The following is a 102385-nucleotide window of genomic DNA, read 5'->3' on the forward strand; positions in this document are numbered from 1 at the left end:
CTTGCCAGCACCCATGTTGTGGTACAGAACTTTTAAAATTTGTTTGTACAAGGACTCTAATGGCGTAATGATGAAGTGTGCAAAGACATCTTAGATGGGATCCTAGCGAATAATAATCATATGAATGAGTGGTGGGCTCAGGCAGGGGTGAGGGGTGAAAAAGATTAAAGGGGCACCAGCTGCATGCAGTGGGGCACCTGTGTGCAGAAAGTCGTGATGCATCTATGGTGATACAAGTTTTATTACCTATTAAATGTATAACTACTACACCGCGGTTATAAAAAGGGACAGGAACAATTAGCTGTTTAATCATTTAGAGGCACGTAGAAGCCTTGCATGTAGTGCAGCATATGGCACTGCTCAGCGTTTCTCCGCTGGCAGGGAACCTTACATTTATCACGTTTTATAGCACACTGGGCCACCCTAGAGGGCACTTTAGAATTTCTTGTCCAAGAAGTCACTTATGCCGCATTTTTTTTTCAAACACGAGTGCCCCAGTATTATGAATCGCTTACATGCGAAAAATATCATTGGGTCAGTTATCACACCGGGCTTGTGTTTGGGCAGTCATGATGCCCTGCTGCCAAATCAACATGTTTTATTATGAAGATTTATACTGTCCTTATTACTCTGTAGTATTGATACACCACGAGCTGCAGTGTGTGAGGTCAGTTTGAAACACTCAGGTGAAGTCAAATGCACACACGGACTGAGAAGCGTGCACACACTCACATAAAACACTGTGATACATAAAGAAACACACACGCATGCACACACACGGGAAACACACTCGTACGCGTGACCGACGTGGGATGATCCAAACTCTGGCTCGCGCGCGCACGCTCTGGTGGGCGGAGCCGAGCCTCGCGCTGCTTTGAGTTTTGTCAGTTTCCTAAATTTAGCGGGCGAGGATCTTCCTGTGGCGGCTTGGAGACACTTTGATAGAGGACTGTCCGTGTTTACAGAAGCATCGGGCGGCAGAGGGGGTAAGTGGGGGCACGCTCATCTGTCTTCGTGTGTGGGAAAGTCTGTTTACTGTCCGTCTCCTCTGCTGTAGAGACGGAGAGGGCGGGGGGGGGGCACTGCGCCTCATACTATGTTGCGAGTACTCTTGTTAACAACTGAAATTTGGTCATCAAGCTGAAATAATGTCAGTTAGTGTTCTGTACAGCTAAATGTACCACCGCCTCATGTGTTTTTGATGGGATTTTTTGGCTAAGTGGCATTACATGTGAGTAACGTTACAGTGCGCGTATTGTACATGTTATGATACGCCGGAGTGTCGCCATGGAGAGCTTTATAAAACTTTGACTAAATCAAAACGTAGAACGTCCCCCCATATTTAGCTGTTTTTAGCCGGTTAGCTAGTTTCACCATTTTCTCCTCGGGACACTTCTCCTCCTCCTCCCTGTCTCCCTGAATGTGGTACAACAAAGTGTACCGTTAGCTACTGTGTCATCGTTTGTAAGAAGGAGATACCAGCAGGCTGCTTGTATTAAATGCATGATAGCGAGAAGTACAGTTCAGGAGCACAGTCATTTTGGAAGTACTTGAATGTCGCAGCACAGTGAGTCCGTAGCAATAAACACATTAAAGTCAGTGTGGCCGTGGCTGGAGGACCACTGTATAACTTTGGTTTGTGTCAAACAGCCGAACACAAAGTGCAGCAGGTATGAGAGCTTAAATAGTTTAATTTCTGAGCGCTGGCAGTGTAGTAGCTCAAAAACACCAACCATGTCTCCTGGAGGACATGAAAACTACACAGTGACTGTAGGTGAAGCAGGATTAGAAGGATAAGAAACACCCCAACCATCAGCTTTTACACAAAATATAATCTTTATGTCCTGCAATGCATTCATTGACACCGACAGTGTAAGGGAATCGGTCCAGCAGTTGCTTGGTCAGATGTCATATTGCATTAAAATGATAGTGTGAACATTTGGATAGTCTGGTTTTATCTGGCACAGTTTTTTTTTCCAATTTTGTCCTAATACAATACTTACATGTCCATATGTACAGGGAAAAGGCTGTTGGATGCTGTAATTGTTCCTCTTGGCCATACTGGCTGCAAAGTCAAAGTCAAAAGTCAAAGTCAAAGTCAGCTTTATTGTCAGTTCTGCAGTATGTACAGGACAAACGATGTGATCCCGAAAAGTGATCCCTTCCTAGAGAAACATATGTGTGACAAAATTCAGGGGCCTTGTTTTTTGTTAAAATACGTTCTTAAGATCAGCTAAAACTTATATGCACTAAAAAGAGTCTTTAACTTTGAAGATACCCACTTGATTCGTCTAACCCAGACTGCTGAAGCCTCGCAGTACCTTCGACATTATCTGCACTTATCGGTGCATTTTTGCACAGAGTGAGGAAAGTGGGTTTGTCCCCCATTGGGACGAAGAAGGATCTCTTTGTGGAGCACCTATTACAGCAACCAATACGCCTGTCAAACTACATTTGGGAATGGGAGTATTTCTTTAAAACAGTCTTGAAGAAATGGGAACCTACTGTCTGTCTTCATATCCGTTTTGAATTTTAATGCGTGAGGTTCATTTTTAATTCAGTCTTTGTGTTATGAATCACAATGATGAACATAAATATGCAGAATGTGATTAAGTTGCAGTGATTAAACTAAATGCGAAGTGACTGTTACGGAAAAAAAAGTCAAGCATTAGGTAGGGACAGGGGACAAAAAACGTCTTCTAGTGAAGTAATGTGTTTTCTTCTTGTTTAACACTTGTAATAAAATCAATAAAAAGTTTCTGTGACATTTTAAAACACAAAGAAATGGTAGAGAGGAGTCTTACAATCAGCAAACTGAGTGACATCAGTTTTACAGAAATGTCCAGCTAACTTTAGCTGACCTGAGCTAACAATAGCCAACATTTGCTAACATAGCTACTGCTATACCCGACCGAGTAAAACTGGAGCTGCAAAACTCCGGATGCACAGCCAAACAATCAGCAGGAAATGCTGACAAGGAGAGTCTTATTTGAAATAATTCAAAAGTCAATATATTTAAAACATTCACTCTTAATGTATTTTTCATAATTGTGAACACATGAAAAACATGAATTATTGAATGTTACATTAGTGATGTGACAGTTCCGAAATGGGGAACAGTGATGAAGCATGGCCGACAGGAGAAAAATATTTTAAGATGGAAAATGTTTTTGAATAACTTCACAGAACAAATTACAGAAATGTAAACTCACCTGAGAGAGTGAAAGTTGCCATTTAGAGTTCAAAATGGGTCACATATGAGGATTGTGTATTCAAGGAATTGTTAGAAAGCTCTTACCGATCTTAATGATTAGTAACTTTTACTTCATAATGTGATGACAGTTGCTAGTTTGTGTTAGCTAGGTAGCTAGCTGTCTAGCTTGCACAGTGATTTTCTGAAATGGAGAAGCTGAAAATGACGCCTCCGGACATGTCGCGTTCCATGGCAAACATCTGGCTAGCTTGTTATATAAGAGCTGTCAGAGAGTATGTGATTGCAAGTCAAGTGTATTTTGCATTCATTCTGTCTTACATGCTTGGCCAGCTGTTTTTGAGATCCCCAGCGACACTCTGTCACTGTCTCCTATTATATGGAGTCAGTGTTGGTAACCTACCATTTTACATTTCTGACATATACCCAGCACAGTGATGGTTGGGTGGGACCAACATGTGTTGTATTTTGATGCTTAAAATTTAATCTCTCTGATGGTATGGATTGCAGTTTTGGAAAAGACTCTTACTGGTTGTGTTTGGACAGTAGCCTGAGTCTTCTGTTTTTAGCAAGTGTTTGATATGAAAACCTAAACTCTGTCTCAGTGTAGGGAGTGGAGTTGCTATAATAGTATATGTAATGCAAGATGTTACAATGTAAAGTGATGTGCTGCTTTTTTCACCTTACTGTACCTGAACATTGATTGCCATGTCATGTAATAATAGATAATAAATATAATAACATAATAATGATAATAGATAAATAATAGACAATAAGTAAATTACTATTAGGTGGTTTCCCAACATACACTTTGACGACTTGTTTTAAACAAATCTTTCACTTGTCTCTTCAGAGTAGGCTAGATTGTTTTTTTATTTTTGTTTTTATTTTTTGCGCCCAGCACGTTTGCATCAATGAAGTTAATTAGCATGCTTCATAAGTGTGTGTATTTCTACATTCCTAAAACTCTTTCATGTGCTTTGGCCCCTTTCAGTGATGTTTGGAGCTTTTTGGCAGGTGCAGAGAAACGATATCACCAACCACAATGTTAGTAAGAAAAGAGAGAATGACAAAGCTATTTTAGACTGTCTGTGGTTGCTTTGTCAGTGCCTGTTTTGGCTTTACAAGCGTTTGTTCATAAAGCAGACAGTCCATCCAGACAACTCATTAAGATAAGTGATAAGCACTGGGGCAGGAACTTGACCAACTGATGGGTGGGCGAGCAGAGGTCCCAATACACTTTGCGCTTAAAGGGAAATACAGTTTGAGCATTTCTGAATGTTGTCCACCAGTATAATTCAGTGCATTCATGGCTCCCACAGAGCATCTCCCTGTGTCACACAGCTGCATTTAAAGGCAGCATGAAGATGGTCTAACTTGCCATCCTAATCTGGCAGGGCCTGGGGGGAATTCTCCAAAAGTTGATAGCTAGTTTTGGAATGAATGGCTTTATTTATTCACTCCTTCTGGGCCCCACATCTCTTTGTTCAGCCAGGACAGACTTTAGCTGGTTGGGAGATTTTCTCCAACTTCTTCTGTATTTCTTTCACAGGAGGTTGGATTCAAACAATCATACTTAAAGAAATGTTTTCTTTGCAGCGTTGCTTTCCATTGTATGACAGGTGTCTCAGCCTGTCACAGTTAGTCGATAAACCCAAATCCACATTTTAAAATAGTCCCTTCAGAATGTTAGGGGTGACATCACTGATGCAGGGTTAATGATTTTTTTAATAGTTGTCAGTGTAAAAAAGTTGCCGTAACTGTGGAGTCAGGAGGGGAACTCTAATTACTAATATTACAACACCCTTTATCTTTGATGAACATGAGTAATAGGAAAACTTGAGACCTAATGGGTATGTGTTTGAAAACACCAGTCACTAAAAAAGCTACCGTGTAGGCTTGGGGAGTCGAATCCACAGACCATCATTCCACATAAACCAATACTTTAAACTTCTGATTAGCAGATAAAATGAAAAGTGGCTGGCTGGTGAATAGACATAAAATGTCCTGCTTAGGGGCTAAGGCCTCTTTGGTACCCTGCTGCTTTGTCCCTGCTCTTTGTTTTCATATTTCATTAGCAGGGCTAGCAGCATGTAGCATCACCTTCAATTATCTTCCCTGTCAGCCAACTGACAGTGCCTGTCTGCTGGCTTTAGTGATTACAGGCTTCAGGGGACAGGTAATGAGGTCATGGTTACACTGTCACCCTGTCAGATTGCTGAGGCCACAGGGAGCATATGGGCTGAAAGAGGTCTCCCATCTCCAATCAGTTATCTCTTAGCAGGCTTAGACCCTGGATGCTTTCACTTAGTTGCATTACCGTGTAATGTGATGATGTTTCTCTTTTTTTAGAGTCTAGTTCAGTTATCATATGGATAGCTTTAAGGATAATGGGTTTCTATTATGTTCCAATAACACAGCCAGGGTGAACACATTGTACCTTTGTTGTTGCCCATGGACATTTACTGTATATAAATGCAAAATGATTTGGTCCAGACTATTCACTTAATTGTACAGTGTAAAAAAAATCAATTCTCTGCAAGTCTGTGGGTATGAACTTAATGTTGCTGACATTAGCATCACTGTGCCTAGTGGAGACCAAAAACAGAAAAGGGTTTATCAGGTGGCGAGAAACATGACTTGCTAACACATCGACTTAAACAATGATCTGTTAGTGGTGTGTTTAAAGCTTGTTTCTTCTGCCCCCAAGTGGAATCGTTTTCTATCGCAGGTTTAAAATAATTACTTCCCTCGCATATGGAGATCAGCTAACACCTAGTAGCATTGTCTGTTGAGTGATGGCTAATGTTGCTGGACTAACTTCATAACATATATCAGCTAAAGGCTGAAGGAGCAAATATTCATTCAGTCCTGTCCTGTGATACAGGTTTATGCATAGCTTTATGGCTATTCTGGTAATTTAATAATCCTGGATTTAGAATGAAACCCAGAACATCCTGTGGTCTGAAATTTGAAAAAGCATTAAACTTTTAAGTTGGCCAAGTAGCATGCACTTGATGATATGAGGACTTTTTGTGCCAGGTACTGTAAATTCTCTGAGGTACATCACACACTGTATGTGCACAATCTTTTGTATTATGGGTACATGCGCATAATGTTCTGATTACTGTAAAACTGACTAAGATGTATGTGTGTACATTTAAAAGAACAAAACTTCCATCTTCCCTCGATAGTTAGGACAGCATATTCACAGATGTGACACCAAGGACCTCAACCCTCAGCCATCTCTGCATTATACTTCATGTAAAAACCATTAACAAGATTGTGAGCATGGGGAGAACAGTGGAAATGATTTTATACATGCATTAATAGATATTTTATTCCATCAGCCAAAATGAAAAAGGAAACCCTGCAAAGCCTGGTTATCATACTCTACAAAGGCTGGCTGGATGTTTGATTTTGTTTCATGAGAATGACAATCAAAACATCAGTGTGTCGCAATCTCATTTCGACAGAAACATTTCTGGGAGGAACCCTGCCCATTTAATCAAATGCACTTGGTCTTTTTGCTAGAGAAATGTGATTGCAAGAGTATGGATTTGTTGCATACCATTTTGTTGCTGCTTTTTTGCAGGCATTGTGGTTACTGATAGTCCTGAGAGTTTATGAAGTCATACTCAAGATTTGAGTTTTGCTCATGACCTCAGTTTGATAGAGGTTTAGCTTTACGCAAGTTATATAAATTGAAAACAGAAGAAATTCAGACATGAGGAGACATTATAGATTTAGAGATTATAGATTTTGTTATTGATGAAGCACCTCGCATTGTGTTTTATTCCAGTATTTTCATTATGTACACCATGCAAAGGCTTGTAAACCTAAATTCACCCTCATCTTTAAGTGATTTCTGCTGCCGTCCCTTTTGCTTCTTTGGTTACCTCAGATAAATGCTTCTTCCTTATATTTGGTGCAAAAGTGTATTGTACTTAAAGTGGCCATCGCCAAAGTTAACATACATGCATGCAAGCTACCAAATATGTACATCATACGTTTCTTGCCTTAAGTTGTTTCTAATACATGCAAGTAAAAAGTGGTTGAAAATGCTTCACCTCCAGTGTTGTGACTCTGGTTTGAACAGACATCATTTGCATTGTCTCCTGGAAAGGCAGTAAGCAAGTTCAACCGAGGTAAATGTGACAGTCAACACAATACACTGAAAAAATGTATTTTGAAAAAGTCAGATTAACTTTTAAGACCACAATTTATTGTTGAAATAAATATGTTAAAGATGCAGCTTTCTTAATACAATCACATGCAATTTTATATTGATGATATTGTGAAAAAAACTTGTTACCAGTAACACGACTGTCCACCCTGTCAGTTAGGTTCCTTTGTGCGGCTGTATGGAGTCCATGTGTTCTCCACTGGTATTTCCTTTCCCTCCTAGTTTCCCTAATGATAGAATATTTGGGGCCTTGTGGTAAACAGAAATAGCAACACTTCTGAAGGACAGGCTTCTCTTTTTGCACCACGCGCTGAAGAAATAGAGGCTGCACTGTGTGTGTGTGTGTGTGTGTGTGTGAGTGTGTGTGTTTTATTGAGAGGCTATTTCAAGTCCTCCGTGACTGACTGACTGACTGACTTAGCTTTTTCTAGTCAATTACATGGCCTGCTTTAAGCCAAGCTCTTGCAGGCTGCATGGGCCCATGCGTTCCTTATCCAGCTGTGGCGATGCCTGGCTAAACCAGTGACATGCTGTATCACACACAGCAGAGAAGATGAGAGGTTTAGCTGACTCTTGTTGCTGTGGAGCCTTGTTGTGTGCTTGTTACCTGTCTGTGGTGACACTAACATCCAGAATGATATGATTATGGAACTGCACAGGCTCATTTTAGTTCAGTCTATGGCACTTAAATCTTCACGCTGAAGTTTTTATGACCGACATGGAATATCCCTCTGCTATTTGATGTGATTATACACACATCGTATCTGTTTTGGAAAAGGGATTCTTGTATTTTCATTACATCCAGTAACACGGCTTCATTCATCACAGATGGTCTGCACACAAACATTTATGTGCACTTGTGCCTACGTGTGGTGACTCATTTGAAGAGAAAAGCAGTGTGTTCTCAATGGGAGAAGTGCTCTTAAGAGGTCAATAACTGCTCTCATTTAATCTCCAGCATAACAGAACTGGAGCATCACTTTCCTCCTTTGTCAACTAAAGCATAAAACATAAAACAGTTTGAATTTCTAATTTAACCAGCCATCTATTTTACTTAAAAACAGAAAGCAAGAAATTAAGATATTAGGACTTTTTTTCTGTCAGAATTTCAGAGCTAGAGGGGGGATTGCTGTCTGTAATGTTGTCTCTCCTCCAAGCTTGAGGTAGAAGAGGAGTTCCTCCACCTGCCAGAGGACATACCGAACTCTTTCAGGTAATATCTGGTACCTCTTTCCAAAATCGTTTTTTCCTCCTTAATAACATTTCTTGCAGCAGCTCTTGCAAAGTCCAACCCAAGTGTCTCTCAGCACCAAATCAGTTTGGCTGATAGAGCTTCCTTTTCTGCCTATACTTGAGCCATAGCTTTTCCTGGGGACGACTGTGACTTATAATCACAACCATTCGTTTGGGTTTTAATGTTATAAAACCGTAGATTTTTAATGTCATAAAAATATGTACTAAAATGTTCAGAATTGCATTAGGCAACTCTGGCTCTCCTGATTCAAATTACTTGCAGACAGTGTTGAGGGGTCAGGGGGAATATAAAATGAGTTTTATGTGTATCTTTATAGGGAATTAAGATTGAAATCATGTTTACTGTGTTGAGCAATAGCTTCTAGCAGTGAAGGCTTTGGTTGATGTTCTCTCCTGTCCTCTGGCTGTGGGTTCTGGAAAAGCTCCTAATCTATTGGACTTGAGGACTCTTCCTGCGGGGTCGCCCCAGTAATCAGGCCTGAGCCGGTCCTTCCAAACCAGCCAAACCTCTGGCTGCCTGCCGTCTGACCGCTTGGCCACACACCCGCACGTTTGATGCTAAAAATACCGCAGAGGAGCTCAGAAATTACACTCAATAAATACAAAAATCAAATAAAACAATTTCCAAATATTAGCCTTGCAATCTACTTTCCTCCAGTCATATAAAACTGCCTTTGTTGCTCACAGCAAATAGGTTTCCCTCGGCCCTGCCAACTTAAACAGTAATGTTGGGTCAATGGCAGTGTGGTTTGGCTTAATTAAACTCAGTGTTGATTTGCAGAGACAGGGTCCAGACCAGAGAGTGGTTTGGGTCTGCTCAGAGTCCTGACACTGTTCTTAATGGTGCCAACACTTCATAAATGCTGGCTGTACATGAAGACGCTCCCTGACTGCAAGAACAAAATATTAGCAAATTGAAAATGTAAACGATATTACTTTTAGAAGTACTGCAACATCAGGGTGCAGTACCCTTCAAATATCCTATGATTGATAAGATGTATTTTTGGTTAGATTCAATCTCCTGCTTAATTTTGCTCAGTTTTTGCATAAAGGTTTTGTACAATTTCTCTATCTTTAGTTTACTGGTAGTGATATTTTCAGAGTTGTTGTGTTTTAGAGAAATAATTCAGACTGATATGTGTGTGATATTGGTTAGCTGTCACTGGTTGTTGTAGCTCTTTTCAGTTGACTTACATGAAATTCAGGTGATTTATTTCTTGAAAATTTGAGTATAGTAAATTTAGATCAGTAAGAATTCATACGTCAGTAATAACAAGAGGAACCCATTCGGTAACTGTGTCAGCTTGCCTTGCTGTAGCCTGGCTGTTTAGAGTGATGTTTATTTCCCACAGAAGCACCCAGTGTTATCTCACACATGGCTTTCAGCAATTATACATGCTAATCCTAGGAGACCCAGCTGATCCCAGCTGTAATATTTTCTCTTGCCACCAATCCAGTGAAAGAGGAATAACAGTAAGCAAATACACACAGTTATGCACAACTTTTAGAGTTTAGAATTCCTCCCCAGAATAATCTGCAGTACAGCTGCTAATAAATTCCAACCAATTCTGAAATCACACAAACTTGTTATCAAGAAAAGAAAGTGCACATCATGATAAGGTTATATATAGATGTGTGTGGCACTTGCATTGACTTTAGGACAAATCCATTAAATGATGCTAAAACACTTAACAACTCTTGGCTTGAATAGTGGATGTTGAAAGTTCGTAGGTTCATTTGTGACAAAGAACAGAAGCTGTAGTTGAAAAAATAACTCTAGAAACTTATCAGATTACTCCAGCAGCACTACACTGTCCATCGGTCTGCTCTGAGTACTGTCATTTCAGTCCTCATGCCCAGCCTTATGGGAGTGTGCTCTTGGTTTATACTTTGCAAGCACCCGTTTCTTAGAGTTTGTTGAACAGGCGAAATGGTTGTCTTTAGTGTCAGATGCTACAAATTCAAGGCTTGTTTTAAAAGTTACTGATGTATCTCAACAGTGTACATACACAATGTATGCTTTGACATTGTGTCAGTTATTCGTCTCTCTATTCTACTCACACACAGCACCTAAAATGTTGTTAGTAGTACACTTACTGGAAATGCCACTTGTAAGGAGCAATTTTTGATGCTTCTGTATACACCACTGATGTGAGATTGGTACAGGATGAATGCATGTGGAAAAACATGTATAATGTCTCCAGCTGAACTCTTCGTGTCCTATACATATAAAAACTTGAAAAAGAGTTCACTGTTTACCCAGTAATCTCAGAGAGAGAGCTGGTGAAGTGTGTGTGTGTGTCTCTGTGTGTGTGTGTCTGTGTGTCTGTGTGTGTGTCTGTGTGGAGGGGTTAGAAATGGGGGGATAGGAGATTGCATGAAAGACCCTGAGGATAGAGGCCTCAGATCTACTTAACATCTCTTCACAACATTAAAAGGATGATATTACTTTGCTGAAAGCACAGAATTTCAATGAGAGAAGGAACAAACAAATGTTAAAGAATTCATTATAATATCATTTAGTAGATCAAAAGATTGGGCTGAGGCTAGAGATACTTCTCAGTGAAGAAGTTACCGCATGTGACTCTGCAAACTCATCTGCAGTGAGCAAAGAACAGGAGAGAAGTTAAGATTGGCCGTGCAGACCTACAATACTGTATATGTGCTGTTTGTGTGACTGTACTGTTTGATTGGAGTGTTGCTGTCTGACTCTGTTCGTATCAAGGTTCACTTATATATTATCTTAGTCTTTAGCATTGCTGTCAAGACACTTCCAGCAGAGCAGTGCTTTTCTCAGCTGTAGCGGCCCCTGGAGACCTTGGAGCCACGAATGACCGGGCTGAAAAATGTATAGTGCACTTTTGCTTAAATTTCCAATGTAACTCAACATAAAGCCACTGAACTCTCCTGGATGATGTAACGACCCCATAGATTTATATTAAGGCCACCAGTATTAATTCATGTTTTTTTCCATCAGTTTTTCAGATGGCTCTAAATACTACAATACCCATGAGCAACAGCTGCCATTGCAATGGAGAAAAAGTCAGAGGCGCAAGTCAGAGCTGTTTAAAATTCAAAACATGTTGGCGCAGTTGGGAACAAAACAGGTGTTGCCATATTCAACCAAAAGTTTCAGAGTCCAAAAGAAAATTGACGTAAACCAGCTGTGACTGATTTTCTTTTGGCCACCTGTGGGCAGCTGAAACAAGGTGTGGACACAAAGTTGACATATCGTCATTCTTTAAGTTGATACGGCGAACACATTACCAAACAGTTGCTTATTTCCACTTCCAGCAGTTATGGAGCAGCATTATCCTTCATTTGGAGATGTGTTTGTGGTCAGCTGGTGAATATAAATCCATTTTCACTCCGCTTATGGTCTGTACCAACTCCTGATGGATGGATGCTGTTCAGCTGCTCAGCTGTTGATGTTCACCAGCTAACTGTGTTTGTTTGCTGTTTGGTGCTGAGCAGGTAGGGTACAGTGGGTTTTTAGACACTACGGGAGCTGTAAGAGTGGATCAGAACAGTAAAGTTGCAGCTAAAGAAAGAGCTGAAACTCTGTAAAACTGAGGGGCTGCAGATTCGGGGGATAATTTTCTGTGCGTTCATCACTACGAGTGACCCCTTTCACATTGTCACATTGCTGTCACATTGGAATTTGATTTGTTATTATTGTTATTGTGTAAACTACAAATGATGATTATAGGTACTTCAATCTTTCTCAACAGCATAATCTTTAGCTTCTGTCCACCGTTTACGATGCTGCAAAATAGCTTTAAGCTATGTGATTGAATGTTTCTTATCATACTTAACTTATCTTTTTAACTCAACTTACCTTTTTATATTAAGACGATTTTGCCTTTTACTTTTTATAAAATACTCAATATTTTCCCCAACTCTTTAGCTGTCGCACTGCTGATTCAACTGGGACAATTTAGTGCCCATCCAACTGTGTCTCACCTAACATTGTCTATGGGAATACATGAATGGGAACCAGGGGCCCCTGGAATAGCTTCTCCCACTTCGCACCGCTTTTCTATCCAAATTCAGGTCAGCAAGATTTTTCAGAACACACAATGAAATGTAAATACAATGGATATGTACTTGCCTGTCTCCTACATTGTGTCTTTTGTATCTCAAAAGTAGCAGCTTGGGCTAACTTGGACCATAACAATGTTATTCAAAATAATTTTGTTACATTTGGCTTGTTTTTTGTTAACTTCCATCATATTTTTAATGGTTGATAAAATTAAGTTGGTTACTGATAGATTGTCTAACAGTTCTGGTTGGAAATGTTCCTTTCTGTAACAGTATTCACATCTAATTTCTCTAATGATTTCTGCAAGGAAGCATGCTGTTAATCCTCAGAATCCATGAGGTTAGTAGGTATCAGTGTCTTGGTCATGAATATTTGAAAGGAAAATGCTAAATGGGCTTGAATCCTGGTACTGCAGTCAAAGTACAGTTCCTACTATGTATGTGAATATGTTTGGGGATCCATGGAATATTCTGGGAGCTGTTGCAGTTGCATTTTTTTATTGTCTCAGCAGTGCCATAGCCTTATTTGCTTGTTATGAATATTATACTTCACATGCTGCGTGTTTCTAGTTTGGAAATGATCCATTTAGCCAAGACAGTGTCGCTTCACTTCAGTCTGAGATCACTTCACCTCAGTATCACAGCTGATAGCTTTGCAGGGAAACGCGACAATGGCAAAGAGCAAAAATGCACGTGTCAGTATTGAAAGTTCAGCTGAAGACCAATTAGTGTTTTTTATGAAAGGAACAGAGAGTATGGAAGCACAGCCATATTTTACAGGGCAGCTTGTGTTTCAATCTGTGTTGCAGTCATGACATCAGTGTCTCTGTGTTGAGACAGGAAAATCTTATCCCACTGCCACTGTCATAAAAGCAACACAATAATGAAATGACATCACAGTGGGCCAGTAATTAAATGAGCAGACTGCTGTCTTGGAGTTTTTACTAGGCTGGGAGATTGTGAGTAACAGTGCAGCACGCTGGAGAATAGGGTGTCAGTGAATGCAGCCTTTAGGCTGTGGGCTTGTTGATTGAAATTCACTCATTTATTGTCATGTCTTTTTTTTTTTTTTTAAAAAAGCACAATTTATTTTGCCTTGTCATCGTGCCTTGACCTAAATTTGTATATACTCTACGCACTCACTTAGACGTTCCTACACTCTCTCCTTATAGTGACACAGTAACACAGCATCTTAGTTCGCTAACTGACCGGGGGAGTCGGGTGCTATGGCAGATGACAGTTTAAGCCACCTAATCTGCCTGGCCTTCAGCCTGGCATTAAATGGTTGGGCTGCTGGTTGAAGGAGATGAGTTTAATTATTACATTTCAGGCAAAAACTCATTAGCTCAGTGACCTGCCAAGCAGCAGAGGCCAGCGTCGATACTCATGCTGCATGATACCAGAAGCTAGCCTGTCTGACTGTGGGTGATGAATTAATCACAGTCCGCTCCTGCTGTGCCTGGCAGCAGACAACAGCAGCACTTGGTTTCCTTGGTCCTGTCTTGCCATGAAAGGCATGTTCCTGCCTCAGTAAGCCACAGTAAAGGGCGAAGTGGAACATTTTAAAATCGGCTTTAGTCAATCTCAGGTTTTGTCATTGTGGGCAGATTTACAAGGAGACTCATTTGCTGCTGTCGTTGCTGGTTGTAACGTGTGTATTAGCTTCTGCTTATTCAAAGATTGCGCATTGTGCCAGAGCATCATTTGCATAAGAAAATGTTAATTTCATCGTTCTTTCTGCAACTGTTATGTTTTTACATAAATTGTCATTCGTTTTCCCTACATCAAAGAAAACTCATATTCATAGCTGGGCATGTGGGGAGGGTCGGCACATTGAGTGCTACTCTAAACAGGAAAGTGTAAAACACTTCAGCCAGTAAACAAGCCTGCTGATCTCACTCCACCTCCCTTGGGGAGCAGGTCCACCTCATTGCCTGACTGTTTACCATGTATAAGTACCCCTAAGAACTTTTATAAAAACTCCATTTATAAGAACTTCAAAGAACGTCCGGGGTTGCTAGGGGGAGGAAGAATCTTCTATCAGTCTGCCTCGTTATGCCTTCAGCAAGAGAGCCTCTCTCTCTCCCTGCTGATGGATATGATGCAAATAAGCTGCTGGAGGAAGAAGGAAAACATTGAGCAAAAAAGGGAAGTAAAGGAGAGCAAGGAGATGAGCAAAGCTGCAGGGAAGATAAAGACATGAATAAGGAATGTGATCTGTGTCATCAGTCCTGAACACTTTTGCAAATAGTGATGAAACAGAACCTCTTTCATCCTCCAGCAAATGACCATGAATCTCACCATCGCTGTTTCCATGCTGACAACCAGGTTTAGCTCTATAAACTGCTAAACCAAAATGATGTTCAGTCTTGCACATATTGGAGACAGCGTTTACTTTATTCTACTGGTAGCAGAAGATTTGGGGGTTACCCAGTGGTGCATGATGGGTAGCATCAGCTTGAAGCCTCATTGATTCCCTGTTGGAGTGACTGGAGCACAGGTCACAGTGGGGTCAATGCAATTAGAGATGAACCAATGGTCTTTAATGAGGAGGAGGGATGAAAGGGTTGCCAATTACTGTGTGCTGCTTTATACTGAACACAACCTGGTGCTGGTAAGACCCAGCATGATTAACCTTCCACAGCTCTGACTCTGTTTATTCTTTACATGAGAAGACATTATGGAGGGTGGTGGTGGTGGGGTTAATTAGTGCTCATGATGTTGGAACAGTTTTTAGAATTTGCTATTTTTACACTTATTGTTGACCCCATTGTTGACTCAATGGATTTTACTGGGGTCAAGGGGCCAATGTTCGAGTGGCTCTGCCATGTTCTCTTGCTGACTGGATGTCCAAAAATGACGTGCATGGTACTGTGTAATGCAAATTTGGGGGGATAGAATTGAAAGAATTATTGCCTGAGTGTTAAAGGTAACACTTTTGCAAGTAATCAACACTGACAAAAACCTCAGTATAAAAATCAAGTAGGAACAATCAGAGTCTACAAGAAATTCCAATCACAGCATGTTTATTGCTATAAATGAAACAGTGACAACTTCTTTTCCGGCATTGTATCTCATACATTCAGCGTGGTTTGCCCTGGTTGTTGTCTGTAAAAAAATCTGGCAGGGACAGTCAGAGGTGAAGTGAACTGTTTGTATCTTCTCTGTCATCTCTGTTCCTGGGTTGGTGGTTTAGTTTAAAGCAAAAGCTTGACATTTTGGGAAAAAGGCTTAGTCACATTCTTGCAGAATTAGATGAGAAGATCGATATCACTCCGTGGACTGTACAGTAATTGTGAAACTGGAGGCAGCAGCCAGTTAGCTTAGCTTAGTGAAAAACTTGAAGGTGGAAACAGTGTGCCTGGCTCTGTCGGAGGCTCACAAAATCCGCCCACCAGTACCTCTAAAGCTCAGTGATATGTAGTGTCTGGTTTGTTTTATCTTTACAAACACTTGATGTCCCCCTGCTCCTGGGCCTTTGTGTGAAGCTAAGCTAACTGTCTTTTGGCTTCATATTTAACAGGCAGATATGAGAGTGATATTGATCATCTCATCTAACTCTCAACAAGAAAGCAATTAAGGGTATTTCCCAAAAAAGTAGAACTGTTCTTTTAAATGCGACGCAAGTCTAAATCAAATAACCGGTTGCTCCTTGGTGCTGTATAGGAACCAGAGTTTAGATAATAGCATTATGCCTAGCTCAATGAGAACAGTGTTCATGCTGATGTGTGTGGGAGGAGGTGGTTGGGAGGAGGAACAGAACTTATTCTCCTTCCTTCACTGTCAGACAGGTCATGAAACAGGAACTAGTTTGTCAGCGCTAACAGGAAGTTGGCAGTGTGGAGGAGTTGTACTGTCTTTTAGCGGTGTCCAGTCAAGTTTCAAAAGTTGTTCATCATATCGGTGCTGACAAGAACACACAGAACACTATTGGTAACCATGAAAGGTTTGCCATCTTTGTTCAGCTTTGATCTGTTTTTACAGTGCTTGTGATAGAGCCAGTTTAGATTTTCAGATGGACGGTGAAATGGTGAAAATCATGCAGTTACTCAACATGGTAACTTGTATCACTCCCAAGCCCGTATCACTCCCACTTAGTATGCTTCACATTTCCTAAGAACTGCCCAGACCAGTCATGTGAAGCAGTATGGAGTTAAGTGCCTCGCTCAAATGCATATCAACAGTAGTTGAGGGATCCTGTATTTTAACAATATATACTCATATTATCACATAGTCAATTATCAGCATCATTGATATATGTCAATATACCAGTTAGTCACATGATTAACATGCAGGAATTCTTTTAAAGTAATATAGTTTTATAGATTTTGGGAAGGACATTTAATTAAACTGTTACAGAGTTAGATGAGAAGATTGATACTACTCTCATGACTGTACAGTAAATATGAAGCAATAGCAAGCAAATGGTTACCTTACCTTAGCATAAAGACTCAAAAAGGGAGGAAACAGCTGGATCTGTCCAAAGGTAATAAAATCTGCCTACCACTACCTATAAAGCTCACTAATTGACACATAATATTTTATTTGTTTAAAGGACCAGTGTTAAATATTCAGGGGGATCTACTGGCAGAAATGGAATATAATATTTGAAAGCATTTTTTCATTAGTGTGGAATACCTGAAAACTTTATTAGCGTAGAATGTCTTTATATCATGTTCATTATATACAGAGGGAGCAGGTTCTGCTGTTTTCAGTCTTTATGCTAAAATAAGATAATAATCTGCAGATTATAGATTCATACAGTACAGATATGGGAGTGGTATTGATCTAATGTAACTCCTAGCAGGAAAGAAAAGCAAGCCACTTTATGAAATTGTAAATCAAATTAGAGAGGAGGGAAAATATTTGTGAAGTTATTGACACTGTGTATTTGCCATCAGAAATGCTGTTTTTAGCAAGGAGATAAGAAAACATGCAAATTGTCTGCTTATTGTGCTGTCTGTTCCAACATTCACTATAGTTTATGTGCAGAAAAATATTAGATGAAAACCCATAGGCTCCTTTTCCCAAAACAACAGTGATGCTCTGCTATTGTGTCGGCATTACAGATATAAAATTCAGTGCAATCCAACCTTGGAAAAGTGTGTTTCACAGCCTCACAAAGCATGGTCACGCTTCCAAACATCCACAGGAATTGGATTTCATGGGTGAGATAAAGAGAAGAGTGTTTGGCTGTGAGGTTTGCTTGGGGGGCTTAGAACTTCTTGTTAAGGATACATCCTTGGGGAGGGGGGATATATCTTGAAGTTAAAGAGAGGTGTTGAGAAGGTCAGAACAAGTATAGACTAGAAAACTACAATGATATTTGATCATTTTTTGATTTGGCTTTTGGAAATGTATAAAACAAAGAAAGACTTCATTTTTCAAAATGCTGCATATTCAGAAAATAAGTGATTAATACCATTATCTAAAAGTGTTATTATTTTACAAGCTGAGGACTGACGATACCAAACAGACACACCGTGATACATCACCTGAAGACAAAAATATAAAGGGACTCAAGAGGGTTCTGTCCTGAATTACCATAAACATGTTTTCAAATCGCACTGCTCATTGTATTAGATTAGGTGTGACTTTTCTTTTGGGTGTAATGAAATTACAATGTATTGCTCAGCCTTGTGGATGTTTATGTGAGTGCTGGTTTCTGCAGCCTGTTGGCTCATCCCATGGGTTGTATTGATTTTTACATCAGCCAGATAGAGTTTCTGCCATAGTAACATATTACATCTGCATTGATCAGGACAACTTGTCTGAGAAGCACATGCACAAGAGATGTGGAACAGGCTCCAGTGTTGCTCCACAGACTTAGATTTATTGTTACCAGGAAAGAAAATTTTCTATAAACAGTTGGTAAATATGCATTTTTTATGTATTATATGTAGTCTGTATTAAAACCTACTTCTGCCACCAACATGACAAATAATAAAGCAGCCACAGGCCACCATGAGAATACTAGATACATATATATATTGTCAGTGACAATAAACTACAATAAACATGTATTAGGGAAAATCTTTTGCCAGTGATTTACTTTTATTTACCACTAATTTGCAGCAGGAAATCATTTTTTTAAGAATGTAATGCTACCTGGGTTACAACTTTTTTATCAACTTAAGAATGATAAGAATTAATGAAGAAAATGTTTTTAATAAACAGATCTGTAAAGTCAGTTACTCTGAAAGTGTCAACAGAATGGTCACTGACAACATATTTTGTTTATAATATCAGATCTTGCAATACAATATCCATCTGTAGTAACAACAGCATTTAAGCTTTTTTATAGTTATGTTTAGGCACTCAAGATCCTGGTCTTGGTTTAAGATTGACAAACTCCTCATTAACTTTTAACTAAAACCACAATCTTACCCTAACCTTTACCAAAGGGCCTTTGTTGATTAAGATTAACCACACACGGGACTCAGGATGTGAATTCCAAATTTTAATTTCAGTGTCCCACCCTTTGTTCTTGTACTTGTGGTGGACAAATGTTCCTACACTGGAACATGCTACAGGCAGCAATTGGAAAAAAGAGAGAAAGTAGTTTAGATTCAGTTTGATAATTGTGATTCAACATGTATCAAATCGATTTTTGCTTGCACCAGTGCATTATGTCTTTAGGTTGATCAGCCCATTATTATCATCACAATAACTTTAATTTCTTTTACCCCATCACATGTGTTACAGAAGTCCTGCCACTTGCCTTCTGCTTTTTGGTTACTTTGCTAACTAGACTGAAGCATTATGAGTGACTTTACACTGCTCCAAAGGTTTCGCTGATTAAAACTTAGCAATCTAACATAGCAATTAAACTGAGCCATCACCCAAGAACACATTCTGAAAGAGATGTTTGTTGTCTCCGTTCACATGGACATAGCAGCACGAGAGATTGTTGGAAAGGATTTTTTTTTCAAAATATTCTTCCCTTCAAATCATCCAGATTGTCAAACAGATAAATCCTTGTGACCTTTAAATCCCAAATATGCAAGGAGTCTTTGTCTGTTACAGTGTACCCTCAACTGACCTGGCAGGGTCATCTCAACAATCACTCAAAGAGGGAAGACCATAATACCGTAAAAAGACTGTAGAAAATAGCAGCTAGGTTTTTAAATGTGAACCAACATGGGATTTTCTGTTTAATTTTATGTATTTTTCGTTTATCTGCTGTATGGGGCATTTAAGTAACTGACACTCAGTAATAATTTGTTTTATCAAATATATAGGTAATTTAAATAATCACCAATAAATATCCACTGGTGCATGACAAATGTATTTATAATGTACCGTCTCTCAGCCCCGTGAACTGGGTCTGTAGTGGGGGTTTCGTTGGCTCAGCTCTGGGATCCACATGCTGCGGTAATCCAGAGAGGGTTAGGATAAAGCCCGGCTTCGCCTCACTCTCTGCCTCCTCCCAGATCAGATGAGATTAGCAAAGAGCTAAGGAGCTCTGGGGAAGGCAGGGCTCAGAAACACTGAGGCTGAGGAGAGGAGGGACACAGCAAAGGCAGGTGGGCACCGCTGCAGGAGGAGAAAGAAGGAGAGCAGAGGCGAGTTCACTCAAGACTACAGGGCTGAGTATTCATGTTGGTGCACATGAAGGAGCGTTGCTATCGAAGAGAGTTCGGAGTCAACTGGACAAGGTGTGTGATTAAGGAAATGCAGTGTAATTCTTAGTCTTTCTCAGTTAGTGTGCTGTTGAGTTCCTCTTGTTGTCTTTAATGGTTTAATGTAAATCTAATGGTCACAGATTAAATTCCAACGCAAAACACTTTTGAGGCCACAATAACTTTGGAAGAAAGTGTCTAGAATAAAAGAGAATTGAGTGAACTAATGGTGGTTCACTCCCTGCTAGCAGAGCATTTGGCTTGGCTGTGCATTCCAACAGCTGGAAGAGTTTGTGGTTTTGAAACAGGTGAGAGATCATATCCTTGTTGCTGGACTAGCAAATCTTCCTGCTTGGTCAGTGAACCTTCATGTCATCCTAGTATAGCTCCTTGCTGTCAGGTGAAAAGAAGAAATTGGAGGTGAAGAAGTAGAGCAGTGACAAAGGCTGCAGTGCTGCAGAATGGATATACCAAATTATGGAGGAAATTGACAAAATATTGAAAAGAAAGCCTTAAGACCCATGAATGACCCATCAGGTCTTTCCAAGCTGACATAGAAAACAGTGTAGCACTGTAATCTTTGTACAGAAACAGTTGAAATAATAAGTAAAAATGTCTCCAGCATATAGGCTGTAGTAAACTGCATTGATGAACCTTGTGCATTCATCAAGGACAATATCTATTGTTTACTCCACCCTGAAGTGGAGTGCAAAGGTGATCTGCCCAAGTGCTGACTTAGATTTCTTGATATTGCAGACTGTCTTTGTGCGAGGAATCTGGGATCTTTTGTTAAGAGATGCTCTTGTGAACATGCATTGTATGATTAGTGCAAGTACTTGAATGCATTTGCTGAATATCACTGTGTCACTGATAATACTTTAATGCCTGAGTAACTTTTGGATTAAGTTGTCTCTGTCTCTGTCTTCCTCTTTTTCAGCAAGCCATGCCACACTGATACTGGAGTAACAGAGCTGACAGTGGAAGTATGTGTTAAGGGCTGTCTGTTGAATTCTGAACTACCTGGAGCCCACTGATATTCTGCTTTGGCTGTTTGAGGAAGTTGTTCTAGCAATGGGGAGGAAGAAGATCCAGATCACCCGGATCGTAGATGAGAGGAACCGCCAGGTCAGTGTCTTCTTCTTCTGTCATCTCATTTTTACATCTTAGCCATCTTAGTTGTATACTTGTTCAAAGCCCCTTACAGCACAGCAATAGAAGCCATGCAGTATTGTTTTCCTCTTATAGCCATTTCATTGGTAAAGGTGCTGTCAAAATCCTTTGAGCAAAAGACTTGTGCACTGTATAAGCTCCTTCCCCCTGAAACAACTCTCAGCTGTTGAATATTTCCAGTCTTGTGTCTCACACCATGCATACATGAAACAGCGTACTGTGTGTCTTTGCTGTGGTAAACATCTATCGGTGGTTTTGGAATTTTTTTGGTTGTTTGGTTTTCATGATATCTAATGTGTTGATGTGTGGCCCCTGAATCCAGCTAAGATCCCACTCTAACAACTAAGGATCCTCTGCTTTTATTCCAAGATCCAAAGGTGCAACAAGCCGAGTTGAAGATGATATTTAACAAGTAGCCAAATACTATTGGATATGCAAGTATAGACATGTTCATGAATACTTTACGAAGAGATCCCTCAAGGAGCCTTCTGTAGATCCCCTATGGTTTGAATCCAAAGAGCTCCTAAAGAATCCTCTAAGCCGTTTTACTTTTGAGAGTGCAGTGGTCACAGCTGGTGGTGAGGGCAGTAATTTGGGGTTAGCTAGGTCCGGACGGCACTCTGTCATTAGCAGGGTGGGTCAGTGTTAGGGACACACAGTGGCCTTCTCTCCTCACCGTCTCCTTGTGCAGCCACACTGCTGCCCACTGGAATCTCTCTCTGTCTGTCTCCTCTATATATATCACCCCCAACAGCACAACAAATACCAGCCTGTCTGGACGGAAGGCGCAGGCTCTGGAAATAGGGATGTGGCTGGAAAATAAATATCTGGGATGATGTTTATATTTGATGTTTGGTTGTCTTGGCCAGAGCTTTTTTAGATAGACACTGCTTTAGCTGTCGGGTGTGCATCACTAGAGCCTGCTGTATATTTAGGTTCTTCTTCTATTTTGGGAAGTTGGTTTGTATTCGTTTTATCTGTCAAGTGTTTTTAGCTGGTTTTCCTCTTTTTCAGTCTATCAAACTACTACACTCTGTGCAGAATATATAGCATTGACATTAGTGTAGTTGAAAGGTGCACCAGCGATACACCAGCAGTTAAATATTCTTAAAAGGGAACAAGGTAGTCCTTTTCATAGAAATCTATTTGAAAGCCATGCTCAGAAATGATGAATATAATTTCAAACACCATTTAAGAGGTAGCTGTAAAAAAAAGCAAAATAAAACCAAAAAATGTTAACTGCCCTTGGAATCACAGTGAGATCTGTGGCGTCAATTTCACCACTATCATCTAATCTAGTTACTGTAATGAGATGCAACATTTATTCAGTGACTACTACTGTTCCAAGCGTTTTTGGCATTAGTGCGGATGTTCAGCTTGGTTGAACATGAACTTGGTTGGCCATCTGATGCAGTCTTTGCTCCCCAACAGGAACATGTGACGTTGCAGGAGCTCTAGCATCTTGGCTGAGGACACTTAGCTCCTTAGACGTTTTGAAAACAAATTAAACTGCTCTGGAGACAAAAAATGACATTATATCTCTCCCCATTGGGAAAATATTAAAATAAATAAAAGAAAATATACTTTTATGACCAAATGGGAGACTAAATCACTTGTTAACAGCACATGTCTTTCTCTATCTGGCTTTCTGTGCTATAAAATATAAAAAGCCACGGTGCTATCATGCATATAATGGTACTCCCTGCAGTTCCCTGGGTAAAAGCCTCCAAGTGGGACTGGAACTGGGAAGTGGCTGTAAGTCACCAGGTTCAACACATTTAACCCAGTAACTGACATGCTTTGGCTTCTGAAGGCTATGGCTTCCACTCTGCATATGTCAGTTAACTGACATCCAGTGAGGCCCACATTGAAGAAAGCATCGTTTCTTGCAAGGTTACAGTCGACGTCACAGCAGATTAAGGGCATATCTCTGTGACCAGGGAATTCCCAGTGATGGTGAGGATGTGCTGTGGAACGTAGTAAGACGTAAGATGCCGAAGTATAGAGGAATTGTTTCTTCATTTACATCAGGAGCACATACAAGTATAGGAGAGGAGTGTGTTTTTCTACTCAACAGTTAAATGTATCTCTAAAAAAAAAATACACACATGCTTGCTTGACACACCACTGTTAAAAACTGCCAGTCTGATTAGGAGATTCCTCCTCTTCATAACACAAGTCCAGGCTCCATGTTTACTGGATAATTTAAATTTACCTTCAGTGAAGTGCAACTTTTGCCAGAACACTGAAACTGGGAAAATATAGTTTATATCTCCTTTGAATGCAGATTACTGTGCTGGGCTTCCATGTGTCATTATCAAGGTTCTACAGAATTTACCTGTTTTCAGGGGCAGCTGTATTCCCCAGTATTTATATTCCATGTTGGTAATATTGAATAAGTAAGGCTCTTCCTTCATCAACAATATCTAATACAGTGCCTTTGAGCAAGTACCTGAGCTACTCACCGCTCCAGTAAAACTGCTTTGCAACCAACAGTAGAAGACTGTGTTTGAGCTGCGGAGCTGTCAGTGTGTAGAAATGTGAGAACATGAGGCAGACAGGCAAGGAAAAATACACCTGACACTCAGCGTTGCTTGAAATCTTGGAGGTGTAAGAAGGAGTGAGAGTCGAAGGCATCATCTAGACATGTGATGACATGAGTCAGGATGCCAGAAGCCATGATGGAAGGAAGACATACCGAGATAAACACACTGACTCACTGCAGGGAGTTAGCTGCACACCAAAAACAGGGATGAGAGCATGATCGATGCGTAACCTGTGGGTTGTGTGTGGGTTTAATGCAAGCTGTAAATGGTCCACTTTATTTAAGCATGATGGTAGAATGTGCATTTTGTGATTTAGGGGAACATGGAGGTTTCAACACTGATTGTTTACAGTATGACACTGTATGCTTGGATATTTATTAGTTGTATATCTCACAGGAAGGTTTGCTGACAGTTTATGGACTTTCAAGGAATATGATTACAAACAAGGCTGAACACCTTGTTAGTAATCATTAAAGGAGGGGAAACATTCCTCAGTTGCTTTCCCCACCCACATTTCCCACCTGCTGCACGAGTAGTATATTCCAGTAGGAGTCAATTTACAGGTTATTGGAATTCATTCTTTTTTTAATTCATTGTCAAATCTTGCATGGGAACCTCCCTCTTTCCACCTCCCCTTTCCTCCTAATAAATGCTTACCTGTCTGTCCTGCTGCCTGGTTGGCTGTTGGAATTCGGATGATGTAAGATTTCATGTCCCCAAAACATTTAAAACATGTCTTTTCTGTTGAAAGAAGAAACAAAACTTTCACTCTTGTTTTTGGAAAGTACTGGTTTGTTGCGTAAGGGAGAAATTTGTATACAGCCCCTTGGCATCTCTTCTCCTGCACATGTCCTTTTTATTCCTTATTATTATTTGTCTTCTACCATGATATCTAATACAAATAATGGAGTCTTCTTGTGTCAAGGACAGCTCTCAGTATGCTTTAGGTGATAGAAAATGAAGAGAAACATGGGATGAAGAAGCAGACCTGCTTTCACAATAATCCAAAAATGCAATTAGATGTTAAACTACAGTTTTGCACTGCCACAGGCATCCATTTTTGTTCTCCCTGCAAATAAACTGCTTGTTTGTCTGTCCAACATGTGCTGTTGAACAGGGACGGAGTTGTATGACACTCACAAGTACCCATCAGGGGAAACAAGCAGAGATTTGAAGAAAGCTCAATTGATCCTTTGTTTCTGTCTTTCTAGGTGACTTTCATGAAGAGGAAGTTTGGTCTGATGAAGAAGGCCTATGAGCTGAGTGTTCTGTGTGACTGTGAAATCGCCCTCATCATCTTCAACAGCTCCAACAAGTTGTTCCAGTACGCCAGCACAGACATGGACAAAGTCCTACTGAAATACACAGAGTACAACGAACCCCACGAGAGCAGAACCAACTCTGACATTGTAGAGGTGAGTGTAGCTTAATGGTAGTCTCATCTTATGTCAGTCATTGTCATTGGAGAGCATTGACCTGACAAAATGTGGTACCCAGTACAGTCTTATTTATGTACAGTCTGTGTTTGTAGAAAATATGAACTTTCCTTTTCCTCCTTACTTTGGTGAGTGATCTATTGAAACATGTTATGCTGTTGCATGGTGTAAACAGTGTTGCGTTTGCCAGCTAAATGCCTAAATGCAAACATGCATCACATCCAACAGCCTGTTTTGCTTTCACAAAATGTTGGACAAGAGCTAATATTCCATGGTCTTTGTCATTTAAAGAAGAGTGCGTTCATGGGGAATGGAAAATTGATTTGTGACTCGGGACATGTTCAGGTAATAGAGAGTATATAGAGGGAAAAAGAAAGAAAAGAGGAAAGTAGACTCTGAAAGAGAGAGAGAATAAACCAGCAAGAAGGAGAGAGTGAGAGAGACCTTGACACTGTCAAATATATTCAGGAGGATTTGCACTCAAATTCTTTACTTTCCCATCAGGGTTGAAAGTCCCTCAATATTTGTTCTGGAGGCTCTCAGTCTGTTAGCAACCAGTTAGAGGATTAAGGAAAGAAATAAATGCATTGTGTGAATCTCTAGAAAGCATATTACCAAACGACTCGTCAAATGTCGTCCAGCTGTCGCTTCCTTTACTTCTGTCTTACTTGGTTTAAAATTAAGGGCAATAGAATATATATATTTTGAAAGGAAGTGTTCTGTATTTTGGTCATTTGAGGGAACACATAAATGCTCAAATTTATATACAAAACAAAATGCATGCCAAGACTAGAAGAGGGGGAGGAGGAGAGAAGAACAGGAGTGCTGCTGTTTTCTGTCATTGGCTTAAACTAGTGCATCCTGTAGGCAACTGTACTTCACCATTGTGAGTGAAAAGTAGAATAACAGAAAAATAAGATTACTATAATTATTAAACTAATCTAATCAATGTAGGTGATACTGGCCTTGTAACAATGCAGGCAGTGGGGTAATTTCATGCCGACTTACATGGTATAACAACAGGACTTCAAGAGAAAATCAGGACTGATTGTGAAACTGGTTGAAACCTTATGGGAAAATGTCCTATTATAAAACAACAGCAACAAATGGTAAAAGCTGAATATAAAGAATGGAAAATGGCAAAAAATTGAATAAAAAATAGTATAATAATGAAAAATCAAGAGTTTTATGAACTCTTCACTACAGAACAATGAAACATACATTTTTAGCAGTTAGCATTGATGTAAAAAGTGAGAAAAAGTAAATGTGTAGCAGCTGTGACTTCATAAGACTTGATGTTTTGTGCATTTTAATAACCTAGCATGCCAAGCTTGTGTGTTGAGTAGGCAAGAAGACTCAAACATCAGCATGAGAAAGCTGCCTTGTTCGACAGTGTATCTTGTTTTGTTCACTCAGGGAGCAACATTTTCCAATGCTGATACAAAATGAAATTTAAATGTCATGAATTTACAGGAAACAGATAAAGATGTAGAAGTGACCGCTAACAGGTTGGTCTTCCAACTAATGCAACCCATCTGTGTCACTGTATTATTATTAGCATTATCACACACCAGTCATCGCTGGCCCACTGGAGACAGAGATGTTTCCAGTGATAAGATCCAGCAGTCCCGTTTTCTGGAGCGACATCAGCTAGCTGCTGTTGGTACTGTTGCACCATGATCCCTGAACAGCACAGTTCTGTCTCTCGCACCATGTAATTGCTGCTGCCATTAAAAATGAATGGTCATCGTGACTCACATTCTTGCTGTTTATGTAAACTTCTAATGTGTGTTTGCCTTGCTGAGAGCCTGAATTTACCACACACACACAGAGCGGTACCAACTGAAAACTGTCAACTGAAAAGGAAACTAAACTTCCCGAACTGTGTTTATTATCAAAATGCTTCATCTCCCTTCCAGAGACAGTTCAAATTGGTGTTCAGGTCTGTTTCAGGAGAGTCCAGGCATGTTTTCCAGCTGCTTTCTGTCTTCTCTCACTGTCCTCTATCTTACCAGAATTACAGACTCTTCACCTTTCAGTGTAACTCTAACATTGTGTCTTAAGTGAGATCAGTTATAGGACTGAAAAGAAAAAAAACACCGATGTTGATGTTGGATCTAGTGACAGTAGTGGTAAAGGTGTTCATATGCATCATTAATATTGCCCATAATGACTCTTAGTAGCGTAGTTGTGTCTGTTCTCCTGCTGTAAACCATGAGCAGACACCTGTGTCAGCCCTGTAAGCTATTAGCCAGGCTTGATTTGCCTGCTGTAAGCCCTTATTTGTTTCTTTCCCACAAATGTCACGCAGACAGGCACGCTAGTTAAAACAAAGCCTGGAAAGTGAGAGGTTGATCTTTTGCATATCGGTCAGTCCATTTGCAACATTAAGAATGAAATTTGACTATGTGTAAAGTAACACATCACTGGCTGCAACAGACTTCTCATGTCAGGAGGGACCGGCAGAGCACTTCTTTGGATTCATTGTTGGGTTTTGATGGAACTTGCTTGCTGATGATTATCCCTCAGCCACAAATACACAAACAGCCGGCACGTTTCTCTGTCACACACAGGGCAGTCTGCATGAGTATAACACATCCAGCATAGATTATCTCTGTTCTTTGTTTGGTATTTTAAAGTTTGAATTGAAATTCAAATTCTCTTCACCAGACATTGGCTGCCTTAAACCAGAGAACCAACGATGCTAGATGATAGCAGCTGTTTATCACATAGCGTCAGCTAACGAAATGACACACTACCACAGCTAGGCGTTGTGGGTTTAAAAACCTAGCGAATGTCACACACACTGTTCTCCACCAATAACTGCCACAGAGAAGAATAATAAGTTCTTCTATTTTTTCAACGGAACAGAACAGGGGTTGTGGGGAGAGAGGGGGAGTGGATTGGAAAGGATGAAACAAAACATACACGCTTCAGTGCGTCATTGGAGTTCTGAAAAAAGTTGAGGCCAGCTCCACTTTGATTTGCAGCTCGTCCCGCTCAGCAGGCAGTGACAAGTGTCAGGCCATCAGTTTGTAACCTTCATGTCCTTGTAGCCTGTTGCTTTGTCACCGGTAGACTGAACACACCTTTAGCTGCTCAGCTGTCATGTTGCATTACTGACCAGAGAGCTTTCATACTGTACTGTGTAAAAAATGTTAATACAAAACACTTTTCCCCTCTTCAACAAGCCCTCAGTGAGTTAGCTGTCCGCCATTAGTGTTGTAAAGGAATTTGGGGAACATTTGGGGAAATACATTTATTCAGATTTCTTAATCAGAGTTAGATGACATTGGGTTACATTAACCGCTTTACCAACCTTTTCTCAAAAAAGTATCTAGTGTCAAATCTCTAGACTTTTTTGGCATATTTGAACTCCTCTCTTTTGAGTAGAGTCACCAACATTTCTCTTTGAATGTGTTCTCTTGGGGCTGTGGCTCTCTGGACAGACTGTGTTCAATCGGTTGGACTGTAGACCCTGACAACCAATCAGTGATCCCCTTATTTTGACTATCTAAGTGCTTTACTTTCTTCAAATAGACAGGGTTCCCAACAGTGAGTTTATCCCACTGTCTGGAAAGCTCTTTTCATGATACTTCAGTTCCAAACACTGTGTGGTATATTTTTAGGTGCATATTGACAAAATGATAGCAGCTTCATGGAATTACAAATGTGATGCCATCTAGCAACATTTAGCGATTTTTCGAGCAGGCTTTAGCTACTCTCCACTAAAAATAGTTGGTAACAATGATCAATCTTATCTAGTTCTCGGCAAGAAAGCAAACATTGAGTTGTTCCTTGAAACTGAATGTAACTATACAATATTCAACATTTGGCATCGCCCGACGAGCTGTTAAGTTTGTATTCTTCTCCGGAACAAAGCAAGCAAGATAGGCTAACTAGCTTTCACACAGAAAGTTGAAGCTTGCCATCTTAGAGTTCAGGCGTTACTCTTTGTTCATGGTACTTCACACTTAGTGTTGTGTTTTGTACGACTTGATGCAAAGTAAGGATTTTAACTAGCATTAGCTGTCTCTCTTTCATGGGTCCAGTTTTGTAGATGGCAAGTAGCATACGATCAAAACGCACACCAATGGGTAGTCCTGTAATCTCAGCACCCAGAATCACGACATTGAGTAAACTTTGTTCTTAGTGATTCAGCAAAACTGAATTTTAATTCATTTTCGACTTCAAACAATAAGTCTTTTGAAACATACTCTACGGATCTGTCTCCATATGGAGATAAAAGTGTAATGTCAACCTTAAATGAAGGTGGAAGCCAGGGAGACTTTTTTTTAAGGATGATAGTTTGCCAGCTAAAACAACCACAAAAGTCCTAACTAGTCAGCTAATCTGATTGACAGATTACATTACCTTTGTCATAATAATGAGGCAGGTTTGTGTGCAGCAGACTTGAGTTTCAACAACAACAGAGCAGCTGTCCAAGGTATGCAATGCAGTAATTCCAGCCCACAGAGCCCAAAGATGAATGAGAACCATAACAGAAAATGAAAACTACAATACACTGAAAACTGACACTGTGGCACACAGCAGAGCGGTTGATTTGATTTAGTTCAATTCAAGTATAATACGATGCCTCATAATAAAACAGTCTGTTTCTGAAACTGTGTGGACTGGCCTTTGAAAGTGTGTGAGCCAAGCTGATCTGCCAGAGATGTGTCAAATCACATCTCAAACACTCCCATGCCTGCCCTATTCTTAGCCTACAGGGCAGTTACCCAACTTACTCTAGGGAATGAGGGGGCCTTATTTTATCTTTGATGCAGCCCCAACAGCAACAAGACATCACCCTTACATGCTAAAATGCTTAACGTTGCAGCTCATGCCTCATGGTGGCAATGATCCACATGCCTCTGGAGATCCACTAAAGCCGACTTTGACATTCGAGATGATAAGGAGACACACACCCTCAGATCCTCTAACAGACACTTTAAGATAGTCGTCAGTGCCCAGACATGATGTAGTGGTTTAAACCACCATCTGTGGAGCCACATATAGCCCGGTGGGTCTTGGACCAAATCCCACTTGACACTCCTCTCTTGGGTCTACTCTGTGTCCGTCTGTGCCCTGAGACTGTCCACTGTCCATTCTCGAAAGCAGTGAGAGGTGGGGGTACTGCTGCACTTGCCAGGGGATGAGTGGAAAGATGGTTGAGGGACTTAATGACTTGAGAAAATAGAAAGAGAGATTTGATTACATGTCATGGGTAATTGGTTGAAATAATTATCTAAAAGGATGGATGGATGCTTGAAATGTCCATTTTCTCCTGTGGTATTAGTATGAATGCAAACTTGACCAAAAACTGATCACTTTTATGTAATTAACAGTATTAACAATATACAGTGTAAAATCAATTTAATAAACATGTTTGGAACATGGCAGGTGCTGTCAGTGATGGGGTACTTGAATTAATCTTTGTGGGGCTGCGGGGGTACATCAGACGGAAAAGGTTGGAAACCACTGCTTTCATAGCAGCTGGAACTGCCCCATATTTAAAGAAAAGCTGGAAAGCTACCTGACAATGATGTGAGAAACATTTAAAGAAGTGAGAGTGATCACATGATTGGTAACAGTCAGGTCAAGCAGAGTTTACACCTGAATCAGAGACTGAGCAGAGAATAACAAACACCTGATGCTGAGCTAATAAGAACGTCATACCGTAATCTGTCGTGCTTTGGCTCATTTCTACTCACATCATTAATAACGGTTGCGTTAAATATCGTTGCTGGAATGCTGCATTTTGCTCTGGAGTCGTGTCAGCTTACTGTAATATTTACGATGTACTTGCAGGGATTGCACATACCTTCACATGTGGGTATTTTCCAGGTTTACACTGACTCACTCCAGTGTTAGCAGACTTTCAAGTGAGATCTCAATACAGGTTCTATATCACAGTACCTTCCTGTGGTAGGGGTGGGTGATGTGACCAACAATTTGGATGACTGTATTTTTATTTTTTATTTTTTTTACGGTGATGTTATTATATTATGTTGCAGTATTACAAAAATAACGAGGACACTCCACTCATGATTCTACCTCTTTTGACTCTCAATGTAAGGGAACATATCTTCAGAAAGAAAACATGTGTTTACACGCTCCAAATTGGAATGAAAATTAGGCATAGGCCTACTTATGTTTTGGAAAGAGTGACCTATCCCATAATGTAGGTTAATTACTAGATGTAATGCGATTCATTCTCTGAGTTAGACAGGATGTATGGTTAGGCATCTTTACAGCATTTGCTTAACGTTCGCACAGTTTCTCTTGTTCCTAAATACTTAATATCCCAGCGTAGCTCCAGCGTGTGGGCCTACAATTGACGCTACTAGCCACATTAGCCATGGAACATGCTTACCAGCAAAATAAACTGTAACAGCAACAGAAAAATGGCAAAACTTGCAGGTTCTAAGTTTAAAGTTGGTAATGATCCGTCCTTGAGCTTCAGTTTTTAAGTGAATCCTGCTTTTTATAGGCCCTCAAAGCAGTCCAGAGTATAATGAGTAGTGCACACATCAAGTTAATCCACTGGTCACTATCTTAGCTTTAGCTTGTAGTGTGCACGATGAAGAGAGGGCAGTTATCTTGTCAGTTCCCTGCAAAACTCAAACCATAGCGTCAACTTGTAACTTGACTTGCTGAATTAAAACTACCTTTGGGTCGTGGGTGAAGCAAGCAGGCTTGATCTATATCACCACTACTGATCCACTTTGATGTCTGCCTCAATATCACCACACTATTTTACATCACATCACTCGCACATTATAGGTAAGGTGCACCACATTATGTAGTCATTTTGACTAATAAATAATTGCTGTTGGTTGTCAGTCACAGTCAGTCACATAATACACCATTTTGTACAATCCCATAATTAGACAAAATGGTGTAATTGTCAAAGGGTTCACCAAAAAAAATGGAAATTTTAAACTGGCCAGCTTGATGTTTACTGGACTGTGGAAATAACCAGCCATCGAATTGAGCAGGAATCGAGCCTGACTTCTTTAGTGGTCACCAGTTGTTAAAATGTAGTTTCAGTTCTGTGGTGAAAATAGACTCGTGAGTGTGTTTAAAGCTCCCAGTAACTACCAGTGTCTGGGAATGCAGAAGACATGTGGTGTACAGACTGTCAGCTGGCGGGTGAGATGGTTTGTCAGTCCATCCTTTTCACGCTATGACGTGTGATATAATGAGGAGCAGAGATGATGGATACCAGAGAAGTGATGTCATCGTCCAGGCTCATATGTTGTTGGTATGATTCGATTTTTACAGGGACTCCCCTGCCAAAGTCCAGGTGCTGTAAATTAACATCCATCAATTCATCCGTCCGTATTTTAAACAAATGATCTAATCTAATCTAATCTTTCTAAACCACCTGAACAATGGCAATTTCTTGCTCGGCTTTATTTTTACTAACAACAGAAATAGTGTTTTTTTAGTATGATACACTAGACATTTAGAATTTGAATATTTGAAATGTGGATCGTGTGTGTGTGTGTGTGTGTGTGTGTGTGTGTGTGTGTGCATGTGTGCATGGACGCTCGAGGATCTCTTGTGGTTGTGGTGATTCACAGTTTTTGATAAATCTACTTTATTGACTGCTGTGTTTCACTGGCTGCAGACTCCTCGCTCCTCTCAAGTGGCCGTTGCGGCCCGCAAGTGATCAGCAACTGCTTCAGTGTGGAATCTCGTTTCGGCTTGAGGTCACTTTAGTGTTGGTGAATTCTTTTGTTAGGATTTTCATCTCGAACGTGACATCTTACGTCGCTGGTGTTTTAGAACCTTGACTCCCCTTCATTCCACTACTCTCATGCGTACATGCTGGACACACAGCCTGCCCTGCACTCCCTGTTCCCCACCTACAGGCCCCCAGACACACCTGGTGGAAATCTGCACTCTTCTGAGTGCACTCTTCTATCTTTTATGTATTCATGTGCATTTCTTTGGACTTAAGACTGTTTAATATTTTTTTATGTTAACAATGGATCACATAACCATGGGTTTGTAACCCAGACTTAGACTGCTGTGTCTTTCTGGAGACTTTGTAAAATAAATCTATAATGATAAAGCCACCACTGACTGTCTGATGTCAGTCTGATTAATTATTCTGGTAGTTAGCCGTCTACTGACAACAATGATGCGTGGGTTGAGTCTGTCAACCAATCAGAAGCTGTCGACCAGTCAGAGGCTGTGTTTCTTACTGGGCATGTGTGTGGCTGCTATGATTTCAAGCACAATGCGCTGTGGAATAACATAGTTACTCAGGTAAAAGATAAGTTAAATGTTTTTTGTGAGAAATGAAAACGTGTCACCCCTGTCAGTCGTTCATGGTCTGTCACCGTGTTCCACTTGGGAGTGGCTCAGTCACATCCGACACCTAGTGGTCAAATTAGGTATTACCGGCCTCGTCTTTGGCTTAATATAACTCAATAACTTGCTCCATCTCATGCACTTCACTAACTTCTCTGAACTCACCATCTTGTATATATTCTTAAAATATATCAACGGTATGTTATAAAACACAATGCGCAATATGTATCAGAAACAGAAACCTGTGACTGATGCTTTCAGGTTTGAACACTGAAGAGCTCACAGCTTCATGACAATGTAATATGGCTTACATTGTTAGAGCAGGGGTCTGAGTTATCAAGGCTGGATGTGTTACAGATACGATGCAATGTTAAGACATTTTATGACATGTTACAACAGGAATTAGAAATCATTAAACCATACGGAGGATATTGATGCAAATGATGTGCAAATCTTATGACGGGAAGTAAAAAGCTGTTAAAGAGAATAAGCAGCATTGTAGGCTTGCTGATTTTAATATGAGCCTCTTGATATGATAATTTCTTTACTTTTATCAAAGCCATTGTGGTTTGAGGTTCCACAAATCTGGTATCCTGAACAGAGAGAGGTTTCTGACTGTATCAGTTTAAGTTTCACTTCCACATCTTTTTTCACATAATTTAGTACATTTTTATCTGTGACAAAAACAACACTATAATTATTTTGAATTGTAAATTGTACTATGATTGATGATACATACATACCTCTACATGAGACCCTCACTGAAATAATGCTTTTGTTGGCCCCTTAATCTTGCCATCACAACTTCATGCTTAACCCAATCCTTTGCTGAGCTGATGTTAAGATCAGGTGCTTCCTTCTTCACAGCAGCGTTTCCTTTACCAGGACTGCCTTTCTGTGGATTTTTGCCTCAGCTGTACTGCTGACAGTAATGTGATCCTCTCCAGACAGAAGAGTTTGTGCTTATAAATTTCATTCGACAGCTATATCTCTGTGGTATCTGTGTACTCTGAGGGTCTTCAGGATCAGATCTGTTTTTTAGTCTCGTCAGTGGTCGATTGTCCTTCCTGCCCTTTAACCATAAATTGGAGGGGGAGCAACCAGAACCATACACATCCTGTGTTCTGTAATACCTCAGCTTGTGACATGGACAAATGTTATTATTGAGTACTAATGAATTATTAATATGTTTTAAGTTTAACCTGATTAGTCTCTGCTTGACTCTTTGAATTTTTGAAGTACTTTTGTTTTTATCAAACACTGAACCGATGTGTTTTAAAGCTCTATGTGCTCTGCAAATTTTACTGCATTTCAGACATTATGGTCTGTAATGAAGGACTTTTCCATCAGGAAGAAAAATCAAATAGATTTGTAAATCATTTTTAACAAACCGGTTTATTGTGATTTATGAAGTGCTGTCGGCTCTCCGTAGTCAGCGTACCGCTCTCTCTGAGGCAGTGTGGCTCCACTTTGAATGTCAGCCACTGTGCCAGTGATCTGTTGATGTTGATGAAACTTCTACTCGTTACCGATGCTTTTTGATCATGCTCTCTAAACTTAACGCCTCCCCCGTGTTTTTTCACCCACAGGCCCTGAACAAGAAGGAGCACAGAGGCTGCGACAGCCCTGATGGTAATGCCTCCTACGTCCTCACCCCCAACACCGAGGAGAAATACAAGAAGATTAATGAAGAGTTTGACAACATGATGAAGAGTCATAAAATTGTATGCGGTATTGTAGTTTATTGTTGGTTTTCATCAGCTCCATCGTTCTTCACACTGATACAGATACTCACTTTATGTACGCTGATTATGCCACTGAGCGCTTCTCCTGACGCAGATTGAACCCTTGCTTCATAATGTCTGATGTCTGCTAAGAGACTGTAGCCCATTGGCTTTTTCTACCCACATCTGCTCAGCTAGGAACCGCACAAAAAAATTCCAATCAGTTTCCCTGCTTAACGTTGCTTTTTGTTTGGCACCTTCCCCACTGGCTCTGAAATCCTAATAGTTTCCGACCCTTTATTTTTGTTTCTGCAGCACATGTGGGGCCAAATGTCACATTTTTGTCAGTCAGTCAGTTGGTGATCATATTCTTGACCTATCTGTTGCTTCCTCTCCAGTCCACAGGCCTTCCACAGCAGAACTTCATGCATTTAGCACCAGGCAGTGTGTCGTACAGCTCCGGTGCAGGAGGAGGAGGAGGAGGGGGAGGAGGAGGAGGAGGAGGAGGAGGAGGAGGGGGAGCCACCTCCCAAGCTCTAGCTGCAGCCACAGCAGCTCTGGCTGACAGTGGGATCCTCTCCTCACCTCACACACACCTCCACAGAAACATTAACTCTCCACAAAGACCTCCCAGCACTGGAAACACAGGTGTGTGCATGTGTGTATGCTTGATAATCTAGGGGGGAAGGCAGATAATGAGATATTTGTCTTGCTGTTTTCTAACTCATTGCGTGCTCACTGAGCGTTTGACACTGCCACTGAAAACACAACAGTTGGTTCATGTAAATGTAGAAGTTTACCTTTTGTATGGGTTTGCCAGCATCTATGCCAAATAAAACACAGTCAGCAAATAGGACTGATAACGATCAGGAAAAAACAAATACCAGCAAACAAATTCTGAAGATTCTGTTTTTCGTTGGATACATGCTAGTGATTTCAGAACACAAACTGGTGGAAAAAGAAATCAAATAGCAATCAGTGTGTGTGTGTGTGTGTGTGTTTCTGTGTGTGTTGATCCTCAGGTGGTCTGCAGGGCAGTTCTGATCTGGCTTTGCAGAACGGGTCTGGACCAGTTGGTATGTATCTCTCAGGAGTCATAGAAGTCAAGTCAAGTCAAAGCATGCCTTAAAAAGCTGTACACATAATAAAAATAGCAATGAGCGCCTGAGCTGACTAGCCAATCAGCATTGCCAACTGATCATCCAAAGGAAGCCAAACTGTCCAATGAAGGGGCAATTTTTTGGAGAATTTTATCCTTCCCAAAACCAATTTTGGTACCTGATCTTTGAGTAGTAGCACTGTTTGGATGTGATATGATTGCTATTGTTGTTATATGGCCTGGATCAGGTAAAAAATGAACACATACAGAGAATTCTGGTATTATGTCGTTTGGCAGTGGTGACTGAAAAAGAACACAAATAAATACATTTAGAAACAAGTATCAATTCCTTTAAAAAGCTGTTAAAGTGCAGCCACAATTTAGTAAAGTAGACATTAAAGTAACATTACAGTAACTTGCATTTTGCTAGCTCTGGCTAGCGTTATACTAGCGGAAAACAATTCTTCTAAAGTCACTACTGCACATTGGAACATTTTCAGCTTAAATGCGAGTTGAAGCATCTGTGTTATGCCAGGGATTCACTGCAGAGTCATTCCAACCTTCTTTACAAACTGTCCTCATCTTCGTGCTCTCCCTCCCAGTACAGCATGTCTCATATGACCACTGCCATTATGTAATGTCAAGAGCAAGAAGAGATCAATTATTCATTATTATCTCTTGTATAATATATAGCCGTACTTTCTCCGTTCCAACCTCATAACCTCCCCCCCACTGATTTTAACACATTCCAAATCTTCAAATATTTCTGAACTCAGGTGCATTGTGCTTTCCACTAAAAAGAAAAGACTGCAAGAGGCTCTGAAAAGATCCCTGACACAATGTTGATTCGAACAGATCGCACACACCAGGGGCTTCTCTATGAATCAGTCAACTTGTCAGTCAGTCCTTATGGGAAAGTCAGAATTTCCTTACCATCATTTCTCAAAAAGTCATTGTATTTCCACATTTCTGTGTTCAGTGAATGGTTTCGTGGGCTCACCTGGTGGAAGCAGCTTGGGGAAGATCATACCAGCCAAATCTCCTCCTCTTCCACCTCCTGGGAACAGCCTGGTCGCTACCAGCCGCAAGACAGAGCTCCGAGTGGTCATCCCTCAGTCCAAAGGAATGATGCAAACACTGGTAAGTGTGTGCGTGGCGAACAACAACATGAAAACACACTGACAAATACGCAGCTACCACCTTATCAGTAGCTTATGAAATTGTGCGACTGAAAATGTTGTACTTCTTAGCTGCTCATGTACAACTCTGTAAAAACACAGGCCTTCAGACTTTTAAACTAAGTTCATTGGAAATCCAAACTGTTCGTGATGTTTTTTAAGACTGAGGGATGGTGGACGCAGACGAGCACAGAGTAAATAGATTATGCAAATTACCACTGAGCTGGTCAGCGACCTTTCAGGGCAATTGGTCTGACACCAGCTGGACCACATGTCTGGTGACTTTGTAAATGAACTCATTGTTCTTTTAACGAGGAGAGGATGTCACTGTTCAGGATTGAAGAATTCTGCATATCACTGTTGCCAATAAATTGCTTGTCTAATTTAAAATTAAAATTAAAAGAATCAGTTTTCAATAGTTTAACAGTTTTTTTTTACATTTTAATGTTTCTCACCATAACACATTGTGTGCATTTTAAAGGTCCAGTGTGTAGGATTTAGGGGGATCTATTGGCAGAAATAGAATATGATATTCATATGTATGTTAACATTAGTGTACAATCACCTGAAAGTAAGAATCGTTGTTTATTCATTGCCTTAGAATGAGCCCCTAATATCTATAGGGGGAGCGGGTCGTCCTCCATGTAGTCCGCCGTGTTGCACTGCCATGTTTCTGCATTAGCCCAAAACTGACAAACCAAACACTGGTAACAGAGAGGACTTTTCACATTTTTAGTGTCGGAAGTAGCTTCTCCTACACGCCTGGAAAGGGAGGGGGAGGCAAGGGGTATTTGGATGTTGTAATCTGCAAACTCACTACTAGATGCCACTAAATCTTAAAAACTGGTCTTTTAAAGCCTTACAAACAGACTAAATGCATTGCAAATGACATTTTCAAAGTATTTCTTCTTCTCCAACTTCATCACCACATTGCTACCCTTTACAGCCCTTGAGCGCCTCTAATTGACAATGTATGCGTCATAAGCCGATGTCTCTAGGTTATCAGACTAGATCCAAACAGATCAGGGACCTGTTTATCAAAACATTGTAGCACTATTGGTCAGAAACTTGTCAAGAAACCATCACTGTAATTATCCTTTTCAGTTTCTTCTGTCCATGTATGGTTCTGTCCCCACTTAAAAAGATGTATTTTAGCTTTTTCTTGCCCTTTTATTTTCATTATTTATGTGACGTTATTAGAGATTACAGCTTTACATGAAATGATATTCTTCATCATAGAAATCTACATAATTACTATTGTTGCTTAATATGCTATTCACAGCACTAAATAGCAGCCTATTGTTTAAGACATTTGACTGATAACTCCCCTAAACATTAATACAGAAGAAATCCACTATTTTATAGCCCTGGCTGTGCTGTTTCAAAAGTAGTTTTGATATATTGTGAAGCCAAAACAGCAAATGCTGGGGTTGCTACTGGTAATCACAAGGATAGACTATGTAGGCCTTTGGGGATATCTACAGTAACTAAAAGCCCACAGTAGGCGGCAACTTGTCCACTTTGTTGGAAAAGGAGTGCAGATTCTCTGTGGAAGCTCAAGTCAGGTTTAGACACAGTGCCACTAGAACTCATATGCAGAAATATATGCTGTTACGTTCTATTCACATTTCAAATTTTGGCACAAAAAAGCCCTCAGAAAGTGCATAGTACAAGTAGTTTGAATGATTAGAAGCATGAAATCTAACAGAGTTGGTGAAGCGGTCCTCTGGTCTGTCGAGTGAAGGAGACTTCAGAGCTTCTTGAGTCTTTCTTTCTCCGGATTGTACATTCAGCATCTGTGCTGGGTTATTGAAGTTATTGATTTGCCCTGAACTCCCTTACTGTTGCCCTTCCCTCCCACGCTGTGCTCCAACATGATGTAACGATTAGCAAACAATGGAAACTGAGACGTTTTTTTCTTTTTTATAGTGACCAGGCGGCTCCAGTATTCTGCTGAGGGATCCAGCAGACTTTTACATTTTGCAGTGATCCATCACTGGACAGCATTTCTTAATCCTCCTGTTATGAGTCCAGCCTTTTGGGAGATATGGTGTAATTGTTTTGAATAGTATTCATTTTTAAAAAATACAACTTTTTTCACGTTTTTTTTGTCAATTAGGGATATTCATCAGTATTACTAAAGTACTGTCTGAGTAAATTTCAGGTAAAGAAATGACAAATAATCTCACAGTCAAGACTGCTTCTCCAGAAAAGAGTTTATCATTGCAGTTTCTCATCATTCTGATTATTGCAGGTCACTGGATGACAAACCACTGGCTGTCATCGTGTTTGCAGTTAGCATGGCCTTTTTCAGCGGTCTGACAGTGTTAAATACCAGCTGTTATGGGTTGACACTGGCGTGCAGTTTAAGCATGCAACAGAACCATAAACAATAGCATGCTAATGTTTTCACAATGTGTAAGCCAACATAAGAGGGTAGTAGCTGCTCAGATGACAGCATGCATTTGTTTCTGCTTTTCATTCACTGCAGTAAAAGATGTTGAGTTGTGGTCAGACAGCAGCTCCTCTGTTTGATCATTCTGAAACTGCCTTTCCCTTCCTCCTCTATGCGCATGTGTCCATTTAAGCGTGTTATGCTTTAAGTACTGTGTGTGTTTTGCACAAACAGGCAAGAACAATACTGAGGTTGCAGATTTTTTTTTTGCAGAGTTTCTTAAAAGCAATATCCATAAGTAGCTTAGCAGGTCTGCCTTTCTTCACAGGCTGCATTTGTTGAACATCATCATTACATGTTAGCTACAGCTCTTCTCTACAATTCTCTAGTGTTTGTCAGTCGTGGTGAGGGGAACACCACAGATAACACCAGGAAAGAGGAAGGAAACAATACAACGCTCCATGCACTCACACTGGGTTAACTTTGATGACATGTTAACTCTAAGCATGTATCGGTTGGTTAACCCACTGTGTGTGTGTGTGTGTGTGTGTGTGTGTGTATAGCAGTGAATGACTTCATTCAGGGTGATGTCATTGCTGACATTATCAAGCTGGAATGCCAACACCCAGAGAGGAACAACACAAAACTTCTAATTACTCTTAGAAATTTGTTAAGTTAAAGAGCCACCAGTTTTTATTACCAGCAGCTTTACTAGCCAAGCATGAAGCATGCCAAACCAAATTGAAGAATGAAATGCATGCTGGTATTAAGTGTTTTTTGGATCAATCAAGTAAATTAACACTGGGGTTGTAGCAGTAGGTCTCATTCGAATTTCTTAATGAGACTGCAACCAGTTTAAATGCAAAACACTTAATCTTGCAAAGTAGCTCAAAATGAACCACATGATTCAGAGGATAAGAAGTATTTTCATTTCAATCACTGTTTTACAAACTAGGCCCTGTGTTTTGAAATACTTAGTAATCGGTCTGTGTTATAAAAATTGATTTATGGGTTAAGATTTAGAGATTCACTAAAGACATGGTAATATAAACCATCAACATCCATCAACAGCCAGGTGCTCTGTTCAGCCAAGTTCAGGCACACACTCTGGAAGCTGGAGGCAAGTTAGAGCAAGTTAGAGTCCAAATGTAGGAAAGTAGTCAGTAAAGCATGAGAAGATGTGGTGGGTTAATAAAAAGTGGGGACACCAGCAGGTAAATTTTACATCATGCCTAGAATACAGTGTAAGAGTACTCGAGGTTTGATCTCTTCCGTTAAAAGGAATCAGTTCTCCCTGGTAGTTGATAGACTCAATCTATACTGACACCATGTGGTTGAAATGGGGCATCACAGGTATGTTCAGTAAAACTGACATGGAAGCACGGAAAGGAAGCAGACAGAGTGAAGTCTGTTTCAGAGTCTAATGAATAAGCTTAGTGAGTGTGTATCTGCTTTTATTTATTTTCAGAGTAACCAGAGGCTGAGTGGCAGTCAGTCCAGCCAGCCTCTGTCCACCCCAATGGTCTCCATCACCACACCCAGTCTGCCTCACCAGAGTATGGCCTACTCCAGCATCAACTCTGCTTACAATAACGGTACCTGATGATTATTAGTATTTGTTATGCGTTGCTGTCATTAGCGTAGCCCCTGAGGACCAATGATACGGCCTAAAAAAAAGATGCTGAAATGTTGCTGTTTTTCTTTATTTTATTACATAAATTCATGGATAAGTTACATGATCATTTATGTGCAGATAAAATTTCAAATGAGAGGACAGGAGAACCACAGTAACACATACATAATATGTGCCGTTTTGCCCAAAGAACCCCACAGGGCTGCGAGGTCAGATGGTTCAGACATTCTTAGCATGAAGCTACATATGGAAGACAGCTCTTTTGGACATTTTGTTAGGATTAGAATTACTATATCTCTGTTGTGAAAAGATGCAAAAATACATATAAAAAAAGTATAAAGATATGCTGTATAAATATGATTATTTTTATTCAAAATTATCACCAAATGCCAACATTCATGTGTCTTCTCTGCACGTGATGCTAAAACTCCAGTGAACATTGGTGAAACTGAAATAGTTTCAGGTGGTTTGACAGCTCTTTGTGGGAATGTGAGCAAAGTATCAAAGAAGCTTTTCAGTCTGCCACTGAGCTGTATGAAGGAATCGACTCGACGTATCAGTCATCATTTATATGCCATCTCTCTCTTTGTCAGATTACTCGCTGAGCAGTGCAGAGCTGTCAGGCTTCAGCGCCCCTGCAGGTCCTTCTTTGGGCTCCATGGCGGCATGGCAGCAACACCAGCTGGGCTCACTGGGGTAAGGACCTGACAGATAACCTGTCTCTCCTCACTGTTTTTACTGTTTCACTGTTTGGTAAGAGTTTTAGTAACTGCCATGCTGCCACGCTAGACTGCTGATGGCAGTGTCCTAAATTCAAAATGTTACTCAAAGTAACATCACATTTTCTAAGATCGTCATGTTTTATATGCAAAATAATAGTAACAATAATAATAGTAAGTGAACACTTGAGTAAATGTGTTAATATTCCAGGTTTCAGTTTCAGTATTGGCCAACTAGAGAGAAAATGTCTTTTCTGCCTGCGTACCTGTTAGTTTCACCACTAGGTGGCACCTTCACTCCACAGTGACAGCCATAAAACATCCTCCTCCTCTGTCCCTCTGCCTGTAGGTCAGGCAGCTCCAACCTCTCCATCAACACCAGCCACATCAAAGCCGAGCCGATCTCCCCACCCCGCGACCACGTCAGCCAATCAGGGTACATGACCCAGGCTCATGCCCCTCCTCATCATCACTCCTCCACCTGCTCATCCACCAGAGCAGAGATGGGGAGGTCTCCTGCAGACAGCGTCAGCTCCTCCTGCAGCTCCCACGAGGGCGCCAGCGACCGGGAGGAGCAGCAACGGCTGGACTTCCACTCTCTCCCTGTGAGTCGGTCAGAGAGTCCGACGGTCAAACGAATGCGAATGGACAGCTGGGTGACATAAACCCCGCAGTCACATGATGACACAACACCAGGGCAAACGCAGGAAGGACACTGTTATGCAATGTGGATTTTATTGATGTGTTATTTTTCATTAAACTATCTGTTGGTATGTCTTTTTTTTTTTTTTTTTGGTGGTCACGTGTTTGAAAAGGGTTGAGCGAAATTAGCCTGAAAATTCTGGATACGTCAGAATCATCTCATCACCTTTCAGGAAATCTTCATTTGTACTTCACACACAACCATCCATCCTTTATAAAATGGAAATCACTGAAGCATCACAGACTGATAATGTGGGTCCAATTGCAGTACAATCTGTCATTGTCTTATCCAGTGGGATGCAGTACAGTACGCAGAAGAATCAAAAAGGCGAGATGTGGTCAGTCAGTCTCGTGGCTTCATGATGTGGGTAGTAAAGAAGTGCTTCTGGATGTCTCCCACTGGGTGTCACCCAATTCATTTCTGATCTTCTCAGGGTTGAAACGTTGAGCAAGTCCAACATGAAAGCAATAGTCCCTCCACATCATCCCTGTTCTTCTCTTTATAAAAACACTTATTTATATTAGCCAAAGCAGTATGCTGTTTGTGTGTGTGTTTTTATATTGTGCACAGAATAAGACAATATTTCATTCAGAGTTCAAACTGAAAGCCATGGACACTTGCTCTTTATGTACTACCAAAATATGTCATTATTGTTTTGTATATACTATCTTTAATATATATCACTTTTGGTGTAACTATATATTGTTAATCTGTGTGTTGTATCTGCATGACACCACCACCTTGTTTTACAAAAGTAGGCTATATTTTTGTGGATGACAGCCATAACTGCAAGGCATTGTCCTTTCCATTCTCATCAAGCGTCTGCTGGATAAATCTTTTTTGTGAAGGACAACATGTTGCACTATCTTGAAACCAGGTATACAAAAATATACTGGGAGGTAATGCACTCTGGAAAACATATTTTAATGAACAAATTTAGCTCTTCAGAAATTGAGACAAACATGGCACTAGATAAGACGGAGAGATAAATCCGGCCAGACTGATAAGGTGAGGTGAGGATACATCAGCTCATATGGGACAAGATGAAATCTGCTTTTTTGATCACAAAGAGAAATGCATTTCTTAACTAACCACAGATAAAGGCTAACTGAAATATGTAAATGCACACAGTACTGCTGCTTTTGTCATACAGATTCATGTACAACCCTGAATCCAAAAAAGCTGCGACATTGTGTGAAACATGAATAAAAACAGAATTCAGTCACTCACAGACAAACTGTGTTTACCGACAAGAGTTTTCCAAACTGTTCCTGAGCCCATGTAGTAGCATCCTTTCACAAAGTGGTGAACCTTGCTCCATCCTCCAGAAATTAAATATGTCTTCTTTAAGTGTTTATCAAAAACTTTTTGGGGCTCAGGGTTGTACATTATTACGACAGAGTGACAGTGAATCGGTTTGAATTTAGAGGAATGCAGAGGGATAGGCTGGAGAAATTCAGTTTTCTGATGTTGGACATAGGGATTTACTGAACGGTTGTGTTACTGAGCAGTAAAACACTAAATGCTGAGAAAATGAAACGTGGTGGTACAAGGTAGCACGTGGTGACGAGTGCAAAAGCTGCAAGAGGAACCACAGTGGTTCCCCTGAATGAGTGTGGGCTGGAAGCATATCAGTCATGGGCTTGAGTAGTAAGAGACAATTGAGAGAAGAGCGAAAGTTTTAAAGAAGGACGAAAACATCTCGGGTTCATAAACAATTCCAGTATGTCAGAGAGTGTCATCAGTCCACTCCTAAAGCAATGCTGCATTTTCATGACACCAGCCTTATGAAAAAGGCATCTGGTATCTGGATATGCCAGCTGCAGACCATAAATGGAAGATGTGGCAACTGTGCAAATCACTACTGCAGAGGAAGTCAGTGATTGGTTCATGGGAATGCAGGAATGAGACAAGAAGGGGAAAAACTGGAGAAAAAAAACTGTTTACAGTCAGTTCTGTTAGAAAAGGCCGACACTGATAGTATCAGTATGTACAAGACTGGACTGTTATCATCTTTATTCTCTAACAGCCTGCTGGAAACAGACAGGAAGTGTGTAGTTCACAGAGGATGTACTGGGTAAGTCAGATATTGTTTGTATACAGCAGACCCAGATTAAACTGCGCGTTCTTTGGTAGAGAACTGGGACAAGAATAAAATGACTACATCCTGTCAGCAGGTAAGATATAAATGAAGTGGAAGAACTTGATTCAGAAGAGATCGCTGATGATCTATTGCAGGAACAGATATTAGTGTGCAGAGTTTACTTGTGAGAAGAAAAAAGGTCATGTGATTTTGTCTTAAAGCATCTCAATTCAGTTAGAAATTTTGAATTTTGGTCAGTGATTAAAACAAATCTTAATGGAAACATACTTAATATTAGGACCATTCTGTTGCTTAACTGCATACTCCTATGAAGTCGAATGAGCGGCTCTTGAGTGGCCTTAGTGCAATTAACATGTATAATTTAGGTATAATAAAAGCACGTTATCTGACCACAGTAATCGCATGAAAAATGTCTATACTTGTAGAGGATTACACTAGTTCAGATGAAGAGAAAACCACACTGGCCAAGGCCTCATTCACCCAGTGCACTGAGGTGGAGAACTGGAGGGTGGAGGGATTACATGCACCAAGGTTAATGGGAACGATGAGCGCAAACAGCTGTTTGAGGAGAGGATTAGGTTTATGTGCTCTACAAAGAAGTATAGCAAATAAAAAGAAGCTTTTTCTTTCTTTTCTGGTGGACATATTCGAGGACGAGTTGACTCCAGCTGGGTTCGGCTTTACATCTAACAGTCACCTCACAGGATGGTTTTGCGTGATTACACCCCTGACTCCTCAAAAGGATTCAGTCATTTATGGAACACAATCTGGATTTTTGCATATTGAAGTGACTTCAGACTAAAGCACATCTGGATTGCTTCTGCTTGGCTGGAGCTCAAACTTACAGCTCTAGCTATGCAGATGTCACTGCCGGGCCTGCATAAGTATGAAACCTATCTTTCAGACAAGTGTAGGCTGTGTGTGCACTTGACTTACTTTTAAGGTCTCAACCGGCTCAAAGCACAACACAGCACTTCCACTGAGATTTAGCAAACATGCTCCACGCTCTCACCCAACTCAAGTTTGGTGGAGTGACCGCCGAACGGAAAACAGCTTTATTTTGAAAATACAAGCTGAATGGAACAATCTTATTAAAAAAACATGTATTAAGCATCCAGTGAATGACTACCATAATATTAGGTTAAATAAATGTATTAAACGTGTGTTCAGGCTATCTTACTGCTAAAAAAAACTAGATAAAACATATTTAGCCAACATGTTATCGCTCTATGTAAATTTTCTAGACTATTGTCGGGTGTTATTTGGTGCGCGCTCGCAGGCGGAAGTTTTATTTTGAAAGTCGTATCGTAAGAATATGTGTTGTGTCTGGCTTGATGTTTGATGCTCGCGGACAGGAGGAAGTCTTCTCACAGCCACATATTTTTACGGTCGGTACGTCCTGAGCCGCCGCCGTCGTGTTTCTTACACCGGCCATGAGGTGAATGAGAAACACTCTCCAGAGGTTCTTGGCAGCGGAAAAAGGTAAAAGTTGACTCATTATTTCCTCTTCTAGGGGAGAAGCAGAACGTGAACAAGTTTAGTTACCTGTGGGGGTCTTTGAGGTGGAGCTAGTCAGGTGAGCCTCCTTCCTGCCCAGAAACGTGTCCTCTGGCGGACAGATGAGAAGCCTCGGCGGCTCTCAGCTCAGCTCTTGCTTTGCTCTCTAACTTCGTGGGAATTTTCCATTTTTGCGTCTGTGTGGAAGGAGGCTGAGTCAGTGACACACCGGTCCCAGAGCAACACCCCGCCGGACACAGCGAGAAGCCGCCACTGAGAAGTTTGCGGTCATTTTTCAACGGCTGGTGCTTGTTGGCCGGTGTGTGTTACCTGCCGAATAAAAGAGCAGCCCCCTATCGACTCAGTGACCGATAGTTGACATGCAGTAGTGTAATTAATCCTTTCCCAGAGGCGAGATAATGTAATTTTCAATATTTTTGTAAAGGAGATTGGTGTGAGTTTTTCTTAAAGAGCAGCAGGTCACTTTTAGGCAGTGTCATCGCAGTGAGAGGAGAGCGTTGATGTGGCTTTTCCAGGATGCATTTTTAGAGAAGTACTATAGTTCACAACCTGAGCCTGATCGCTTACTTTCACTAACTCTGGATGCAACGTGAAACCTCTTTGAGGTCATACTTGGCGTCTCAAAACGGTATTTACCAAAGGACGTCCAGCATGCTGCAGACCCAGAGGCTCGGGGTCTTGTTTATGTTTCCGCAGTATACAAAAGCTTGTTACCACTTAACTAACAACAACAAAAGTTCGAAAACTGCTGGAACTGCAGATTTTTTTTATTCATGCATGAGCTAATAATTCCTTTCTTGTGATGTTTTCCGCAGTAAGCCTCAGTCTTGCACCATATCAAACTGAAGCAGTTTCAGGAAATAGCCTCTTGTCTTGTTCAGGCAGGGCTGCTATGCGGTTGCACAACTCAGCCCACCAGCTGAGAAGAAAACATAAGAGCCATATCAAGTCTTTGAAGGCTACCATTTTTTTAAGGTAGCCAATCACACATAAATTATTATGAGAAGATTACTGTGCAGAAGGGATTAATAAATGAGAACATCTGATCCACCATGATCCAGGGCTGCCCAAAGTGGGTGCCGTGGGCCAAAGTTGGCCCGCCATCATCTTGATTTGTCCAAAGTTCCTCCATGTCAAAGTGTCATTGGGCAAGATGCTGAAGCCTAAACTGCTCCAGTGTGTGTGTGTGTGAGTGTGTGTGTGTGTGTGTGAGAGAGAGAGTGTGTGTGTGAGAGAGAGAATGCACAAATGTGACATGTTATAAAGCAGTGCAGTGCCTGGCAGTGTGAATGCATTACCATATTCTGAGCACAGCGGGCAGAGTTACACTTTAGGGAAATTGGTATCTTAGTGCCATTTTGCATCTTAACAATTCAAGACAATAGGTGTTTGCTTGCAGCCTGTGGCTCTCCGTTAAGTTTCAGTTTTGCCCCTCCAAGGGAAAAAGTTTGGTCACCCCTGATCTGTCTCTTTCAGGCGGATGAAATCATTACTTGTTCATCATTCAGGCCTCTAGAGTTTACAGGACCCAGTCTGCAAAAGCACTTTCATGTGTAACAACGGATTAACCCAGCATCTTTCTAAAATGCTTTCATCTGTTATTTGTATTCTATGGGGCATTATGTAAAATCAGTGTCTTTGTTTTTTGGTGGTGGTGACCTCATTTGGGAATGAAAGTAGAAATATGTGCATGTTTTCTATATGCCATGGGTCCATGTGTCAGTCTGCTCCAGCAGCTGTAGTTAGGATGGCTTATTGTATACAGGATTCCATCAATTCAGATTCATTTTAATGAATTTAATCATCATTTGCATAATTTATAGTAGCAAAGGTTGACAGTTAAAATGCTATTGAGGTGAAATATACGGACACAACTTGTCCTCATATGACTCTTTTATAGAGCAGAGATATCAAGTTTCAGTTATTGTCATTTTACAACACAGGGTTGCACAGTAAAATGTCAGTTGTTGCTCCTTCATGCTACAAATACATCAAACATGAATCAGTCTTTTTTTAGGGAAATCTGTTATTTGATTAGCTGCAAGCATCATAATATTAGTCTGAATATATGCTTTTATATAATAGAATTTTTTAATACTACAGGTACTGCAGGTTCACTCGTGTATTTGTTCTCTGTCCTCTGGCCATATTATTTTGGTGTAACATACTGTCACTCTCTATGATCTGACTTACTTCAGAGCACTTACAGTCTTGGTCATTTTGTGTTTCCCTCTTTTTGTTTCATCTACTACTATTCTACTTTTTATCTACATCTAGGTTCAGTCGTTTTATTAAATGCTGCGACCTTGGACCCTCTGCACTGTTGGTTGCTTGCTTATCGTGATCTATGTGATGAATCATGTTTTTGTTGGCCGTCTCCCAGAATTTCCCTTCACGTAAGATAGCCAGATAAATGACTAAAATGTGATGTAAGTCAGGGTAGTGAGACACGTTTCGGGACCTTTTTGCCTGCAGAAAGGACGGATGCTCCAGCCGTGTCTCCTTGAACTGGGCTGGCTTTGCGCCTGCAGCCTTCACGTGTCCACAGACTGGGCTGGCACTGGCCACGCACTGTAACAGGGATGTAATTTGCCATTCAAACATGATCAGGCTCATATTTTTAAATCAGGGTTTGATGGAAGCGTACTTCTCCCCATTAACAAATTGGAATCACAGCAGGTCTGACCATACCTGGCCAGCTGTGCGGCCTGTGCATTTAAAGGATATCTGTCTGGTCCAGGTTAAGTCTGCCTAACCCCTCTGGCTTGACTGGCAGTTGAAATGAGTGTCATGGCCCTCTCAGCTGTGTGGCCACCTGGTCCTATATCTCACTTACATGATTACACAAGGGCCCTGTTTTATAAGCAGTGGACTGTTAGTTTCACAGTTTTGAGACTACGCCTTTAGTAATACACAATTTACACATAACTGATTTCATAGTCAAATCAAAGCTTCCGTGTCCCGCTCATTGACACCTCACACACACTGTTATTTGCACACACGGTTAATATGGTCTGACGCTTGTAATATTTGTAACTGAGCTTTTTAATAACTAGGACTTTTATCACAGTGAGTGCAGTGTGCAGCTCAGGAGCATCTAAACACTGCAGGTTTAATCCCAGTCTCAGTCAGTACCTAAGCTCAAGAACAACGTTAATATAAGTGACTGTGCAGCAAGCACGCACAAGATTATTTGGCTAAAGCTGCTAAATGCCTCCATATACATTAACTTTCTCTCCATGTTGCTTTGTTTCTGGACTCTGCATGGTCTGTCGGGGGTCATAGACATACAGCACCTCCGTTCACGTTTGACCTCATTTCTTTTACTTGCTTGTAAAGTTGTTGATGCTAATTATAAGTTGAGTGGAAGGTGCTCTGACATACCGTAAGGCTATGTAGCAAAACACCCTAACAATGTGATGTAATGGCAACACAAGGGATGCAGGCTGTTAGCCCTGCAGGCTGTCATGCAGGTGAACTGGTTTGTGTGCTGCGACCAGTGCCACAGTAACTGGAGGTGAAAGACATTCCGGTTGTAATATTTATTGGACTCTTTAGTCTCCACCAAGTCCGGAGGGAAATATCTGGACGCTTGTTAGCTGTAAATGCTCCATGGTGCTGGCATGGTGCTTCACTCCACTACAACTCCACCAGCCTTTTATGTGACTCAGGGACACTAAAATAAATGAGCTGAGAGCAAAACATAGACTTCTCCGATTTTTGTCCAACAAACAAAATCCCATGTAATCAGAATAATTGGATTACAATTGTAATGGCTTGAAGTCACAGTGAAGGGGAAGTTAGAGCGTCTTTAGTTTTAATGATTTTGTACCATCGGGTTTACTTACAAGAGGCATTAAATCAAATCCTTCAGATGTGACTGGAACATTAAACTCAGCATCGTTCAGCAAATACTGCATGATATGGAGCTATAGGGGGATATAGTGCTCTCCAACTACAAAGTTTTTGCCAGCTGGCATTAGGCTTGGTACAGTTATTACATAATGGCGATGGTGATTCATTTTGCGTAATCTTTAGAAATGTTTCTGTTTGCTTGTACTAAAACAGCTGGATGAAACTGACAGAAATGTCATATTTCCACGTTGTTTTCCACGGTTTGACGTTGTAGCTTTTTTAATGACGTGGTTTAATGGCACCTGAGTGGAGAATTAGTGCCACTAACCGGTTATCTCGAGGCACTTAACTTGTAATGTTCACATAATGGCAGTGGATGAAAACGCACGTAGCTTTGCATTTGCTTTTGCCGATTTTCTGCAAATTTGGTAGAACTTTTTGCTCCATAGAAACCTGGATAGAAATGTTGCAACAAATAGAAAGTAAACTAGGTATGTTTCTACTATGTATACTTTAAATAAACTGTTCCTTTCCTCTTGAATTATAAACAGATCCACGGTCAGGCCGCTGTCAGGCCCATCAGTGGCCATCATCCTTTTTCTCTGCCTGCTGTCTCTCTCTCACCAATCCAGTCATCCACCATCTAATCCGTGTATTTGGGTCAGGCGAGAGAATTCTGAATCCAGGCTGCAGATATCTGAGTCATCAGTTTACTCATTTTCTCCAAACTTGTCATAGAGATAAGTGGTTGTAGACTAACAGTTAGTAAAACAACTACAGCTCTCCTCTAGCTTTACTTGTTCAGAATAATATCCCTTTTGGAAAAAATATCATTTCAGGATGACCTGTCGTTGTGCACTTTGTTACCAGCATCTGAAATCAGGAGGCGCATTTTGAAATGCTTGGAATCTCAAACTGCATTGTCACTTTCACTCCTTAACATCTCTTTTGTAAACACTGATTCTTGTCTTGTTCCTTGATCTGTCACCTCCCTTTGTCTTCCTTGCCCCCACCAACTGATAACATGACGGGTCATCGGTCGCAGTTAATGACAATACAAAGTCTGAGGCCAGTAGTAAGAGGCTTATATAAAATCAGGCCTCGTCAGGGCCGGCAGCAGCAGCTCTGGGCAGGTACTGCTGCAGTTTGTATTGCAGAGATCATTTGGAACGATGACAGCTTAAAGCATTAATGACGCATCACAATATGCACAGACCGCTTTGTCTACTCATGGTTCGTTCATTTCATTTGAAGAAGAGATCCAGTTTATAATAAGAGTGACTTTGGATTGGGTAAGCTATGATTGCATGATAGATGACTCAGCCAAATACACATGTGTGCGCACACACGTACACACACAAACAGCTGTTAAGCAGTGGCTGCATTCCAAAAATCAGGTTGGACCTCGCTCCGTTTTTACACCCACCTGTACAGTATAATGCAGAGCTACGGTGTGTGGTGGCTGCACAACCCACTGCCCTAAGGCTGCAGCGCAGAAACATCCCAACCACAGCAAAATAAGAAGAAAATATGCAAATGCAGGCAGAAAGCAGCGTCTCTGCAGATAAACACACCACCGCACACTTCTAGTGGCTCATAAGTGATGATTGAGAGGGGTTACGTCTGTGTGTGTCTATGCATTGTTTTTTAGGAATATCCTGCATAGTATACCTTTAAAATAATCTAATCTCAACCAGTTTTCAGCCGCATCTTCGTGGTCTTTGTGAGACCTTCAAAGACCATGGGATGCAGTTGAACGATTGTAGGAGCAAGCAGGTGGACCTTTGAGTTTACACTATGTAAACAAAGGTCACAAATTCACTTTATTATTCACATTTTTTCTAATGAAGGAAAATGTGAGGACACTAAACAACAGTTTGCAGTGTTATTGCATCATACACACATTTCTCCTTTCACACATGTACATACATACATAATTTTTGAGAACTGCACCTACAGCCCAGAGCATGCTAAGCTTGTGGTTTTGGTTATTACGAGCATCTTAGTTGCCGTGTCATTTCATTTTGTTTGCTAGTGGGTGGGATCATTTATATGCAGCGTCACTGCACATTGGCCTGTGTTCAATAAGGGTCCACTATTTGACCTTTCATGGCCTGTTGAAGTTGCACACAGCTGGATGAAAAAGCATGTGAAAGATGCAAATAATGTTCAGGGTTAGGGGTATTATCAATACATATTACAGTTATCAATATAAGAATGATCGATTAGTTTATGATAATCTTGGGCAACATTAGTTTTTTTGCTCTTTTGTCTCTAATTAAAGAGCTAATAATATGATATCTGCTATTGATAAGAATAAAACAAAATAATTTCTCAAAATGTCAACCTATTGGTTTAAGTTACAGTTAATCAGGAATGTTAGATTTTCATTTCCTCATGAATACAGTCACCCTTTAATAGTGATCCAGACCAAACTGAGCTTCATTTTCTGTTCATATTTCATCTGAGTTACATGTGGCCAGAAAGAATCTGAGTCTGACAGAACTTACCCAGCCAGTCGTGAGTGTCTGGAATTGCAGCGAAGTCAAAGACAGACATTTACGAATTGCAGACAGTCATAGCTGTGCACAGTGACTGACTCCTCTCTGTCTCTCTTTTTGTTTTAACTCTAGCTGTCAGTGATGTCCAGATCTTAGACACAGACCAACCCTCCCTCCCATCATGGACTCCAAGAAGACAGGCGTGCTGCGGCATCTCCGCCAGAAGATGCTGCCACACCTCCGGCGAGGCAAGACGAGCCCGAACAAGTCGCACGTCCATCACGAACACATCCTGGACAATCGGATGAGCTCCTCCGTTCCCGACATGAGAGACATGAGGCAGGAATATGCTCACGTCTCCTCCAGGAGGCAGCTCCAACAGTACAACTCCCCCAGCTACAGCAGCCCCTCCTCACCATTTGTAAAGTCCGCTAGAGGCCCGGGAGCAGGTGGGAGTGGCCTGAAGATGGGAGCAGTTGGTGGAGAAGCTGAGACGAGTGAACACAGACTAAGTGTGCCTGTAGTCTGCACAGACTGGGCCTCCTCCCAGGAGTCACTCAACAGTGTTTGTGAAGAGGAGAAGAGCACCCCGGAGACAGACTACAGATCTGCTGGGGGCATGGAGCCCGAGGAGCTGGCCCTGCCGGAGGTGATGACCGTCTACAGCCCAGACCTTCCCTCTGTGCAGGTGTCCCAGGACAGCTCACAGGTACAGGCGCTGCGTTTGAAACAGATCACACAGATCATTCCATCATCAGATTTGTCGATTGTTTAACAGTGAGCTTCTCTGTGACAAACAGGTGAAGAGAGCGTACTTCTAAAAAACTGGCTGCTTTAGTGCACATTTCCGGGTGTGAGGTGTCAGGTGTATTTGCACAGGACGTCCAAAGTTTAACTTGGAGGAGCTGGATGGAGTTGAAATTCAAAATCAATAGTCTACAGCAGCATTTGGCAAACACTGGCTGTTTGTGGTTTTGTAATGTCAGGGCATGAGATTGAATGAGTCGCGTCTATGCAACAATATGACACTTGACAAGGATGTGGATTAAAACGTGACTGCCACACTGGCACGGTGCACCTTATCCTTAGCAAATTGATCTTTTACTGTACAATGAAGGTAAGACAAAATATCACTTAAACTTTTTTTGGAGGCATATCTAAAATATTTCTAGTCTGGATGGATATAGTCATTTCCATAGATATTGCCATGCATATATGGCAATAGGTGGCAGAATTAAAAAAGATGTGCAACTGATACTGCATGTCTGTTAATAGTTATTTATTCTCGAATTAATAAACTATTTTCAACTACTTCAAGCCATGCCTGGTGACTAGCTGACCTGTCAATCATGGTTGTCACTTCATATGATAGTCGTTTTTTGCAGCAAATTATGCAGCCTGCAGAAATTTGTACATATCCTTGATTTGGTTGTTCCAGAAAAGCTTAATCACTGGGCAGCTATAAAAACCTTATGTCTTTAGTGGTGCCACAGTGGAGACTTCTTGAGTATTGATTCCCTCAAATGTCACGTTGCTATTGCCTATTGCCTCCTAGTAGTCACTAGATTGGCTTGAACTAAGACAAAAGCAATTACTGCCATATTGAGACATGCATAACCTTTCTACACCTTTATTTAATCAGGTAATCTCATTGAGCTCAAGATCTCTTGTGCGAGAGAGACCTGAGTGGAGTATGAAGGAAAACAAACATAGGCAAACATATTGAGAAATCTATACAAACAACGTAACATCATATTAGCAGAGACAAAACATAAATAGTTCAGTGAGGCTCATGTATATAGCTTTGTCTGTGAATAATTTAGCATTATGATATAATGACTTTTTAGATATTCCAACCTGTAAGTTGGCCATCTTGCAGTGTCACAGTAGTCTGCATTTCCAAAATCATTAGAAAAAACTGGACACAAAGACTCAAAGGATTGCCAAAGTCAGGGTATGTATACCTTCATGAGCTAATATTGGCCGTGTTTACCCCCAGTCTGTGAGATCGGAGTCGTGTCCTTTCACAATCATGTTTGCTGTTTGAAAGCTCATATTTCAGTAAATACCTTCTCCAATGGCTGATGCTATGAACAAAAGAAAGCAATTATCTTATGTCATGTGCACCTGCGTTGCAGGACACTTAGTCAGAGGGATCGCTTTCTCTGTAGGGGAAAGGTGCTGTGCCGAGTTGTCACATGTCTTCGCTTGTCAGTTCAGAGCTACTTCTGTTTTTAAGTGTCAGAGTCATTTTTATTTTTCCTCTAACGGTGCTGTTCCTGAATTCCCCAAAACATTTATTGCCTGGTGACATTGTGGGAGGGGTTTTGAGGAGACCGGATGTGGCCAGGGTGCAGTAGGACAGCTGAATGACATGAGGGAGTCACGCTGGTTCTTCACAGATGAAAATGGCTGAACCAAACAGAGCAGAGAGTGAATGTTGTCTAATGACTTAGCGCCACACCCTCGATGGTCTTACTGTGATGACATGGCATTTGGTGCAGCTAGCTCCTAACTTATGTCAGCGCAAAATCTTTTCTTTGCCTTTGAAACCTGTTTCACAAAATCAAGAGAAGTAATCTTAACCGTCATCACTTGTCCAGGGAAATATTTCACCATCTGCCAGATGGATTGAGCTTCAGGGAAATGTGTTCAGACATGCATGTCCTGCTCAGGATGAATTGCAGTCTCTTTGGTGATCCCTTGATGAACTTTTCATCTTGTACCTTCATCAGGTCAAAATGTCATTTTTCAGTGCTGGGATTTATGACCAAACACCTTTTAAAACCACTGACATTCCCATCAGCCTTAGCTGTACTTTGGGTTTAGTGTTAATTAGCCACATGTTAGCATGCTAGCACAATAAATTAAGATGAATATGGTAGCATGTCAGCATTGCCATTGTGAGCATGTTAGCATGCAGATGTGGCTCATTACAGCCTCACAGAGCGGTTTAAGGCGGTCACTGTGTACGACAGTGCTGTACTTACATGAAATTACATTTAACTCTTCACAACAACATTGCAGCATAAGAAAACTGCAGGCAAGTCGGGTCAAATCAAATTGACTTGACTTGATTTGACTTACTGTACAGTTCAGACAATGAATGTATTGTACACACAGTGTAAAACCAGGGGGGCTAACAGGGGCACAGCAGTTCATTTTTTCCCTGGGGCCCCAGAGCAGGTTAATCCGGCCACGATCTCCCAAACTCTCTTCAACTTTACCCTTAAAATTTGTAGGAACATACACCAGAGAGAAAAAAAACATGCAACAGTCTGGAAAATCACCATTCTTGTCTTTATTCCTGCAAGTGCATTTTTTTGGCCAAAAACCCAGATGCACCTCATAGGTTGCCTAAAGATCTGTAAAAATTGTCAATATATTGCATAGTACTCAGTCCCTCATGGTTTAAAGCCTACAAGGAGGTAAAGGCTCAGAACTGTAGACACAGCAGGGCAGAAAGACAGCAAATTCCCTTTTTTCCAGTGCTATGTTCTGTGGTTTAATGCTGCTCTGTCCCCAGGATACAGGAATTTTTAATAAATACTCAAAGGATTTGTGCTGGTGGTAGAAATGCCAAAGAGATCAGTTCCTGAACCTTTGACTGATCAGCAGACAAACATTGCTCTTTCATTATCTGGGACTTTCCGCCTCATATTTCACATGATGGATTTTTAAAAAAACATCTTTGCCTTCACAGTATGATAGTCACGATTTCAACGGTCATGTGTTAAAAGACGAGGACAACCAAAATGTAAGTCCTGCTCTCCAAGTTGGGCATTTTTTTCGTTTGTATCTAGATGCAGTGTTGCTGACCTGATATAATTTTGATTATTATTTACTATGTTGTCTACTAAGATTTATCTCACAAATAAAGCATGTTGAAGAGGTGATTGCAGGTGGCTTCATTGCTGTGTTTAAAAGGACTGTGCAGTGGAGGGTTTCTGTCAAGTGGCTGTCATCGTGTTTTTTGTGATGTATTGTGCAGACAGCAGCGTTGTGCTTTGGCCGACACACACTCATGTCAAAGTTTAATTCCAGATTATTGTGCTGTGTTTAGGACATGATGGGACAGTAGGCCGTGTGTGGCTCAGTGTTCGGTGTGTGTCATCCTGGCTTTTGTGGCTGGTCAGCGCTGAGCAGGGTGATTCCAGGCTCCCGGGGTTTATTCTCTGAAAGACGTTTATTTTGGTGGAGGCTTAATAGTGATTAAATAACATTAAATGACAAGAAGCATAGATGGCATACAACTGCATGAAGCCGTCCCAACGGTGTACTTTTTATATTGTTTCAAAAACAACATAAACATAGTACAAAATGAGGAGCAATAGATATGGTAAGTAAATTCCAGTATGTGGAAGAAGATGTGACCTTGAAATGAATAAATGAATGTACAACAGCACAAAAGGCTTCAGCCAGACGTCCCAGTGTTGTGAGAAAAGCCCAGAGCAGCTTTCCTTCATAGGATTGGCTTGTGTTGTGATACGGACAATGTGGACATGGCAAGTCATTCCCCAGTATTGTTATTCCAAAAAGACTAGTAAACAAGCACAAAATTAAAGCAAATTTCCTCATTTGCTTTAACCCCTAATGACAGCTTAGAGTGAGTTTTCAAATTAGTAGCACAGAAACACAATGAAACAAAGGAAAGGGTAAGAAATGTGATCTGATACTGTAAGATTGAATAAAGAATTCTGATAAAGTCAAAACTATTAAATTAGAGAATGAGGAGCTTTTCCGCTGTTGGGCTGGATATCCATCTCAATTCTCCATCATGGCAAAAATGTGTCTGGGGCACCAACTACCGAACGCTAACATCAAATGTTTGGCCAGAATTGTAATCTTTCATGTGTTTTTGATCAGATAGTTCTTGATTAAAATCACAATTTTCTCCATCACTTCAGAAAAATATGCATATTTAGCTATAGTGAAGTATCTAAAAAAGTATATTAATAGTATCTGTACAGAAAGTATTATTATTACAAACTTATTGTATATAACACAAACCAGGTATGCTTCTTCTTCACATATGATATGTGTTCATATTCACATACAGCAGTAGATTGGCTCAGACAGTCTAGATGTAATCAGGTGTTCTACTAGTGGTGATGAAATAAATCATGATTATTTTTTGGTGTGTGCGTCCAGTGTGAGATGGGCAACGAGACCCTGAGCGTGTCGGAGAACAGCTGGTCCCCTCCCAGGTCCTTCCTGCTCACCATCAGCCTGAAGGAAGGACGCAACCTGGTCATCAGAGACCGCTGTGGTAAGATCTGTAGCTACACGTACAGCACACATACTGCATAGCAACAGGGAAGTGCAACAAAGGATGCATATCATGTCACATATGGCCAATAGAAGGTACACAGCAGGCGTCTCTTTGTTTGATCTTGTCCTGTTGTTTTGCATGCACAGGTGGCAGCTGTAACCTTACAGACAAACGTGCAGGTAGAATGATAAGATGGGACGTGTTCTGAGTCTGATATAATGCAAACAACACTAAATCAACTGGATCGTCACCAACCGGGAAGTAAATTTTTCAGAAGGAGGACACTGGGTCGATGCAGGAACAAACAATACTTCAGCATATTAGGAAACACAACAGCAAATGAGAAGCGTTGGAGTGGAATGATGTTGATCGCTTAGCATTGCTCTCCTCAATCTTAAATCAGTGTTTGATCAAATTTTTTAGCTCTTCCCTGCTTGTTGCTCAGCCTTTTCTGTCCATATGATTTCTCTGCCTGGACATTTAATGAGCTCTGCAGCTTGTAGTGCATGTACTGTATCCAAAGTTCATTCCTCCCATGTTATGTAGATCTCACAGCTGCAGTAGACACTCTGTCCTCTGCAGGCATTTTTCCTCAGCAAGGAAAGTATATACTGTGTGCTGTGTTTCTCACATTGGTCTTATTCTTATATTCTTGTTACTGCTGACACGTGGTGTTACCGTTTGCCACCTGTGTAATGATTTAACATGCACATGAGCATTTCTGTCCCAGTGAGTAAGCGCTACCTCTGTTATTCATGTATTCTTCCAGCTGTGTTGTCATGCCCTTAGAGAGATCACTTAAATCATATCAGAGCTCATCGGTCCTCATCTCTGTTTAGTTTTCTAAACTTTGAAGATTATTTGTGTCCAGGGGAGTGTTCTCTAGTTTTAACCCCACCTAAAAAGCTGTGTCCTCTGCCGGTGTGTGTTTTCGCTTGCGCTGGCCTCAGTTTGTGTGTTTAGCCTTGGTTCATTAATGACCGTCAGGAGCGTCTATTTGATTACACCCTGTGTTATTGAATCCAGGGACACCAAAGACAGGTTAGCTGTGAAGCTCCTGTAACAGCCCGGGCAGGATTCCAAACAGCACATTAGAACCTGTCTGAGCCACACCCGGCATTCATTTAACCCGGCCTTTCACTCTGCGTATGTATTTGAATTGCATTTTTTCTCTCAGGTTGCCTCATGTTTGCACAACCCGGCTCTGCGTAAAGATAACACAGAGGATGAGGGGCAGGCTCAACATTTGGTTTCAAACATTATTGCAGAGCCCATATGGCCTTTTAGAAGCAGTGCATAAACCAACTTTTATTTGATTATATACACTGCATGCAGAGCATATGCTGACAGCTGTTTGCTGATGGATAGCACTGGTTTGTTGTGTAATAGGTTTGTAACAGCAAAACCGCACAGAACCGGGCATGATCACAGAGGATATTGATGCAGAGGAGTACAAGCTGATGGTCAACTTACTGTTGGGTAGCTTGCTGCCCTCAGCTGGTCGATGGAGAGAATAGCTCAAAGTCACAGTTAGTGTTTCCTTTACCTTGAAGTGTAAATGATTTGACAGAGCAGCAACAAGTATAAACTATGAAGGCGTAAATGATGGTTTCATGAAAGATAGTAGTAAAAAGAAAAAGCAGTATTCTGAATCCCGGTTTATCTGCACGTGATACATTTGTCATAAATACTAATAAACACTTAATCACTCACAAAGTTGTCAGCTGCCATCACTTTTCACACTGGGAGCTGACATCTGATTGGCTTTTAATTCAGGAAGTTGTGGTCCCTTCGGTTAGAGAGGAAAAAAAAAACCACATCCTCCATACAGACACATGAGAGATGACACCACGAGCAGGCTGATCCTCCCACTTACTGGAAACCAGAAACTTAGAAGTTAAGAAACAGGGGTAAATTGCTATTTAGAAACCTAGTTTGGAAACTAGAAGCAGGGTGATTTCTTTTGTTTTTATTACAGTCACTCATGATGACAAGTCAGCCGTGCTTTTGAAAGATGGAGTGAAAAGAGGAGAGTGATGTCCTGTCATAGCCATGTCATGTCATGGCTCAGGAGGGATATTTTGCTGAAACAAAACGTTCTGAAAAATTGTTGGCTATGACTTCATTTCTGATGAAGTTATGTTAATGTCTGATTAACCCTTGCAGGCTCAATTAACCACTGCGTTGTGGTCTGTTAATTAATGTTTAATCCCCCAGTAGCAGAAACTATACCTATCAAGAACTGTGTGTATTGGTGCTGTGTTATTGAAAAAGTCTGATCAGTATAAGAAACATCAGTAACTTCTGAACTGCATTGTTTTCTGCTGTATATCATTTTCAGGTACCAGCGATCCTTATGTGAAATTCAAACTGGAAGGAAAAACGTTCTACAAAAGCAAAGTGGTTTATAAGGACCTCAACCCCACATGGAATGAGACCTTCTCCCTGCCTTTGAAGGATCTGAACCAGAAACTGTACATTAAGGTAACTTAACAGTCCCTCCGGTAACGTTAATTATTTTACCATGGGACAGTGATACTGTTGTGTTAACCGCGCATAAGAAACGCACTGCAGTAAAATGTGAAATGTGCTGGATTTGTCATGTGGCCAGTCAGAGCTTCTTTATACTGTAATGCTCAATGTGTTCGCTGTTGCAATGCGTGATTGTACCTCAGGTGGTGCGGCTCCAGAGCCATGCACGAGGGAAGCCTGATGTGCAGCTGTGTGGGATGAGCCCACACATGGATTAAATGTTTTATTCAACAGCTGTCTTGCTGAATGTTTTGCTACCACAACACTTCACCTCAAGTCAACTGTTGTTTCATCCACCCACCCACCCCTCAAGCTGAATCTTCAGAACATTTCATCAGTGAATGAAATTAAAAAATGTGTGTTATCATCAAAATCCACAGCTGGTCAGTTTCTGCACACCGTTCACAGTAGCAGATAACTGTGATCATGGTGTATGAGGTTCTGCACACGGTCGTCCAGTCAGCCACTCACTGTTACAACAATGGTGTCCACGATGCCCTCTGTATTAACAGCCTCTTCACATTTGACATGACCCAGGTATACGACCGAGATCTCACAACTGATGACTTCATGGGCTCCGCCAGTGTCACCCTGAGTGATCTGGAGATTGACAAGTGAGTGCCTGGGTGGGCGTGTGGTGGTAACTCTGAGTGAGTGTAGTATCTGTTGGAGCAGTTGGAGTGTGCACTGTGACACTGCAAATATCAGCTCTCAAAACAAGAAAAAAATTATAAAATAGAGGATATATTACTTCAAATCAGCAAAATTATCTATCAATAGAACAGGGAAATTTCACTTACCAAGATATCAATCACAAAGAACCCACAGTTATCTTAAAAGTGGTGCAGTAAGTCTAAAGAAGAGAAAGAAGACTTCGGCAAAGCAGTTTTGTACGTGTCGGTGTTGTCTTTATAAGTAATAAGTTACTCAGAGCCAATAATAAAATGTCAGTAAGATGTAACAATACTCTCCTATTAAGATAAGAGAGGACAAAAAGCCTGAAACAAGTGAAGTGCTCCAACTGGCGAGAAGATTGAATTGTCAGACAAAAACACAAGATAAGATATTGTATTAAGAAATTTGAAGTGTAATATGTAGCTTATGAACTCAGGCTGGTTTTTCCACTTATATCAATATTTAATAGTTTAAAAAAATCCTCTGATGACAATATTTCATATCCTTTATCCTTAAAAACGATTGTAACCATAATATGTACTGAGACAGTTTTCAGATGGAAAATAAACTTGTCGGTGCTCTCTTGTGGACAAACTATGTAATGACACAGAAAAAAAATGACCTCAGACACATCGTTGGCATTTCTCTGTTGCAATTTCTTGTTGCTTATTGGTTGATATTCATTGGCCACTATGACCCAGCCGCTCAAGTGCAGCTATTCATTTGGCGCATAAGTGGTGAAAATTAGGAGACGCTTGAAGGAAGGATTTCTCCCCAACGGTGAACAGTGCAGTTGCAGTTTAATAGAACGATTTTATTTTCAGTGTATATTAAACTAGTGGTGTAATTATCTAAGCAAAAAGTGAAGATTGTAAAGGTACCAAAAACACTTCATCATGTAGCAGAAAGGTGTTTCTGCTTCCCTGTCCTGTCAGTCACCTTGTAAATCCTCAGAATACATATGCGGCCTACATGATACATAACTGCTCATATCTGATCCAGACCTGTTTAATCTCTTTCACTGAAGCTGAAATTCACTTTTTTTTAGAGTCAATGAGCTGTGTTTGCCTTTGGACGACCCAAACAGCCTGGAGGAGGACATGGGGGTGGTGCTGGTGGACATGAGTCTGTCACACAGAGATGGAGACAGCAAAAAAGGCAATGTATGGCAAGCTTTCATATATATATGCTGCATGTTGTCTTGGGATACCTAGCATTTATTACACATTTATGTTTTTCCAATGTTTCTGTCTATGTCCAACTAACCACATTGTCATTTTGTTTTGCACCTAACTTGCATGCTCCTGTTGGCAGCGGTGGCCCCGAAAACGAAGTATTAGGGTAAGGCATGATGGAGGGAACACACTGAACAGACAAACATTCACTCTGGTTAGCATTCTGTGTCTGACAGATTTAAAACGGAGAATTTATTACATCAAGGATGAAAGCAATAGTGAAATATAGAAATTTAGAAATCTAGAGCTTCCACTCCGGCCTGAAATAATAATAAGTCAGTGTTACGGCCTCCCTCAACACTGTTCAGAGTAGTCGAACACTTTCGGAGGACCAGTCAATTTTTTTTCCTTGCACAAGGGGGCAGCAGATCACCACATTCTTTTAAAAAATGGGTGTCTTCCATAGGAAATAAAGTCTGACAAATATATATGATGCAATCAGTAATTAGAAGCATGGAAATTCTTAACAGCTGAGTTATTACTATACCTACCTGATACCTAATAAACACTTGTTGCTTCCAAAACAGCAGAAAGTTTTTGAGGTATTCTTTTTTTTTTTTTCATGCCGACACAATACTCAACTTGATTTGTGTGTCTAGAGTCGCCCCTCCGATCTGCTGTCTGTCTGCTGATATTCTATATTTTTCTTATTGTCAGTAAATCCCATGAAAAGACCAAAACCATCTCTCGATACTTCTACGTCCCCAGCCTGTGGCCCTCGTAACAATAACAAACCAAAACAAAGCAAATAATAGTGCCAGCTGTATCCATGAAGTGAGTCTGGTCATTGTGTTCTGACTTCTCTCTAACAAGGTGTTTTCAGCCACAGATCAGCTGCTGCTAAATGCATGTGGTTTTTTTTCTTAATTTTTTTTTTTGCTTGTGATGCTATTTCCTCCATACTCTAACCTCTGTAGTGCATGCGTCTCTGAAGCTGAGTGGGGCAGCTCTTTCTGAGATGCTTGAGCCGCCACATCTGGCGTCCCTGCTCATTCCGAGGATTAGTCTAAAAACTCTTCACCATGTCTGCATGTTCATAAACTGAGTTTCAGCCTTGTGATTCTGTGTTCGGAGGTTGTTTGCATTACAGAGCAGGTGTACCTAATAAAGTGGCCACTGTGAGTGCACGTCCCCTCGCTGCATCAGATACTTATTGTACCATGTGCCAAGTGCATTCACTGTGGTCTGTTAATTGAAACCCGATTTTCCGCCTATGCATGTGGCAGAACATACTCACACGGGGCGGCAGTGTCAGCTCGATCTGCGTTAATTGAATCTCGGTTAAATGTGTCTCCCTCCAGTGCTGTGTCTTCATGCAAGCTCAGCTAATTGTCTTAGAATATGGCTCCCTATTTTATAAGGAAGAGAGACGCTGCTCTGCATTGTAGCTACTGCAGGATTTACCTAATCTCTCAGTGAAATGAAATGAACAATTTCATTTTCCCTTTCACTGGAGAAGAGAGATAATGTGGTCTCACTCAGCTCTATTCTGTAATGTCCGAAACACTGATTTGGAGCAAGTTGCCTCTTTATACAGCACAGGTGACACTGTGGAGGTAGAATCCCCCTCGGGTCCTGGTACCGGACTGTGTTTCGTATCGTTTCTTCTTTGTATCTGCATGATGCACGAGCATTGTTAGAAAAGAGATATTCTTCGTAAACACGTCAAAGCAGTTTGATTTGGTTTGATTGAAGTCTTAGATATCCTGATAGCGCGTGCATGTTTTCTATTTGAATTCCGAAGCTCTCTTTCCTGCTTCTCTCCTCTGTTTCAAATCGCTCTCCTGCAGGCTGGAGGCTCATCTCAGAGCTTTCGTCTGTCGGAGTCACTGAGGAAGAGTCAGCTGTGGACTTCTGTTGTGTCAGTGACGCTGGTCGAGGGTCAGGAGCTGCCGCTGGACACTCAGGGAGGTCAGCTCTTTGTTCGCTTCAGACTGGGAGAGCAGAGATACAGAAGCAAGGTACTGTGTGGAGCACTAATGCTTTTAATCTCCTCCGCTCCCCTCCTCCTCCTCCTCTGCTTGAATTGTCTTTGTTATCCGTAATACCTCTCTATTCCTCTTCCCCCCTCCACTCCTTTTTTACTCTTTTCTTCTCCTCACGCTCTTTTATTCCTTCATCTTGTCTTGTCATCTGCACTTTCCTTTCACAAGTGAGCTTTGCTGTTTCTTTGAAACAGTACAAGTCCATTTTATTTATATAGTGGAAGGTCAGAGGTCAGCGTCAGCTGTAGAGCTGAACTTTGATCTTGCTCAAGGACACTTCAGCTGTATGGATTTTGAAGGACATTTTATTTAAAAGTTGAGCCACATTGCTACCTCTGTGGCTGTCACAGCTTACACTGTGTAATGGAATGGCGGATTATAAAAATGTAACATTATGTTTTTTACAGAAATGTTGCTGTATAAGATCTGTATGTATATATGATATAAACCTTGGTTCCTTGGGGAATTTATTTCTTCTTGAATTTCTTTTTGTATTTATTAGTATTGTCGTATGTCAACCTTGACTATACATTAGACCGTGTTTTGTGCAGCAAATCTCTGAGTATACACTATTTATTTAATTTTACATTCACATTTGTCATAACTGATGCTGTGTCCAGAGTGACTTCCAATTAATATAAAAGGACAATAATCTGTCAGGAAGTGGAAATATGTATATTTATATAATCTCTGACGTGATCGCAGATCATGTGAAAAAGAAGTTCTGGGAAAAGGAATGGAATAAGATTAAACAGATTTCTGCTGTGTGTCATGAAATGCCTGAGCTGTAATCGCTGCTCATCCTGGCAGCTGGATGATGTCGAGCAGTGATGCTCACTTTCTGCGCTGCTGGCTCTGTGGGCACTGTCATTGACGATTACCTCGCTACTCTGCAACATCATCCATTACACATCAAAGCTGCGATCTAATGAGCAGCATTGCTCCCTTTCCTTGTCTTATATGCAGGCTCTAGTAACAGTAGTTACTTTCTATGCCTTCATGTGCGATGGGAATTTCTGATGCTGATTTCTGAAGCTGCTTAAACAACAACACATTGCACAGAAATGTGGTTAAAAAATCTAGACACACTGCAGCTGGTTAATTTTCTAAATATTAGCCATGAAGGTTAATCCAGATGACTACAAACATGTTTTATGACATTCAACTGACACAAAATTGACTTTTACAGCCGTTGCAAAAGTTAATTACTGTTGTAACATAACAGGGAAACTGGGGTATAAATGTTTTCTGACTCTTTTATATCTACATTGGACCCACAATTTGCTGAGTGGGTCCAATGTACATATTCATGAATGTCTGTAAGTATTTTTGTATGTTTCATTTCTGATTCAGAATCACTGCAAAGTGTCCAGACCTCAGTGGAGAGAGAGGTTCACTCTAAACCAGTTCATGGACAGTCCAGACATCCTGGAGGTGGAGCTCTGGTCCAAGGAAGGACGAAGGACTGAGGAGTGTTTGGGAACGTGAGTCTGCATTCAGAACCTGCGTGACTGTATGTGTGTGTGCTTGACCTTCAAAGCCAGCATGGGAGCATCTTCAAAACTAATGCTGTGATTCGTCTCGCTGCAAAACACCTGAACCATGTGAACAAAAAACAAAACAAGACAAAACATACTTTTCAAGAAGAGTTTTGACATTTCCAGAGAAGCTGCCCCTGCAAAGGTATACCTGTGTGTGTGTGTGTGTGTGTGTGTGTGTGTGTGTGTGTGTGTGTGTGTGTGTGTGTGTGTGTGTGTGTGTGTGTGTGTGTGTGTGTGTGTGGTGTAAATGTGCAGGCAGGTGTTTTACGTGTCTAAGTGAACAATCAGTTTTTAAGTGTGCAGCCTTCATGATGTTGCTTCCCAGTAATTAGCTACTGGGTTTTACCATACAGCAATTACCAATGTGTGTTTATCTTGTGATCATGGCTGTGTGCACATGCTATACCTGCATCTTATTGTGTGTGACACTGTATGTCCATGTGTGATGTATGCAAATTTTAATCTTCGCATGACTGCAACTATATCTGCATGTGTGCGCCTGCATGAGCATACACCTTGTGAACGCCTTTGTATGTGTATCTGTATACAGGTGTGACGTTGACCTGTCCAGGGTCCCTTTCAACCAGAGGCAGCTATTCACACAGACCCTGGACCAAGGGAGAGGACGCTTGGTCTTCCTGCTTACACTGAACACATGCAGCGGCGTCTCCGTCTCTGACCTCTGTGCTGCGCCTCTTGACGAACCTCACGAACAACAGAACCAGCTGGACAACTACGTCAGTACCTGTACCTTGAACATTTCTCTCTGTACTGTGTGTTTGTATCGCTTTACAACGGACATGTCCCAGCTAAAGTGTCAGTGTACCAGACACTTTTATTTGACATCAGTACAATGTTTTACTCAATTTTCTAAGTACAATTCCAGTTCCAAAAAAGTTTGGACGCTCTGTGAAATGTGAATAAATACAGAATGTGATTTTTTTGCTTTTACCAACGATGGTCTCATGAAGTGTTCCCTGTTTTGGAATCAGGCTTGTATGAAAGCAGCCAGTGGCAGAGAGATAGACTGAGCTCTAGAGAGAATCTGGGTCAGTCTAAAGCTTGTTAATTAAGCCCATTACAATAGGCTATGAAGAGAAAGGCATGTGTGGTGGTCTCAGTCATTGTGAAGTGAATGTTCAAACTTAAGTCTGAAGATATTAAAACATGCCTAGATTGAAGAGGAAATTTGGAAATGAAGTGAAGTCTAAACTGTTCCCAGGGTTTTTGCGCTGCTTTCTGTGACGAACGGACCAGAGATGGCAGTGTTTGCCCTGGAATGAGAGAGTCAGTAACAAAGATGTCTGCCTCCTCAGTGTTTCTGACACCAGATAGACGGTCATGTAGTGGAGAGGTCTGTAAGAGTTACTTTAAGACGCGGCTGGGTGGCATGGATACAACCATGAAAAGACATGGGGATACCATACTTTATAATCAGCCTTAAATATTGTTACCAAAAGCTGCACTTAAAGTGCAATGCCTATTTCTCATTATCTGTTAGCTTACAGTCGTGCCATATTTTACCAACTATTTAGCAAAGCATAAAACATTTTAGAGGATCCGGTTATGTTGTACCTGTCTTGCAGCAGCTGGTTTCAGTTCATACCAGAAAAGTATAAACTTGCAGTGACTTGAAACTTTAACTTTGGATTAACAGTTTTAACAGCGTTTTTTGTTGTTTAACACTGCAGTTGCAAGCACGTTGCTTTGAGAACAAGCTCTTGTTGGTGTTTGTAAGTTTTGGCAGAAAATACTGACATGTTAGAATGAAGGCAGACCTTTCTACTGCAGAATGGAAAATGTCATCTGAATCTGTATCTGGTCTAACGACCAAAATGCTGGTTTTTAATGGCTTTTGGTGGCTTTCTCTCAAATCCCAGATGTCACACAAACTTATTTCACTGAACATTTTCCTTGAAACTCACTTCCTTTCTCAACAGTGGAAAAGTGCTAGCATATTTGGCACTGAGGTGGAAAACAGGTCTGCTGTGCATGCTGTGGATTTATTTATTTCCTATGATTCAAATCATATGGATGACCTGGCTAGTTTGTACACACTTCTAAACAATAACAGCATGTTTATATGTGTATATGATGTGAATCTATAATATATATATATATCTATATAGATATAGATATTATAGATTCTATATCTATATCAGGGTTTTTAGTCCCAGATTAGTTTTTTTGTCACGACTGTACTTGAATGAAAAAGTCTGGCTCATCTCACAGATTTTGAGGATTGTGTAGTCTTGGTGGCAGTAAGTGTGCTCTGAGTGTCTTCTGATCTTCCTAAACCCTCATGTTCTGTCTGCTTACTGTCCCCACAGAGTTTGAAAAGGTCCCTGATAAACCTCCGTGATGTTGGTTTCCTTCAAGTCAAAGTTTTGAAGGCTGCAGATCTGATGGCTGCTGATTTAAATGGTGACTTGCATTCAATTTCTTTCTTTGTTCTGTCACAGTGGACAGAGGGAGCCCAGTGTGAACGTGTTTTTGTTGTGTTTTGCAGGCAAGAGTGATCCCTTCTGTGTGCTGGAACTGGGGAATGACAGACTGCAGACCCACACGGTCTACAAGAGCCTCCACCCAGAGTGGAATAAAGTCTTCACACTGTCAGTTTGAGTCTCCTTTCTCTTATTAATATACATGATGTATGTAGGACCACATGTGTGCTGTATGCTGTATGCTGTTTGACAACAAACAGGGACATGCAGTGGTGCGTATGGGCTGGTTTGTGAGGAGTGTGTGACCTCCTTGTTTGTCTCCGCAGCCCTGTCAAAGACATTCATGATGTTCTGGTGGTGACTATCTTTGATGAGGATGGAGACAAGGCGCCAGACTTCCTAGGAAAAGTTGCCATTCCCCTGCTCTCGGTACTCACTACCTCACTAAGAGTCCGTCACGCAGACAATAGACTAATCTATTTACACTCTGTGTCGAAATTAAAGTGAAGAGGGCGATAACACTCCAGTGGGTTGAAGACTCGCTAAGATGTAATCCAGCATGACTGATGGTCAGGTTCACGGCTGAGTTCAGCACCTGACGCCCTTTCTGTCCTGCAGATCCGCAGGGGACAGCAGATCGCCTTCCCACTGAAGAAAGAGGACTTAGTTCGGCTGTCGAAGGGGAGCATCACTCTGGAGCTGGAGGTTATTTTTAACCCCGTAAGTAAAAGTTAAGCCTGCGAGGAGATGGGCCTGGTTCGGTCTGCGTCTCATGGCCTCATGACTTTTTTTTCCCATCAGGTCAGAGCAAGTATAAGAACCTTCCAACCAAGGGAGAGAAGATTCATGGAGGATAATCCCAAATTTTCCAAAAAGGTTTGACCCTGCTCAGATTCATTTGCATATTAAATTCATTTATTTATTTATAATCCATTTTGCAATCAGTCAAAAATATTTTGTAACACCCAGGATACATCAGATTGTAACTGTAGCTGTTAGGTTGATTTCTGGAGTGTAAATGATCGATAGGACGTTAATCATCTGTTTTGATGCTTTTCTTATCTGATAGTGAACTGAATATCTTGGGGTGTTAGGCTGTAAACAAGGGATTTGAAGACATTAGATGTTATTGACATTTGATGGACAAAACAATGAATTATTTAATCTAGAAAATAGTTGAAAATGAAGCCCAAACCCCCATCACATTAAACATTAGCAACCAACAGCAATAATTGGATAATTGAAATTTCCAAGAAAAGGAGTGAAGAGAATGAAAGAAAGAGAGGTATAAGACAAGTTGTGCAAATGTTACCATGTTTGTTGTCAATTAGCTCTTTATGAACTGACCATGAGCAGTTTTTACTTTGCCTTTCTCTAAAAAGCACTGGCTACAAAAGCAAAGACTTTCCTTGGCCTAAATTAGTTGAATCGAGCTTTAATTGACCCCAACTGTGACTGAGCTCTTGTCCACTGTTCTGCTACATTAGTTTGATATACAGTGTGCAAGACAGGGTGCAAGACAGGGTGCCTGACTGTCTGTGCTTCCCACAAAGACTCATTGTTGTCAGACAATACGTTACTCACTAACGCCAAAATTGGCTTTCGCACTGACGACTCGGATCATAACGTCCAGGCTTTCCTTCTGTTTTAATGTTGAAAGTCTTGGTTGACAAAATCAGGTCAGATTACTGACATTTTTTTTCCCCCTGACCACAATGGCTCATTCTAAAAGATACAGTACCAGCTACTCTCATTAATTCACTAGCTGACTGGACGTTTCCTGTTTGGCTTGAATACATTTCGTACAAAATTAAACCCATACACGATGAAACCATAATTGAGAGCATGTTTATCCACATTTTAAAGATAACGACTGTTATATTTATGTGTTTTTCGTGTTTATCTTTCAGACTCTGGCCAGGAACGTGCTGCGTGTTCAGACAGTGTACAGGGCTATCATGTCGACTCTGCAGTACATCAAAAGCTGCTTCCAGTGGGAGAGCGTTCAGAGGAGCCTGCTAGCCTTCCTGGTGAAGTGCTTTAACTGCTTATCAAAACACTATCTGCATTTCCCCCTGTTTTCCCTTCGAGCTGTGGAAGACAACCGCAGTCTGGCCAGCCCCTACTTGAACTCTCCCAGTGAGAATCTTAATCAATGCGGTGTTGGGCTCAGCAGAAACGCTGGCTTGGCCCTGGCTCTGTGCTGGAGTGGCCGCTTTCAGTGCTGCGTGTCTCCTGGATGCAGAGTTAAGCCTCAGCTGGAGAGAGTAGAGTCCCAGTGGAGTCGAGATAGAGTCTATTTTTGTTCTACTTCCCTGACAACTCATTAACCCTCTGTCCAATCTGTGCTCAGTTTGATTTAGACCCCATTATGCAGACAGAAGTCCAATTAAAAGGCTCTTCAGAGATAAGGCTTATTCTCCATCCTGCCATTGTTGAATACAAGTGTTTAGCAAGTGTGAAGACAGAAACACGAGAGCAGCCTCTCAGCCTTGTCTTTAAACTGAAAAGTGGAGTAGTCGCTGATCTTTTTGACATTACTCACTCTTAGATCTAGCTCGATTGAAATGGCATACAGCAAGTTGTGCATTAACTATACAGGCAGTCAAGGTCATGGAAAGTTTCTTTTGTTTTTGCAGCTGATGTCCTGCAGATGGCACTGAAGATTTGCTCAGCATCCAAGCAATTTTTTATGAGTCGGGTAAAGAGATACTGTACGCCAGCCAATAGTACAGTTTGTTCAATTTGCTGTGAAAAATGGGACAGAGCTGTTATCTGTACAGAAGCCACTCTTTAGCTTCGAGTCGTGCATTTAGTTTTGTAATTTAGATTCAATTCAGATACGGATCACTTGGACCCACAACGTGTGTCGTCCAGGATGGGGTCAGGGGTCAGTGCGCTTTAACCAGAAACTGCTTGCAATGAAAATGTTTAAACCATAGTTAATGCACAGTACTCACAATGGAACACCACTTTTTGAAGGCAAAAGATTTTGCCTGGAGAATACCCAATCCCCCCTTAAATATATATATGTATAGTGTTAATTATTAGCGATAATGTTGTTTTGCCTGACAGTTCAGACACACACACTCAAACATAAATTATACAAGCATGAACACACTCATCCTCCCACTGCATTTCAGTGTTTGAAAGACAGTACCATCTGAACTCGTGCTTTCACACTAACGCTCCACGCCTTTTCAAGCCTCGGTGAGAAGAAACAAATGCCTGCTTAATACCGCCACATGAGAGGAATGGATCAAAGCTTCACTTACATGACAGGACAGAGTGACGAAATACCTGCAACACCTGCAGGTTGTCGGACAGCTTTGTAAAAGGTGGTGGGACTTGCTGTTTAACTTCTCTTAGTTTTTTTATGAGTGGTAATTTTTATTTTGAAATATAACATCAGTGCTGTAATCATAAAAAAAGATACAGACTAAATCCACAGAACTTCCTCAATTTCCCAAACCCAACCCAAGCAAAGAAACAAGAGGAGGCACCAGTGGCGTGCTAAGAAGTACAGAGAAAAAGAAAAAATATATAAACCAATCATTTTGAGAGAAGGTACAAACATATAACTCCCACATGGAAATCAATGTCATCGGTGTGCTTCCACCTCCTCCTTTCACTTGATAAAAGAAATAAATGTGCCCCACTCGAGGAAATATTTTTCTTTCATGTTACACATTCCTTATGACCGTCTGTCATGAGGCAACTGCTCTGAACTCTTTCACCTAGTCCTTAAAAAGAGGTTCCCGAGATGGACTCACTGTCCAAGCCTCACGCCTTCAGTGATCACGCAAGATCACACAACACCCCCTAAGATACGAAAAAACTGTGCACATGTGGCGTTAGCAACATAACAGTGAATCTCTCTTCAACATGGATGGATTTTGAGGCATGGCCACTGTGCATGCATCAGTGTACCCTCATCATTTCCTGAAAGCTACATAATCTTCGAAACAGAGTCTATAAAACCGACCTGGGATCCAGTAGGAATGATTGCACAGCTGCTGTATATAGAATTTGAGAAAAAGTCTTAATTTTGTTGTTATGCTCCACAGATATGGGAGGTGTTGCATTTGTTTCTAAGAATAATAACTCATTGATCACACTGCTCCTGTCATATATTTGCATTAAGACTAAAAGTTTAACACTGGACACAGAATAAGCACAATAACTCAGTTCAGTACACTCGATGGTTTTGCTGCTACAGCCTCACTTTGTCCGGTATGACCATTAGCTCATGGTGGCTAAAGTTTGCTAATGGTCCACTGACTTTATGATTCCTTTTCTCTTGTGCTAGTGCTACGCTGCATTTTAGCATTTAGCATTATCCCATAATTGTTACTTGTGTCCTCAGTAGCTGCTGTTCAGCAGAAGTTACAGAGTTAAAACAATGAATGGAGTAAATGATGTCAGTGATTTCTGTGCTCTTAAATTACCGCTGTGCCATGCAAACCCTTCCCCGAGCATTAGCGTGGAAATCCTGCTGCATTCTGAAAATGTGCGACCCTCCAGTTCAGTAGCCCTCCTAACATTACGTAGCCTTTCATTTTTTCTCTCTCTCTCTCTGATCTGGATTGGATTTCCAGAGCCCCTTTTGCTGTCGAAGACTGTGTAATGCCACTCAAGCTGAAATGGGCTGCAATTATCACAATCTTTATTGCCCGAGTATACATTTCCACCAAAGCGTGACTTGGCTTTCCCCCTGTCCCGGCTCTCCCAGTCATTACAAAGTCCTCACTAATAAAACATAACCCTTTCAGTGAGGAATTGGTTTCATCTCCTCTCCCAGGCCCTGTTTTGGCTTGTGATAACACAGACGAGAGCATGCTTGGCTTTTTGCACATTAAAGCTGATGGTGGTAGCGGTGGCGGTGGTGGTGGTGGGGAGGGGATCTGTCATCTTTTATGTCAGTTGGTGCCTCAGAGGAGAGTGATGTCTTTACCAGATGTTCACTTCTATTTTTATTAGCATATAAAAACCTGTAAACCCGTCCCCATGCCTTGTGGCTCGCTGCCATTTTGGCCGGCGCTGCCTCTCTGACAGGATTATTTTATAGTTCCATTTAGCCGTGCGATTGAGACATCACAAGCCATATTTCTTTATCCCCTCATCCATTTTACCTGAGCCACGCACAGGTGGAATGTGCATCACAAGCATTATGATGTTAATGACATTCACACAGGCTCCCTGCGGCTGCAGTGAATCGTGTGGTCGGCATTAATGTACACAAGATGAGAGAGGCAGAACAATTAGATGTACGTGTTTGCAGGAGGTGGATGGGGGGGTCACTCAGACCAGAGTGCTCGCCCCACACGACATGCAAAATAGCTGTATGTAGGAGGCGAGGCTTTGATAATGGCAGAGTAGCCTTTTTCAGCTTGACCAGTGCTTATGTGATCAATAGCAGATCAGATCAGCCTTTAGCTGAAGGGGATTCAGGAACTATTCAAAATGTCTTTGGATGTGAGATTGTTTTATCGTCACACCCCTCTTGTATCTGCCCTCACTGATATCTGACCTCTGTGGCCCTTTGCCTGCAGGTGTTTGTGGTGACAGTGTGGTACTGGGAGTTTTACATGCTGCCCTTCTTCCTGGTCCTGCTCATCTCGTGGAACTACCTCCAGATCCGCTCCGGCCGTGTCAGTCAGGACTTGGTGAGTCCAGACCCCCTCCGTCAGCTTCGTCCTCCTCCTTCAGCTCCAAGGCCTGCTGGCTCCTGTTCACACTCCTTTCTTTATTTTGTAGAATAAAAAAACAGCTACCTCAACCACATTTTGTTCTCATAAGTAAAAGCTGGTTTGTTTCCATAGCAACCAGCTGCACCTAGCCACACGATACATAATAATAAAATAACACATAATAAATAAGCCCAGAAAACTCACTGAATAGACTAATGCAACATATCATTAGCTAATTTGCAGTGTTTGTTCCTCACTGACGCTGCTTTCTTTTTTTGCAGCCTGTTTCTAGTTATTGTCCTGAATCCTGTCTCCTCTTCACTGTAATTGGTCTGTTGCCCTCTTTTTGTTGTGACTGGTCAAATTAGAAAAACTTTTAGGCCTTGCCTCTGAAAAGGTCACAATTCACGGTGCTTTCCTCCAGAAAAAATGATGTTGTATCTTGTCTGTGCTCTGTACAGAGCAGCAGCTGTATTTACTGAATACAGTAATGGTAGTTCAACACAGACTGTAGGTTATAGCAAATTACATAGACAGAGCACTGCTCAGACAACAATCTACTTCATTATATTCTGAAATCAGTGAGGTATGTGCTGATTTACAGCCATGTAGGGCTGCAACTAACAGTTATCTTCATTATTTTTCAGATTTCTCTGTTTTTTTTCCTTTTGTTAATTATTATTTTTTTAGATGATACAAGTCAGAAAATTGTGAAAACTGGGCACCCACTACTAAGTCTTCAAGAGCCCGAAACAGAAGGATGTTAAATTTGCAAAGATACAAAACGAAAACAAATAACTCAAATCAGTTATAAAAATAGTTGACAGTTTATTTTGTCAATCAACTAAACTAACTAAGCATTTCTACAACCATGCTAGTTACTGTATAGTATATTGCACCAAACAGCATATTGAGCCAGACCACTTAAAACTGTAGGTGGGGAACCTTTTTCCTGTCAAGGGCTGTTTGTAACATACTATTGAACACATATATCACATTAACCTCTGCAGTTGCTGGACTGCTTCTCTTCGGTGAGGCGTCTGATGTCAGATTGTTGTGGTGATGATGATGATGATGATGCTCAGTGGTTTGTGTCAGTCAGTCTTGTGCAGAACTGAGTCTTTGTAAGAGTCAGTTTTGAAAAGCGCTGCTCACAGTAGTAGGTTGTCCCAAACAGATGCAAACTTCAGGTCATGCCTCCTCAGAATGGGGAAAATCCTGAGGACCTACAAGGCTTCACAAACTCTCCTTCTAAAAGAGGTCTCAGCTTCTTAGCTGTTAGCGCGCTGACCACAAACCTGGCCTGCAGAACAGTGTCTCTGTCAGAACGTGGTCTTGCGAAAGCTGCTTGATGGGCACCCAAACTGAAAGAGCGTTAACTTTATCCAAGCACATTTGTCCTTGCGGCTCATCCAGTTCAACATGCATGTAGCTGTAATGAGTCTTGAAACTAACTTAAACTAACTTAGACACATTGACTGGCCTTTTACTTCAACAGAAATAATTATTTGTCCATTTCTCTGCATCTGCTTTTCTTTTCCTGACAGTCACAATGATGCATGTTAATGTAACAGCGACCTGCACGTTGCGTTCAGGGAAGGACCTGTTATTTTACTATTTTATTTTATTTTTGTGTTTCTCAGTTTTTATATATTTCTGAATTTCCTCGCTTACCAGACTTAACGTTTGGAGGCCTGACGTTCCCCCCGGTTTAAAATAACTGTTCCAGGTGTACACTCTACCATCATGTGACACTGAAATCATTCTCTTTGTATGACTGGTAATGGGAGAATACAATCTCTCGTACCAAATATCCAAAACTGTTCAAACTTCTCCAGAAACGAGTGTGTTGATGTATGATTCCAATACTCAAATTGGTTTTCAGGGCTTAATCTTATTGCAAAGTGCAACAAGAGACACATGAGAGCAGATTTTTTTGCCACATCACGATTCATTTTTAAACCTACAAGAACTGATTTTAGGCAATGTGATGGCAGCGGGAACAAGCAGTGGACACAACATTGGCAGAGCATCACCTTTTAAGCTGAAATGGTGAACTTGTTAGCAAACAACTTCCTGTTTACAGAGCAGTGACAGAGCAACAACATCATTCATTTGGAGTCGTGTTTCTGGCCACCAGGCCAACATAAATTAAATGTTGACTCTCCTTTTAACTCTGTTTTTGGTGTCAGCCAGCTCCTGAAAAATCATACCTCTTAACTAGTAAATGTGTGTAAATATGTTCACTAGCTAGTTGCCAACTTTGTCTGCTATTTGGTGCTGGACAGGTGGTGTAAAACAGCTGCCTGCTGTGGCTAAAACAACACTATGAGAGCAGTGAAAGTGAACCAAAGCAGTTAAGATTTGAGAACGCTCAACGGAGCTGAGATCATTCTCTGAGTTTGTCACTTTGAGCAACTTAATGTGTCCTGATGGAGACCTTCAGTTGTCTTGACTTCTGATGAAAACAGCCAACGTGGCCTGTCAGTCATCTGTCCTGCAGGGCCGAGGGCTTTTGGAGGCTGACCTCAGGATCACCACAGATCCCTGCACTTCGTCAGATGGCGACCCCAATGAGACAAAGTTTAAAACGCAGAAACTTGTGGAAACACTAGAATCTCATGTCCTTTTTTTCTTTTTCAGGACAATATGGATTTGGGGGATGAGGATGAGGATGATGAGAAGGTATGTACCTGTGGTGGAGCATCTCTATTTCTATATGCTGATGAATAGAAAAGACATTATTTTTATTTGTTGACAAAGACGATTTATGATTTATGTTGTGAAGCTTTTTGTTCAGTAATAAACCTTCTGATGCGTTTTGATGCCTGCCAACCACTAGTTGTATTTTTTTTTTGTAAACTTGTGGTTACTAAAAGACATTTGGGCTTAATAAAGACCTCACCAGCCCGTTTCCACATGTCACAACACATTCATATGCTAATAGAGGGGCGGGGGGAAAGGTTCTGCTGCATTTGGGAAAGTCCCTGAGCTTAAAACACCATACAATACCATCAATATGGAACTAATGACAGCACTTAGACATGCTTTTTCAAAGCTCATTTTGAAAGTTTGTGTCGAAAGTGTTACAATGCTTTTAGGCAATGAAATATTTCTTCGGAGTGACAGCAGTTTATTGTAGACATTTTGAATGGCTCGCATTGGCCTGGTGTAAAGTACTCTTCATACTGGCTCCAAGTGGGAACATGACCCTGAAATGGCTGAAGTGCTTTAGTGCATAATGGATATTTGCCTGAGGCGAACGTAAATTGTCTTACATGTGGTTTTTGAGACTGATAGTCACTGTGCATCTGGAATGTCCCAGGTTTGATCCCTTCTACAGCTCTTTTCCCAGGCTAGTCCCCTGAGTCTGGATGGCATCGAGCCAGCAGTCACTCACAGCGCTTCCGAGCAGAAGCAAACACTTGTACATCATAGAGATCACAAAGTGACAAAGACCGTGACTTTGGCCAGTCCGCAGTCCCCCAGTAACCACGGCTGCTATGCCACCGACCATCCTCCCAGAGCCCAGCGCCTCTCTTTAGTCCTCTAACCCTCCTTCAGTCTCCCTGTGTTTGATGTGGACATGTGGCCGAGTCTGTCTGAAGTCTGGCTCTCACTCCAGAGATTTACTCTGTTTACTTTAAGGCCATCCGTCCCTCCAGGGATCTGGACTAGTCTGAGAATGGTACCTCATCTCTTTCATAATGTGAAGTCCAGTCCCTTTATGAAGAGCTTTTACATCAAAAAGCCATTTTTAAACTTGCTCTTAAAGCATCTGCCTGCTGTGTTTCTCAGAGATATTTAGATTAAAGAATCAAACACGTGGCCTTGAGAATCTCTCAGATACGTCTGAATAGATAAAGCCATAAGAGCTCTGTTATCATATGGTTGAGCTGACGTGTTTTTGATTTTTTTTAAAGGCTATTTAGGGTACAAACCAAACTAAAATCCAAATATTTGTGATATTCAGATTGCATCTACTTCAGAATAGTTCTTTTTTAATTAATCAGTGTAATAAATCATACTTCTTATTGAAAAAAAAATTTATTGAACCTTTTATTAATCAGGAGGTATTTTCTGATGCGATACACTCATTTATAAGGGCAATGTAAAATGGTTAACACACAGCTGCATGAGAACACACACATAAAGCAAAATAAACTACATTTAAAGTAAAACTAAAGGACAAATTTGTTTTTTGCATTTTTTTTATATAACTCGTGTGATTGTTTGTACTTGTTTCACGTCCTTTTTAAACGTGTATTCAATCTGTATTATTTGGGACTGATAGTTCTTTCAGGAGTTAAGAATAATTTAATGAGCCACATGTCTGACAGTCTGTCACTAATGATTAAAGCAAGTGTCCTTTTCAACCAGCACAAACCTTTTATCAGATTCATGAAGACAGTCTTTAATTTCTTAAATGTGCACTTTTGTCAGATTTCTAATACAATCAGCTGCTGAAAATTATTTTATTTCTCCTTAAATAAAATTCCCCAACCAATACACGCCGACAAAATAAGAAATAAGCTAACCTAACACAACCTTGTTTGTGCTCTGTGTTCTGCTGTAGGAGTCAGAGAGAAGAGGGCTGATGGAGAAAATCCACATGGTCCAAGACACCATCATCACCCTTCAAAACCTGCTGGACGAGATTGCCTGTTTCGGGGAGAGGATTAAAAAGTAAGAATTAAACATCCAGCGTGGTAATTACAGCTCTCTACAGTTGAATTTTTAAATATAAAAAATCTCAATGTTTATGGCCACACTTTTAAAATTATTATTAATTATAATTCTGGAATATTTTAACAGTATTTTAGTTGTTGTTGTCTTGTAGTTATCCAGTGCAAAAGAAAAAGAGGAGCATTAGAGGGGCCTCAGTGACATTTTACTGCTGTTTTTTATGTAACTTCACTAAACGGATCTGGAACAGAAGTTCCTCCTCAGCACTGACCTCCTGATGTTTATGATCTGAATTTTCCAGCACTTTCAACTGGTCGGTGCCGTTCCTGTCCAGCCTGGCTTTACTGATCTTTGCCATCGTAACAATCATTACATACTACATTCCTGTGCGCTACATCGTTTTAATATGGGGTGAGTCTGAAACACTGTTTATCATCTCACCTGTTTTGTGTTTGTCTGCCTCCATTTTAGCTAAATGCCTCATCACCCCCTGTAATCCCTGCCCACCGTCTATTCTATTTTTATTACTTTCCCAAGCATCTTTCTGCTATCCATGAGATTTACAAGGTCACAGGAGTATTTGCTCCCATATTTCCTGGCCGATCAGACTTCCTCCCCTTTATCTGCTCAACATCAGCTGCTTATAATGTTAGCGATGTATGAATTGAAGCATATCCTATTGTTAAAAGTAAGATGCTGGTAAGATTACAGTCTGAATGACCAGGAACTCTTCCAGCCGAAAAAGTGAAAGAAAAACAATATACTGTACATAATGTAGTACTCCAGGCAATATTGCCTGGACAGCATGTGTCTCCTCTGCAGGTATTTGTTTGTGTGGAAACAAAGAGCGCAGCCACAAGAGACTTCTGTTAATGATATGTTGGTGTGAATTTCTGTTTTAGGTATCAATAAATTCACCAAGAAATTACGGAACCCGTACAGCATTGACAACAATGAAGTGCTTGATTTCCTGACGAGGGTGCCTTCAGATGTGCAGAAGGTAAGCCCCGCTGGATCAGCCGGCCAGGAAGCCCAAAATCCCAGAGCCCGCTAGCTTTGCATTTCACTAAAACAACTCCCAGGCATTCACCACTCTTGTCTGTATAATTAGCTTCATCTGTATAATTATGTAGCCCAGTATAATTTCTGTTGTGTTTTGGTCATGATACATCCCTGGTGGAGGTCTGCTGCTTAGTAGCTTTGCAGCGCAGGCTGTTCCCAGGCTGAGACAGGAGACGCTGCTGGTGTCTCCTGTATGAACTCACCAGCCTCAGCAAGAGCAGAATATCAGCCCGCACGCTGCAGCTCCTCCAACTCACATCAGCCAAAATGAGCCAAAAAGAGCCAAAATAAGTTAGTACGTTTAGCTGGTTTTGTAGAATAATTTACATCAATTTACTAAGAGTGAAAATCAGCACACTTTTTCAGCAAAAATCATCATCAAAATTGCAGGATTTTTGCATTGAAAATGGCTACCTCCAGCAGACAGCAGACAGGCGTTTTTAAGTGCAGACTATTCTCAAGAAATGTTTGGCTTTTCTTTTTTCTGTCTCTCCTCCTCTGTGTGTTCTGCTGTGCTGACCTCTCTTCTTCCTTTATTCCCTCTCTCCTCTCTGTCTTCTCTCTCTCCTCCTCACCCTCTGTCTCTGCCCTTTTCTCTTTAAGCTGTTTGACCCCATTTGCCTCCTCCCTCTCCTTCTTCAATGCCCTTGGGCCTCTGGGTTTAGTGGCAGTGACTCTGTGTGGTTTCTCCGCTGACCGCTGTTATTCTGTCTATACAATGACGGTGGTCATCCTGCTCACTGGCGGCAGGACTTTGTCATACACGCGCCCGGGTCTTATTTGATTTTCAATAGTGTTTGAACATAAAGTAATGCATCAGTGGTAAATGGACTAATAGCTGGTTCTTCCTTCGTGCAGGTGCAGTACAGTGAGATGAAAGGCAGCAGGAAGAAGAAAACCTCGTAGAATGTAGGACGGTCTGTAAACGGGACCTGATGCTGCTGTTTGTGGACTTCCCGCCTAAAAACAGTTTCCTGATGATCAGCAGAATCTCAGCTTTTGTCCGTTTTGGGATGCGTGGTCGGTTTGAATCGGCTGTGTCGATACACAGCTCAGCACCATGCAATTCAACCCGCACCTAAAGACCGTTCAGCCAAAGAAGTCCATACTGAGGACCCTGCAAATACTACTTTACCACGTTTTTACAATTTTTAAAAAATATAATTTCCAAAGATTGTAGGTGTTTTATTGTATGTACAGTTTATTCTTTAAGATAATCAATTAGAAGCTGCTTTATTTTTTATTCCTGGCCCCAGATTCTGTCAGCTAAAAAAATATTTTTTATTATACCGAATGTAGACATATGTTTGGTATTTATGTGTATATTTTTACATAATTGACATTGACAGATGTAAAGACTTTAATTGAAAAATGGATTATCCATCATTTGAAAAAAATGGCTAACTTTAAAAAGTATGAGTTGTCATAAGGAGTTTTTGTAGAAAATTGTTGTATTTTTATGTACAAGGTTTTTAATATAAATGATTAATGTTTATATTACAATTAATGGAGCCTTTCATATGTCCATATACAGCAACATATCAAAAAATCAAAGCAAATATAATGCATGATATCCCTTTGTTTCTTACATTTAACTTTTAAATGATCAAGAGCTACATGCATAGAGTATTGACTTATTCCTTGTACGTCAATATGACCATATGGATTCATTTTTACATACTAAGATAAGTGCCTAAATTTTATAGAGGATGCACTGTGCTATATGTTGTATTTGAGTCTTTACTAATGAGTGGAAGGGGGCCAGATCTGTACTCATAACTTTATTTATTAATGACAATCACAGATGAAGACTTTGTGTCTCTCATTTCTATCAGAAATAAATGCACACAATCTCAGTTATATGTTCTGCCTGTCTGTCTCAGCTCTGTGCTGTGTCTCCTTGAATTCCCCTGCACGCCATATTCATCCTCTCCGTGCTCCTGTGCTGCAGGATTGTGGGCGTCTAACAGCACGGTTTCTGGGCCCCCTCTTCATTAGGCTTTCATGAAGCGAGGCGAGGCTGTGTGAGACCTCGCTGGCACCCGGGCTCCCCACTGTGTGGATGGCCCTTGGGCGACGCCACGAGCGCGAGAACCTCGGCGACCTCCTCTCAGCTGCTGTGACGAGATGCCTGCAGCCAGCATCCTATCAAGCACAGCAGCCAGACAAACCTCCGGTACCGGGCTACGCACCGCTCAGGAGCAGGAATTTAAAACCAGCCACAAGCAACAACAGCCGCACCAATTTAGGGATTGGAGAATTGAAGTAGTTAAGATGTTGGCGTTCAGAGTAATACCCTGGGATTTATGGCTTTTAAGTCAGAGCGCGTGGGTTCACAGTCAGCAGCCTCTTAAATGAGAAACGAGTAAAGTTAGAGGAAAACTGCTCTCATGAAATGCAAGAAGAATCCCATAATTTCTGCATCAAATGTGATGCAAATGTATTGCATAGAAAATATTTGCTGATTGAACTGATTAAATACTGAAGATGTCAGCATTTTTAGTAAATTTGGTGTCTATTAACTCTGGATTGTTTGAGAAATACATGAAATAACACTCCTGGAGAAACAAACAATATCCTTTTTGCACGGCTCATTGCAATATAAACGTAATATCCTACACAATGCTACACTATAGAAGGTAATTTGATGATTTGTCCAATTGTCTTGAGGGCAGAGGATGTGGAGAATGTGGCAGACGCTGACCTGTATATCTCCATCTAGTTATAATGTTGACTTAGGTATCAATATTAATAACCCGCTGTCAAGGACACTAGAAGGACATCTCAATTTGACACTTATAGGCTCAGCATGAATATGTATAGGCAGCGAGACGCTTCAGAATTACCAAGTAAAATCACGCTTCACACGTGGGGACTAATGTGATGTGGCACATGCATTCTGATGAGCCCCAAATACCGAGGCTGATCGGTCTCAAAAGACTTGTTATAACTCAATATCAGACCTGAGAATGGTCAGCTGTGTCTGAGAGTGTGTGTGCGTGTGTATGTGTGCAGACAGAGGCACTGCATAGAAAGCTCTGAAGAGGGTGTGAATGTCCATTATTATCCATCAACAGTCTTTATTAAGTAGTTAATAACTACATCCAGCATGGACCGTGTGTGTGTGTGTGTGTGGGTGGGTGGAGGCGGGATGGAGGGGTCTAATAGGCAACATAGTGTTTTACTGGTTCCCAACATAAAACATTGCCAGTGAGCAAACTGCAGAGCAGCAGGAAGCTGTTTTCACACTGACAGCGAGCCTGCTTGGTTTGTTTGTGGCTCACTTTGTCTCTACTTCTAAGGCACTTCACTTTCAAGCTCTGGATGCTGTCGGAAACTTTATGGGCACTGAAAGTATAATTATATACAAGCATTAATTTTAAGGAAAAACGGGCACGGAGCATTGAAGCGCAAATATGGTCAACCATCTTACTGAAAGCTGATTGGTTCCAATCAACACACTGTTGGGACGACGTTGAGCAGCACAGTCAGGCTTAGTTGTTCACCGAACGTTAGGATCATACATGTTCATTCATTCTGTTTCCAAACATCAGCTGTCATCATGCGAGTTGTATAATTATCATCACATCGTTCTGATAATGAGAATCATTATCATCACCATCATTGCTGTTAACCTCTCCCTAGCAACAAAATGTGTTTTAATAAAGTAGCTTTTCAGACTGCTGGGCTGGAATGAGTGTGATCTCCTTCTCTAACTCTCCGCGGAATGACAGGGAATTAGAATATTTCTAGAATAAATGTCTGACTTTTCCTTTAATTTAGCCACCTAATGTTTGGTCTGCTGTCCTACAGCAGAGATGTTTCAGCTCATCTCTGAGCAATCATTCTGTCAAAGGTTTCCACTTTTGAAAATTCTTATAATTGCTTCATCCCTTGTTCAGCAATCACTGCTTTCAGTAATGAGCTTGATTTTGACCATGTGGGCAGTTCACCTGCCCCCCACCACTCCCCATGGTGTTGACAATCCTTCAGGGAGTCTGGGTGCAGGTAAATCACAGGCACAGCGTGTACGAGCTGGGCTGCTGCCCAGAGGCTGTGGGGCGACTGTGTTGTTCCAGAGCAGGCCAGCATCAAAGCCCTCGATCCACAAGAGCCCGAGGCTACGAGCAGCCCACAGCGCTGATTGACGGAGGAGGTGCAGAATGATTTTGTGAGAGACCAACACACTGATATTAAGTTGGCCTTTTGTTGGTGTCTTTTTTGAATATATCTGCAGAATGTGGTAAAAAATCTGTAGAATGACGTGGTTGTAAAAAAAAAAGAAGAAAAAGTTAAATACGTTGGCTGTTGATTTATCTTAAAGGACAAGACCAGCAAAAATGTTTCGTTTGGTTACTGTCAACAAATCCCCTGAAAATACCGAAGCCGTCTCTCAGCCCTGTTGGAGCTCCCCATGCAGCCTGTGTGTGGCACTCAGCCACAAACTTATTCCTTCCTTCTAACAATATACATTTTTGAAAACTGGTTTAACAATATATAGTTTCAGCTTCTGAAAACGCTAAATAATTTCCTGAAAGAGGTGGGCTGGGTAATTTCTGGCAAGTTGGAGAGTATTTTCAGCTGTGGGTAATTACGCCTGTTGGTCCTCTAGTGCAGAGGCTCCTAAGCAAATGCATTCAGTGCACATAAAAATCATATATATATATATTAATTCTTATTCATTATAACTGTCAGTGTTTTGGTTTGGTTAAGTCAGTTGAATTCAGCCACCACTTACTGCAGCTGAAACATGACGTTTCAGCCATTGATTTGTTGCTGTCAGATATTTCAACCATCTATCTTTGGCTCACTATTTAAGCACATAGCCATTGCTTTTAGCAACTGTTTCAGCTTCTCTGCTTGCTAATAGCTTTCACACACTTCTGCAATATGTGATGTTAAGGTGCTATAGCTGACACTATTACACACTACTATGACTAACTTCATTTCTTCCCACAAACCCCCTGGCAAATGCAGAAGTACCCTCTTGGGTACAGGTAGCCCTGTTGGGAATCACTGATCTAGTATTCACGGCAGCAGGACGGCAGATGTGGGATTGGCTTAAAATAAACGTCAGTGTCCATGTTCAAGGAGCCCAGCACAACTGTGGCTCACTGATGTGTTTTTATTAGATTATGAATAACAATGGAGGTCTATGACTCAGAAGAATGAGCTACATAAGGTTACCATACTCAGACAATAGCTGTCGGTAGGATCAATTCATTGTTGGTTTTGTGCCTCTTTACGGGATCTGTTGACAATTAGAAAACAAATAGAATAGTTCCAGACTTGTCCTTTAAATGAAAACCTGGAGAGAAGACGAGAGGTTTTATTTTGTACATCAGAGCTTAAATTGTATTGCGTACAGTATCAAGGGTTTCACACCTCCATTGACATAATCCTGTATTCTGCTGTCTGCTTATTACAGAATGTTCTACCAGAAACATTACGGACAGAAATGCACACCCTGACAATGTTAAACAGTGGGCTACTTTTATATGCAACTTGAAAGTTCTATTTGCATAATCAGCTATATAAATTTACCTGAGGATTATTGTCCCTCGTCATTATGAATTTCAGACTGCTGCTCATGGCGAGCATTTTCCAGCCTTGCTCTACATGTGTTGCACCTTTTGAGGATAATTCAGTCACAGAATATGGTTGACACGATGGCAGCTTCTTTACACATTTATTAATGTACAAGATGTTTTCATATGCTAACAGTTAACTTTAATTACAGGAATAATGCAGCATTCAAGACTGACGTATTCCAGCACAGTGGGGGTACGGACTGTTGGACTTTCTACGAAATGGTGTTTTTAATTAATTCATACAGAGTTGCAAGCATATTATGATCAATATATATCATTAGTAATAATGACTATATTGTAATTGATTGTTTTACATTAAAAGGTTCATCTGAATCGGTGTTGTGCACAAGAATATTGAGTGTTTGGTCTTAGCTCTGATGTCAACATAAACATTGATGAAATTCGTCTAGGTTTCAACAACGTTTCAACTTTTTTTCAACGTCGAAATGTTTGCTGGGTTTAGATCAGAAGCAGTGTAATTAACAGCCGTAGAGCATGTTAATCCTCATGATGTCCCAGTAGGACATGCCCTGCCTCTGGCCGATCTGGACGTTGGGGTCGGGGATGGGGGTGATGGAGTCCATCCCGTACTGGATGGAGAAGGCCGTTCTTCCATAGTGCATGATGGAGGAGTAGTCGTAGGGAGTGTTGAGGTTGTTGGTGGACTGCTTGTAGAAGTTGTAGGCCATCTGCGGGTCGATGTTCTCCCAGTTGATCTTGACGTAGTAGTCGCGGTCGCTTCTGGTCTGTTCGTGCTGGAAGCCCAGAGCGTGGTTGATCTCGTGCTGGATGATGCCGTGGTAGAGGCAGCCCTGCCTGTTGAGAGAGAGCACCTGTCTGCCTCCCGTTCTCCCCAGAGCGGAGAAACATCCCACTTTGTTCTCGATGCTGATGTAGTCGTACTCGTTCTGACGGGGGACGAAGCGGAGGCAGGTGCTGCTGTGGAAGGCCTGCATGGCGTAGTCGATCTTCTGCCTCTCCCAGCCGCTGAACTCGCTGCTCACGGTGAAGGGGATCATCACCAAGCCGTTGGAAGCTTTCCTCCACAGGCAGTTCTGGGACCAGCACATCATGGCGTTTCTGGTTCTGGGAGCCAGCAGGTCTCCTTCCAGCAGGATCTCATCGGTGGCGTTGTTGGAGGTCAGAATCCTGGTGGTGATGTCCACGGCGTCCGGGACTTCTTCTCGGCCTCCTTCCTCCTGGAGAGGATGTGCCTGACAGAGGCCGAGCAGGAGCAGCAGCAGCAGGCTGACAGAAGGAGTCATCTTCAGGGTCGGTCTGGAGGCTGTGGAGCTTCTGTGGAGAGCTGCTGTGGAGAGACTCCGTGAAGCTTGATGTCTGACTCGGTTCAGTCCAGGGTCTTTATACTCTCCTCTACAGGTGTGTCTCCAGGAGGATTATGGGTAGGGGTCCACACTGCCAGACCTAAATAAACATGTGAAGGGAGGACTCCACAGACAAACCTACTTTTTAAACATAGGATCTAATTCCCCAAAAGTCTCTGTCTATTTGTCCTTTGTGTGCCACATTGCTCCTCAGATACATCAAGCTCAGCTGTTTTTATTGTTCTTTGATTTACAAATGGCTTTTTAGCAACCTTTACCAAAGAATATATGTACAATTAAATTTGTGTGACCCAAATACTGTATCTTCACTCTCTGATGACCTGTGTAAGTGAAATCCCCTGTGTGTCTTTTATGACAAGCTGTGGAAGTTGCAGCAATATCTGCGTGTCCCTTTGTGAGGATGATAGACGGCCTATTGAAACTCTTGCATATGTAGAGGATGTTAATAGGTTCCTGTGGGACATGTTGCTGTGGCCGTGCCCGAGACGGCTCTGCAGTCAAAAAGAGAGAGAAAAGAATACTAAACTGTATGAAACAGTCCAAGCTATTGTAGAAAACCATCATGGCTGTCTGTCCATCAGGGACACTCAGAAGGCACGCCAGTAATGTTTGTTTACTGATGCATGCATGCTAATTTATGATGTATTTTCACTGAATTTGTTTACTCTTAGTTTGCTGCATCTAGATGCACCTTTCATTTTTCTAGTTTTCTACTTCTCTCCATGCTTTCTTCATCTAAAAATGAAAAGTCAAAGTCAAATAAATGATTTTTCATCTTAGTTTGGATATTCCAGCCCTTGAAAACAGCTTCATTCTGTAATATATTCTCAAACACAATGAGATATTGTTGTTTATTGGTGTTTAACCATGAATCCGGGATGTGATATGTCCTCTTTTCTCGTGAAAATATGGACTCTAATTTGTTCAATTTAATTATCACATATAAACCTACTACACCTCCCTTGAATCCTGGCCTCATATAAAGTGTAAAGATGAATTGTGAAAAGAATGTGTGTTTTCTCTCAAATGCCCCCCCAGCCCCAAAACCCCTCTCCCCCCTCAATCTCATCAGCCACCGTGATTAAGGTTTGGCATTGGGGATTGTGCTGTCTTTTTGGAGAGATATTTCAGCTGCATTTCTGACACTCTGAAAGGAGAGGAAGATAAAGGAGGCGTCGGGGAAAAAACTCCTTCCCGTTGTGTGAGTCCTAGAGAGGGCCTTGAACCCTGCCATTCACGCCTTTCTCTCCATCAGCTGAGTCTAATTGCCAGAGAGGACAGGAGACCCCAGGCCCGATCGTTCCTTATCCTCTTTAGCGCTTTCAGGCGAGTGAAAGGCGAGCTTCTGCTTTTGATCTTTTCTCTGATTCGCTTTTTCTTCTCTGTCATCCCTACCATCCTCTCCTCAGGAGTGACACCAGCTCCTTTCACTGCCTGCCCCCGTCTCCATCTGCCCAAAATAATGACCAAGGCCCAGGCATTATTAAACAGAGGTGGAGAAGGGAGGTCAGCACTGGGAGAGGGAGCGGGAGGTCTGGATGAGGACTCCAAACTCGTCTAAGGAGGGGTGCCCCTATTCCAAATCTACTCCGTAGCCTCTCTGTGTTCCCCTAGATTCATCCCTTACAGTTTTCATGGCCTTAGCCTGGAGAAAGCCCATTCTTTAATAGACCTTGGACGTGAAGGCTCGTCCTTTCCCAGAGACGCTGCTACAATAAGACCCCAGGCTGCTTGAGACAATGGGGCCTGTGTGATCTCTCAGCCAGACTCAGGATGAGACGATGCCTTGCTTGCCAGTCCCATGGGAGGGTAGACCCAGTGGTCATTGTTGACAGCTAATGGACAGCATCTTTCCACTGGCAGGCCCCCCTGCAGACTGTGTCATTTTAGGTTGCTTAATAACAACACTCAGGCCGGACCGACCGAGGAATTCTATCAAGAACAGCAGTTTGTTTGCAGATGAAAATCATTCCCCTCACAAATCTCAAAAGCTAACACTGGGGGGTGATTGGATGAATGCAGCCGACGAGCAAAGACAGCATTCAGTGGGGGAAATTCAATATATCTCATGAAAAGAGAAAGTGGTCATATGCCTGAAAAGACCAGTATTAGAATCACTTCATTCAACTTGAACAATAAAAGTACAGGCACTTGTTTTTCTTAAGCCGCAGCAGAGACATACTGACAACTAATAATAGAGCCATACATGCTGACATACAAGGTGCAGAACAATGCGAGACATGAGGAAGAAAAGACTCTACATATCACTCTTATCACTCTACAATTACATGTTCAGCACTTATAGCAGTTGTAAATGCAGACCTCGTGTTTGGCAGGAGTCAGATCGATGTTAGAGACAGCTGAACAGCTGCTCCTCTCTTGGCTGCCATGGGGATGAAGAACAGGCTGTCCCGGTGAATGTGCATATACTACATCTATACGAGACGGATATTCACTCGTGTGCATTTCGCATTCTTTTCATACATGTGTATAAGGATCGTCGCAGTACAAGTGCACTTTCAATGCTATAGAAGCAAGTGTGAGGGACATAAACAGTACATCGTTGTCCTTGGGGCACTTTTCAGACTGTTCATCAGTAACTGAGGGGTTGTGGTCTGAAAAGGACACACAACAAGTCTGAAGAGAAAATATGTGGCCTCATTTTTGTTCTATGTCGCCAAAATCCCCAAAGTTTTGTAATCATCAGCCTATATGTCATATCATTTTTTAGACTTATTGTATCAAGCAGTATTTTTACCACGGTTGATAACCGTCAGTAATGTTTGTGGTGACTCAGCAGCGGTTAGGCTACATGAATGTCTTCATCCTCCGCATGAAATCACAAGGCACGCTCTTTGATGTCCCTCCATGTCTCTACTCCGAGCAGAAAATCTGCTCTGTAAACAATCTTACATCTGTCCCTATATCTATTTCACTGTGCCGCACTGGTGGTCTGAAGGTAAGCCACATTTTCAAAATGCGTGGAAGACTCCACAAAGTGTTTCTCACGAGGCCTCTTCTCTTTTCGAAGCCTCAGACAGCGCTGCATTTAATCCCTGCAGACCCTAAAAACAGTTGCGCTTTGGCTCTTAACTGTGATCACACTGATGACAACCTTAACGCCCTAATGTTAACGTTTGCCATGTTCACCAGCTGAGTTTAGCATGTTAGCATGCTAACATTTGCTAAACAGCACTAAACTTGATAATGGCACTACAGGCGTTACTGTGTGCTCCACATTTCTCGGCAGTCCATCCTGCAGTTGCTGAAACATCACCACAACACCACAAATGTCAGTTTTATGGTGGCAGTAGAGGAACAATCAGGGGCTCACCAAGGTCAGTCGGGTTCATCCTCTTGGGAACATGAATGAATAAAATGTCATGCCAATCCATCCAATAGTTGTTGAGATTTTTCAGCTGACAGACCAATATTGGCACCTATAGAGCGATGCTGCTAGCATGGCTAAAAGCACATAAAACTAAATAATGGATGAATGGGTGATAATTCAGTACTTTATTAATCCTTCACTGGGGAAATTTCACCTTTTTAATGAGCTTGATATGAGTTCAACGTCCCTGTTAATACACTGGCCAACTAAACCACTGGGGTGTCCTGGAAATACCTCTGGAAAACGTCTCTCTGAGTTGAGAAAGAGAGACTGAGAGCGGGCTTATCTAAATTACTATCAAGTGCTGGAGGCAGTAGAGTGTTAATTTCATGTGCTGTCTGCTGGAGAGGAAGAACTTGTATTTGTCTTCCTGCATCGTCTGTGTTTTTGTTTTCCTCTTTTATTTTTTTCATGTGTAGTGGTGAGCGGCTCAGGCCAGAGTGTGACGGATCCTGGAGTGCGGGAGGAGGAGAGGAGATGGAGGGAGGGGGGGAGGAAAAGGGCAGAGTGTTAGGTCAGGCTGATAGAGATGTCAGCACTGCTTCAGTAATCTTGTGACGCCTAAGAGAGCGGCAAAAAAAAAAAAAAAAAAAAGCAAGGAAGGAGGCAGGACGGCTGAAAGACCAGCGGCTTGGTGACAGCAGAAGCAGAGACCACCCCAACAACAGCAGCAGGGGATGCTGGGAGGGGAGGGAGGGCTGGGGCGAGGGAGGAGGGTGCAGCGGGAGGGGTGGGGGGGTGTGAGGAGTGAAGCCGGAGGGGGAAGCTGATCTTCAGTTACACATTATAACTGATAGTTAACCCTCCTCCTCACAGCAGTGTGTTAGAAAGAGAGAGAGTGGTGAGCCAGTTATCAACGCAGCGGAGGATTTAAGCCTTGTCCACCTCATTTAACATCTCCAGCAGGCTGGAGTTATTTATTGTAGTGCCAAATGCAATGTACCTAATGGAAAGCAGCATAACACACTGGAAAAGACTCAACAGGAGAGCCTTAAAAATAAGAGAAAATGGATTTTAGGACAATAATTGACCTTTCTTGTGTGCTGCCTTTCTGATCTTTAATTTGTCATTAATTGGAATTTAAATATATTTCCTTAAGTAAAACCTTTATACATCACACCTCTATAACTATACACATGCTTATACACACTAGCTTGCTTTCACAATATGCACAAATACATAGTCATTATGTTGCCTTTATCATGTAGGCCTACTCTCATATCCGCTGAGTCCATCAACAGCAACAATGCCATGTTCTGTATCCGGCTGTAAACGTGGAGCTGTTGGAGTCCGCTGCTCTGTTTATTGGGTGACCCAGTAATGAAATGTGATTCAGGTGGTAGATGGATATCTGCAGTGAAATATCTCTGCTCACTGGCTGCAGCCCAGACGTCGCCTTCTGCTCGCTCCTGCTGTAAAGTGTGATTTGCTGTGTTTAGCCTTTTGTCTGGGACAATTATGTTCACCATTAACAAGCTTTCTTCTGTTATTGTTCATATCAATTAGAGGTTGACGGTAATTTGAGCTGATGGTGGAGACGGTGCTGAGAGATTTAGTGGCGATGTTGTGGGGCATATGGGGGGCAATTAATGCCACTATTGGACACTGTTGACTCTTTCTGTCTATACTTTTATATTTCTCAGTTAGTTTTTGGTAGCAGCAACATTCTTCTCTTATACTAGACCAGGAGCACTGAGAGTTTGTTTTTCTTTATATCAATGACACTACAGCAGTGCAGATGACACCGTCAATAATTGTCCGGCGAAGATGTTGACCATGGTTTAGCTTTTATTGAGCTCCAACTATGCAATTTTACCATTTAGCTATGATCATAGGATTGGAAGATGAAACAATTGCACTTCGCAGAGCTGAAATCCTGCCTCATGGTGCTATTAACTGTTATCTGATAACCTTTCAAAGTCATGGATTAATTACACAAACTGGACTTCCTGGATTGACGGCGCAGGTTTGGTTTCAGTGTGAAGGGAAACAATGAATTCTTCAACCTCTTCAATATAGCAAGTAACAACTTATGTTGACTATTGTTTTGTCTGCTCTCAGTAAAAATAGTATTGTCGGGTAAATGCCACATAATATGGTACACTATTAATGCACTAATTCTATAATCACTCTTGATACACACCTGCTACTTTAGGCTAAATAATGTATTTTCATTGTCCTACTCAGCATTTCCTTGGACTTCAACTCTACCATTGTTTAAGAAGAAAAAAACAACTTTTTCCACAGAGCCAGTTCTTTCAGACCTTCATCCAGCTGTAAAAACATTGTGTTCCATAGATTAATGCTGTAAGATAGTTGAACTCAAAAGAAACATTTGGATAAAGCACATACAGTAAATGCCAATAACAACAATAATAACAATAATAAATCACTACCAAAAACATATATATGATGATAAAAACAATAATGCTGATTTCTCCTGGGAGGGCCAAATTCCTGGATGGGCAAACCAGTCCCCTCAGGGCCCACCCATAACTATCAGTCTGAGCCCCAGAAACCTCTACCAGGATGACCAGGAATACATGGTGCAAACAAAAGTCAAGAAACCGCTCACCAGGGTATTAACTGAGGGCAAGTCAGATGGGTATGTCAACATTTAAGTTTTAAACCACCCTTCAATCCAAACTAGTATTTATATGTGTGTGTGTGTTTTTTTTAAAAATACATTTATAATTTCAGTCTGTGCACCCATTTGAGGTGGCAGTGGTGCCCCTGCTTTTCTGAGGCATGAATAACACCTCATACATGGGCAGCATTCCAGCGCTGAAACCTGCTCCGTCCTCTTTGTCTGAGCTGCAGAGAGGGCTGCAGGATGCCCATCAGTGGCATGGCTCAGATAATGACCAAATGAGAATTATTGATAGGAAGGGGTGCCGGGTGCCCCGTGCACATTAGCATGACGCCAGCTGGTCGCAGTACCGCTGCTTCACCACCCAGAGCATCGCTAATGCAATTACCTGGACAGGGCCTGTACACAGAGGTAATTTTATAGCTCTGTTCATACATCTTAATCTTGCCATGCAGTCGTTCGGTCGGTTTAGTCAAACAATAAAGCAGGCTGGGGTTTTTTGTTCTTGTTTTGTAAATATATACTATGGAACAAAACAACAAATGTGTGGGAACATGGTGTTAGCAGCCATGATATTCTGTGGAACCTATAAAGCTAAAATTAAATTAATTATGGTGCATTTCTCAAGTTTGCGGTGTTGGGGAGTAACTAGTTGTAGATGTAATTGCGTTGTATAATTAAAGTACTAAAAATAAATGTAATTGAAATCCATTACAGTTCCTGAGGGGAAAAAAGTTAATGAAATTACAATTACTAATCAAAATGTTGGTGAGAACAAGGCGGTTGCATCTTAATTTACTGTTTTGGGTAAAAGCTCATAGAATATAACGTTCATTCTGTTGCTTTGTGCAGGAATGTCTTCTTCTGGCATATTTCTGGACAGCGCAGGTCAGCAAAGCCCTTGTGTGCAACACAATCAGTAGGAGGATGGGTTACAAGGAGCTGCTGTGTAGACAGGCTCCATTCATTGGGCAGCATGTGCTCAGATATTGAGCATTGTTTTTGATTGGTTCTTTGGTTTGAAATGGCACCTCCTCTCATCTGTCACTCAAGCATAATCAGTGCTGAGTCTGTTGGGAGGTTCACACTGCCGATTTACATCTATGTTTTTAGGTCTTTTATTGCCCAGTTTAAAACTATTTGAAAAATAATAGAATATAATAACTTACATTACTTTGATGAAGTAATTGAAATAGTTTTACTATTTCTTTTCTATTTATTTATTACATTTTTAGCAGGGTGACTATTCTGTAGCATTTCTGCTACATTTTGAAAGTAACCCAAGGCATCTTAAACATGTTACCAACACTGCACGAGTACAGTACGATGGCGAATGTGGTTAAAGAACATATAAAACATGTGGAAGTAAAAAATACAAGTACAATAAGAACAAATTCTTATTCCCTCGACAGTAAATCTGGTATCCATCTGAAAAATAACAAACTGCTATGAAGGAGAACCTTTATGTAATTATTATTGAATATTAGACAAGACCCACAAAACAAGAATCAGTCTACGTGGAACAATGGTGCATCTGGAACACATATATTATTATTATATTTCCTATTTATTAAATCTATTTGTATGCATGTTTAGAAAGGGCTTAGAAATACATTTCTGTTCTATCTTTTCTCTCACACACAATAAGACAATGACAAAAACAACAAAATTAACATCAACGCACTAATGCAAAGCAGCGGAGAGTTCCCACATGTTACCCAGTTGACATCCCTGCACATGGAGATGAAAAACATTTCTAATGGGGCCAAAGAAATAATTCTGGTGTATCACGGGAGAGGGGAGGGAGGGGAGACGGTTGCTAGATTCCCAGCATGTCCACATATGACAGTCCTTCGCCCAGGGCTGGCCGACGCAGCGACATTGTGCGCCTGTCATAGCTGCCCTTCAACAGCAGATGAAGCTGTCAGCAGGACGATGACTTTATTCTGACAGCCGCTCCACCCTCTCTCTTCAGAACGCTGCAAATAAATATGTTGGGTTTCAAAGCTGCCAAGGCAGACGTTGGACAGTGGGTCAGGGGGCCAAACGCAGAGCAAAAGCATTCCCTTCCCCTCGTAACCTGTTCTCAATGAGCCTGGTCACCTCGCCAAGGCGCCCATTCAGAGTGAGCCATCCAAAGGGCCCCAGGGCCCCAGATCTCACACACTGCCTGCCGGGGGAGTTCTGTGAGCTCCTCTCTGCCTCTGACAGCCATCACTCGCTCTCCCTCGCTCTCTTTCTCTGTGCATCTCTGTGATTGCCACGTCGGAGAGCCAAAAATATCCTCAGCAGAGAGAAGCAGCGAACAGTTCAAACCTTTTATGACAGAAAGTGATTCAATCCGATGAGGATGAAATGACCTCTCCCAACTGACTCAGTGTGAAAAAGAAACATTTATTCATGAAGTTTCTCTGGATGATGAAGTCAAAATTTCATCATCAGAGCAGCATGCAGGTGAAAGAAAAGCACTGGTTTGTATTTTGTTGTTTGAATGGAGCTGACAGGCCATCTGCAGTGTGAGAGCTTCTCTTCCTTCTCCTCTCACCTCCTTTTTTCCTCTTGTGTAAGACACAAAATGATGACTCTTTTCAGCTGCTTCGTCTTCATTTTGCAAACTAACCAAACATAATACATAAAAATCCGTTTTGTTGAGCTGTTTAATGAGGGATTTCACATATAATCATACGCAACGTGATTCCAGGAATGATCTGCGGCTTTTTCATATATAAGAATATTAAGATGAAAGTTTGCTGACATCTAGCTGACGATTACTTGATAAGTTGATCGCCAAAACTCATGAACAACAGTTTTGAGGTACTTGTTCTTAGTCATGTGTGACAACAAGTTGAATATCTTTCAGAAATGTGATGAGCATTTTTCAGTCATTTCTGACATTTTAAAGAAAAAGTGATGGCAGATTAATCAACAGTAAAAATAGGCGTTAGCCTCAGGCATATATCAGCAAAATAAGTTATTTAAAAGTTAATTCAAAATTTGTCAATTTAGTGCCTAACATATTTCCTTGTCTTTGACTTTAGCAGTTTAAATAATTAGAAAAACATCATAGTGTGGTCATCACTGAGGTCCAGAAAACAGTTTAGGCACGACCTATATCATCAATAATAAATGACATTCATTGCACTACTCGACCTCCATACCTGTGTCCCGTATGTGTGTCACTGTGTTAGTATGTCAGGGCCACAAGGTGAGAAGAAAAGCACAGAGACTGATGGAGGCTAGCAAAGTGAAAAAAACACAACCTGATGGAGCAAATATTTAGCAGCTGGTAACTTGTTTCAGTCTTTTCTTGCACAGCTACAAGTATACATTCTGCTTTATTCTTAAATCAGTGTTCTCAATCCCAACCACACATTGAGCTAATAATATTCTATAATAGTATGGTATGATTATATTATACCAGAGAAGAGGAGCCTTTCTGAAAAGAACAAGATCTGGGAAGGTTTAACACACGAAGCAGTGAGTGAAAAAAAAAAAAGATTTCTAAAAATCTGAGGCATGATTCTGTTTGCTGTCAACTTTCACATCTTTCTCCCAACAGTTATCTTTGGGGCATGTTCGCCTTTGATAGCAGCATCATTGTGAGAAATGTCCTGAAGTCCAAACGCTGTGACCCATATCTTACCCCACATCCTCTGCTAGAGCTGAGGAAGCAAAAACCAGACTATAAAGGATTAATTAAACATTGTGTAAGGCATATTTCACTTTAATTTAAATTTTTGGTACCTTGCAGATGTTAAAGAGAACAAACAATTCTGGCTGTGAGATAAAAACAAATCCTGGTACCCACCAATTTAAGTACAGTACATTTGACTTACTCTGTTATTATATAACAGATTACAGCCTCCTATTACATAACACATCTAAATAGAGAGACTCTCTTTGCACGCAACCAAATGCAAAACTGCTAGTTTGTGGATTAAGATTCATTTCCTCCATTTGTTTGACAGGATGGACTTTTTGGGGACTTTTTGACAATATTATGAATATGTTGCATTGACACTATTAAATGAAACATTGTAAGTAGGATTTTATATTGTATTACTTAGACAGTGAGACAAACCACTCAGAAACTGTACTGTCAACAGAAACTATTCTATGAAAAGGTTGTAGAAAGACCCACAATAACCCTGATCTCTGCTGGCTTTTCCACCTTTAAGTCACTAGCAATTTTTTTTTTTTTTTTTTTAGTAAAGCTTGTCATATGTGTAAAACCCATGCTGTTCATGCGGTTGTTATAGTTACCCTGACAGCACTCTAAATAAAGCCTACAAAGCTAATGTCATGTTTGTGAACTAATGTAATTACAGATCAGCTCAATAGACTAATGCCTGAGTTTGCACTCAGACACATTTGGAGCTGATTCATCTCCCTCACTGAAGTGACCGTTATGTTTCCACCTTGAGGCTGCACTAAACAAGAATTTCCTGTCCAAATCCATAAATAACTAGCTGCAGCACTGAGGAGAGTCCCATCTCCACGAAAACGCTGTCGACTCTCCCAATTTACCCAAATGACAGTCTGACATCAGTGTGGTCACTCATGGTGAAACCTCTGTACGTGTCAGGTGACGTCTTAAGATGTACAGGAGGGAACCAGCATCATTTAGACTGTTTTGGTCCATCTGCTTCTTGTTGCTTAAGTTCAGAATTCTTAATAAATGCATGTACATGTCATTATATTTTAGGCTGATTTTAATTTTTTTAAAAAGATGACCAACCTAGTTTGAAACGTGTCTGTTGTCCCTGCTGATGCCTTAACAAAAAGACAAGTGACAGAAACGTAAGGGATCGTTTTTGGGAAACAGCCGGTAATTTAATAGAAAGAGATGACTGTGATTTAAAATAACGTTTTGTTTGCATTTTACAAACCTCATTCATCCAATCTGAGTGTGACATCTTGTCCAGTCCAATGAGAGGTTGCAGGCACAATGAAGCGCTGATAAAAAACAGGAAGTTTGATCAAAGCAAACGCGGGTTCCATACTCACAATGATGGATTATAAGCTTTGTGACAGATTTGCGCTCTAAGAGAATGAATAGCTGCAAATGTCCTTCTGTGAATGGAGGAATGGGCCGTGATATCTGTGACCATGCTGTCTGCTGGTCAGGAAAATGTAAAGCAGAGGGACAATCTGAACCACTGGCTCACAGTCAAAACGGAACAGCGGGAATCCTTCATGATCAAAACTCAGAAGAGTCTCCAAGTGAGCTGGATTCACTCAGTGTCTTTTGTTTTTTATAGAGCATCATAGACCAGCCGAGCTGACGTCACAAATTTGTTAGAAAATTCAAACTGTTTTCTACACTTTAAGGGTCACCTCTATGTTACCTATTGCTTTAAAATCAACACGTGTTCTGCTTGCTGCTTGCTGCTTGTGACCCCATGTACCCAGAGCCCCAACCCCCGTTCCACATGTCTCAGAACCGTGGCCATAGTCCTTAAAAAAGAGATAAGATGAAGAAATTAGAAAAACAAAACTGATAACTTTTTCATTTCAGCAGGTTAAACTTGAGGAATTTCAATGATTCTCTGATCCACTGTCATCCAACATCCTCGATCAGCAAGACTACAAGCAACCGGCAGTCAGGAGATCAAGAGGTCAAAGGTCACAGCACACAGACAATATTCCTGTGACCCGTGAATGATCACTGATGATTAAGAAGTGCTAAGAAGGAAATCAAAGTCTTTCCGTCTTTGTGAGGAACAATGCTACACGGTGGGTATAAGCAAACACTGGAGAAAAATGTACACTCGAAATCCCCCGTGTTATCAGTGCAGTGACACGTCTCATATCATCGCCCACAGATGTCTCCATGAATCACTGTCCCCTGACAATGAGATGTTTGTTTAATAGTTTAACATTCCCCCTGGATGTCTGGAGTTCTTTCTTGTAACATCAGCCGACCTCTGTCTCTGTCCAGGTCCCTCAGATGAAAACAGACAAGCAGAGCTTTAACCTGTTTGTGTTCTTTCTTGCTTTTTACAATAATTTTGTACTTGCAGGAAAAAAGCAGAATGAGTGTATTGTTGAAACAAACAGGCAGCTGGGACACTGTTTTTTCAATAGTCAGTAGAACTTGTTGGAGACTTACCGAGTTTTTGAAAGGGACATGTTGCTGCTCTTAATTTCACCATTGTGATGGAATCTGAATGAAAAAAGGAGGCACAGATTTGTCGACATACTTCTCTGTTCAATTATATGGATGTAGCTGTTACTGTAAAGATCAGATTTTATTCTTTGTGAAGTTTTAGTAAACCACTTGAGCAGTTTTTGCTGAAGGACTGTTACATCACGCTGTAATACAGATCATTTCTCCCCCGAAAACCAAAGCATCTCACCCTCATCCCAATTTCCATTCTGCAGGAAAAAGGGTCCATGTGACTGAAGGATTATTTTAAATGTATATTATACTGTTAAAATTGTTAAGACTGAAGCCTTAATCCGCATGAAGCATTAAACTGTTGTAGCTGGTTGAGGTGGAGCTTTTTTGCACATACTGTACATATATATATATGTGTGTGTGTGTGTGTGTGTGTGTGTGTGTGTGTGTGTGTGTGTGTGTGTGTGCAGCATCCTGGAGAGTGGTTCACAAGCGAGGATGGAGTGAGGTCCACCACTTCCAATCTTTTTTGGAATCAGGGTTGTAGTTTAAACCAGTGGAGCCTGACCTATATAGAGGGCAAGCGCAGTCCCAATCTGAGGGCTCGCAAGATAGAGAAGAAGAAAAGAAAAAAAAGTTCTTTTTCAGACTTTAAATGAAGTCTTTAATGTTTGCATGTATGTTGTTTGAAACACTGTGTTGCTGCTATCTTGGCCTGGGGCTCCTACGAAAAATAGATTTTGTAATGTCAATGGGAGTCACATGGTTAAATAAAGGTTTGATAAATAATAAAAAAGAATTACTTCTGTGAAATTTTTGATAAATTTCTTTGGGTCTCAAACAATTATTTAAGTGAAACCATGGGAGACGTTCAGGGGGGCAATGTCTCTGGATTGCTGGATGTGCTCATAGACATTTGAAACACGACAAGAGGCCCCAGCTAGACACAGTTTTTTGTAGGTGTCACTAGCCAATACGATTGGAAAACACTGGTTTGATCTTTACAGAATAACTGTATTTTATAAGATAATTATGTTTTTATGTAAAATCTTAATTTGAAAACTAGTGACTATAGCTGTCAGATGAATGTAGTGGAGTAAAAAGTACAATATTTGCCTTGGAATTGGAATGGAGTAGAATGGAATAATATGAAATGAATAGAGTCAAGTAAAATACAAGTTGTACATAAGTATAGTACTTGACTACATGCACGTGGTTATTTTCCATCACTGGAAGAGAGTATCAACACGCCCATGCAGAGATACTGACATTCATACAGGATCGTCTTTGCTATATAACAGTAGTTCCTCTTGAAACTGGGCTCAGTGAGCTGCCTGTGATGACGCCTCCTTACATGAAACAACGCTGATGGCTCTAAATGTTAGGAGCTCACTCTGTGCACATTCTGAGCGACTGATGTTTCACTTGATACCTCAATATTTTCCACACCCACAGAGACGTTACCGTGGCCTACTTTTGCCTCTGGTCTGATCTGACTTTGCCATAGTGTCTGATTTAAGTGTTGCCATGATTTTCTTCATCCCAGTATGATTTTTCCTTTTGCCCCAGTAGCCTTTTCATAAAAAAAAAACTTTTCAGAAAGAAAGATTTGCATCTTAATGGATCTTAGCAACAGCAGAGGCCCTCTCAGCACTCTGCTTTTCAGAGTCACTTTCACGGCTGCAACAGTATGTATTAACAACCAAGCAAACAAAAAATACTGTTTCACATGTCAGCTTAATACCCGTTCCAGGAAGCTTGTTTCGATCGTGTCGTAAAAACAGATCACTGATAGCAATGTATTAGTGGGGGATTAACATGACTTTCGCCCTGCTTTCTGTGCACAATAAAGCTTTAATCTAGGCTCTGACTGGGAGGCCGGGCTGCCGGGCCGGGCCAATGAGGTGCCTCGGCGTCTGTAGCATATCCCCGCCCATGGGTGTTTCCTGTGGTGGTGGTGGTGGAGGTGGCGGTGCAGCCGGGCCTGGCAGCAGACGCGGTGACAGACGCGCCCCTGGGATTCCACCTGTCAACCGCAAACGCACTAATCGACAGGCCTCGTATAAGCTGAACTCTGCGTCACCTCTCTGTCAAATCTTCATTTTCTCATTCGTCTGACAGATTCCCTCTGCCCACCCCCACCCTCTTCTTATCCATCCCAAACTCCACCCATCCACCAGTCTGCATACAACGCACCAGCATCGACTCTCCATGTCTGCTGCACCCGAGCCAGATGCATTCTCTCACATAAAAAATAAAAAAAATTCAATAAAAGAGTTTTTGCTTTAAGGAATAATCTGAAATCTTCAGTGCAGCTTCTCACTGCTACTGAAACAAACCCCAGCCCCCACCCCACCCCCCCCTCCACCTCCCTGCCTTTCAGCTTTAATGTGACAGAGGTGGGCTTTAATGTTCTGTAGTAATTGGGTAGGAGAGGGAGAGACTGTTTGGGAGGAGGAGGAGGAGGAGGAAGGGTCATGGTCATGTTTCTCATGGAGGTTATTCTGTATCTGTCTCTTAGCAACGACAGACCAATCTTTGTACAGTCCTTGAGTTGATTGGTGCGTTTTTTTTTCCCCTCCTTGGTCCCTGAAATGTTTTACGAGGGGGCTCCTCGGCAGACAGGCTTCCTCCCACATTCACTGCTTTTAAGAATTTGTTTCCACGAGCATCAGATGGGCTCGCTAAGGCGTGGCACTCGCCCTGTAGCTGAGCCTCCCTCAGTGGAAATGTGCATTATTCGCAAAATGAATGCCAATTTTTGAAGAAAATAAAAATTGATATCAAAGTTCCTTTGAGGATGATTGCTCTATGATTAATAATCATTTTCAGTCTTTAGGACTTGAAGTTAATGTCATTAAATGAAGCTGATGGTGGTGCTCATCATCTCTCACTATCGTATCCCCCTTGTCTTCAGCCAGGGTCAGGGAAAGGGCAGCCCCTGGCCAAGGGTCAGTGGAAGGAGCCGAGGGAAACCTCTTGATTCACACCGTCAGCTTGAAGA

The 102385-nt window shown here is 41.3% G+C and overlaps 3 protein-coding genes across 5 annotated transcripts; 2 read left to right on the plus strand and 1 right to left on the minus strand.

Annotated features, from left to right (window-relative positions):
* The first annotated feature begins 905 nt into the window (after positions 1-905).
* LOC121612614 (myocyte-specific enhancer factor 2A-like) lies at positions 906-44424 on the plus strand. Its single transcript, XM_041945667.1, has 11 exons — positions 906-986; positions 21252-21439; positions 25242-25445; positions 35381-35515; positions 35914-35977; positions 36014-36163; positions 36538-36591; positions 37594-37754; positions 41656-41782; positions 42414-42516; positions 42889-44424. Exons 2-11 carry the CDS (start codon positions 21386-21388, stop codon positions 43202-43204), a joined length of 1368 nt encoding a protein of 455 aa, XP_041801601.1. The 5' UTR covers positions 906-986; positions 21252-21385; the 3' UTR covers positions 43205-44424.
* A 2269-nt stretch (positions 44425-46693) lies between these two features.
* On the plus strand, positions 46694-82202 carry mctp2b (multiple C2 domains, transmembrane 2b). 3 transcript variants are annotated; one of them, XM_041940927.1, is made up of 22 exons: positions 46694-46828; positions 53353-53929; positions 58372-58489; positions 60834-60976; positions 61562-61638; positions 62748-62862; positions 63014-63040; positions 64725-64895; positions 66273-66403; positions 67011-67197; positions 68791-68884; positions 68970-69072; positions 69231-69333; positions 69523-69624; positions 69706-69780; positions 70815-70934; positions 74457-74570; positions 77238-77279; positions 79171-79280; positions 79582-79691; positions 80183-80280; positions 81201-82202. In XM_041940927.1, the coding sequence occupies exons 2-22, from the start codon at positions 53402-53404 to the stop codon at positions 81246-81248; spliced, it is 2616 nt and encodes an 871-aa protein (XP_041796861.1). In that variant the 5' UTR covers positions 46694-46828; positions 53353-53401; the 3' UTR covers positions 81249-82202. The 3 variants fall into 3 exon arrangements, with proteins under 3 accessions (XP_041796861.1, XP_041796941.1, XP_041797021.1); XM_041941007.1 differs by lacking the exon at positions 63014-63040; XM_041941087.1 differs by lacking the exons at positions 46694-46828; positions 53353-53929 and adding an exon at positions 54214-54337.
* Positions 82203-86412: 4210 nt separating this feature from the next.
* On the minus strand, positions 86413-87198 carry LOC121605364 (high choriolytic enzyme 1-like). Its single transcript, XM_041935286.1, has one exon. The coding sequence runs from the start codon at positions 87196-87198 to the stop codon at positions 86413-86415; it is 786 nt and encodes a 261-aa protein (XP_041791220.1).
* Positions 87199-102385: the final 15187 nt, after the last annotated feature.

This window comes from Chelmon rostratus, chromosome 1, assembly GCF_017976325.1.
Source record: "Chelmon rostratus isolate fCheRos1 chromosome 1, fCheRos1.pri, whole genome shotgun sequence".
NCBI classification, from domain to species: Eukaryota; Metazoa; Chordata; class Actinopteri; order Chaetodontiformes; family Chaetodontidae; genus Chelmon; species Chelmon rostratus.

Excerpts from the sequence above, each read along its gene's own strand:
- LOC121612614 (XM_041945667.1), top strand. The coding sequence starts at position 21,386 with ATGGGGAGGAAGAAGATCCAGATCACCCGGATCGTAGATGAGAGGAAC. Across the intron at positions 21,440-25,241 it reads TAGATGAGAGGAACCGCCAG|GTGACTTTCATGAAGAGGAA; the intron begins GTCAGTGTCTTC and ends CTGTCTTTCTAG. Across the intron at positions 42,517-42,888 it reads CACCAGCTGGGCTCACTGGG|GTCAGGCAGCTCCAACCTCT; the intron begins GTAAGGACCTGA and ends CTCTGCCTGTAG.
- mctp2b (XM_041940927.1), top strand. The coding sequence starts at position 53,402 with ATGGACTCCAAGAAGACAGGCGTGCTGCGGCATCTCCGCCAGAAGATG. Across the intron at positions 61,639-62,747 it reads AGTGATCTGGAGATTGACAA|AGTCAATGAGCTGTGTTTGC; the intron begins GTGAGTGCCTGG and ends ACTTTTTTTTAG. Across the intron at positions 62,863-63,013 it reads GAGACAGCAAAAAAGGCAAT|CGGTGGCCCCGAAAACGAAG; the intron begins GTATGGCAAGCT and ends TCCTGTTGGCAG.
- LOC121605364 (XM_041935286.1), bottom strand. The coding sequence starts at position 87,198 with ATGACTCCTTCTGTCAGCCTGCTGCTGCTGCTCCTGCTCGGCCTCTGT.